The sequence below is a fragment of the Ovis canadensis genome, chromosome 10, assembly GCF_042477335.2.
Source record: "Ovis canadensis isolate MfBH-ARS-UI-01 breed Bighorn chromosome 10, ARS-UI_OviCan_v2, whole genome shotgun sequence".
In the NCBI taxonomy this organism is placed as follows: domain Eukaryota; kingdom Metazoa; phylum Chordata; class Mammalia; order Artiodactyla; family Bovidae; genus Ovis; species Ovis canadensis.
The window spans coordinates 74,816,901-74,961,079 of NC_091254.1; positions in this window are offsets into that span (position 1 = coordinate 74,816,901).

Below are 144,179 nucleotides of genomic sequence, written 5' to 3' on the forward strand. Positions count from 1 at the left end.
CGACTGAGCGACTTCCCTTTCACTTTTCACTTTCATGCATTGGAGAAGGAAACGGCAACCCACTCCAGTGTTCTTGCCTGGAGAATCCCAGGGACGGGGGAGCCTGATGGGCTGCCGTCTCTGGGGTCGCACAGAGTCGGACATGACTGAAGCAACTTAGCAGCAGCAGCAGCAGCAGTATAACATGGATTATAAAGAGCATATAGGACTTTCTGGGTGGCTCAGACGGTAAAGCGTCTGTCTACAATGCAGGAGACCTGGGTTTGATCCCTGGGTTGGGAAGATCCGCTGGAGAAGGAAATGGCAATCCACTCCAGTACTATTGCCTGGAAAATCCCATGGACAGAGGAGCCTGGTAGGCTACAGTCCATGGGGTCATAAAGAGTTGGACATGACTGAGCGAATTCACTCACTAAAGAGCATATACAAAAATCATGTGTATAACTTTAGCTGCTGCTGCTGCTGCTGTCACTTCAGTCGTGTCTGACTCTGTGCGACCCGAGAGACGTCAGCCCACCAGGCTCCCCAGTCCCTGGGATTATCCAGGCAAGAACACTGGAGTGGGTTGCCATTTCTTTCTCCAAGGCGTGAAAGTGAAGTCACTCATTCGTGTCCGACTCTTAGCGACCCCATGGACTGCAGCCTACCAGGCTCCTCCGTCCGTGGGATTTTCCAGGCAAGAGTACTGGAGTGGGTTGCCATGGCCTCCTCCCTAACTTTAGCTACTCATGCTATTATCTGAAGCTTTGGATTCTCTAATTACATATTTCAAGTCTCAGGAATGACCCTGTGTTCTTCATGTGATTTTGTTTTTATTTATTCATTAAAAAAAATTTAAACATTGTGATTTATAAAGCATTTTGAGATAGTAAAAACTTAAAGAATCAAATTTGCATTCCAAGATTTTTTAACCCATTAATTACTGAAGATATGCTGAATGCATACAAGCCATATTTTTAAAATGAAATATTTAGAGAAATATTAAAAGTAAATCCCAAGCTATATACTTTTTTAAAAGAATTTCCAAACTATTCTAACACAATTTTATAAATTAACTATACTTCAATTTTTTAAAGGTTGGAAAAATAAAGAAAAAAATCAGTAAATCCCAAGTATCTTAATTAAGCATTTCCTTAATGTATTTCTTTTTCACTCTTCCTAAACAAACTTGGTAGATCCTTAGGATACTATTTCTAGTCCTAACTTAGTAAGGATTTAGGATATAGTTATTTCATTTACCTTCTGTCTATATTCTTAAAGGTTTTTCAATACTGTTGCATTCTTGTTTTCATTCTTGAACATATTTTACCTTATACTAATTTCAAGCATTATCTTCTTCTATTGCAATCGTGGAAGGGAAGCAATAAGACAAAGTGAAATGGCAATCATTTTCAGAATGAAAAACGTTTTAAAATGAATGTAAGACTGGCATTTTCAAAGGAAAATGTCATATAATTTAAGCCCATAAAGGATGAAGAAGTTCAATTAAGGCATTTAAGTTTACACTAAGGCATAAAACTTTACAAAATTTTATCATGATTACATGTTGAAGAATTCTAAAATAGTAACAAATAAAACAGTAAAAAATTATCATTCTTGAACAAAAATATAACTAACTGGTAGGGAAAAACAAAATAAAACTGTGTTTAATGAGAAACTGTCCATTTCTACATGGACAGAAGCAAAAACTAGATCAACCAACATTTCAAAATTTTATTAAGAATAATAGAAGGAAACTCCCTGGTCGACCAGTGGTTAGGACTCTGCACTTCCATTGAAGGGAGACAACGTCCAATTCTTGGTCTGGGAATTAAGATCCCTTAAGTAATGTGGCATGGTAAAAAAAAAAAAAAAAGAAAGAAAAGAATAGAAAAAAATAAATAAAAACTAGAATAGAAAAAAAAATACTTCTCAAATAAGTACTTTACAAAAATCTATTTCATATGTATTGAAAAATAACAAGAAGAGAAGAATTAATTGACAGGCATTTTAAACTTTTTTTCTTAAAGGATACATTCCAGAAGCAGGTAGAGTGCTTGTTGCTGCAATTGCTATCATTGCCATTGTCAATGTGTTTGCCTGAGTGCATGCTAAGGCCCCTCAGTTATGCCTGACTCTTTGTGACCCTTTGGACTGTAGTCAGACAGGTTCCTCTGTTCATGAGGTTCTCCAGGCAAGAATGCTGGAGTGGGTTGCCATGCCCTCCTTCAGGGAATCTTCCCCACCCAGGGATTGAGCTTATGTCTCCCAAATTGCAGGCCTGTTCTTTATAATTTGAGCCACTAGGGAGTCTGAAACTTTCATTAACACAATCTATGACAAACCTAGACAGCATAATTAAAAAGCAGAGACAGAATCCGGCACAGGTATACACGTGTTATGGCAAAACCATTACAATATTGTAAAGTAATTAACCTCCAATTAAAATAAATAAATTTATATTTTAAAAAAAGAAATAAAAAAGAAAAGCAGAGACAGTAATTTTCCAACAAAGGTCCATAGAGTCAAAGTTATGGTTTTTACAGTAGTCATGTATGGATGTGAGAGTTGTACCATAAAGAAGGCTGAGCACTGAAGAACTGATTCTTTTGAACTGTGGTATTGGAGAAGACTATTGAGAGTCCCTTGATTTGCAAGGAGATCAAACCAGTCAATCTTAAAAGAAATCAGTCCTGAATAATCATTGGAAGGACTGATATAGAGGCTGAAGCTCCAATACTTTGGCCATCTGATGCGAAGACAAGACTCATTTGAGAGGGGGATGACAGAGGACAAGATGACTGGATGGCATCCCTGACTCAGTGGACATGACTTTGAGCAAGCTCCGGGAGATAATGAAGGACAGGGAAGTCTGGCGTGCTGTAGTCCACGGGGTCACAAACAGTTGGACATAACTGAGTGACTGAACAACAACAACAACTCCAATAGCCAATGGAATTTGCTGTATGCTCAGGGATTTCAAATGGGGCTCTGTAACAACCTAGAGGGCTGGGATGGGGAGGAAGGTGAAGGGAGGTTCAAGTAGTGGGGGGCAGGGGCGCATATGTGTACCTATGGCTGATTCATGTTAATGGTTGGCAGAAACCAACACAATTCTGTAAGGCTGAAAAATTAGATAATAAAAAAAGAAGTTCAGAAAAAAAAATTGCCATAGAAACCTATTCACACCTTTGGGAAGAAAGAAAAGGATAAAAACTAAAATCTATAGAATTTTGTGTGTCCATCGGTCAAGTTTTGGGTGGTTTACATATAGTCCCTCCATGTTGCCTCATTACTACTGCCAAAAATAATAAGATAATAAAATAGAAATTTGGAATAACCCAGATTGAAAAGTTATTCTAGGTTATGTTACTGATACTTTTAATTTCCCCTTTATTTTCAAAGAATATTAATTGTACTGTTACCTCACAGGGTTTAACTTATCAATATTGCTACAACCGGTAAAATGTTCCTATTTTTCTCCAACAATCAAATCTTTATTTGATCTTTCTAATTTTTTTCCTTTTATTTCTTCCATCATCATCACTTCATCTATGCTGCCAGGTTTCCATTACTTAAAGGCTGAAAATATACAGATGTTGTCAGCCAGGAGAAAGTCCTGTTTTTCAGCAGAAATAGCTGAGGAGCATTCCTTTTTGTTCTCTCCTCTCTATCCACAACTTACAATAAAAGTAAACAATCATTACTTATGGTTCTTTTTTGTTTTCTAGACTTCTCTGATTCCAATAAACAGTTGATCTTTAAACCTCATTTGCTATCTCCAAACTCTTTTTGTTAACTTCATTTCCTATGTACTTTTGGTTCTCATATACACAACGCTGTCCTTAGTGAACATTTTGTAATAATAGCACACACTGAGACCCACTCTACTCAGAATTTATTATGTTTGAGCATAATATCTAACATAGCTGCTAGTTCTTTCTGTCCCTATGTCCCTCTCTTCTCTCTTTTCTCTACCATTCTTTCATTGCTTCCCTCTTTCCTCCTTCCCTTCCTCTTTCCTTTCCTCTCTTTCTCACTCTCTCCTCTCTGGTCTTATTTCCTTTCTCTTTGATATAAATATCTTTTAAAATATGCTGGAATAATATTTAGCTTTTATTCAGGAAACATCTCCTTTCACTCCTGTTTTACATTAAAGGAATATATAAAGGAGAATAAAAATAAATGATTTGATGACTCAATCAATTTCCATATCTGAAGAATCAGGGCTGTAGGGTTTAAATGGAATTCATTTTTGCCTCTTGCCCCATTAAAACACCGATAAACACCCTAATGTGAAACAGATTAAAATATTTACAGAATTTTCTTTAGTTTGTTACAAAAGAAGGGATTTGCATGTCCTTCCAAGCAATGTTTTAGAAGGAAAAGAATATCAAAGCAAGAAAGAAAGCACTTGTGTACTAAGAAGAACATATTTTATAAAAATTTATATTTTATAAAATTCTGCCACTGCTTCCCAATCCTATAGTAAACATGGATTTATATCCTGAGATTTTTTTATGGCTAAGGTACACGTTGAAAGCCATATCATTCTGTAAACATCTGGACATATTTGCACTGGTGGCAATAAATTTGTGTTTGTGCCTATGAAATGAATATTAAAGAATGCAATCATTTTTTTTAAATTTCTTTTTTGTAGTAGATTACTGTAAACAGAAGTATCAATCTTAATCTTCACTTTTACATGCTATATGCAAAGTTATTAAAATATATATCAAAGAATTGAAAAGTTTCTTTTGAGCTTTTGAAGGAAATAAATTGTATTGTCTGTGATCGAAAAAGCCTCTTTAAAAACATTTAATGGGTGTTTTCCATTTTTGCTGTTGATGGACCACAGGTTTATGAACCTTCATTAAAAACTTGTAGAAAACGTTAAGTGTTCTGTTTTCTTAGACTGTAAATCAAAGTAATTTGGCCCATTTCAATTCATTTATATTGCAACTGTCTTTAAATAATCTTTACCGTTATGAAATAAAGCTTTCCCCTACCTCACAAATAAGACCAACTCAATTATTTTTACTGTTAATAATTACACAGTTAAAGACTTAGCTGTATATTGTAAGTTTCCCTGACCTGGATTTTGCCTGTAGGTATCTCTCATCTTGTCCTTCATAATAATTTAAACGTTCCTCTTGATAAATTATTTCTAGTTCCTAAAGCACTACTTTTACCCTATATACTTTTGAGCTTTGAAAATGTTCTGTCCTCTATGTGGGTTAGTCAGTGTCCCAGTGTTTGTGTGGAACTTTAGTAGTTCTTATTCTTATACACCCTTTGATTTCACACTCTGCCTGAGTCTTTACAATCTATTTGGATAGCATCATTGTCATTTTACTTTGTAGTTCTTTTACACTATATAGTCTACCATACGATTTATAAGCATGCATTTAAAAATTATTATGTATAAATAATATAGTATTTTCCTTTGCACTATTTGATAACAGGAGAGTATCATATTTTTTTTCTAAATTCACAATTTCTAGAATAAGGTCATTCAAATACTAGATGCTCAATATACATGTGTAAAAATGTACTTAACGTGTTAACAATGCAGAAAATTCTACTTTGAAACAAGAGGTATGTAAAAGTGAACAATATTTTAGGGCATTTCTGGATTCTCATTGAACTAACCATCATGGTAGGATTTTCACATATTTTTGAATCACTATTTTTGAGTCTTCTCTGGTGGCTCAGATGGTAAAGCATCTGCCCGCAATTCGGGAGACCTGGGTTCGATCCCTGGGTTGGGAAGATCTCCTGGAGAAGGAAATGGCAACCCACTCCAATACTCTTTCCTGGAGAATCCCATGGATGGAGGAGGGATGGCTACCACGGACTGGTAGGCTACAGTCCATGGGGTCGCAAAGAGTTGGACACGACTGAGCGACTTCAATTTCACTTTCACTTTCACTTTGAGTCACTAAGGAAATTTTTTCCATATACTCATACATAATAATTTTTATGTCCTTCTATTTGTGGGAGTTTCCCACTCATTTTATAGTTCTGTATGTCTCTTTCTTGGGTTCCCTTTAATATGCCATGGCCAAAAACATTTTCCTGACATTTCCAATGCAGACAGAGTCCTTCTTTCTTTCTGCTTCTCCTGTCAATTATCTTTGCAGAAAAAAAGAATAAAGATTCGCTTTGAGTTGGCTGCATATTAAATTGCCTTACATTAAGAACTGTAAATTTCTACATAACTTAAAAATTCTATCAAATGTCTAACAGAAGCCAAGTATATAAAGATCCTGGTTAGCTAAGTATATACAGAGAGAATAGAACATGGGCATTCTTTGTTTTTTCTCAAGAGGAGAGGCTTTTTATCTTTTCCATTTCCTTTCTTGTAGATAACTTTACAGCTTAGGAGATTAATAATTTGTCATGTGCTTTCTTTTTCTACACAACCATAGGTGAAGCCGTTTCTTTAGCAGAGTTCTCTGAGAAAATTACATTTGCTAAAATTGTGAGACAACTGTTTTCAAGTTTGCAGGTCTCAAGGTGCATGATTCCAAGTAAGGACAAAGTGGTAAACTTCACATGTTGTGAAGGGTTTAAAAAAAAACCTCTTCCCAATCCAATGCCCTCCATCCCCTGAGTGCTAGAATATCAAAAAAGAAATAGTCAAAATCAATGTCAATTTATACATAAAACAAATTAAAGACAGGAAAACTGAATTTCATATCTTCTCTTTTGTTTTCTTGTAATATATCCCTGCTGGTATAGATGTTTCACTATAAATTCCATTAATAATTCTGATACTTAAAAGAGCAATTCCATGGCATGTCATGTTATGGTGATATTATTTATTCCTTTCCTTACTCATCAATCTCCTTCAGTGTTTCAAGGTAACTGAATAATGAAATAGCCTTTCTCCTGCCTTCAAATACATTGAAATTCTTGAATTAAAGCATACATTTATCGCAAGCTTTTTGAATAAATTCAATGAAGAGAAAAATCATTTCTTATGCTTATATTGATGTAGTAGTAATTGTACTATTATGAAATGGTATGGTATTGCTTCTTAGAGTCTATTCCATCACACAGGTCATAAATCTCGTGTCTGGCTACTTCTATTACCTAAAGCAAGATCACTATTTATATACACAATATGTCAGTGAAGAATTTTCAATTTCATCATCATGCTAATTAGATAACATAATTAGGATAGTTACTTGAATTCATTTTGCTTTACCAAAAAATGACAGTACATAAATTTACTTGGGTACTTAATAGGTGTCCATAAAAATTTGTTTAACAATATGACTTTCTGAATTATATTTGGGTAATTTCTTTTTTTTCCTATTTTAAACTTAATATATAGTAATGCTGATCACTGATTCTACAACATTCAACATCAAAAGAACATATTTCTGTGACATAATGGAAAGGTATAAACATCAACACTTGGATGATAGATATTCAATATAGTTTCCACTTTATATTTTAACTTTTATAAAAAAGAAATAGGAAAGGTATATGTTGGTGTAACTTCTAAAAAAATCATAAAAATAGTTAAGTTTTGATAGTTTAGTTTGATACTTTGATAATTAGGTCTAAATATCACCCACCAGTCCTGCCATTTTACATAGAGCACAAGTCATCCCCTTGGATAAAGATGATCTTGGGACTTTCATGGTGTTCCAGTTGTTAAGAATCCACCTGCCAATTCAGGGGACATGGGTTTGATCCCTGGTCTGGGAAGATCCCATATGCTGTAGAGCAACTAAGCTCATTAACTGCAACTACTGAGTCCATGCTCCAGAGCCCATGATCTGCAGCTACTGAACCCTGCACACAATTACTGAAGTCCATTTACTCTAGGGCCTGTGCTCCAAAACAAGAGAAGCACCCCAATGAGAAGCCCACACACACAAACTAGAGAAAGCCAATATGCAGCATCAAAGACCCAGCACAAAACAAACAAAAAAAACCCATTGATCTTGATCTTGTACTTCTTTGGATAAAATGTATCAATGGCTGCCATTCATATTTTGAGTAGAGTGTAAATTATTCTCTGTGGCCTAAAATTTCTGCGTGATCGACAGCCTGCCCTGCTGGCAGCCTCCCCCCTTGACCGAATTTCAGTCTTGCTCTTCCAAAGTGTCTTATGTACTAGGCCTGGACTCTGAATGCCTTCTCTCCCTACATCTTGTCTTCCATCCACCTAGCTTAACTTTAGCAATAACTCTGCTAAGTGACTTTAGTGAAATGTCCTTTACCTTTATCTGATCAAGTTCCTCATTCTAGATCTTTCTGGTGTTTTATATCAATACTCTCATTAGGTGAGCTTAGCAAGAATTCTCCTACCCCTGATTTGTTCTCTTAATGATTTTCCAATCCACTGACTCCCTCACTCTGCTCCTTGGCTATAAATTCTCAGTTGCCATTAACATATTGAGAGTTGAATGCAATCTCTCTTAGAGGTTTTGCAATATCTCTATTGTAGAAGTCTTTAAAAAGAGTCATTCTTACCATTTTTACAAAATGAGAGAATTATTTTTTTCATAACACCTCCATCCAGTCAATGCTTGTCCCACTCTTTGTTCTCCTGTTCATTATATTCTATCTAGACTGCTATCTGTATGCTTCTATAGCATAGAGCAGTGTTTCCATTTGAAATACTACATGTGATAATTCCTCTTGTGTTGCTCTCAATCCACTCTTCAGATGACTAGGTTCTTTTAAAAATTCATCTTTTTACCTTCCAAGTCTGATTCTTAAAGAGTCTTCCCTGACAATCTTTCATAAGCTCTCACCCCCAGATATACCCTGATTTTCTGTCTCAGAATTTTTCTTGCTTCATTCATAACATTAATAACAATGTATTGTTCAGTTCAGTTCAGTCGCTCAATCGTGTCCAACTCTTGCAACCCCACGGACTGCAGCACGCCAGGCCTCCCTGTCCATCACCAACTCCCAGAGTTTACCCAAGCTCATGTCCATTGAGTCAGTGATGCTATCCAACCACGTCATCCTTTCTTCCCCTTCTCCTCCTGCCCTCAATCTTTCCCAGCATCAGGGTCTTTTCCAATGAGTCAGCTCTTCACAGCAGGTGGCCAAAGTATTGGAGTTTCAGCTTTAGCATCAGTCCTTCCAATGAACACTCAGGATTGATCTTTAGGATGGACTGGTTGGATCTCTTTACAGTCCAGATGCATGATACTCGATGCTTGGGGCTGGTGCACTGAGATGACCCAGAGGGATGGTATGGGGAGGGAGAAAGGAGGGGGGTTCAGGATGGGGAACACATGTATACCTGTGGCAGATCCATGTTGATGTATGGCAAAACCAATACAATATTGTAAAGTAAATAAATTTATATTTTAAAAAATACAAAAACAAAAGAGTCTTTTCCAACACCACAGTTCAAAAAGCATCAATTTTTTGGCGCTCAGCTTTCTTTTTAGTCCAACTCTCACATCCACACACAACTACTGGAAAAATCATAACCTCGACTAGACGGACATTTGTTGGCAAATTAATGTCTCTGCTTGTTAATATGCTGTCTAGGTTAGTCATAACTTTCCTTCCAAGGAGTAAGCATTTTTAATTCCATGGCTGCAGTCACCATCTGTAGTGATTTTGGAGCCCCCAAAAATAAAGTCTGTCACTGTTTCCACTGTTTCCCAATCTATTTGCCATGATGTAATGGGACCATATGCCATGATCTTAGTTTTCTTAATGTTGAATTTTAAACCAACTTTTTCACTCTACTCTTCACTTTCATCAGGAGGCTCTTTAATTAATGGGTTTCTCTCTCTCTTTTTTTCTTACTCAACATACTGTACTGTGATAGTCGTAATATATTCATAACACATTTTTCCAGTATATAACATATTTCACATTAAACAGCAAGTGCTTACTTACTATATATTGTTCAGAACTGTAACAGGTGAGGTATATATATATATATATATATATATATATATATTTTTTTTTTTTTTTTTTTCCTGCCTAAAACCAAAACAAATTAACTTGCCGCAGTTTCATGGATGCCAGCAGAAGACAGAAACTCCTGAGGTAGAAACAAAGGATTATTATAGTCCAGCCAGGCAGCATGAATATCATATTCACATCACTTTCCCTTGTCCCCCATGTCTGATGAGAGAAACATAGATAGGCCTGAATTTCATATACAGTAGATTGCACTCCAGGAAAGAAAGACTGATCTATGAGAACTCAAATCTGTGATGCATATTTTCCCAATGCACTTGGATAGAATATTTTATTTTGAGGATAGAGTTAGTCCTTTTTTTTGTTCCATGTATGAAGGTTTAGCTATAAAATGATATTTAATTAGGAAAATTGTCAGCATCTCTGAAAATTTATTTATGTGAACAAGTAAACTGGATTTTTCTCAGTTTTTTTGTCTTAGAAGCCTATATACAGAATATCAGAAACTAAGGCCAAGATTTCACATAAATATGGAGATCAAAAACAAAAAATTAGAGTTATGAAACTATTTACAATCTATATTTTAAAATCCTAAAATTAATTACTTTAAGCATCTGTTTTAATAATTAAACTTTTTCTTGAAGCATAAAGGATCCACGTCTCTAAAATTTTTCTATATCTAATATGTAGTTACATCATGACATGTCTATGTTTGCATTCAATTACTGAACTTCCATTTCTTCAAAAAGAGCACACATTTTGAATCATAAACTAATTTAAAAGTTAATGAGCTCATGTCTCTAATAACAGCAAAGTATTACAAAATATGACTACAGTTTTGAAAGATTGCAGTGTGCAATTTATTTTTTTTTTAAGTATCTGCTCTATGGAGGCGAAACTCATGATAAATAACACATATTTTTGATATGTGCTATTTTAATTTTTGTTTATTTTTAATAAAATAATACCTAAAAGAAATGTTATTATTTTTGAAAAAGCAACATTTTTTTCATCATATTTTGGGCAGAGTAAAAGCAAGACATGATATAGTAAAGTTTTATGTTTTAAGCGTTTTTCAGATTAGTTAAATGCATAAAACTCTACTTCAGTGAAAATGTTATCTGATTAAATAAGCACATATCTCTTAGAAATAATGTATATATATATATATATACATATATATATCAATTTTTGCATTATTTAAAGAATAAAAATAGCAACAGAAATAAAATCTATACCCAAAACAGCAACTGTAGCAAAAGAGCAACTTCCCCCATCACTGTGAAGTCAGCCTGATAAACATCATCTGTAGTTTTTGAGTGGAAAGACAAGAACTGGGATTGTATAAAGTTCACCGAAAATTTATTTTAGAAGATATTTTCAATGTCAGTACAGTGTAGATATAGCATACGCCGTAGCATTGTCTTGCTATTAAAATCAAACTCTGTTGGTAATTTGACTGTCTAGAAGTCAAACTCAGCAACTTTTAAAGAACAATATAATTGTTTATTTGTTTGTTTGTTTTACAATGTATCATTCTTGTTATTGTTATTTAGTCTCTAAGTCATGTCCTACTCTTTCATGACCTGGTGAACTTTAGCCCTCCAGACTCCTCTGACCCTGGGATTATCCCAGCAAAAATAGTGAAGTGGGTTGCCATTTCCTATTCCAGGGGATCTTCCTGACCCAGGGATAGAACCTGAGTCTCCTGCATTAGCAGGTGGATTATTTACCACTGAGCCACCTGGGAGGCTCATTACCTCTATTACACAGCATAAATTAAAGAATTAGTAGACAGCCCAGGAGAAAAATGTGACGTGTATTTTTTTTAAAGTGGAAAAGACCTCACTATGAGCCAAATTTAGGAAATAGCAGAAAAGATCATCATAATATCTTTTTTCAATTTACTCTTGAATTTAAAGCAAAAGGTTGGACTAAATTGAAACTAAGGAAATTCATCGTAGAAAAATAGAAACCAAGTATAAACTATAGAACTCAACATACAATATCTGATATGAAAATTGCACAAAGTAAAAATTAACAGAAACTAGAGACTGCATAAGAAATAATCAATGTCTTTAAACAGATAGAAAAATGAGTAATCCAACTGAAGAAAAGAGAGCAGGAACAAAGATAGCCAGATTTTTAAAAACAAATAAAAAAAGAATAGATTAATGAACTGTAGGGAAATTATCAAGAGGGGTAACAAATATGTAACTGGAGTCCCCCAAAGATAAAATGATATGTGTGTGTAATTTGAATAAATATATATGTATATGAATGACTAATGAGTGGGATGTCAGAAATTTAATGAAAAATATAAACTGTAAACATAAATTCAAGCAGAGTTTGTATAGATAATAGCAATCTAGAAACATTATTGACAAACTTTAATGTATATGTATAAATATATTTTTATAAAGGTAAAATCCTAGATACAATCAGGGAGAATAAGGTAAATTACTTGGAAGGTGACTTTATCATCTCATAATATATGGGATGATTGACTTCTGATTAGAAACAACAGAGGTCAAAAAGGATAATGGATGAAAAAAGGCACTTTGATATGATGAGTCTATTGAATTTTAGACTGGTATGATAATGACCCTAACTTGATAATTAAAGCATGTGTACTGTAATACACAGAACAACTACTATTAAAAACAAAGCAAAACAAACAAACAAAAATGAATTCTAGAGAAAAATAAACAGAAAAGCAAGCAATTGCATATGAGGATCTTAATATTGTAAGTGTAATATAGATAATATATATTACCCAGAAATAATCCTTTAAAAAAAACTTCTTTCTCTTTTGAGTTAATGTATATTTTCTCTAATTAGTTCCTTTTGAATAAGTGTATAACTATTCAGAAAAATACTCTATCTACCCAAAGGTGAGGAGGCTATAAGAGGTATGTTTGGTAAATCCTGCTAATTTTATGCCATCACTGAATTCTACCATTCAGAGAACTATTGATTTTGTTAAGTAATAAAACAATCAAAGACTTGAGGGATTAGAATGAATTGATCTTGGAATTTGAGTAGCAAAAGGTAAAAAAAAAAAAAAAAGGCAAAGTGTATCTTTTACTGTTTGAGAAATGAATATGACAAAAAACAAACAATTCCCAATCTCATTTATCCCAGTTACTTTGTGTTTATGTTTTTCTCTGGCAAGTGGAAACCAGTGTACTTTGAGTTCTTATTTGATTACCTGAAACTGCAGGGTAAATATCCGGGTATCCATCTGTTTATGAAATGTTCTGAATTGCTTATCTAAACTTGAGTTAATTAAAATTCAATGATGAATTGGACAAGTCACTTGGTAAAACAATTTGGAAGAAATAATGAATGGAAAAAGGTGTCCCCAAATGCATGTTATATTTATAATTTCCTAAGGCACATGCTTTAGGCTTTCCAGTTGGCATGGTGGTAAAGAATCTGCTTACCTATGCAGCAGACACAAGAGATACAGGTACAATTCCTGGGACAGGAAGATCCCCTGGAGAAGGAAATTGTAAACTACTCCAGTATTCTTGCCTGGAGAACTGCATGGACAGAGGAGCCTGGTAGGCTACAGTCCATGGGGTCACACAGAGTCAAACATGACTGACCTACTAAGCACATGCACACATAGGCACGTGCTTTAGTTTTCTGGAGTTTTCATTTATCACAAGACCAATGAACATGGATTTAAAAGTTTACATTTATTTCTTATTTTCAAAAATATAAATTATGCTATAAAAATAGAAGACTGTTTACACACAACTTGAATAGAATCTAGATGAAATTTGGGTTAAATATAAAATAAACATGCACAAAAAAAAGAAATGAGTTTACTGTATAATTCAGATTAAAAAAAAAAAAACTGAGCCTTAAACTTAAACTTTGTAAACAACTTCTTCAACTCTCTACTTCACTGCTGCTGCTAAGTCACTTTAGTCATGTCCAACTCTGTACGACCCCATAGACGGCAGCCCACCAGGCTCCCCTGTCCCTGGGATTCTCCAGGCAAGAACACTGGAGTGAGTTGCCATTTCCTTCTCCAATGCAGGAAAGTGAAAAGTGAAAGGGAAGTTGCTCAGTTGTGTCCCACTCTTCGCGACCCCATGGACTGCAGCCTACCAGGCTCCTCCGTCCATGGGATTTTCCAGGCAAGAATACTGGAATGGGGTGTAATCGCCTTCTCCGTCTAGGAATATGTAAACAAATTCACAGACAAAAGAAAGTAAATATATTTACAAAGTCATTCTGCTATATATATGTGTGTGTGTGTGTGTGTGTGTGATACATTCAGAAATTTATGAGATTTTTCAAATATGAACCATTTGATATTTCATTTCACATGCTAGCAAAATATAACTTCCTGGTTTAAATAAAATGGCTTATAAAGATGTTCAGAAATTCTGTGGACATCAAATACCTCCTAAAACACAGTACTTTTATGAGCTGAGTGTAAATGAATCAAAAACATATGGCAATCGTTGCTTCTAAATGAAATGCACATGGCAAAAAAGACAAAAGAAGAAAGTCCTGGGCAGAATTCATGCAAACGTAGCCTTCGGATTTTTAAAGTTCTTTTCCTGGTACTAAAAAAAAATGCATAAAACAAATACTGCCACTCTTCCTATTTTTAAGATCTATTTGCTTAAGACTAGCAGGACATTGTATGTACATTTTCAGTATTTCCATTTTATCCAAGCACTTTGCTTTATAGGCTCTGCCTCTATAAAACAGAGTTTCCAGTCATTTTCTTCCTCTAGAGTATAGCTTCAATTAGGACATAAAAAAAAGATGTGCATGGTGTGAGCACTATTTGGTCTAAGAAGGACACAGACTAGGAAATGCCTTCAGTATTACAAGATACAAAATTTGGAACAATGTGCCATTATAAAATTCTTCCTGGGTTAAAAAAAAAAAGAAAAAAGACTTGCATTTTGTGAAGCGGCTATCTCTATACATACACTCTCATTTATTCTTTCCTAAAATAAATGTTTTTGAGCTTTAGTAAAATCAAAATATGCATAAGTTCTTGAGACTCAGCACATGAAATTCCTTCCCATATATGTTGTAATCTCTGATGGACTAGTCATTAATTATTTTTGTTTCGTAAGACCTAAGGTACAAAACTAATTAGTGATTAATATTTCACAACTTTCCACCAATATATTTTTTCTTGAAGGAAGACTATAAATTAATCGTTATCTCAAGCCAGCCCTAAAAATTAAAGCTGTGCCAAATACAGTATTTTATTTTTGAGCTACAAAATTAAGAAGCAGGGAAGCATATATAATTCAAGTGGGACATTACAGGATAAAAATGTAGACCTTGGTAAAAAGTTGTTAAGATTTCAAGATGGTAGCAGCAGTATACTATATCAAGTATAGTATATTAATCACAAATTAATACCATAATTTATACCATAATGGCTTGACATATTAATGTTCCCCTAACTGATCCCCTAGCTTCAGAAGCTACACATATCCTGGATCATATAGATTGAGGAAACTTTGTTTGTTGAACAGTCTTCAGAATCCTAGCTGTATACTCATCAGTCTAACCTCATTTGAGAGTCAACAATGGGATAGATCAGTGAATTTTAGATCTTAAATAAAGAAATCTGCTTAATATTCTTATATAAGCCAATAGAAGTGTTCCTGTATTATCCTGATATTTTCCAGACAAATTTCCCATATTGGTAATTGTTCCATTGATGTTTATTGATTGATATTGTTTTTGTTTAGTCAAGTCCAGTTTGATACTTTTTGTAACCCCATAGACTGTAGTCCCTCAGCTTCCTCTGTCCATGGGATTTCCCAGGCAAGAATACTGGAGGGGGTTGTCATTACTTTCTTCAGGGGATCTTCCTGACCCAGGGAGCAAACCTGTGTGTCCTACATTGACAGGTGGATTTTTTACCACTGAGCTACAAGGGAAACCGCATGTCTGTTGATTAGGTCACATATTAAATTAGATTCCTTTACTCTGGGTAAAAGCAAGCTTAATGTAACTATGCACAGTGTAGTTGATTGGAACCAAGAGAAAAATCTAGGTCAATGTATGCCTGAATTCTCATTATTTATTAATCTAATAGAATTTGAAGAAGTTAGTGGAAGATATTGTAAGATATATGTACTAGAATCTAATTATTGGAATTTGTGGCATTATAGATTTGTGGATAGAGGAAATTTAAGACCAATGTAGTTCAATTTTAACATACATTTTGATTACTTTGTGTATAAACTTCCTTGAAGGAATGATTTTGAGTCTTGGAAATATGGTGCTCAATGTCTCATAATTCATAATTCTTCTGGAAAAAATACATAGTGTGTTTTAGGGTGTAATATGTGTATTAGAAATACATATGGATATCTTTATATATATATTATTTCTTTAGATATAGAGATATATTTTTATTTCTAATGTATAGGAAAAGGAGTACGTCAAGGCTGTAAATTGTCACCCTGCTTATTTAACTTATATGCAGAGTACATCATGAGAAACCCTGGACTGGAAAAAGGACAAGCTGGAATCAAGATTGCTGGGAGAAATATCAATAACCTCAGATATGCAGATGACACCACCCTTATGGCAGAAAGTGAAGAGGAGCTAAAAAGCCTCTTGATGAAAGTGAAAGAGGAGAGTGAAAAAGTTGGCTTAAAGCTCAATATTCAGAAAACGAAGATCATGGCATCCGGTCCCATCACTTCATGGGAAATAAATGGGGAAACAGTGGAAACAGTGTCAGACTTTATTTTTTTGGGCTCCAAAATCACTGCAGATGGTGACTGCAGCCATGAAATTAAAAGACGCTTACTCCTTGGAAGAAAAGTTATGACCAACCTAGACAGTATTTTCAAAAGCAGAGACATTACTTTGCAGACTAAGGTCCGTCTAGTCAAGGCTATGGTTTTTCCTGTGGTCATGTATGGATGTGAGAGTTGGACTGTGAAGAAGGCTGAGCGCCGAAGAATTGATGCGTTTGAACTGTGGTGTTGGAGAAGACTCTTGAGAGTCCTTTGGACTGCAAGGAGATCCAACCAGTCCATTCTGAAGGAGATCAACCCTGGGATTTGTTTGGAAGGAATGATGCTAAAGCTGAAGTTCCAGTACTCTGGCCACCTCATGCGAAGAGTTGACTCATTGGAAAAGACTCTGATGCTGGGAGGGATTGGGGGCAGGAGGAGAAGGGGACGACCAAGGATGAGATGGCTGGATGGCATCACGTACTCGATGGATGAGAGTCTGAGTGAACTCCGGAAGTTGGTGATGAAAGGGAGGCCTGGAGTGCTGCGATTCATGGGGTCGCAAAGAGTTGGACACGACTGAGCAACTGAACTGAACTGAACTGATGCATATAAATATGCATGCTCAGTTACATCAGTCATGTCTGAGCCCTATGCTCTACTCCATCAGACTCCTCAGTCCAAGGGATTCTCCAGGCAAGGATACTGGAATGGGTTGCCATTTCCTTCCTCCAGGGGATCTTCCAGACCCAGGGATTGAACCCCAGTTCCCTGCATTTCCTGCATTACAGGCAGATTCTTTACCTCTGAACTAGGTGGCAACCCACTCCAATATTGTCCTCTAGGAAGTCCCATGGACATAGGATCTTGACAGGCTACAGTCCATGGGATTACAAAAGAGCTGGAGACAACCTAGTGACTAAACAACAACATATCGTGTATATATACATATATATATATATATTTATGATAGTTGCATTTACCACATGCAACCTTTGTAAAAAAACACTTTATTAGGTTTTGACACCTTTTATTTATTTCAATAAAGTAATTTCCATATTAATCATGTAAAGTTAAGAAGAATCGTCCCCTGTCATGCCATCTGACCTAGAAAAATAAGCTTATATGTTTTAAATATTGCACAGCTAGTTTTGGTAGATACTGTATTTAAGCACTGATCTTTTTTACAACAGGTGATTATTATCTGACAAACCATTTATTAACATGTTAATAAAAATGTGTCATGACAAGTCCATCATGCCATCATGGTGATTTGCCATCATTTATTTTAAAAATAGTAACTCTTCGTTATTCCATGGATTTACTCTATCAGAGGATCAATATCTCATTTTCAATTATAGCTAATTTTTTGGATGATAAAGTTAGAATGCATAGAAGAATAAACTAAATGTACAGTGAAGTATCTTTCTTAATTAAATCCTTTGCTTTTTAAAATTCAGATTCAATTGGTATATGTTGATAAGTATTTTTTCAGGTATTCTGTTTTTGGAGAAGGAAATGGCAACCCACTCCAATATTCTTGCCTAGAGAATCCTGTGGAGAAGGCAATGGCACCCCACTCCAGTACTCTTGCCTGGAAAATCCCATGGATGAAGGAGCCTGGTGGGCTGCAGTCCATGGGGTCGCTAACAGTCGGACATGACTGAGCGACTTCATTTTCACTTTTCACTTTTATGTATTGGAGAAGGAAATAGCAACCCACTCCAGTGTTCTTGCCAGGAGAATCCCAGGGACGGGGAAGCCTGGTGGGCTGCCGTCTTAAGGTGTCGCACAGAGGCGGACACGACTGAAGCGACTTAGCAGCAGCAGCAGCAACTATGTTTTTACATTCATTATCTCTGCTATTTCTACCCATAACCCCAAAATGTCAATAAACAAATTTTCAGTGTAGTTTACAAAACTGAGCTTCAGATAGGTTACATGATATATCGAAGTTCACATAAAATGAGTGAAGAGCAAGAATTCAAACTCCGGTGCTCTAATTGAAATATCCATGTTCATTTAAGATTTGTATTTTATAACACATGCAAGACAATCTGTAGAAAGAACATTGCCTTTCTAGTAGTTAGATTTTATTAAAGTGGAATTTTCTTTATCAAATATTTTGCTTTGTTAAAAATGTTTATTTAAATATTCTGAAAGTATAGTCTATAAAATAGTACTAGTTTCACCCACAGAATAACCAAACTGTTTGAGTTTAAAAAAAAAAAAAGAAAAAGTAAAAAAGAAATTAAAATAAATGTTAATATGAAAAAACCCTATTCAACACTGTTTTAAGTCACCTTAGAAAAAGAAAAATCATTGGCTTTTTTTTCCCCCCTGAGATCATGCTTTGTGAGGCATCTTCTCTTTATATTTTCTTATTTTAGTTGATTCACTTACCACACTTGAAATGTATATTTATGGTTTATCAGTTGTGGATCAGAACTTGGGAACAGCAAAATTTTCTTGCAAGATAATCACATTTTAAAATCAGCATTTTAATGTCACTTTCAATAAATTTATATATCTAGTTATATATTTGTTTGAAATATTATTTGAAATGCATTAATTAGATATAATTTCAAGCATTGTTAGTGAGTATGTTTGCTGCTAAGTCGCTTCAGTCGATTCTGACTCTGTGTGACCCCATAGACAGCAGCCCACCAGGCCCTGCCATCCCTGGGGTTTTCCAGGCAAGAATGCTGGAGTGGGTTGCCATTTCCTTCTCCAATGCATGAAAGTGAAAAGTGAAAGTGAAGTTGCTCAGTCGTGTCCAACTCAGCGACCCCATGGACTGCAGCCTACCAGGCTCCTCCATCCATGAGATTTTGCCGGCAAGAGTACTGGGGTGGGTTGCCATTGCCTTCTCCAGAGTGTGTTTATAGTAATTTATATTTTCCAACTGGATTTTCTGAAATACTCTGTTTGTATCAGTGATTTCCTATTTGAGAAACTACTATTTTAAAAGCTCTTTGCTAGACAATGGAGCTACAAATACATCATTTTATATGTATTATAAAATTAAAAAAATACAATGTACTGCTTGTGGTAGGACAAAAATGGCAGGGGGTGGGGTGAGAGCAAAACAGTATTCCACGATGACTAGTAAATAACTAGACGGAATGACCCAAGACTTCAGAAAGAAGATGACTGTGTATCATCATTTCAGGTTTTACAATGGTCCAAGGGCATGGTTTAGAAATTAAGTCAGTGACGGGGGAGAATAGAACCTAGTTTTCCAGAGAGAGGAAACTGTATGAGTAAAAGTGAATGGTAGAATAGACTTGAAATTTCTGGACAGGGTGGGTAAATAAGACACATAGATATAAAGGTGTGTGCTGTTCTGTGCTGTGCTGCACTCAATTGTGTCCAACTCTTCATGATCCCATGGAGTGTAGCCCTCCAGCATTCTCTGACCATGGCATTTTCCAGGCAAGAATACTGGAGTGGGTTGACATTTCCTACTCCAGGGGTTGAAACTCTGTCACTTGTGTCTCCTGCACTGACAGGCAGATTCTTTACCACTGTGCCACCCAGGATGTCCCTTCAAGCAAGATATTGGTCAGTAATAATGCAGAACTAATTCAGCACATAGGGAGGAGTCTTTTCAGACTAATGCTATCAGGATTGATTTTTAGGAAATTTGAAACTTGAAATATTATAAAAAGAGTGATATATTTGTATTATTCAAGACTGCTATTTTCGTAAATGAGTAATTGGTTAAAGGTGATATCTAAACTTATTATGGTAGTCATTTTGAAATGCATAGAAATATATCAAATCACAATATTGTGTAATCAGTTCAGTTCAGTTGCTCGGTCGTGTCCGACTCTTTGCAACCCCATGGACTGCAGCACGCCAGGCCTCCCTGTCCATCACCAACTCCATAGGAAATAATATAGTGTTCTAGGTCAACTACACTTCAAAAACAAACTGATAGAAAAGAGATAAGAGATTTCATAGGCAGGGGATAGAGGGAGGGAAAATATGATGACGGTGGGCAAAAGGTACACATTTCCAATTTAAAGATAAACAAATTTAAAAAGATAAAGTAATTCTTTATTGAGGTGGGTGTAGAAGAGAAAGTGCAGTGATGATGCTGCATCAGTTTTCCTTTAGGAAAAAGTCTAATGGAACAAAAAACTTAGAATGACCTGAGTACAGCTATAGACAAGAAGAGAGGATACAAAGTAGGAAAGAAAATGGATAGTGAGTGATTAACAGAATATTATTAGCTAGAGATTTGGGGAACACGTTAGCCTGAGTGACGGGAAAAGTGTGATAGAATTTCCTGACAAGAATATCCAGAATGGTGATTTATATCCCATTCTCTGCATTCCATCTTTAGCTTCTCCAGCTCATTTGGAATTCAAAGTGATAACGTTGTAAGGCAAGTTGGTAGGAAATGCTGAGGGTAGAATCATTCATGAATAAATTCCCCCAGAAGTGAAGGTATGCAACATGGGATACGCTTATCATTGATAATTGGAAACAGAAATCTGTATTATGCATCCAGAGCAATGAAACATGGCAAGCAAAGTAAAAGGAGAATAGGAAAGATATGTAGACATTATGAGGCAGCCTCTGGTGTCTGATTGACTGATTTCCAATTGGGACTCCATAATCTCTTTAGAATATGGCCATGTACAAATCATTCAACATTTGTGCATCAATATCATCTTTAAATTGAAGATACTCTTAGTAACTATCTCATGGGGTTGAAATTCACTAAAATACTTTGAATATATAAATGTTGTATATATATATATATATATATATATATATATATATATATATATATATATACACTCAGAACAGAGCCATTGCTCATAAAACAAACAAACAAAAAAAGCTCAAGAAAGCTCCATTACCTGGAAATATAAGAGTTTCAAAATTGAAGGTGGACGTAATAAATACGGTAGTAAGGGAAAAATATATTCTTTCAAAATCATTATGCCACACTTCAGTCTTTTTTCATTGACCCTCAAAAAGATAGTAAGGAACAACTTTTACAAAGATCTTTTTCTATATGTTTCCATAGCACTATATTCTCAGCCCTATTGTATTGAACACAGGGTGTTTTTATTGTGCATTTATTACTTCGGTGCTTCTCTGAATATTGTACTGTTAAATTTCCTGGTTTCAGCTTAGTAAACTGGTTGATCAAACTAAAAATATATTGATCTGATAAATACACTTGACATTCTTTATGTAAAGAATGATCCATCCATCTCCTATGGCAATTGATTCATGTTTTAAAATTCATCACTCAAGTCCCTCACAAAAATATCAAACCAGTAACCATTTATGCATACACACCATGGATAATTCATTAAATGAGTGTTCTAAAACAGAGAATTTTGCATTCCGTCATGGCCAAAATATGTATTCCTATGGAAAGGCTAAATCATATCATATGAAATAAACATAAGAATTTGACATAAAGCTTGAAAACAATGATATATCTTCAAACATATACACAATGTATAAACAAATGGTTAAATAATGGAAAAAAGAAGGAAATAGTTGATGTTCACAAGTGTGTTTAATTTATTTATTTTCTTATGGCTGTGTTGGGTCTTCCCTGATACACATGGCCTTTCTCTAGGTTCCGTGAGTGGGGTTTGGCTATTCTCTAGCTGTGGTGGGTGGGCTTCTCATTGTGGTGTCCTCTCTTCTTATGGAGCATGGGTTCTAGGGCACCTGGACTTCAGTAGTTGTAGTATGTGGGCTCAGTAGTCACAGCTGGTGGGCTCGAGAGTGCAGGCTCAATAGCTGTTGCACATAGGCTTATTTGCTCCATAGCCCGTGGGATCGTCCCCCATCAGGGATCAAACCATGTGCTCTGCATTGGCAGGCGGATTCTCAATCACTGGACCTCCAGGGAAGTCCAGAATATACTTTTGACAGAACAGTTGTATCTAGTTTGGCCACTGAGGTAGGACTGGGTGTGATTGGACAGTGAGATGAAAAGGAGATGGCACAGCTGATAATCTAACACAAGATGATAGTCATGCATTTTTCAGAAGCATATTTTGCCAAGAATTGCCTTATCTCATTACAGAAATATCCACATATGCTTTAAAATTAGCACTACACCCCTTCTTCATTAAAGATCAAAATGATGGCATTTCATGATGCCTTTCATTTGTCTAAAATTATTAAGTAAAAATAAAATACCTGTAAATACAGCATTAGCCATTTGTCTGAAAATGCCAAAAATATAAAATAAAAATAAATTGTAATGTATTGACTATTTAAACCTAGACACAGCCAAATTTCCACTTCACATGATCCTGAGAAAACCTAGCTTTTGTCACTTTGCAGTAACAGTAATAATGGCATATTCTCATCATTCACAAGTGAGATGAGTTGCTGCTGAACTCACTTGAATTTTAAAACTTTTTTAAACTAGCACTGGAAAAAATGTTTCTATTGTAATTTAAATCTAATGGAACGTAAACTCATTTAGTGCTGCCAAGGTCTCATTATTTGTCTTGTCAGACAAAAAGCTGGTGATTACCACTGAACATATTTGTATATTTTAATTGCTATTTATCTCAAAAGTTTCAACTGTGTATAGTAACAAAAGAAAGTAATTAAAGTATCAGGGGAGGTTGTTGGAGCAGAGTAGATAGCTATTGTCAGCAATAAACTATCAAACACAGTCAGTAATAAGAAAATGTGTCATGGCCCAGTAATCATTCCAGAGGACAGAATGAGTAATAACTTTGCTTAGGAGCTAAGATTGCAGAGAAATTTAATATTGTTTTCAATTTGCATAGTGTAAAATGTGCAGAGTCATATATACACAGGTGTGTACTTGCATACATAAAAATATGTGTATGTATTTAAATATAGTGGTCTTTTAAATATTTTAAGCAACTCATTTGAGATACTGTCTTATAATAGAAAATTTGCACAAATCCCAGAAAAAAACTCCTAAAGTCCTTCACTTAAAGAGGCTGAATGTGTAGCACAGCATGATAGGATTTGGAAGGTTAAGAATATCTTCTGATTTCTGGTTCACACGTGTTTTGTTTATTGACATAAATTATCAGGGTTAAGATTTCTGAGTACCCTAGGGAACTGAAACCGTGTTGACAATTTCATTTACTCTTCTAAATATACATTTATATGCTCCTTTTTTTAAAAGTATGGTTGCTTTACACTGTTAATTTCTTCAGTATCCAGACTGGCAACTCTTAGTGATTTGTGAAAAGTTATGCTAACTAGTTGCCCATGATTATTGCAAAGTTTCTTGGAAAACACTAGTGATGCCAAAAGCACTTGATTTTTTTTCCCAGGGAAAGCAACATTGTGGTTCCCTTCCTTCCAGCTACAAAGTTTAGAGTGGTTAGTGGAAAAACTAAACCAAATGTCTTGTGTGGTTCCAGGTTTGGTGCACAGTAGGTACAAAATATTTGAATATTTGTGATAATAAGATTAAACTTAAGTGTGCTATAAAAATGATACCATAGGATAAATAGACTGACCTTATTTTATTGTGCTCAGCTTTATTGTACCTCACAGAAATTGTCAACTTGAGTTTTTTACAAATTGAGGGTTTGCGTTAACCTTGTACTGAGTGAATCTATAGGCACCATTTTTTCCAACAGTGTTTGCTCTATTTGTGTCTCTGGGTCACATTTTGGTAATTCTTGCAATATTTCAAACTTTTTCATTATTATTGTATGTGTTTTGGTGATCTGTGGTTGGTGATCTTTGACATTACTATTAAGACTTCCTATAGGCTCAGATGATGGTTAGAATTTCTTAGCAGTAAAGTATTTCTTAATTAAGGGATATATGTTTTTAAGACATAATGTTATTGCACATTGAATAGACCACAGTATGGTACAAATATAACTTGTATGTGTACTGGGAAATTAAAAAAGTAATGTGACTCACTTTACTGAAATATTTGCTTTATTGTGGTGTTCTGAAACTAAACCCATAATATCTCTGAGGTGTGTCTGTAACTCTAATCTGTTATCCCAGTGAAATTGTATGTCCTGCATCTATTCATTTTTGTGGCTTTTGGAGCACTGCCATAGTTTCTATCTATGAGTTTCAGTGAATGATTAAAAAAAAAAAAAAACTAGCGTGGTTTAAATTTCAAGGAGTAGATCAATATATCAGAACTAGGGAAATTATTAAGGCTGATCTCCCCTATGCCTCTGCCCTCTGCCCTCCTGATTATCCATTGTAATTAGATAGTATTTTCAGTTATTACTGAAATGGAGTTAGGTCCTGTGGGATTACAGAAAAAATTAAACTGTTTACTGAAATCAGATATTAAGATGAGGACAGAGAAAGAGAATCATTATTTCCATTGAACAAATAAGGAAAATATGTGAATTCAGAATTGCCTGCAACACAGTGTCCAAGGAATTAAGAAATCCTTCATTATAGCATCATAGTAATTTTTATTAGTTTAATCCAGAAAAAAGTAAAAACATTTTATAAGTATTATGTGCAATTTCTGATAAAGTAAAAATTGAATGATTAAGAAAAACAAGAGTAAGAAAGATAAAATAAATAAGTCTAAAGACCAAGTGCAAGCCATAATAAAACTGAGACTTATTTTTGACTATTATTTACATTTGAGAAGATTACAGTGAGTTGTTTTTTGTGGTTTTTTTTTTTTTTCTTTTGGCTTGGATTTGAATGATGCTGAGAACAGATTTATTCATTCATTTTATTTACTAATTCATTTATTCACTCATTTTATTCACTAATTCTTTTGTTAAACAAAGATAAGTTGAAAACCAAAGATATTTCTCTCATCTGTCTAAAGAAGGAATAGTACAAGACATAATGTAACATAATATTGTGAACAATGTCCGGGAAATTATTCTTAGTTTCAAATTAATAACTAGCTCCATATAGCTCTTCCTTATAAATTTCATTCCTATGGAAAATGTCAATGCAGATATTATTCAATAAAAATAAATTATTACAGTGAGCTCTTTGATTCCAGGCTTCAGTTCAGTTCAGTCGCTCAGTCATGTCCAACTGTCTGTGGCCCTATGGACTCCAGTACCCCAGGCTTCCCTGTCCATCACCAGTTCCAGAAGTTTGCTCAAACTCACATCCGTTGAGTTGGTGATGCTATTCAACCATCTCATCCTCTGTTGTTCCCTTTTCCTCCTGTCTTCAATCTTTCCCAGTATCAGGGTTTTTGCCGATGAGTCAGTTCTTCACATCAGTTAGCCAAAGTATTGGAGCTTCAGCATCAATCTTTCCAATGAATATTCATGACTGATTTCCTTTAGGATTGACTGATTTGATCTCCTTGCTGTCCAAGGGACTTTTCAAAGTCTTCTATAGGCTTTAAATTGCTATAATAATAGATGCCAGGATTTTTTTTTATCTCATGGACCTAATAACATCATATATAATAATGTAAGGATGCTATAGAGTGCCTTAAGTGGGGACACAAAAATATATCAAAACAAATTTTAGACCTTAGAGTCATCATCATTGCTTTAAAAATACAGAGATACCTTTATTATATTAATTATATTATTATTTTTATTTATTGACTTATTTGCTTTTAAATGATATGCTCCCCTCCATTAACACGTCTTGATTTTTGCTTAATTTGCATTTTTATTTTTGTTTTATTTATAAAATCTAAATTTTTTTCTTTTCTATATGATGATATTTTTGATATCTACTGATTGTTTTTTCCCAAACTTTAAACTTTTAATATTGTATTGGGGTATAGCCTATTAACAATATTGTGGTACTTTCAGATGAACAGCAAAGGGACTCAGCCAAACATATACATGTATCCATTCTTCCTGAAAACCCCCTCCCACCCAGGGTGCCATGTAATATTGAGCTGAATTCTATGTGCTGTACAATAGGTCCTTGTTGATTATCCATTTTAAATATAGCAGTGTGTTCCTTCCCAAAGTCCCTAATTTTCCCTTCCCCCACAACCATAAACTCATTTTTCTAAGTCTGTGAAAGTCTTTCTGTTTCATAATAAGTTCATTTGCACCGTTTTTTATAATTCCAAGTATAAGGGATATTTCTTCTTCTCTGTCTGACTTACCTCACTCAGTGTGGTTGACACTCTCTAGGTCCATCCATGTTGCTACAAATGGCATTATTTCAATTCTTAATGGTTGAGTAACATTCCATTGTATATGTGTACCACAGCTTCTTTATCCATTTCTCTGTTGATGGGCATTTAGGTTGCTTCCATGTCTCGGCTATTATATAGCCAATAAATATTTTTCTTTCACATCTAGTATTATTTTATGACACTTCATTTTTTTCACATTTTCACTGATACTATGTTAAGATATTCTGTATTTTTTACTATTGACTAACAAGAAATAAAAAGCTTGTTAAAACTTTTCTTTAATATGAACATATTTATATTAAAATTTTCTGTGTTTCTTATTTTTATTATACCTTGAATGCATAAATGTTCTTTCATGGATTGGGTCTGTTCCATGATTGCTTCAAAACAGTAGATTGTGGAATGAATTACTGCGCATCATTAACTTAATCCTCCATAAATATATTTATGTTAGCTGAGTTTTGATAACTATTGACCAGATATTAGTTCAAGATTTAATGCCATTTTTACAATTAACTGGTGGCCAAGTAATCATCTTGCTTTATATGGAGATCAAACCAGTCAATCCTAAAGTAAATCAACTCTGAATATTCATTGAAAGGAATGATGCTGAAGTTGAGGCTCTAATACTTTGGTACCTGATGAGAAGAGCCTACTCATTGGAAAAGAGTCTGATGCAGGGAAATATTTAGGGCAGGAGGAGAAGAGGGTGCAAAGAATGAGATGGTTGGATGGCATGACTGACTCAATGGACATGAGTTTGAGCCAACTCCAAGAGATAGTAAAGGTCAGGGAAGGCTGGCATGCTGCAGTCCATGAGGTCGCAGAGTCGGATGCAACTGAGTGACTGAACAACATTAATCAGTTCAGTTCAGTTCAGTCACACAGTCGTGTCCAACTCTTTGTGACCCTATGGACTGCAGCACACCAAGTCTCCCTGTCCATCACCAACTCCCGGAGTTTACTCAAACTCATGTCCATTGAGTTGGTGATGCCATCCAACCATCTTATCCTCTGTCTTCCTCTTCTCCTGCCTTCAATCTTTCCCATCATCAGGGTCTTTTCAAATGAGTCAGTTCTTTGCATCAGGTGGCCAAAGTATTGGCATTTCAGATTCAACATCAGTCCTTCCAATGAGTATTCAGGACTGATTTCCATTAGGATGGACTGGTTGAATCTCCTTGCAGTCCAAGGGACTCTCAAGAGTCTTCTCCAACAGCACAGTTCAAAAGCATCAATCCTTCAGATCCCAGCTTTCTTTATAGTCCAACTCTCATATCCATATATGACTACTGGAAAAACCGTAATAGTAAACTCATATTAAAAAAATACCGGTCACTATCAGGATCATTTCTGAAAGTTTGAGGAAACTGTAAAGAATATATGACTAACAAGAAGTAGTCATTGCACAAAGGTAGATTGTAGTAATAACACAAACAGAACTGAGGCCATCTTTGTCAAGTTACCTTGGATCCACTTTAAAACATACACAAAAAGACGACCAAGGTCCAAGAGGAAAACATGCTTCAATAAGCATTTACTATGCAATATTTTTCAAGCAGATGTAACCAAACTCTTCTCATTCATTAAAAACAATCTCAAATAAAAACGACTCTGTAAGGAACCAGTAAAACATTCAACTTTGACTAATGTAACTTCCTGGTGTGTAAATTCAGATATAAGTGGGTTGGAAAATGTATAGTTATGTAACTGAACTCTGTGATTAACTCTATGATTTAAACGCTGGAGAAATCTTTACAAAGGGAGTTACCTAAAGATGTATGCAGTGAGGATATTTCTTATTGATCTGGAATTGGTCTGATGCTAGAATGCTAGGTAAGTGCTTCTCTCACAAATATCTCACTGCCAAATCTTTAGAGGGCTGGTGTTTATTTTAAGTTTTTCCTCCAGGCTTAAAATCTGCAAAACACATGTTAACCAGGCATATTATGTTATTTGACCCAGACATCTATTTCCTCAGCAATTTAATTAGTCTTGAAGAAAACTGCAAGCACTCAAATTGAGCCTTGCTAAAAGGAAACCAAATCTGAATTGAAACAGAAAATGCAATCAGTCCATTTAAAAAGACCTCCAGAAAAAGAAAGAAAGAAAAGGGAATAGATGGACATTACATTTTCCCAACTCTGGCCACAATGACCAAAAGTAAAGCTATTGCCTGAATCATATTTTATATTCTGACATCTGTCTAGATAACTGTCCACTTAACAGAACAGGCTCTCCATGCAGAGTGTGTCTCTCAATTCAGAGCTATTTAACTCTTTTACCTTTAATCAGTGATGGGAGAAGTGCTTAGACATTCAGGTCAGCTCCAACAAGTGCTTAGACATTCAGGTCTTGGTGACTCCATGACCTGCAGCATGCCAGACTTCCCTGTCCATCCTCAAATCCCGGAGCTTGCTCAAACTCCTGTCCACTGAGTCCATGATGCCATTCAACCATCTCATCCACTTTCGACCCCTTCTCCTCCTGCCTTCAATCTTTTCCAGCATCAGGTTCTTTTCCAATGAGTCAGGTGGGAAAGAATTGGAGCTTTAGCTTCAGCATCAGAACTGATGTCCCTTAGGATGGACTGGTTGGATCTCCTTGCAGTCCAAGGACTCTCAAGAGTCTTCTCCAACACCTTAGTTTAAAAGCATCAAGTCTTCAGCACTCAGCTTTCTTTATGGTTCAACTCTCACATCCATACATGACTAATGGAAAAACCATAGCTTTGACTAGATGGACCTTTGCCAGCAAAGTAACATCTCTGCTTTCAATATGCAATATCTAGGTTGGTCATAACTTTTCTTCCAAGGAGCAAGCGTCTTTTAATTCCATGGCTGCAGTGGAATCACCATCTGCAGTGACTTTGGAGCCCAAGCAAACAAAATCTGTAACTTTTTCCACTGTTTCCCCATCTAGTTGCCATGAATTAATGGGACTAGATGCCATGATCTTCTCTTTTTAAATGTTGAGTTAAGCCAGCATTTTCACTCTCCTCTTTCACTTTCAAGAGGCTCTTTAGTTCTTCTTTGCTTTCTGCCATAAAGGTGGTGTCATCTGCATATCTGAGGTTATTGATATTTCTACCAGCAATCTTAATTCTAGCTTGTGCTTCATCCAGTTGGCATTTTTCATGACATTCTCTGCATATAAGTTAAATAAGCAAGGTGACAATATACAGCCTTGAAGTACGCCTTTCCCAATTTGGAACCAGTCCATTGTTCCACGTATGGTTCTAACTGTTGCTTCTTGACCTGCATAAAGATTTCTCAGGAGGCGGGTAAAAGGTGGTCTGGTATTCCTGTCTCTTGAAGAATTTTCCAGTTTGTTGTGATCCACACAGTCAAAAGCTTTAAGATTATCAATAAAACAGAAGTAGATGTTTTTTCTGGAATTCTCTTGCTTTTCCATGATCCAATGGATGTTGGCAATTTCATCTCTGGTTCCTCTACCTTTTTTAAATCCAGCATGACTATCTGGAAGTTCTCAGTTCACATACTGTTTAAACATAGCTTGAGTATTACTTTGATAGCTTGTGAGATAAGTGCAATCTTGCAGTAGTTTGAACATTCTTTGGCATTGCTTTTTTTTGGGATTGGAATGAAACTGACCTTTTCCAGTCCTGTGGCCACTGCTGAGTTTTCCAAATTTGCTGGCATATTGAATGCAGCATTTGAACAGCATCATCTTTTAGGATTTAAACTAGCTCAACTGGAATTCCAGCACCTTCAGTAGCTTTATTTGTAGTGATGTTTCCTAAGACCCACTTGACTTCACACTCCAGGTATTTGTGCTAGATTATTGACAGATGTTTTTGAGACCAAGGATGCTACTATATCTGCCAAAATGCACTGTGGTTTAAACCTGGTACCGCATCTAGGTGAGTAATTTCTGGTATCTGAATCTTTATTCTTAAATATCTCTATCCTGATGAATTTTAAATTAGATTATTCACTTGCCTTCTTCATCTTGTCTCTCCTTTGAAAAGCACATAATTTGAGAAGCTTATATTCCTTCACATGTATTTGGGTTTTATATTTACATATTAATTACCCCTCAAAAACCTCCTATTTCCTTAAACGACATTTTTAAAAGATTGCAGTTTTCTCTGATAAAATATGAATTTACTGTCTTAGCAAAAAGCTGGATTATACTTTTACTCTGTCACAGAGAAAACCTGTGCAAAAATAGAAAGATTGAGATTCAACAGCCCACTGGGGATTTGCTCTTCTGTGAATTTCTTATAACAAGTTGTCCTTCCTTTTAATTCATTAGGAATGTGAATGAATATACATACACAGGCCTATGCCCATTAATGCCAAGGATATGTTTATTAGAGATCATTCTATGTTTTTATTTTTATGCCATATTCATAAATACAGAAATCTATTATTTGGGATAATATAACATACTGATCTATTGTTAAGTATCTCAAACTAATTTTTATTCTGCTACATACCCTTCCAATTGCTCCCTGCAACTTAGGTAGGATTAAAGAGGATAATTTATTTCAATTTTTGGCTGGCAGAACAGGTTATAAATAAATGCATTGAGAAGTGGTAATCACATAGATTCCTAATGCTACATGCATTTATATTTTATGAATTCCAAGAAAAACTTAATATATTGAAATAAGAGATTTTAAGTACTATATTTTTCATGGCAAATCTGAAAATCCATAAAATATATAGCTAGTGTACTTGCTCAAAACCTTAAAGTTTCTGCAGAAGCACATAATATTCTACAAAATAATTCCCAATTATAATGTTAGGCAAGCAATGAAATCACAGAATAAGCTTTAACTACACAGAGTACTTTTGCCCCAAAATAAGAATAAGCTCATGAAAATAAACTTGAATTGCTGACTAATTATCCCCTATAATTAGTTTCTCTCTAAAGAAATATGATTCTCTTATAAATGTTTCATATAAAGTTTCTCTTTTCTTATATATCTGTATACAAATAGCATAAGCTACTATTTGATTCCTTCGGCTCTCACCTATGAAGAAATGTAAACATTACTGACAAAAAATTCAGTTAAAAATTTTAACTGGATGCCAACTCATGACCAAGTACTCTTATTCTACATGATATTATACCAAAACTAGCATGAGAAGTTTATTTAATGAAATCAGATATGGTTGATTTAGCCATATGATGAGGTGGTGAACTGGTACTAATAATTTTGGAGTCCTGGGTGCTTCCCTGGTGGTTCAGTGGTGAAGAGTCTGAGTTTTCACCGTGGCATGGGTTCAGTCCCTGTTTGCGGAATTTCCATGTCTGTGAGGTGCAATCAAAGAAGGAAAAAAAAAGAATAATTCTGAATCCTGACAATGGCCACAGTTTTTATGAAATGCATAAGTTTACCAATGCATGAGTTTTCTCTGTCTTCTGTTAATTGGTGTCAATGTAATAGAAGGGAAGATACTGATGAATATAATAAATGGCTTTCCGTTTATACTAACGTAAACATTACAGAAAACATAGATTCCCCGCCCCTCCCCCAGGCCCCTGCCACTCAGAACAAGCTTAATTTTGTGGGAGAAATATATCAGAGCATATTTTGGCTAGATGGTTCTACAGAACCAGAACAAATATAGGAAAAAAAAAACCCTGAGGTAAGCCAAAACAAACTTAAAATGTGTGTCTATTGATTCTGACTTAATATTTGCCTTTATGTATAACATAGAGAGCTCAGCTCGGTGCTCTGTGAAGACCTACAGAGGAGGGTTGAGAGTTGGAAGGGAGGCTCAAGAAGGAGGGAATATATGTATACTTATGGTTGATTCACATTGCTCTTGGCACAAACCAACACCACATTATAAAGCAATTATCCTCCAATTAAAAATATTTTTAAATATTTGCATTTATTTTATTTTATTTTTTTTTTAATTTTTAGTTTTTTATTTTTTAAATTTTAAAATCTTTAATTCTTACATGCATTCCCAAACATGAACCCCCCTCCCACCTCCCTCCCCAGAACATCTTTCTGGGTCATCCCCATGCACCAGCCCCAAGCATGCTGCATCCTGCGTCAGACATAGACTGGCAATTCAATTCACATGATAGTATACATGTTAGAATGGCATTCTCCCAAATCATCCCACCCTCTCCCTCTCCCTCTGAGTCCAAAAGTCCATTATACACATCTGTGTCTCTTTCCCTGTCTTGCATACAGGGTCATCATTGCCATCTTCCTAAATTCCATATATATGTGTTAGTATACTGTATTGGTGTTTTTCTTTCTGGCTTACTTCACTCTGTATAATCGGCTCCAGTTTCATCCATCTCATCAGAACTGATTCAAATGAATTCTTTTTAACGGCTGAGTAATACTCCATTGTGTATATGTACCACAGCTTTCTTATCCATTCATCTGCTGATGGACATCTAGGTTGTTTCCATGTCCTGGCTATTATAAACAGTGCTGCGATGAACATTGGGGTACATGTGTCTCTTTCAATTCTGGTTTCCTCGGTGTGTATGCCCAGAAGTGGGATTGCTGGGTCATACGGTAGTTCTATGTGCAATTTTTTAAGGAATCTCCACACTGTTCTCCATAGTGGCTGTACTAGTTTGCATTCCCACCAACAGTGTAGGAGGGTTCCCTTTTCTCCACACCCTCTCCAGCATTTATTGCTTGCAGATTTTTGGATCGCAGCCATTCTGACTGGTGTGAAGTGGTACCTCATTGTGGTTTTGATTTGCATTTCTCTAATAATGAGTGATGTTGAGCATCTTTTCATGTGTTTGTTAGCCATCCGTATGTCTTCTTTGGAGAAATGTCTATTTAGTTCTTTGGCCCATTTTTGGATTGGGTCGTTTATTTTTCTGGAGTTGAGCTGCAGAAGTTGCTTGTATATTTTTGAGATTAGTTGTTTGTCAGTTGCTTCATTTGCTATTATTTTCTCCCATTCAGATGGCTGTCTTTTCACCTTGCTTATATTTTCCTTTGTTGTGCAGAAGCTTTTAATTTTACAGAGCAGAAAAAGAAATAAAAGGAATCCAAATTGGAAAAGAAGAAGTAAAACTCTCACTGTTTGCAGATGACATGATCCTCTACATGGAAAACCCTAAAGACTCCACCAGAAAATTACTAGAGCTCATCAATGAATATAGTAAAGTTGCAGGTTATAAAATCAACACACAGAAATCCCTTGCATTCCTACACACGAATAATGAGAAAGTAGAAAAAGAAATTAAGGAAACAATTCCATTCACCATTGCAACGAAAAGAATAAAATACTTAGGAATATATCTACCTAAAGAAACTAAAGACCTATATATAGAAAACTATAAAACACTGATGAAAGAAATCAAAGAGGACACTAATAGATGGAGAAATATACCATGTTCATGGATTGGAAGAATCAATATAGTGAAAATGAGTATACTACCCAAAGCAATTTACAAATTCAATGCAATCCCTATCAAGCTACCAGCCACATTTTTCACAGAACTAGAACAAATAATTTCAAGCTTTGTATGGAAATACAAAAAACCTCGAATAGCCAAAGCAATCTTGAGAAAGAAGAATGGAGCTGGAGGAATCAACTTGCCTGACTTCAGGCTCTACTACAAAGCCACAGTCATCAAGACAGTATGGTACTGGCACAAAGACAGACATATAGATCAATGGAACAAAATAGAAAGCCCAGAGATAAATCCACACACATATGGACACCTTATCTTTGACAAAGGAGGCAAGAATATACAATGGAGTAAAGACAATCTCTTTAACAAGTGGTGCTGGGAAAACTGGTCAACCACTTGTAAAAGAATGAAACTAGATCACTTTCTAACACCGCACACAAAAATAAACTCAAAATGGATTAAAGATCTAAATGTAAGATCAGAAACTATAAAACTCCTAGAGGAGAACATAGGCAAAACACTCTCAGACATAAATCACAGCAGGATCCTCTATGATCCACCTCCCAGAATTCTGGAAATAAAAGCAAAAATAAACAAATGGGATCTAATTAAAATTAAAAGCTTCTGCATTTATTTTAGATGTAAAAGTCATATATACTTTCCCACCTTGTTGACAACTTTTAGAAATCCAAGACACTGATAAAAATTATATTATTGCTAAAGAATTCCAAATAATACCAAAAGCTTTTGCTATTAAAGTTTTACTCTGTTTAAAATTTTATTGCTTATAGGAAGTAACTTTGTAATAGGTAGGAATTTTTATGATAGTTCATAGTTCAGTCACTCAGTGGTGTCCGACTCTTTGTGACCCCTTGAATTGGCAGCATTCCAGGCCTCCCTGTCCATCACCAACTCCCGAAGTTCACTCATACTCACGTCCATCCAGTCAGTGATGCCATCCAGCCATCTCATCCTCTGTCATCCTCTTCTCCTCCTGCCCCCAATCCCTCCCAGCATCATGATAGATTAGCCTTTTATATTTTGCCCATATTTGTCCTATTAGTTTTTATTACCAACTTTGTAGAGGAAAGTGTCTTTAAGATTTAAACTTTATTGCCTCAATTTATATTTTATTTTCTCTCCTTATATTTAATAATAAACATAGAAAATTATATCATCCAAATTATTAAACTTCACCTATAGAATTAATAGATCACAATTTGTCTCTTAAAATAAGAAAGGAAAATGCCAAAACATTTTCTGAATATTTCATCTCTTCATCTTTATAAGCATAATAAATTTTTGAAAGCTTCCTTTGGCCTTATGTGTTTTATGGTTGAAAATTTCACATTTAAAATAAAATCTTCCAGATTTCATCTTCCTGAAACCACTTTTGATCTTAGTTATAGGGTAACTAATAATTGTGTGTAAAACATCACAAAAAGTTACCTATATATTTCTATGCAAAACTTTATCCTATTTGTGGCATATTATAAATAATTAGATGTTTGGTTACAGAAACATGACTAGGAAGCTAAGTAGGAAGAGAGAGAATGCCATGTCAAGACTCCATTAACTCAATGCTACCAAGTTCCATCCTTCAGGATGAAATCATTCCTAAATATATTTCTATAAGTTAAGAGCTATTAGATATAGTTTAAGGAGTAAATGATTCTCCCTAAAAAATATACAACTCAGTTTTTAAAATTTGGGGTGCAAATCCAGCATAATTTAATTTGTATTTTATGCAAATTATCAAGAAAGTTGTTGAGTTTTCACCTTACATTGTAACTATTAGACAAACTCTGTAAAAAGCATGTAGATTTCTGGTATAAATAGCAATTTCTGGTGTTTCCCTCCATTCTGTCACTAAAATGTACATAAAGAGAGGATAAGTTAAGACATTGTGGCAATATGGAATATTTACATTGACAGAAAGTTTATTTCTACTTTCTAAAAAGAGTTTCTCTAGCTCCATCCTTTGTTACACTAAATGAAAAATAAAATCACTGATCAAAGTAACCTTTGACAACTTCAAAAGAATAACTGCACAAAATTATTTTGATAACTAAAATTAAAAGAAAGAAAAAGTCCTGCAATAAAATGTAATAAAATTAGGAAATAAGATAGACAAAGTAATATTTAAGAATAAATAAAGCATTTATTTATTTAAGAATAAATAAATAAGTAAAGAATAATAAAGCATTTTAAATATTAAAAATTAATAGGAACTTCATTGTTTTTGCTCAAAATCTAAGGCAAATTTTATTTAAATAAAAACACTGGAGAGAGAAATATGCTATTATCAAGTGATCTGAGGATCCATCTAATGAAAGTAAAAGTGTTAGTCACTCAGTAGAGTCCAACTCTTTACAACCTCATGGACTGTAGCCCGCCAGGCTCCTCTATCCATGGAATTCTCCAGGCAAGAACACTGGAATGGGTTGTCATCCTTAAATTATACAATAAAAAATTCAGTTGGACAAAAAAAGAATTCATAAATCATATCACATATAATTAAGCTTTTTTCATTTTGTCTCTCATTGAGTTTTTAGAATGCTTTCCAAATATTATAGTAACAACAATTTCAACAGAATTAACAAAGTGAAAAGGCTAAATATGAAAAAATAAAGATTGTAAAATATATTAAAACAGGAAATTTAGACAACATAATGCATAAAAATAAAAATAGAGAATTTTAGTTTATTAAATAATAGAACTTTAAAAGTTAATTAAGAATAAAAGCAGACAATACTTGCTTGCAGCTTTGTTAGTGACCAGTTTGCAAATAAAATATAAACATGATGATAAACAAGAATAATAAGACAAAAAATAAAATGTCATTTATAGTCTATCTTCTAATGGACATTATAAAATAATAACACTCTACCTAGAGTCAGCTTGAAAATATATGTTATTACCCTTTAAGAATCTTTTAGGGTGCTTATGTATTTTGAGTATGCCAGAAGGAAAAAATCAAGGTTGCAGCCATTTTTTAAAATGTGTACCAGCAAAAATTGACACAATGCATCTAATTAAAGGAACAATTTCATTATAATGCATACTGTACAATATCATTTCAAACAATTTTCAGTAATACTGGATCATGTAAAATTATAAAATATGACTATGTGGAAAAAAATCAACCACTAAACTCTCATTCATCTTGGTTAAATATACAAATACAGGGAGAAAAAGAAATTATACCTTTGCGGATAGGCTCTGGTTGTGTGAATCTATAGCCAGATAGAACGATGAGACATCTAGTTGGAAGTAGACTTAGTTAGGCTAATATTAGATATACTTCTTAATAATTTGTGACAACTTTGATAGGTCCAATACAGACTGCAATGAGTAGAAATTACCACTTTGAGTTAAATTTCTTAAGATTTCTAGGAGTCCAGGAAGAACAGGGCAACTAAAGAGCATCTCAATTTCTAGATACTGCACTGGTGGCAGAGTTCAAAAGTCCTGCTGTAAGAATTAGGTACTTTCTTATCCTGGCTGCCCATTAGAATCACTTGAGCGCTTTTAAGAACTATTATGTTCTGACCCCATCTGAAACCAATTAATGCAGAACACTGGAGAGTGGGGCCAGGGCAAAAGGAGTTTCAAAATCTCCCAGGTGATTCTAATTTTCAATTAGGGTTAAAAAAATCTAACGGGGAGTTATATAACCTTCAGCTTTAACCTATGAACTTCTGGTCAGACCCAGAAGAGACAACATTAGTATAAAGATTTTAAAAACTTATATTTCAAATCAAATCTCAGACATCATTTAAAGCCAAAGAACCCCTAAAGCTCCTGAGGGAAGAAGCAAAGATGGAAAGAGCAAACCTATATCCATTAATAGCTGCAGGGATGCAATTCCCAACACAGACAGCTCAAGGTTCAAGGCACCCACAGAAGAAGCCGAAGGCAACTTGAGCCAGAGGAAGCTTACAGTTAGGTGAGTCTTGTTTAGTTTTCCCTGTCCTCCTTCACTCAGGGACCCTTCACTACCCTAGTACTGATTTACGACCTAGCACAGCCAAGATAGCATTGCATCTACAATCCTACATGTTTCTCCTGAATTCCTCCGAATTCCTCACTGACCAGCACCAGTCAAGGTTGAAATGTAACCTAAATTCTTATCCCTCAAAAATTAACTTGAGTGCCAATGAAAGGTAACTGATACACTCATAGTTTAGCAATTTTGTGATCTAACAAAAAGTATCTAAAGTATACATATATTTTAAGAGGGAATAATGGGTCCTATAGGACTTTGAATCAATGAGACAGGTCTCGTATAAAGTTGACAAAATTAATAAGATATTAGAATTTTGTATCCTATTTTTTCCCATTCTAGAAAAAAAAAACCTTTTAAAACAGCAGACTGCTTAGAGTATACTTAATTTTATTTGTCAGGGATCTCATTTTGCCTCAACTTTTACTTCCTTTATAGAAAAGCACTGTAACTTATCAGTGTGTGTGTGTGTGTGTGTGTGTGTGTGTAAGCTCTTTTAAAAATTCAGTAAAATTGATTAAAATAATGTTAAACATGTAACTTAAGAAACTTTCCTTCACATCAGGCCTGTATTTGCAAGGGTTATCACATTGTTTTTTCCTCAGTAATTAGTTAATTGCCCCATCAAAGATAAGCTGAAGGGTTGCTTTGTTGGTTGGTTTTTAGCAGCTATTGAGAACTTTGCTTTTTGTCCTCATGGGTATGAATGCTAAAGCATTCTGTCTGTTGCTGACAACCATCTAGTGACAATAAGGGAAGTCATCCTGAGCAAGATGCTGAAATGTGAAGGGGAGAGTAGCTAAGGGAATCTCAGAATGAAGCCAAAGAATGCAGTGGGTCCTGCCTGAAGCTAGTCCTACTTCTGACCCCTCAGATGAGTAAGTCAAAAAATTTATTTTACTGCTTAATCTGTTTGTGTGTTATTTATTATTTACAAAAGTAAGCATTCTAAATTATAAATCCAGTGTAATCAGACATTCTCTTAGCCTTGTCCTCAGTTAAATTACAGAGTATGCGTTAGCTGGGAACCTTGGGGAAGCAAGGACAATTTTTAAGTGGGAAGAAATTATTAAAAATAATTATCATTATGCATCAATTCATGGTACTAAATCTTACACTAACTCTAACTATGTTTCTTTGTTGGTAAAATGAAGGCAAAATTGTGTTTACTTGGTGAAGTTGATTAGATGCATGTGTTTTCCAAGGCTAGTAACAGGTTTTAAGAGTAAGAAAACCTGGTTGATTCATTCTCATGGAGTGAGGTTCAAAATCATTTTCTAAGTAAACTGTCATTCATATGATTGAATTTGTATGCCAATAAATAGATATGCCTATTGTAGAAAAAGACTGTGATTTAGGAACAGCTTGTTAACATGAATTTAAAATTTTTTAATTTAATAAATATACACTTAAACTGGAAATAAAAAAGAGATAAACTGAAGCAATCTTGGGTTATCAAAAACTATTTATTTGGGAAAAGAAGAGGAACTGCAGTTCAGGACACACAAACTGTGGAAAACTACAGGTAAGTCCATTGATGGGGTGTGCTGTTTTATGAGTAAAGAGTATAAAGTAAGGGGAGACTACCCAGAGCACAAGCAGCAAGTCCATTGGCTTGAGGATGGGGAGAGGTTCTTGATGGATGTTCATTGATTGAGAAAGAAATTTGGTCTTCTGTAAATTAGGCATTTGTGGAAAATCAGTCTCTCAGTTCTTGAGTTTAAATGGCTTTTGTGTTTCTTAATCCACCAATCAATGAGCAGCACTTCTCAAGGTGCAAGCAATGAAAGGGAAAAGAGCCATTATTGAAGATCTGCTTTAGCAAAATAAAGCAGCATTTTCAGAGATACAATTGAAATGAAGGCATAAATTTTTTAGCGCGAAAGTCAGTGAAGGGGCAACTGTGCTATGAGGTACTAGTAGCTGGAAGAAGTTCATTTTGATAAATAACTTTGATGCCAGTGTTTTTAGAAGGTAATTCTGGAAACTGAGTCAATATAAACTATTGGTAAATATAATGAATGTTGCGGTTAGGAAGTTCACCCGTCCACAAACGTATTGTGTTCTTGAGATTTTTCAACTTGAATTAGCGATAGAAGATTAATTACTTGATAAGAATCGGTGAATTTTACCTAGGCAAGGAATAAAACACTGGTCACAATATTTGACATATATTAAAAACTCAATAGATTTTACCTACTCCTAGTTGCTACCATTATTTATTTAAGTTTAGGTTTGTTCATTTCTCCTGCTAATAACCAGTCCAAACCAGCAAGCAAACTATTTGATCAAACTATTCTAAAAGCCTACTGAGACTGCTCCCCACTGTCCACAATTACATAGCTATTTTTGGCCTTTACTTTAGAGGCAGAACATTGATTTTTAAATTTCAATCCTTATTATTCCAATCGTCTTTTAAAAATCAATATATCTTTCTATCTTTAGTCCCAAATGTCACCTATTGGACACTCAATAGCCTCAATTTCCAATCTGTCTTTTGCCATCAGCTAAGTCTCTACTCTTATCTGGTCAATATTCTGTCTAGCATTTGTGGTTTTGTTTAATGTTATGCTGTTTCTATTATTGTCCTTCTCAGTAGCAATTCCATCACCTAAAACTTATAATCTGTTTCTTTATCCCATCTCCATACAACTAACCCTTTATCCTTCAAGTCTGATCTTCACTTAGTCAAATCAGTCAGTTCAGTTCAGTCTCTCAGTTGTGTCTGACTCTTTGTGACTCCATGAATCACAGCATGCCAGGCCTCCCTGTCCATCACCAACTCCCAGAGTTCACCAAACTCATGTGCATCCAGTCGGTGATGCCATCCACCCATCTCATCCCCTGTTGTCCCCTTCTCCTCTTGCCCCCAATCCCTCCCAGCATCAGGGTCTTTTCCAATGAGTCAACTCTTTGCTTGAGGTGGCCAAAGTACTGGAGTTTCTGCTTCAGCATCAGTCCTTCCAATGAACACCCAGAATTGGTCTCCTTTAGGATGGATTGGTTGGATCTCTTTGCAGTCTAAGGGACTCGCAAGAGTCTCCTCCAACACCACAGTTCAAAAGCATCAATTCTTCTGCACTCAGCCTTCTTCACAGTCCAACTCTCACATCCATACATGATCACTGGAAAAACCATAGCCTTGACTAGACGGACCTTTGTTGGCAAAGTAATATCTCTGCTTTTTAATATGCTATCTAGGTTGGTTATAACTTTCATCCCTAAATACACAGTCCTAGTCCTTGAACAGTACTTGCACCTAAATTATCTATCCCTTTCTGACTCTATATATTTTGTAACACTCATAATACTTGTATTTACTTATATACCATATATATCATCTTTATGAGACATGTGGTCTATTTTGGCCGATGGAATCAGTAACAAAGAAGTAAAGGCTTGATTATTGAATATATTACTGAGCATGTCCTCTTGAATTTGTGCCTTTTGCCTTGAAAATATCTTGCCTCGATTAGCCAAATGTTGAAAGATATGCATGACACTTGGAGCAAGATTGAGTTCAATGCAGAGCTTGGAACCAATCTCTAACAAGGCCAGAAAATATGAGCTGAGTCTGAGGGGACTATGAGAAGGAGATTTAACAGGGAATATTTACTGTAGTATGCCAATAAATTCTGAGTGGTTGGGTGTGCAAAATTATATATACACATATGTACACACACATATGTATATCAAAGGATGACCAGAATTAGGCTATTACAAATATATTTATTTTGATAAGAAATTATTTTCAGGAATTCATATATCCTAAGAAGATTTATTTTAGAAAATGTATATGAACTGAAACTCATTCTAGTCCTAATATGTTTATTTTCCCAGTCCAACCTCATAACCTTGAATTAAAGATAAAATAACCAATGCTGGTAGTGTAGTAACTAGTTTCTAAACTAGCCCTATTAGAGCTATGATGCTGTATGGATCTTCTTAAATCATAGCAAACCTAATACTGTATTGAGTTCTTTCATCCTGAAGATTGCAGATTTAATCATTGCATGAACATTTACGTCACGCAACAAAACCAGGCATAGAATTTTCCACCTTCATTGAATTATGACTGGCATATATTCCAAGGGAGAGATCTAGAGGTTACAGAGCACCTACTTCCATATAAAGAATTAGAGTTCGTATTGACGTGATTTGTCATTCAGTTGCTAAGTCGTGTCGAACTCCTTGCAACCCCATGGACTACAACATGCCAGGCTTCCCTGCCTTCACCATCTTCTGACATTTGCTCAAACTTATATCCATTAAGTCAGTGATGCCATCTAACCATCTCAAACTCTGTCATCCCCTTCTCTCCCTGCCTTCAATCTTTCACAGCATCAGGATCTTTTCCAATGAGTCAGCTCTTTGAATCAGGTGGCCAAAATATTGGAGCTTCAACATCAGTCCTTCCAGTGAATATTCAGAGTTGATTTCTCTTACGATTGATTGGTTGATCTCTTTGTTGTACAAGGGACTCTCAAGAGTCTTCACCACCACCACAGTTCGAAAGCATCAATTCTTCAGTGCTCAGCCTTCTTTACAGTCTAACTCTAACATCCCTACGTGACTACTGGAAAAAACTATAGTTTTAACTATATAGACCTTGGTCGGCAAAGTGATGTCTCTGCTTTTTAATACCCTGTCTAGGTTTGTCACAGTTTTTCTTCCAAGGAGCAGGTGTCTTTTCATTTTACAGCTGAAGTCACCATCTGCAGTCATTTTGGAGCCCAAGTAAATAAAATCTGTCACTGTTTCCATTTTTTTCCCCTTCTATTTGCCATGAGGTGATGGGACCAGAAGCCGTGATCTTAGTTTCTTGAATGTTGAGTTTTAAGCCATATTTTTCACTCTCCTCTTTCACCTTTATCAAAAGCTGTTTAGTTCCTCTTCACTTGCTGCCATAAGGGTGGTGTCATCTGCATATCTGAGGTTATTGATATTTCTCCTGGCAGTCTTGGTTGTAGCCTATGATTCATCCAGCCCAGCATTTCAAAGACATACTCTGCATATAAGTTAACAAAGCAGGGTGGCAATATACAGCTTTGATTACTCCTATCCCAATTTTGAACCAGTCATTTTTCTATGTCTGATTTGAACTGTTGCTTCTTGATTTGCATACAGCTTTCTCAGGAGGTAGGTAAGATGGACTGGTATTCCCATCTCTTCATCAATTTTCTGCAGTTTGTTGAGATTCATATAGTCAAAGGCTTTAGCATAGTCAATAGAAGCAGATGTTTTTCAGTTTTTTGTTTTTGTTTTTGTTTTTTTTTTTGCTTTTTCTATGATCCAATGGACGTTGGCTATTTGATCTCTAGTTCCTTCTCCTGCCTTTTCTAGATCCAGATTGTACAGGTGAAATTTCTTGGTTCACATACTGTTCAAGCTTAGGTTGAAGGATTTTTGAGCATTACCTTGCTAACATGAATACAATCATACCATAGTTTGAACATTCCTTGGCAGTGTACTTTTTGGGATTGGAATGAAAAGTGAACTGTTCCAGTCCTGTGGTCACTGCTAAGTTTCCAAATTTCTTGGCATATTGAGTGCAGCACTTTGACAGCATCATCTTTTAGGATTTGAAATAGCTCAGCTGGAATTCCATCACCTCCACTATAGTCACATACCAGACTCAAGTCTTCATAGGTTATAAGATAGTTTGTTAAACCTTATCTCTCACACACTATACACAAATGGGTTTTGTTTTTTGAGCTAATGGGTTTTTGTTTTTGTTTTTTTTTTTAGCTAAGTGTATACGTTTATTCTAGTAATCTTTGCCTTTGTTTATTTAGCCTATTGTTTTAGGCAGTTTTGCTTTTTGTGTTGTGTGTTTGTGTGGATACAAACTCAGTATTTCTACTTTTCAATTTTATGATAATTCAATTAAATGTTTGATCAGCATGACATCAATGGCCCTCATTAGAGTATCTCATAAAACTCTAATTTGGATAAATCTAAGCCTGAATTCCTTTACTACATAATAGCTGAAAATTATTAGATATTACTGATTTTAATTTTTCAAATAACTATTTTAATATTTTCCTCTACTTTGTTGCAAGAAACTATAGGCTGATCTTGATTGTTTAAAGATTTTTGCCAGCATTAACACTTAGAGGATATCCACATATTCTAAAAAATAAAATTTTCCTACCATACCCTTGAATGTTTCAAAACTAAAGTTAGGGGTTTTTATTATGAATTTAAGAGATAATGCTATATTATTTCTGTATGTCTTCACGTTGTCATTCTGCATTCAATAAAGAAAATGAGAATGTAGTTCTTATAATACAAAGTGAAATGGGTTTCTCAGAATAGTAGAGTTCATAGTACTACTTTAAAATAGTACAAAAAAATAAAAAAAATAAAATAGTACACAGTAGATATTTTAATTCCCTGTATTGATGCACACTAACTACACTTTATGAAAAATGAAATAACTATAACTCATTAAAGTGTTTTTGAGTGGACTAATGACTTTTCCTTTGTTTTCCACTGTGGTGACAGTTAGGAATGGTGAGGGAAATTGTTATAATCACTCTGATTATTTTGATGGATTGAAAATGATGCCCAAATATTCCAACAAGTTATTTCATGAACAATGATATATTCATAATTATAAATTCAGTTTAAACAGATATGTATTTTTAAACAATAATACATTGTTCTATATTTTAGAATAAGGCTCAGCAAAGGTGTATACTTGATTCAACTAGAAAAAATACTGATTTGAGGAACATTGATATACTCTTTGTCATAAAATAAGTATCAATTCTCTATTTAATATTGTGAATTAATTCAGTGATTAATATATGGTTACATATGAACAAACAGCTATTATTTATAAACCACTGTTTGAAAGATTTGCTAGCTTTTTGCTCTATTAAAATGTTTTTTAAAAGTTTGAAATCTCATCATTTATTGTCAAAGTAAACATCCATCATCAGAAGTAGAACTACAAACTCATGAATATATTCTGATTTCTCACAGTCTAACCTGCTTGACATACTTCATAAAACTACTCTGTTCAAATACATATATTATCCTTGTGAAAATAGTAAAAAAACAATTCTTTCCACACTAAACATGAGTACTTGAGGAAGAGGTAAAATAACACATTATGGGTTAGCAGCTGCCAATAAAAGTGAAGTTAATCACAAATGAAATGCATTGTGCACTCTGCAAATGTGACACACTAGAGGATATGGCAGCTTATGTTCTTAGTTTGTAATTGATATTCACTAATCTGTTTTAAGTAAAGCAGTTATTAACATCAAGGAACTGGCTTAAATGTTGATTGAACTCACAAAATATCTGAAATTCTTTAATTTTCATGAAGCAAAAAAAAATTAAGGGATATCAAGAGACAGCATGGTTACCCTGGAAAGAAAGCACTCTGGGAACTTAGATCTCCCAATAAATATGATCTTGGGTTAGCTAGACCCAATAAAAATTAAGCCTTTGAATACAAGTTTATCCAGCCTCAAAAGAACAGCATGCTCTAAGTAAGTGTAGTTAAAAAATAGATGAAAAATAAGAAAATACGTAGAAAACTAGGATATGTATAGAAATAAGTATTAATTTGAATAGTTTAAAATATATTTATATTTACTATATTAAAATTGCTATTGTGATTATTCTTCAAGTTCCTAAAGTATTCATAAATTGTTTGAATTTTTGATGTATTAAAAATGCATATGCATTAGAGAATGTGGGGCAATGACAGATGGTTAAAATGTGCTTATACTGCAGAAATCCCCATATAAGCAATTTCCTAAGTAATATTCCTTCTCCCATAAAAAGTCAGGGAAATGTTGCTCTTTCATTGGAGAGAAAATTAATGCCCCAGAGAGGTTATAGCATGATAAGAAAAATGAATTTCCAAGAAAACCTATATCTCAAGGGAGTCAAATTAATTTCATAATATCCAGAGTGTTGGTACCAACTTTTTATTTGTAGCCCACTCTAGTGTATTACCGGAGAAGGCAATGACAACCCACTCCAGTACTCTTGCCTGGAAAACCCCATGGATGGAGGAGCCTGGTAGGCTGCAGTCCATGGGGTGGCTAAGAGTCGGACATGACTGAGCGACTTCACTTTCACTTTTCACTTTCATGCATTGGAGAAGGAAATGGAAACCCACTCCAGTGTTCTTGCCTGGAGAATCCCAGGGACGGGGGAGCCGGTGGGCTGCCATCTATGGGGTGGCACAGAGTCAGACATGACTGAAGTGACTTAGCAGCAACAGCAGCAGCAGCTGGTGTATTACAGTCAATATGTGTACCATTAAATTATTTCATGGAGTATATGAAATGTCTTTTAGTAAACTAATCTTCACTAAATGACAACTGACAAAAATATACTGCCAAGGAATTACATACAAAATTTATTTATGCAATTTTTAACAAGGAAATGATAGATATTATGATTTTCTATTTTTAGTACAAGTCCTTTGTCAACTGTATTCCAAATGCAGTCAACCATTTACATGATATTATCAAATAGAAATTTTAGAAATAAATGTAAAGTATATATCAACAGCAAGCATTTATGTACTGAATATTGTACCTTAAGATACTGAATATGCACAAAATTAAGCAGTCATGATCATGTGACATAACAGCAATAATCTAAAAACCAAGAAATTCCTGTATATTTTCTAATAATTACAAAAGCTCTTTGTTGACAAATTGCGCTAAACTTATGATAAATTGTTATAAAATACCATTGAGTTTTCATAAAGGAGAAAGAAAAAATTCCATCAATTATCAGAGATAAAATTGTTGCTTTGAGTATGAATAAAATAAGGGATACAATACACAGGGAGCATTGAGCTGTACTTCTGTGACAGCAAATGTAATTGAGTTAGGCATATAAAGTATGCTCAAATTATGAAAAAATTATTAGAATTGTAAATTGCCAAATTAATCCTAAAATAAGGAAAAAACATGTATAATACTAATTATACTCTCTGAATACCATAAAGTTGATTGTGATAGAATTTTCTTTAGCTTTTGTTTATTTTTTGATTTTTGTTGTTGTTTTTAGTTCTATTACCAGAATAACTTTATAAAATGTAAATATTCAAAAGATAACACATTTTTAATACTGTGAGAGAGACAATATTCTCTTTTGTTCTATCACTTCCTGAATAAATCAGAAATCTAAAGTAGTTGAAGTAGACTAAGATACTCTTTAGTTTGATGGACAATTTTTTTGTTGTTCTACATTCAGTTCTATTTATTTTAAGAATGTTTTATATTTGGGTTTATTTTAATGGTATTTCCATTTATTTTATGGTGTTATTGTTAAAATTTTAGGTGTATGGGTTTATTTCTAGACCTTCAATTCTGTTCCATTGATACATATTTCATTTTTGTGCCAGCACCATACCATAATGTTTTCATGACTATTGTTTTATAATATATTCTGAAATAAAAAATTTTAAATTATATTCAGTAAATTCACAGTTTGAATATGCAGCTTTAAGAATTTTGGCAAATGTGTATACTCATGTAACCACCATTATAATCAAATATAGAACTGTTTTATTCAGTTCAATTCAGTCATTCAGTTGTGTCTGACTCATTGTGATCCCATGAACTGTATCATCCCAGGCTTCTCTGTCCAGACCCTGCTCAAACTCATTTCCATTGAGTCAGTGATACCATCCAACCATCTCATCCTCTGTCATCCCCATCTCCTCCCACCTTCAATCTTTCCCAGCATCTGGATCTTTTCCAAGGAGTCAGTTCTTTGCGTCAGGTGGCCAGTGTGTTGGAGTTTCAGCTTCAGCATCAGTCCTTCCAATGAACAGTCAGGACTGATCTCCTTTAGGATGGACAGGTTGCATCTCCTTGCAGTCCAAAGGACTCTCAAGAGACTTCTCCAACACCACAGTTCAAAAGCATCAATTCTTTGATACTCAGGTTTCTCTATGGTCCAACTCTCACATCCATATATGATTACTGGAAAAACCATAGCTTTGACTAGATGGACCTTTGTTCGCAAAGCAATGTTTCTGCTTTTTAGTATGCTGTCCAGCTTGGTCAAAACTTTTCTTCCAAGGAGTAAGTATCCTTTAATTTCATGGCTCCAGTCACCATCTGCAGTGATTTTGGATCCCCAAAATATAAGTCTCTCATCATTTCCAGTGTTTCCCCATCTATTTTCCATGGAGTGATGGGACTGGATGCCATGATCTTAGTTTTCTGAATGTTGAGTTTTAAGCCAACTTTTTCACTCTCCTCTTTCACTTTCATCAAGAGGCTCTTTAGTTCTTTGCTTTCTGCCATAAGGGTAGTGTCATCTGCATATCTGAGGTTACTGATATTTCTCCCAGCAATCTTGATTCCAGCTTGTGCTTCATCTGGCCCAGCATTTCGTATGTTCTACTCTGCATATAAGTTCAGTAAGTGGGGTGACATTCTACAGCCTTGACATACTCCTTTCCTGATTTGGAACTAGTCTGTCATTCCATGTCCAGTTCTAACTGTTACTTCTTGACCTGTGTACAGATTCCTCAGGAAGCAGGTAAGGGGGTCTGGTATTCCCATCTCTTTAAGAATTTTCCACAGTTTATTGAGATTTATACAATCAAAAGCATTGGCATAGTCAATAAAGCACAGTAGACTGTTTCCTGGAATTCTCTTGCTTTCTCAATGATCCAACCAATGTTGGCAATTTGATCCCTGGTTCCTCTGCCTTTTCTAAATCCAGCCTGAACATGGGAAGTTCAAAGTTTACATACTGTTGAAGCCTCACTTGGAAAATTTTTAGCATTACTTTGATAGTGTGTGAGATGAGTGCAATTGTGCAGCAGTTTGAACATTCCTTGGCAATACCTTTCTTTGGGATTGGAATGAAAACTGACCTTTTCCAGTCCTGTGGCCACTTGAGTTTTCCAAATTTGCTGGCATACTGAGTGCAGCACATTCATAGCATCATCATTTAGGATTTGAAATAGCTCAACTGGAATTCCATCACCTCCACTAGCTTTATTCCTAGTGATGCTCCCTAAGGCCCACTTGACTTTGCATTCCAGGATGTCTGGCTCTAGGTGAGAGATCACACAATTATGGTTATCTGGGTCTTGAAGATTTTTTGGATAATGCTTATGTGTATTCTTGCCATCTCTTCTTAATATCTTCTGCTTCTGTTAGGTCCATACCATTTTTGTCCTTTATTGTGCCCATCTTTGCATGAAATTTTCCCTTGGTGTATTTAATGTTTTATTACCCTTTCCTTTATTTGTCAAATTCCCCCTTTAGGGCAGTTGTAGCCACTGAACTATTTCATGTCCCTATAGTTCTGTCTTCTCAAGATTATGATATGTAGAGAATCTCATATAGTATATATCCTTGGAAGCTCACATTTCCTGCAGCTTAAGACATTTTAGATCCATCCATACTGTTAGAAGTAACGATGTCTTTTTCTTTGTATTGTTGAATGTTATCCATTAAATGAATTTGTCAAGGTTTGCATATCCATTCTCCACTTGAGGAACATTTGAGTAATTTCCAGACTGCAGCAGTTACAAACTGTTATTCATAATCAGTTCAATTTAGTTTTTCAGTCATGTCCAACTCTTTGCAACCCCATTGACCACAGCACACCAGGCCTCCCTGTCCATCACCAACTCCCAGAGTTTGCCTAAGCTCATGTCCATTAATTTGGTGGTGTCATCCAATCATCTCATCCTCTGTGCTCCCCTTCTCCTCCTGCCTTCAATCTTTCCCAGGGTCAGGGTCTTTTCAAATGAGTCTGCTCTTCACATTAGGTGGCCAAATATTGGAGTTTCAGTTTCAACATCAGTCTTTCCAATGAAAACTCTAACTGATCTCTTTTAGGATGAACTGGTTGGGACTCCTTGCAGTCCAAGGATCTCTGAAGAGTCCTCTCCAACACCACAGTTCAAAAGCATCAATTCTTCAGCGCTCAGCTTTCTTTATAGTCCAACTCTCACATCCATACATGACTACAGGAAAAACCATAGCCTTGACTAGCCTTTGTTTGCAATGTAATGTTTCTGCTGTTTAATATTCAGTCTAGGTTGGTCATAACACTCCTTCCAAGGAGCAAGTGTCTTTTAATTTCGTGGCTGCAATCACCATCTGCAGTGATTTTGGATTTCCAAAAATAAAGCCTGATGCTGTTTCCACTCTTTTCCCATCTATTTGCCATGAAGTGATGGGATGCCATGATCTTTGTTGTCTGAATGTTGAGCTTTAAGCCAACTTTTACACTCTCCTCTTTCACTTTCCTCAAGACGCTCTTTAGTTCTTTTCACTGTCTGCCATGTGTGTTGTCATCTGCATATCTGAGGTTATAAATATTTTTTCCCAGCAATCTTGATTCCAGCATTCTGTCTATCAGATATAGTCCCTTAAATCTATTTCTCGTTTCTGCTGTATAATTGTTAGGGATTTGATTTAGGTCATACTTGAATGTTCTAGTGGTTTTCCCTACTTTCTTAAATTTAAGTCTGAACTTGGCAATAAGGAATTCGTGATCTGAGCCACTGTCAATTGCCAGTCTTATTTTTGCTGACTGTATAGGGCTTCTCCATGTTTGGCTGCAAAGAATATAATCAATCTGATTTCAGTGTTGGCCATCTCATGACGTCCATGTGTAGTCTTCTCTTGTGTTGTTGGAAGAGTGTGTTTGCCATGACCAGTGCGTTCTCTTGGCCAAACTCTATTAGCCTTTACCCTGCTTCATTCTGTACTCCAAGGCCAAATTTCCCTGTTACTCCAGGTGTTTCTTGACTTCCTGCTGTTGTGTTCCAGTGCTTTATAATGAAAAGGACATATTTTTGGGGTGTTAGTTCTAAAAGGTGTTGTAAGTCTTCATAGAACTGTTGAACTTCAGCTTTTTCAGCATTACTGGTCAGGGCATAGACTTGGATTGAGTGGCAAGTGGCAGTTGCCCTGTGCTGGAGTGCTGAACACCTGAGAGGAGATACCCCACATCCAAGGTCAGGAGTAGCAGCTGTGCTTTGCAGCCAAGAAGAGATACCCCATGTCCAAGGTAAGAGAAACCCCACTACGATGGTAGGCACTGAGAGAGGGCATCAGAAGGCAGACAGACTATAACCACAATCACAGAAGACTAACCAATCTAATCACATGGACCACAGCCTTGTCTAACTCAGTTAAACTAAGCCATGCCATGTAGGGCCACCCAGGGCAGACGGGTCATGGTGGAGAGTTCTGACAAAATGTGGTCCATTGGAGAAGGGAATGGCAAACCACTTCAGTGCTCTTGCCTTGAGAACCCCATGAACCCTATGAAAATCAAAAAGATAGGACACTGAAAGATGAACTCACCAGGATGGTAGGTACCCAATATGTTCCTGGAGATCAGTGGAGATAAAACACCAAAAAGAATGAAGAGACAGAGCCAAAGCAAAAACAACACACAGTTGTGGATGTGACTGGTGATAGAAGCAAGGTCCGATGCTGTAAAGAACACTATTGCATAGGAACCTGGAATGTGATGTCCATGAATCAAGGCAAACTGGAAGTGGTCAAACAGGAGATGGCAAAACTGAACATCAACGTTTTAGGAATCAGCGAACTAAAATGTACTAGAATGGGTTATTTAACTCAGATTACCGTTATTCATATTAATAGGTTTTTTGTGTGTAAATATAGATTTTCATTTTATTTGACTAAATACCAGAGTGGGTTTGCTTGTTGTTTTCTAAAGTATATGTTATTTTTATAAGAAATTGCCAATCTATTGTCCAAATTTATTGTAATGTTTTACATTTCTATCATCAGTGAATGACAGTCCCAGTTTTCGGACAGCCTCTGTAATATTTGGTAGTTTATCCTTATTTTAGACATTATAGTAGGTGCATATCCCATTTAATAGGTATAAAATCTAATTGTGTTTTTAGTTTGCATCAGTGACTAAAAATGTGGAATATATTTTCCTGTGCTTATTTGCATTCTCTGATTCTTCATTGGTGAAGTGTCCCTTTCTAATTATTTATCCAGTTTTGTAATTGTGCTATTTGGTTTTTGCTTGTTGAGTTTGTCTATATCTATATATCCTGGATACAAGTCTTCTTTCAGACATAACTTGCAAATATTTTCCAAAGTCTGTGGATTAATTTGTAATTTTCTTAATAATGTATTCACAGAACAGAATTTCCTTATATTGATAAAATCGAAAATGCTTTGTCTGACCCAAGATCCCAAATTTCTCCAGTGTTTTATTTGGTAAGACTTACTTTGCTGACTAAGGTCCGTCTAGTCAAGGCTATGGTTTTTCCAGTGGTCATGTGTGGATGTGAGAGTTGGACTGTGAAGAAGGCTGAGCGCCAAAGAATTGATGCTTTTGAACTGTGGTGATGGAGAAGACTCTTGAGAGTCCCTTGGACTGCAAGGAGATCCAACCAGTCCATTCTGAAGGAGATCAGCCCTGGGATTTCTTTGGAAGGAATGATGCTAAAGCTGAAGCTCCAGTACTTTGGCCACCTCATGCGAAGAGTTGACTCATTGGAAAAGACTCTGATGCTGGGAGGGACTGGGGGCAGGAAGAGAAGGGGACGATAGAATTGATGGCTGGATGGCATCACGGACTCTATGGACGTGAGTCTGAGTGAACTCCGGGAGTTGGTGATGGACAGGGAGGCCTGGCGTGCTGTGATTCATGGGGTCACAAAGAGTTGGACACGACTGAGCAACTGAACTGAACTGATGGTTATAATTTTTAGTTTGGCTCATGATCTATTTGTGTTAATTTTTATATGTGATGCAAATTTTAGATTTTTTTGTTTTGTTTTGTGAAGGGGCATCTGATTATTATAGCAACATTTCTTAAAAACATTTAACCTCTGAAAAAGTAGCTTTTGCAAAAATCAGTTGGCTGCATTGGGTTTAGTTCTAGACTCTTGTGTTTCATTCATTGGTAGTGTATGATTTCTTTACTATAACAATGTCATGATTACAGTAGCTTTGTATGTATGTTACAAATGTATATCATACAGCATGCAAATATGTTACATACATAAACATACATTTAATATACTAACTATATACATGTAACATACAAATCCGGAGAAGGCAATGGCAAACCCACCCCAGTACTCTTGCCTGGAAAATCCCATGGATGGAGGAGTCTGGTAGGCTGCAGTCCATGGGGTCGCTAAGAGTCGGGCACGACTGAGCGACTTCCCTTTCACTTTTCGCTTTCATGCATTGGAGAAGGAAATGGCAACCCACTCCAGTGTTCTTGCCTGGAGAATCCCGGGGATGGCGGAGCCTGGTGGGCTGCCATCTCTGGGGTCACACAGAGTCGGACACGACTGGAGTGACTTAGCAGCAGGGGCAGCAGCAACAGCAGCAGCAGCAACATACAAATCATATGTTACATGATTATAGTAGCTAAGTATATATGTTAAGTAGTGAGACTTCCATTTTATTCCTCCTTTTAAAGTAATTGTGTACAGTTGAAATAAGCTGTCATGTTATATTTTAAAATCCTTACTAAGATTTTGACTTAAAATACATGGAGCCTATAGATCATTTTAGTGATAATTGATGTCTTGACAATATTAAGTCTTCTAATACATGCAAATACTATATTTTTCCATTTAATTAGATAGCCTTTGATTTCTTCTATAAGCACTTTTCTGTTTTTAGCACACAAATCTCGCATATGTTTTGTATTTTTGTGCTTAATAATTACATGAATGTACTTTTATAAATGGCACTTTTATGCCTCAATATCAAAATGTTAAATGCACTATAGCATATGAGGGCTTCCCAGGTGGCACGAGTGGTAAAGAACATACCTGAAGAGACACAAATTCAATCCTTGGGTTGGGAAGATCCCCTGGAGGAGGGCATAAGAACCCACTCCAGTATTCTTGCCTGGAGAATCCCCATGGACAGAGGAGCCTGGGGTGCTACAATCCACAGGCTTGCTCAGAGTTGGACACGACTAAAGCGACAGCATGCATAAATGGACATATGATTGAATTTTCATATTGATCTTACCCTGAAATCTTGACAAATTATTTTGTTAAAGAATGCTTTTAAAATACTGATAAATGTCTGCCAATAATTAGACATAAAGAATAATTTCAGGAAAGTTGGAAATTTAATGATTAAAATTGTCAATTGATTAGTGGAATCAGTAAATTGGAAAACCTGTGAGCTAATAACATAAAGTTATGAATACACAATGCTATAGAGATTACTTGTAAATTTTGTATAAAATATCCAGTCAGGTGCTTGAAGATGATAAAAAAATATAAAAAAAATTTTTTTGTCCACCTTATGCCGCTTCATGTATACTACACAGATTCTTCAGTGGCTTATTTTGAGAGAGAATTATTTTGTACTAAATTCTGAGTGAGAGAATTAATTTTTCACTAACTGGGAGTTTAGGTATGAAGGAAATTTCCTCAGCAAGCTTACCTTCAGTATGGGTCTGAGTTAAAAATTCATTTTTGCCAGGGATTAAATAATTTTATAAAAATAAAGTCTCAAGCTTTTAAATATATCAGCAAGTATGTTTTCTATCTGAATTAATGGATCTTCAGATAGTCATAATCAGAGGCAGAGAAAATATCTCTCTCCAAAAAAAGTGTTTCTCTTCCAAAAATAAATTTAGGTAAGATTAATATTTTAATATTTTCAGTGAATATTTTTTGTCCTTGTAAGTAGCAATTGAGAATGTGTTGACCTAGCTGATTGGGTCAAGTAACTAGAATTGCACTGAATTTTGATTATTATGTAAATTCACTATGGTTAGAACACTAGTATAAAAGTTTGTCAAAATTACTTTTCAAAAAATTACAAGTCAAAGTAAAAGCTCTATCATCTCAGTGGCATCTGAGCCAAATCTGTCTGCAAAAGGACTTTTTTGTTGGAATAAGTTGTCACATGGCAATTATTGTCTGCAAGCATGAAGTTGTTCCCTATAGTTGGTAAATCTGTGTGTGTATTTACTTGTGAATCTTGGATTGAGGGCAGACCAGGAAGGGACTATATTGTGTCCTGGTTTGCTTTCCAATTTGGAAATTTAGACTTCTATTTTGGCATTTGTCATCTATAATTTGACTTATGCATAAATATGTGTGTATGACATGCTGTGCTTAGTCACTCAGTTGTGCCGCACTCTTTGCAACCCCATGACTGTAGCTTCCCAGTATCCTCTGTTCATAGGCAAGAATACTGGAGTGGGTTGCCATGCCTACTTTCAGGGGATCTTCCAAACCCCTGGGTCACACCCAGGTCTTCTGCAATGCAGATGGATTCCTTACCATCTGAGCCACCAGGGAAGCCCCAAAATACTGGAGTGGGTAGCTTAACCCTTCTCCAGAGGAACTTCCTGACCCAGGAGTCAAACTGCAGTCTCCTGAATTGCAGGCAGATTCTTTACAAGCTGAGCTAAAAGGGAAGCCCATATATGTGTGTGTATGATAAATGCACAATTTATAACAGAAATCTTATATTAAGAAGCAATCTTTCTCCAAAAGAATAATTTGTATTATCTGTAGATTGGACATTAGTAATCTATATTGTGTACGAGTAGTCCCACAATTTGACTTGCCTAATTCTTGCCTGGAGAATCCCTAGATAGTGGAGCCTGGTGGGCTATAGTCCAACTCTCAAAGAGCTGGAGATGGGTGACTGACTAAGCAATTAATCACAAACACTAAATTAGGAGAATATTGTTGTTAAACATCTGCCTTCTCTAAATTCTAGCCTAATATGTAATTTGCCCTATGTCAACTTACAAAAAGTTTGGAAAACAAAATAACAAGAATCAATATAATACTATTTAATTTCTTCTGTTAGAAAAACAAAATAAAATACCCTTTGTGTCACTGGGACAGCAATTAGATGAACTAATTTATATTCTTATCAGGATATAACACAAGTCTTATCTTAAAATATATTCTCAGACAGAAATGTTATAAAATAATACTTGTACCAATATTTAATATTCACCTCTTTTTATGTATTAATATTTTTATTTATTATCAGTTCAGTTCACATGCTCAGTCATGTCCAACTCTTTGTGACCCCTTGTACTGCAGCACGCCTGGTGTCCCTGTTCATTACCAACTCCCAGAGTTTACTCAAACTCATGTCCATTGAGTCAGTGATGTCATCCAACAATCTCATCCTCTGTTATCCCCTTCTCCTCTTGCCTTCAATCTAGCATCAGAGTCTTTTCAAATGAGTCAGCTCTTCACATCAGGTGGCCAAAGTATTGGAGTTTCAGCTTCAGCATCAGTCCTTCCAGTGAAGTCAGGACTGATCTCCTTTAGGATGGATAGGTTGGATCTCCTTGCAGGTCAAGGATCTCTCAAGAATCTTCTCCAACACTGCAGTTGAAAAACATCAATTCTTTGTCGCTCAGTTTTCTTTATAGTCCAAATCTCACATGCATACATGACTACTGGAAAAAAACATAGCTTTGACTAGACAGACTTTGTTGGCAAAGTAATGTCTCTGTTTTTTAATATGTGGTCTAGGTTAGTCATAACTTTTCTTCCAAGGAGCAAGTGTCTTTTAATTTCATGGCTTCAGTCACCATCTGCAGTGATTTTGGAGCCCAAAAAATAAAGTTTGTCACTTTCCACTGTTTCCACTCTTTCCCTGTCTATTTGCCATAAACTGATGGGACCAGACACCATGTTATTAGTTTCCTGAATGTTGAGTTTTAAGCCAGCTTTTTCACTCTCCTCTTTCACTTTCATTAAGAGGCTCTTTAGTTCTTTTTGCTTTCTGCCATGTGTAGTGGCATCTGCATATCTGAGGTTATAAATATTTCTCCCAGCAATATTGATTCCAGCTTGCGCTTCTTCCAGCCCAGCATTTCTCATGATGTACTGTGCATATAAGTTAAATAAGCAGGGTGACAATATACAGCCTTGATGTACTCCTTTTCCTATTTGGAACCAGTCTGTTGTTCCATGTCCAGTTCTAACTGTTACATCTTGACCTGCATACAGATTTCTCAGGAGGAAGATCAGGTGGTCTGGCATTCCCATCTCTTCAAGAATTTTCCATAGATTTTTGTGATCCACACAGTCAAAGGCTTTGGCTAGTCAATAAAGAAGAAATAGACATTTTTCTGCAACTCTTTTGCTTTTTGATGATCCAACAGATGTTGGCAATTTGATCTCTGATTCCTCTGCCTTTTCTAAAACCAGCTTGAACATCTGGAAGTTCACGGTTCACCTACTGTTGAAGCCTGGCTTGGAGAATTTTGAGCATTAGTTTGCTAGTGTGTGAGATGAGTGCAACTGTGCAATATTTTGAACATTCTTTGGCATTGCCTTTCTTTGGGATTGGAATGAAAACTGACCTTTTCCAGTCCTGTGGCCACTGCTGAGTTTTCCAAATTTGCTGGCATATTGAGTGCAGCACTTTCACAGCATCATCTTTCAGGATTTGAAATAGCTCAACTGGAATTCTATCACCTCCACTAGCTTTGTTTCTAGTGATGCTTCCTAAGGCTCACTTGACTTTACATTCCAGGATGTTTGGCTCTAGGTGCGTGATCACACCATGATTATCTGGCTCGTGAAGATCTTTTTTTTGTATAGTTCTTCTGTGTATTCTTGCCACCTCCTCTTAATATCTTCTGCTTCTGTTAGGTCCATACCATTTATGTCCTTTATTGTGTCCATCTTTGCCTGAAATATTCCCTTGGTAGCTCTAATTTTCTCTAAGAGATCTCTAGTCTTTCCTATTCTATTGTTTCCTCTATTTCTTTGCACTGATCACTGAGGAAGGCTTTCTTTTCTCTTCTTGCTATTCTTTGGAACTCTGCATTCAAAAGGGTATATCTTTCCTTTTCTCCTTTGCCTCTCCCCTCTCTTCTTTTCATAGCTATTTAAGGCCTCCTCATACATTCATTTTGCCTTTTTTGCATTTCTTTTTCTTGGGGATGGTCTTGATCACTGCCTCCTGTAAAATATCAGGAACTTCCATCCATAGTTCTTCAGGCCTGCTTTCTATCTGATCTAGTCCCTTGAATCTATTTGTTACTTCCTCTGTATAATCATAAGGGGTTTGATTTAGGTCATACCTGAATGGTCTAGTGGTTTTCCCTACTTCAATTTAAATCTGAATTTGGCAATAAGGAGTTCATGATCTGAGCTACAGTCAGCTCCTGATCTTGTTTTTTCTGACTTTACAAAGCTTCTCTATCTTTGGCTGCTAAGAATATAATCAATCTGATTTTGGTATTGATCATCTGGTGATTTCCGTGTGTAGAGTCCTCTCTTTTGTTATTGGAAGAGGGTGTTTGCTATTTATTTTAGGAGACCTCAAGTAATTGAGGGCTGTGTAAAAATGTGTGTCTTCTACCAGTTCAGTATGTATACATCTCATTTCACCTCATTTTGATGTGAGACTTTAAATTTTAAAACACAGAATCAGCATTACATGTTTAATTTGGTTTAAAAAATACTTATATAAACTCTCAGGATTTCTTTTTCCTTGTGGAATGTTAGAGGTCCAATACTCTCTTACTCCTGCTCTATTTATAGCTACCCAGGTGGTCCTAGTTGTAAAGAACTGGCTTACCAATGCAGGAGACTAAGAGATGCAAGTTTGATCCCTGGGTTGGGAAGATTCCCTGGAGGAAGAAATGGCAACTCACTCCAGTGTTCTTGCTGGGAAAATTCATGGACACAAGAGCCTGGCAGGCTATATAGTCCATGGGGTCACAGAGAGTTGGACACAACAAGCAACTTATCATGCACCCAGTCTCTATATCCTCTCTTGTTAACAATGTGAGATTATTTTTTTCTTAATGTGTCAGATGATAACTTTAGGGACAGCTAATATTTTAAAATTCTTTAACTTGAGTAAATGTGTTATGATTATTAGTAAAATTGCATTTGGAGGACAGGTCTTAAAAAATAATTTTTCAGCTTGAAAAAAACAAGCTTCACTGTTGAAAATGTGAAGACACAAATGAATTATTAAGATGACACTGGTGGTAAAAAAAAATCTGCCTGCCAATGCAGGAGACTGAAGAGACATCCCTGGTTGGGGAAGATGCTCTGGAGGGAGGCAGAGCAACCCACTCCAGTATTCTTGCCTGGAGAAGTCCATGGAGAATGGAGGCTACACTCCATAGAGTCACAAAGAGTTGGACATGACTGAAGTGACTTAGCATTCAAAAAGTGTGTATATGGTGGTGTTTTTAGTGACTGATGCTCTTCTGAGGTCTTTTATACCACAATTTAATTTATTTGTCTCATCACCTCATAGAATGGTTGTCTCCTTTTGAATCACTTGCCAAGATCTTGAGGTTAAAGTTGATGAAGAAAGGAATGGTCATGTGATACCACTCCAGATAACACCCTCTCTACAGCCAGTTCTATGTATTGATACAGAAAGCTAACAATTTTTACTTTTTAAAATGCAAGGTAACTCCTATTTAGTAAAACTAAAGTTATAAGCGGCATTTTAAACTAATTATCCTATTTTCCTACAGAATAACTTTTCTCTCTTTTGCATACAAATATAAAAGAAAAATGTAATTTTCATTTGAATAATTTTCATGTACCTCCTGAGTTTTGATCTTAACCAGAAGTGAATAAACAACAGGCTTTCTTTTCTTTCCTATTCTTCTTTTTTTTTTTTTGTTTCTCCTTTTAAGCATTCTCCTTCCTTTTCCTGAATTTTCAGTCTAGAGATAAGGGTCACACAATTTTTTAAACAAAAAGTAACTTCAAGATTTTACAGTTGGATATTGTGAACACTTTTCTATTAAGAGGAAGTTTTATTCAAAAGCTTTAAATTAAGAATTAGAGAATTCTAATCTTACATAAGACTGTATAATATCAAGATAATTGGATTTTAATCCAAAATTCACTTAATGCTTCTAGGTAAATTAAATTCCTCAGCAAATTGAACCCTTAATGGGCTTTAATTTAAGCATGACTGTATATTTTATTCCTATTGCAATAGTGCAGTTAATAGAACAAAATGGGTAATAACATGACAATTTATTCAGACACTAGGATTTCACACATGTTCTAAAATGAGTAAAGCTTTTTAAAAGAGCATATATTTGCTTTGTAGACCACATGAGTTGATGTCTAAGCTCATATTTGGGAGAAAGATAAATGCATTTTTATAATTGTTACAATTTAGATAATCCATGTCTTCTAAATAAGATCTAGCAAGACAGATAGTACAGAACATTATGTACATTTCTATAATCGTTATATATAAACACTTAAATATTCTGCATCTCCTTCATATATAAATGTGTAATTTCTCATATGCTATATTATAATAAAATGTTTTACAATTCATTCTAATAGTGATCTGAATATATTTTCTGGAAACCTAATTGTGTTTAAGAAATCTGGAAAAATACAGTACCAAGATAACTCATGCTGACTGAGAAGAGCAGTCTTGAAAAGATAAAATGTGTAGTTTTCCAACTCACTGTAAAAAAGTTATGCAGATAAGAGTAATAGATGTGTATGTGTGTGCATATGTGGATATGAAAATTAAAATATTAAGATATTTATAAATATTAAATATCAAATATCAAATAAACTGTAAAGGAAACTTGCTTTTAATGTCAGCTAGAGAATGACCTGTTTATTAATCAAGTCACCTAATGTTCTGAGTTATAATTTTCAACAAGAGATATTTATTAAATTCAAATGGAAAGATTTAATTTATAAACAGATCTTTGAATCACTAGGCTAAAATGTACTGTCAGCAGTTATAAAACTGGTGCATACAGTTCTATCACTCTCACTATAATAAGAGCATCATAACTATAGATATATCAGTCAATGTAAGTAATAAATAAAATACATATTTAAAAATTATATTTATCTCATTTTCTTAAATTTTTATTTTTGTATGCTTCATCTTATATATTTATTTCGAGGAACACACTTTAAATAAATGTACACTATTTGCTCATTGGGCTTCCTTGGTGGCTCAGAAAATAAACAGTTCAGTTCAGTTCAGTCACTCAGTCATGTCTGACTCATTGAGACCCCATGAATCGCAGCATGCCAGGCCTCCCTGTCCATCACCATTTCCCGGAGTTCACTCAGACTCACGTCCATTGAGTCCATGATGCCATCCAGCCATCTCATCCTCAGTCGTCCCCTTCTCCTCCTGACCCTGATTCCTCCCAGCATCACAGTCTTTTCCAATGAGTCTACTCTTTGCATGAGGTGGCCAAAGTACTGGAGCTTCAGCTTTAGCATCATTCCTTCCAAAGAAATCCCAGGGTTGATCTCCTTCAGAATCCACCTGCAATGTGGGAGACCTGGATTGGACCCCTGTGTTGGAAAGATCCCGTTGAAGAAGGCTTGGCAACTGACTCCGTATTCTTGCCCGGAGAATCCCATGGACAGGGGAGGCTGGTAAGCTACAGTCGCTAGGGTCACAAAGAGTCAAATGTGACTGAGCGACTAAGCACAGCACATTTGCATAATTATATGTACACTACTGAAAGAATTTAAAAATAATTAAACTTTGCCTTCCTAAGCAACATTTTCTTATTTCTCTGGAGCTACATTTTGGTCTACAGCTCAAGAAAAGCAGCAGTTGTTCATTGTTTGTTCTCTGTGTGCTATGCGAAGTTGCTTCAGTCATGTCTCACTCTTTGTAGCACCATGGACTGTAGCCCACCAGGCTCCTCTGTCCATGGAGTTCCCTGGCAAGAATACTGGGGTGAGTTGCCATTCCCTTCTCCAGGGAATCTTCCCAACCCAGGGATGGAACCCATATCTCTTATGTCTCCTGCATTGGCAAGTGGTTTCTTTACCACTATGCCACCTGGGGAACCCTTGGTTGGTTCTCTGGTATATCCTGAATATCTAGAAGATTGCTTGGCATATAATAATAGTAACTCAAAGTTTTTGTTGAAAAAGTAAATAAAATTATGCTTAGCACTTAGGAGATTCACAATAGTTTATGCTAGTCCATTTCCTTGATCAACTATAGTATTACATAATTAAAATTTATCTATTTTCATATTTGTCAGCATTTGAGTCATTCCATTTTTGCTATTACAATTAATGCTACTTTGAACATCTTTGTTCATGTATCCTTGAACAATCAGATGAATTTAAGAAAGCATAAGCATATATGTGTATGTATGTTTGTATGTGTGTATGCATTGCTTTATGGTAGTTACCTTATCAAATCAAAATACATGTATATTCCCATAAAAGTATACTCCTGCAATTCAAGCTACAACTGGCAAGACTTTTTCTGATATGGGCAAATGAGCTTCAGACATATTCTCTCACTTTATAAGTAGTTATTTTGTCTTACAGACAATTTTGTTTGATGCCTCTTTCAATTGTCAGAAAATTTCTGGCCATAAAATAAGGACTTGTTCACTTCAGTTCAAGCGCTCAATTGTGTCCAACTCTTTGTGACCCCATGGACTGCAGCACGCAGGCCTCCCTGTCCATCACCAACTCCTGGAATTTACTCAAACTCGTGTCCATTGAGCTGGTGATGCCAGCCAACCATCTCATCCTCTGATGTCCTCTTCTCCTCCTGCCCTCAATCTTTCCCAGCACCAGGGTCTTTTCAAATGAGTCAGCTCTTCACATTAGGTGGCCAAAGTATTGGAGTGTCAGCTTCCATATCAGTCCTTCCAATGAACACCCAGGACTGATCTCCTTTAGGATGGATGGGTTGGATCTCCTTGGAGTCCAAGGGACTCTCAAGAGTCTTCAACAATACGGTTCAAAAGCATCAATTATTTGCACTCAGCTTTCTTTATAGTCCAACTCTCACATCCATACATGACTACTGGAGAAACCATAGCATTGACTAGACAGACATTTGTTGGCAAAGTATCATCTCTGCTTTTTAATACGCTGTCTAGGTTGGCTGACTCACTTGAAAAGACCCTGATGCTGGGAAAAATTGAGGGCAAGAGGAGAAGGGGATGACAGAGGATGAGATGGTTGGATGGCATCACCGACTCGATGGACATGGGTTTGGGTGGACTCTGGGACTTGGAGATGGACAGGGAGGCCTGGCATGCTGTGGTTCATGGGATGCAGATTTGGACATGACTGAGCGACTGAACTGACTGACTGACTAGGTTGTCATAACTTTTCTTCCAAGGAGTAAATGTTTTTTAATTTCATGGCTGTAGTCACCATCTGCAATGATTTTGAAGCCCCAAATAATAAAGTCTCTCACTGTTTCCACTGTTTCCCCAACTATTTGCTGTGAACTGATGGGACCAGATGCCATGATCGTTGTTTTCTGAATGTTCAGCTCTAAGCCAACATTTTCACTCTGCTCTTTCACTTTCATCAAGAGGCTACTTAGTTCTTCTTCACTTTCTGCCTTAAGGGTGGTGTCATCTGCATATCTGAGGTTGTTGATATTTCTCCCAGCAATCTTGATTCCAGCTTGCGCTTCTTCCAGTCCAGCGTTTCTCATGATGTACTATGCATATAAGTTAAATAAGCAGGGTGACAGTACACAGCCTTCACATACTCCTTTTCCTACTTGGAACCAGTCTTGTTCCATGTCTGGTTCTAACTGTTGCTTCCTGACCTGCATACAGATTTCTCAGGAGGAAGGTCAGATGGACTGCTATTCCCATCTCTTGAAGAATTTTCTAGTTTGTTGTGATCCACACAGTCAAAGCTTTGGCATAATCAATAAAGCAGATACAGATGTTTTTCTGGAACTCTCTTGCTTTTTCCATGATCCAGTGGATGTTGGCAACTTGATCTCTGGTTCCTCTGCCTTTTCTAATTCCAGCTAGAACATCTGGAAGTTCATGGTTCATGTACTGTTGAAGCCTAATTTGGAGAATTTTGAGCATTACTTTACTAGCGTGTGAGATGAGTGCAATTGTGTGGTAGTTAGAACATTCTTTAGCATTGCCTTTCTTTGGGATTGGAATGAAAACTGACCTTTCCCAATCCTGTGGCCTTTTTTCTCCCAATTTATTATTTCTGTGATCCTAGCATCTGATATATTTAATATGTGCTTCTATGTTCAGTCATTTCCAAATGGCTGAAATCATTCTAAAATCTCTGAAATCAAATCTGCCTTCAGTTGGAGTGAGATGTAAACTATTTCATACTATCATTTATGACATATATATAGGCTGTGTATTTCCAATGAAGATAGGGTAAATTATAGAAAAACAAAACTAGAAATTAAGAACATATGTATTAATGGGGCATTCAAAAATAATAGGCAAAACAGGTAAACAGCTTGAGAGATTTGCCTATTAAAATCAAAATCGGTCATGTATTTACACACATATATATAATTATTTGAGGAAAAGTGAATAGAACTATATGGAGGTTATAGACAGAGGTTTGTTTTCTTTAGATATTTTAAAATTTCATTAAACACTGGTTAATGTTGTTGTTGCTGCTTCTGAGGCAGCAGACTTCCATACCGCAAAGCATAAAAGAGCAAAATTTTCTCTGTGAGACATTTTAAAAGCAGATGTCACTAACACCTAACCATAAAAATATGGGTCCTCCAATCATTTCACATGGATTCATATTTTGTTACTGAATTGCACTTTGCATTTTATAATTCCAGTAGTAGACATACTTTTGGTTTATAATGTATAAAAATAATAGTATCATATATGAGTCCAACCATATACTGAAATATATAGTAAAAGTCTAAATATATAGGTATAGTTTTATATTTTTGTATCCCTTTGTATAAGATTTATATTAAATATTATCTCAATATGCCCTGGATTGTGGTTTGTCCTTTCTAGGAATCTATTGAGATAAACAAATTAGTTTAAAAAATAGAATGGTAGGCATTGATTGCTATAATTATAAGGTCAGCAGAAGTATTTCTTTGCTGGCATACCATCTGACAGAAAAGATAAATCACTCTCACCCCACATGGCAGCTCAAGCCGAGCTCAAGAGATTATTTCTATTTTACAAGGTTAATCATGACATTAGAGAAACCTTTGCTCTTTAACATATTTCTTCTCAAATTCTGGTTTAGTTTTATGAGTCCAGAAATCCATGCATATAAATCAGGATCAGAATAATATGAATGTAAAAGTAATTAAAAAACAACAATGTATATTTAGATAGATAAAGATGTATGATTAGCTATTCAATTTTTGTGAATCACTATTTGAAAATCAAAAAGTAAATTTCCTAGTATACATTCTACTTCTAATTAGAATTTTTAGATTTTTAAACATATATTTCCATTATAGCCATATTGATACTATAAAGTTATGAGACAGTCAGTTGTATTCTAGATATTTGAAGGAAAAGCAAATAGGCTGGATATTTGCATTAACACTTATCCATTCAGAACTTACCAATAATTTACCACTGATAGAGTAGAGGGTTTTACAAGTAATATTTCTTCTAATTCTACTTCCCAAATGTTAATGACTATAATGATTTTGCTTAATACAGATCATTACTGTTGTTCAGGCACTAAATCATGTTTAACTCTTTGTGATCCCATGGACTGTAGTCCACCAGGCTCCTCTGTCCATTGGATTTCAAGATCACTAGAGGGGGTTGCTATTTCCTTTTCCAAGGGATCCTCCCAGATCAGGGATGGAATCCAAGCCTCCTGCGTTGGCAGGCGGATTCTTTACCATTGAGCTACCTGGGAAATCCTTAACACAGATTAAATATATCTAATATTTATAAATTAAGATATGAAATATAGGAATGCAGTACAAATAAATTAACTATTAAAAATACTCTGAGGGCAAAGGATCACTAGGGAGCAAAATTATTGGTCTAAACTTTGAGTCAGAGTGGAACTTCATTGTTATTGCTGATGAGGGACATTATTAGGATGTTTCACAGAAAATTTCTTGGGTGATTGTTCCACCGCCTAACGTTCTGATTTTAAGAAAGATATCTCAGTAATAGAAACTATGAAACATAAAGCAAGAGGCAAACTTTGGTCATTTATTGCAAGAGAACTGGCAGATCCACAAACCAAACCAGCATGTAGAAATTAATGAGAAAGTGATAAGAATTTTTAACATATATAAAAAAATGGGGATAATCACAATGGAAATTAAAAAGATATGTATTATTAATTGCAAAGAAATAAGTATCTCTCCCCATTCTGTATTTGAGCTACAGCCTTTCATTTTTAAAATTGATATATATTTTGAGTATATGTTATGGGATAAACATTAGACAGCAATAGAGAGTGTTATAAAGAATAAAATAATCATATGAGTCAAGAGCAAGTATAATGATGCTCTAATTTGTTTCCTTTTGACAGTTATTCTGTAACTTCAAATTGAGTTACATTTATATTCCAGTTATCAGAATAAAAACTGGTCCTATTTTATACATTTCAGTGGCTATAAAAATTTAGGATTAATATATCTGTACCTACATATATACTTTTACATCTTCATCTATATATGAATATGTATCTCCAAAGTATTTATGAAATAGCTACAGAAATGAATGTGCAGTTAAAAAATGCACTTTTCCAGAGATAAGAATTTTATTAACAACTATGTGTGTAATAGGCTGTTAACCAAAATAATACACAGATTATCATATAATCATTCATAATTTTTAATATGAAAAATCATAATGCATTATTTTGCTGAAGGTATGTATTCTTTGCCCTAACATTCCCTATGAAAGTTTAATCCATCTGGCTTTCATGAATTCAGAAAATCAAATATATTTAATGTGAAAACAGACTTCTAAACTTTTTCACATTTAATTATGGTTACTTCTAAGAGAAGATTAAGTTCCACAGTAAAGCATGCACTTCTGGAAATTTAGTATTTTTGGCTACATCACTGGGTTTAGCTCCCTGACCAGGGATCAAACTGGAGTCCTTGGCAGTGAAAGCACAAAGTCCTAACCACTGGTCTGACAGGAAATTCCCAGCAATTTGCTTTTTCAATAAATGGATCAAAATAATTGCATATAATGTCATTTGTCAGACAAAATGGAGGGTGCCCCCTCTTACCCCACCTCTGGTTATTCACACTTTTTGTGTGATCCTTCTCCTTAAGTATTCAGGACCTGCAATTTTCTTCTAGCCAATAGAATATGGCATAGGTAACACGACATAATTTGCATAATTACATCACACAACACTCCATCTTGTTTGTGGACTCACAGTACTGACTTTCCTTGTTCACTTTGTCAGGGGAGTGTGTAATTTCCTCAGTTCTGTCTTGCTGCAGCAAAAATTTGAAATGGCAGACCAGTGTTACAGTTCAGATACAGCTCAGTTTTATTGGCAAGCAAAGAAAGATACATCTCCGAGGTGTAACCGGCAACCCAAAAGAAGAGAGAGGCTCGATTTTGGCTCCTCTTTTTATATATTTTGTCTCCTTCTCCTGAGCCTGCCCTGTGTAAACTTAGCTAGCCAGGAGGGCTGTTCGTTTTACCTGAGGTCCTCACTCCAGTCCTCAGATCTTCCTTTGTTCTGTTTTTATGAGCTTTTGCCTTCTTTGTCTTTTAGCCACCACCATTTTAGACTCCCTTTTCCTATTCTGACTATCTAACACTGTCATTCAGCCGATCATAATTCTAATACATTCATCTAGTGTGGATTGTCCCCAAACCTCACATGCCACACTCATCATCTCTTTTAGGGGAAAAAAAAAATCTTTCCACTTTTCAACATTGTGTCATTTCTTCATTTTGTAATATTTTATTACTATATTCTATATTTTTTTGTTTAGCATTTTGAGATTCTTACAGGGATTTTATTCCTTCTTGGTAACTAACGTACAAAATGTCTAGGATAATCATTAAAGATAATTTTTGTTTAATATTTTTGTGAAGGCAGTTATTGAAAAGTATCAATATATCTGCTTAAAATATATACTTTAATGAAATTTGGCAATTCTGTCTTCTGACTGTATCACCATAATAACTAGTAGCATTTCAAATATCAAGGAATTATTTTATATTCTGCAACTTTACCAAATTTAATGATGAACTCTAGTAGTTTGCTGGTAGCATCTTTAGGATTTTCTATGTATAGAATTGTATCCAAATGGCTATTATCAAAAAATTAAGAAGGAGCAAGTGTTGGAGAGGACATAGAGAAGAAGGAATCCTCCTGCATTGTTGAAGAAAATGTAAATTGGTGCAGCAATTATGGAAAACAATATGCAGGTTTCTTTAAAAAAATCTAAAAACATTGCTACCATATGATTCAGTAATTCTACTTCTGAGTATTTATCCAAAGAAAACAAAACGACTACTTGAAAAGATAAGTGTAACCTTATGTTCTTTGCAATGCTATTTACAATAGGCAAGATATGGAAGCAATCTAAATGTCCACCAATAGATAAATGGATAAAGAATCTGTCTGTAATGCAGAAGAGCTGGATTCAGTCCCTGGGTTGGGAAGATCCCCTGGAAAAGGGAGAGAAGGGAATATTCAGTTCAGTATTCTTGCCTGGTGAATCCCAGGGACAGAGGAGCCTGGTGAGCTATAGTCCATAGGGTTGCAAAGAGTTGGACATGACTGAGTGACTAACACACACACACATGCACACACACACACACACACACACATATATATATATATATATATATATATATATATATATATATATATATAAGAAAACATGAAATCTTGCCATTTGCAAACACTTGGATGGACCTGGAAGGTATCATGCTAAGTGAAATAGGTCAGACAGGGAAAAACAAATACCACATGATTTCACTTACATGTGGAATCTAAAACAAACAAACAAACAAAAAGAATGAAACGGAAACAAACTCGTAGATATAAAGAACAAACTGGTGGTTTGCTGAGGGAAGTGGAGTTGGTGGACATATTGAATAAGTGAAGAGGATTAAGAGGTACTAACTTCCAGTTATGAATAAACCTTGAGGACATAATGTACAGCATAGTGAATATGGTGAATAATATTGTAATAACTTTATAAGTTAGTGGATTATAACTGGACTTATGCTAGTGATCATTTCATAATGTGTAAAAATATTGAATCACTACATTGTATACCTGAAACTAATATAATACTCTATAACTCAATTAAAATCTTTTTAAATAAAATTCTTATTATTTTGAATAACTTTTGTATTCTTTACTTTCTCTATCATATTCCTTTTCTCCTTGAGTTTTACCAGGTATTTCTTTGATTTTCCAGATCATTTTTAATCCATGTGTATGTGTTAGCCAGTTGTGTCATACTCTTTGCGACCCGATGGACATGTAGCCTGCCCGGTTCCTATGTCCATGGAATTCTCCACGCAAGGATGTTGGAGTAGGTTGCCATTTCCTTCCCTATCTTCACCCCTAGAGACCACCTAAAATGAAGTCACCACAGATTCCAAACCAAAAGCACCTAACACATATATTGTAAAAATTTCAGATAAAATAAATCTTATCCTCCGCAAGTCTGGAGGGTTTCTACTTATTGTCCCTGAGAATGTTTTATAAGCAGCAACAGACTTGAAAGCTTATTAGCTGCTATGGTTGGTTTTCCTTCTAAAGTCCTGAGTCAACCAAAAACCAAAACAAAATAAGTATACAAAAAAATTGGAGAGTGTAGCTTTCCTATATCCCCCTAGCTGACCAATGGTAAATATAGGACACAAATTAGATTCCTGAATGAGCTTCAATGCTTGCTCAGATAGTTCCTGGTATCAAACTCCCGCGATATTTCTTTGCCTGGTTCTTGAATTTTCCTTTAGAAAATGTGGAGGTTAAAATACATCAAAGTCCAGAAAGGGGATAGAATCTTTATGATTTCTTCATTTAGAAATCTGATTGATGGGGGCTTGGTTGGATCATCTAGGATCTCAAAGACATTGAGTTTCAACTTTGAAACCCAACAGTCCACATTCAGAAGCAACATGATTCATCAAATCAACACCAACCAAAAGCAACATGAAATGAAAGTCACAGCTTTGGAACATGAAAAGAACACACACAGACCTCATCCACTAATCCCTGTGCTGCAAAAGCAAACATTTGCTTTGAAACTTTTCCAAAAGTTTGAATTACCAATTTTTAATCCATAAATGATGTTATTTAGTTTTGCATGCTTTTAAAGACTGCATGAAAAAAAAATGATACACATATCTTTTGCTCTTTTTGCCTCTGATAGATGTTATTATGATTACTGCTTATTACATAGATATTTGTATTTTAAATATGCAGCTGAAACTTACTCCTATTCCATATGCCTATACTATATGGTTATAGCATAATGAATCCATTATGGGAAATATCTTAGAATTAACTTTCCTCCCATATTAGTTGCAATGGAAACAGAGCTCCTCATTGCCTTGGAAGAAGTGAGATGGGATGGCATGTTCTTCTACTGAATTTGAAGATTGAAAAATTACATCTGATCATGAATATCTAAAGTTCTTTCTTCTCCTCCCTGATGTTAGACAGTAGACAAAATTAATAGCATTCTGATATGTATGCCTAGTGTAAGGTTCAAAAAGTTATATACATCTAAGTTTTTCATTTAACATTCATGTATAACCAAAAATGCTGAGGCATCTTACTATACTCTCTGCTACAGCCTTTCTGTGAAAGGCACAGCTACCTCTGTTCTCAATGAAATATACTCACTTGCTTGCCAATTCAATACCATCATGGAGTGGACACTCAAAGGGGCAATTCATTTATTATAAAATTAATAATTAAATTGTTACCAAAGAATTCCAGATAACCAGAATCTTTTTGATGTACTAGAAAGGCTTTGAAAATGAAGAATCAAAAAACAGCTGGTCTTAGAAGAAAGCATAGGCAGGACACTCTTTGACATAAATCAGAGCAAGATCCTCTTTGACTCACCTCCTAGAATAATGGAAATAAAAACAAAAATAAATGGGACCTAATTAAACTTAAAAGTTTTGCATAACAAAGGAAACCAGAAACAAGATTAAAAGACAGCCCTCATAATGGGGGGAAATAATTGCAAACAAGACAACTGACAAAAGATTAATTTCCAAAATATATAAGCAGCTCATACAGCTGAATATTAGAAAAACAAACCACCCAATCAAAACATGGACAGAAGACCTAAACAGACATTTCTCCAAAGAAGACATACAGATGGCTAAAAAACACATGAAAAGATGTTCAACATCACTAATTATTAAAAAAATTCAAATCAAAACTGCAATGAGGTGTCACCTCACTCCAGTCAGAATGACCATCAAAAAATGTACAAACAATAAATGCTGGCGAGGATGTGGAGTAAAAGGAACCCTCCTACCCTGTTGGTGGGACTGTAAATTGATACCACCATTATGGAGAAAAATATGGAGATTCCTCAAAGAGGAAAAAATCTGCCATATGACCCAGCAATCCCACTACTGAGCACCATGAAACAGTCAAAATTCTAAAAGAAACATGTACTACAATGTTCACTGAAGCTCTATTTACATCAGTTCAGTTCAGTCGCTCAGTGGTGTCCAACTCTTTGTGACCCCATGAATAGCAGCACGCCAGGCCTCCCTGTCCATCACCATCTCCTGAGTTCACTCAGACTCATGCCCATCGAGTCCATGATGCCATCCAGCCATCTCATCCTCAGTCGTCCCCTTCTTCTCCTGCCTCCAATCCCTCCCAGCATCAGAGTCTTCTCCAATGAGTCAACTCTTTTCTTGAGGTGGCCAAAGTACTGGAGTTTCAGCTTTAGCATCATTCCTTCCAAAGAACACCCAGGGCTGATCTCCTTCAGAATGGACTGGTTGGATCTCCTTGCAGTCCAAGGGACTCTCAAGAGTCTTCTCCAATACCACAGTTCAAAAGCATCAATTCTTTGGCGCTCAGCCTTCTTCACAGTCCAACTCTCACATCCATACATGACTACTGGAAAAACCATAGCCTTGACTAGACGGACCTTAGTTGGCAAAGTAATGTCTCTGCTTTTGAACATGCTATCTAGGTTGGTCATAACTTTTCTTCCAAGGAGTAAGCGTCTTTTAATTTCATGGCTGCAGTCACCATCTGCAGTGATTTTGGAGCCCCCAAAAATAAAGTCTGACACTGTTTCTACTGTTTCTCCATCTATTTCCCATGAAGCGTTGGGACCGGATGACATGATCTTCGTTTTCTGAATGTTGAGCTTTAAGCCAACTTTTTCACTCTCCACTTTCACTTTCATCAAGAGGCTTTTTAGTTCCTCTTCACTTTTTGCCATAAGGGTGGTGTCATCTGCTTATCTGAGGTTACTGATATTTCTCCTGGCAATCTTGATTCCAGCTTGTGTTTCATCCAGTCCAATGTTTCTCATGATGTACTCTGCATATAAGTTAAATAAGCAGGGTGACAATATACAGCCTTGACATACTCCTTTTCCTATTTGGAACCAGTCTGTTCCATGTCCAGTTCTAACTGTTGCTTCTTTGCCTACATACAAATTTCTCAAGAGGCAGGTCAGGTGGTCTGGTATTCCCATCTCTTTCAGAATTTTCCACAGTTTATTGTGATCCACACAGTCAGAGGCTTTGGCATAGTCAATAAAGCAGAAATAGATGTTTTTCTGGAGCTCTCTAGCTTTTTCCATGATCCAGCGGATGTTGGCAATTTGATCTCTGGTTCCTCTGCCTTTTCTAAAACCAGCTTGAATATCAGGAAGTTCACAGTTCATGTATTGCTGAAGCCTAGCTTGGAGAATTTTGAGCATTACTAGCATGTGAGATGAGTGCAATTGTGTGGTAGTTTGAGCATTCTTTGGCAATGCCTTTCTTTGGAATTGGAATGAAAACTGACCTTTTCCAGTCCTGTGGCCACTGCTGAGTTTTCCAAACTTGCTGGCATATTGAGGGCAGCACTTTCACAGCATCATCTTTCAGGATTTGAAACAGCTCAACTGGAATTCCATCACCTCCATTAGCTTTGTTCATAGTGATGCTTTCTAAGGTCCACTTGACTTCACATGCCAAGATGTCTGGCTCTAGATGAGTGATCACTCCATCGTGATTATCCAGGTCGTGAAGATCCTTTTTGTACAGTTCTGTGTATTCTTGCCGTCTCTGTTTAATATCTTCTGCTTCTGTTAGGTCCATACCATTTCTATCCTTTATCGAGCCCATCTTTGCATGAAATGTTCCCTTGACATCTCTAATTTTCTTGAAGAGATCTCTAGTCTTTCCCATTCTGTTGTTTTCCTCTATTTCTTTGCATTGATCGCTGAAGAAGGCTTTCTTATCTCTTCTGGCTATTCTTTGGAACTCTGCATTCAGATGCTTATATCTTTCCTTTTCTCCTTGGCTTTTCGCTTCTCTTCTCTTCACAGATATTTGTAAGGCCTCCCCAGACAGCCATTTTGCTCTTCTGCATTTCTTTTCCTTGGGATGGTCTTGATCTCTGTCTCCTGTACAATGTCATGAACCTCATTTCATAGTTCATCAGGCACTCTATTTTTCAGATCTAGTCCCATAAATCTATTTCTCACTTCCACTGTATAATCATAAGGGATTTGATTTAGGTCATACCTGAATGGTCTAGCGGTTTTCCCTGCTTTCTTCAATATAAGTCTGAATTTGGTAATAAGGAGTTCATGATCTGAGCCACAGTCAGCTCCTGGTCTTGTTTTTGTTGACTGCATAGAGCTTCTCCATCCTTGGCTGCAAAGAATATAATCAATCTGATTTCGATGTTGACCGTCTGGTGATGTCCATGTGTAGAGTCTTCTCTTGTGTTGTTGGAAGAGGGTGTTTGCTATGACCAGTGCATTTTCTTGGCAAAACTCTATTAGCCTTTGCCCCTCTTCATTCTGTATTCCAAGGCCAAATTTGCCTGTTACTCCAGGTGTTTCTTGACTTCCTACTTTTGCATTCCAGTCCCCTATAATGAAAAGGACATCTTTTTTGGGTGTTAGTTCTAATAGGTCTTGTAGGTCTTTATAGAACCGTTCATTTTCAGCTTCTTTAGCATTACTGGTTGGGGCATGGACTTGGATTACCATGATATTGAATGGTTTGCCTTGGAAATGAACAGAGATCATTCTGTCGTTGTTGAGATTGCATCCAAGTACTGCATTTCGGACTCTTCTCTTAACCATGATGGCTACTCCATTTCTTCTGAGGGATTCCTGCCTGCAGTAATAGATATAATGGTCATCTGAGTTAAATTCACCCATTCCAGTCCATTTTAGTTCGCTGATTCCTATATATATATATATATATATATATATATTCATATATATATATATACACATACACACAAAAACACAATGGAATATTAGCCATAAAAAAGAATGAAATTGAGTCAGCTCTGGTGAAGTGGATGAATCTAGAGCCTGTAATACAGGGTGAACTAAATCAGAAGAGAAAAACAAATATTGTATAGTAATACATATATATGGAATCCAGAAAAATGTTATTGATGAACCTATTGCAGGGAAGGAATGGAGATACAGATGTATAGAATGGACCTATGGACACAGTGAGGGAAGGAGAGAGTGGGATAAATGAAGAAAGTAGCATTGACCTATATATACTATCATGTGTAAAGTAGATAGCTGGTGAGAAGTTGCTTTATAACACATGGAGCCCAGCCTGGCACTCTCTGATGACCTAGAGGAATGAGATGGGGGGAGGCAAGGGAGACTCAAGAGGGATTGGATATATGTACATTGTTGTTCAGTTTCTCATTCGTGTCTGACTCTTTGTGACCCCATGGATGGCAGCACACCAGGCATCTCTGTCTTTCACTATCTCCTGGAGTTTGCTCAGTCATGTTCATGGGGTTGATGACGCCATCCAACCATCTCATCCTCTGTTTTCCCCTTCTCCTGCCCATAATATATGTATAATTATGGCTGATTCTTGGATAAGGAAATGGCAACCCACTCAGTACTCTTGCCTGGAAAATCCCATGGACGGAGGAGCCTGGTAGGTTGCAGTCCATGGGGTTGCTAAGAGTCCGACACAACTGAGCGACTTCACTTTCACTTTTCACTTTCATGCATTGGAGAAGGAAATGGCAACCCACTCCAGTATTCTTACCTGGAGAATCCCAGGGACGGGGGAGCCTGGTGCGCTGCCGTCTATGCGGTCACACAGAGTCGGACACACTGAAGAAACTTAGCAGCATGGCTGATTCTTGTTGTTGTACAGCAGATACCAACACAACATTGTAAAGCAATTTTATTCAATTAAAAAATAAATTTAAAAATTAAAAAAGTCAGCTGGTCTAATATTTTGTCTTTGTAATGTTTATATTCTAATGACAGCAAAGTTACCTCCAAGTAACAACAAAAAAGGGGGCAAAATTTCATCACTGGTCCAATCCTTTAATCCAGAGGTATTCATTACTACAAATACCTGAGTCAAGTTCTCATACTTCTAACCAAAGGGTAGGGCACTGAATCTAAAATCCCACGTTGCTACATCATCACTAAAGTATGGAAACATTTCCTAAAAAGAAAGGGAAATTCTATTGGATTGCTGGACAGGAGCTAGGCTGTCATTTACCTTATGATTACAGTGTTGTCCTGATCTCATAGCCTACTTCAAAGATGGAAAATATTTTGTCCAATTGAGTAAAGGATGTGAGACCATTGTAGCAGAATGTTCTCAGTTTACATTGTTTTGGTTTGTAAATTCTGTTTTTCCAGTTTCTAGCAATAACCTTCTTTTGACTCATTTCCCAGTTGCAGGTGCTCTGGTCACATCTGTGAAGATGAAGACAGTATGGGATTTTCTTTTTAAATGTTTTCACTGTCTCTTCCTGTTACTGTTTATCCTGGAATACTGACCCTTGGATTCTGTATGATAAAGGTATCATTCATAGAAGCCCATTTTTAGACGTCATGTAGAGATGACGATTAACATAAAGAAGTGAAAGTGAAGGTTGCTCAGTCTTTGTGACCCCATGGACTATACAGTCCATGGAATTCTCCAGGCCAGAATACTTGTGTGGGTAGTCTTTCCTTCAATTTTAAAAGGACATTTTCAATCCTTTAAGCCAATATGACTGGCAACTCTTCATTCAGAGGTCCCTGGGTGATGGCACTGCAGATAAACACACCAGGGAAAGGATTGGGAGCTATTTTCTCTCCTGAGATTGGAGAAAATATGACTTTTTTCATGCCTATAAAATATTGTCTTAAAGATAAATAGAAACAATCATAGCCATACCAATGTATCCTTATAAAATGAGGAACAGTCTCATAGACAAATGATATAATGCTGTCTGCTTATAGTAATTAGCTTGGGGAATAGGATCTGTTGACATAGTTTTTTCTTTTTCTTTTTTTTTCCTCAATTCTTTTTATTTATTTATTTATTTTTTTTTACTTTACAATATTGTATTGGTTTTGCCATACATCAACATGAATCTGCCGTGGGTGTACACGTGTTCCCATCCTGAACCCCCCTCCCACCTCCCTTCCCATACCATCCCTCAGGGTCATCCCTATGCACCAGCCCCAAGCAACCTATATCCTGCATCGAACCTAGACTGGCAATTTGTTTCTTATATGATATTATACATATTTCAATGCCATTCTCCCAAATCATCCCACCCTCTCCCTCTCCCACAGAGTCCAAAAGACTCTTCTATACATCTGTGTCCTTTTGCTCTCTCACATACAGGGTTATCATTACCATCTTTCTAAATTCCATATATATGCGATAGTATACTGTATTGGTGTTTTTCTTTCTGGCTTACTTCACTCGGTATAATCGGCTCCAGTTTCATCCACCTCATTAGAACTGATTCAAATGTATTCTTTTTAGTGGCTGAGTAATACTCCATTGTGTATATATTTCTCTGCTGATGAACATCTAGGTTGCATCCATGTCCTGGCTATTATAAACAGTGCTGCGATGAACATTGGGCTACACGTGTCTCTTTCAATTCTGGTTTCCTCAGTGTGTATGCCCAGCAGTGGGATTACTGGGTCATAAGGCAGTTCTATTTCCAGTTTTTAAGGAATCTCCACACTGTTCTCCATAGTGGCTGTACTAGTTTGCATTCCCACCAACAGTGTAAGAGTGTTCCCTTTTCTCCACACCCTCTCCAGCATTTATTGCTTGTAGGCTTTTGGATCACAGCCATTCTGACTGGTGTAAAATGGTACCTCATTGTGGTTTTGATTTGCATTTCTCTGGTAATGAGTATGTTGAGCATTTTTTCATGTGTTTGTTAGCCATCTGTATGTCTTCTTTGGAGAAATATCTATTTAGTTCTTTGGCCCATTTTTTGATTGAGTCATTTATTTTTCTGGAGTTGAGCTGCAGGAGTTGCTTATATATTTTTGAGATTAGTTGTTTGTCAGTTGCTTCATTTGCTATTATTTTCCCCCATTCCAAAGTCTGTCTTTTCATCTTGCTTATAGTTTCCTTTGTTGTGCAGAAGCTTTTAATTTTTATTAGGTCCCATATGTTTATTTTTGCTTTTATTTCCAATATTCTGGGAGGTGGATCATAGAGGATCCTGCTGTGATTTATGTCAGAGAGTGTTTTTCCTATGTTCTCCTCTAGGAGTTGTATAGTTTCTGGTCTTACATTTAGATCTTTAATCCATTTTGAGTTTATTTTTGTGTTTGGTGTAGAAAGTGATCTAGTTTCATTCTTTTACAAGTGGTTGACCAGTTTTCCCAGCATCACTTATTAAAGAGACATAGTTTTTGATGACTTTTAAAATAGTCTTTCAGCCACCAGTCTGTTTAAATAAAGGTCTCTTCACTGACAGTGTCTGATCTTCCCACAGACTATTAATACCTATGTAGTGTGTATGACTTAGCGGGGAAGGCAATGGCACCCCACTCCAGTACTCTTGCCTGGAAAATCCCATGGGCGGAGGAGCCTGGTAGGTTGCAGTCCACGGGGTCGCTAAGAGTCGGACACGACTGAGCAATTTCTCTTTCACTTTTCACTTTCATGCATTGGAGAAGGAAATGGCAACCCCCTCAGTGTTCTTGCTTGGAGAATCCCAGTGATGGGGGAGCCTGGAGGGCTGCCGTCTCTGGGGTCGCACAGAGTCGGACACGACTGAAGCGACTTGGTGGCTGTGGTGTATGACTTATATCTAATATCCTGCCACAATTTAACTAACTGATGTCCAACAATTAATGTCCTCTTTTAGTATTATCCTTAAATTTTGCTTGCTGATTTCATTATATTCTTTAATAGAAGTATTGCAACATTCTCTGCATTCTATAATAAAATACTAGAGATAAATATTTCTGGACAAAATCATGTTGATTTCCCTCTCCATAAATATTCATGTGCAAATGCACACATACACACTCCACACACAAACTAGGATTTCAAAACGTATGTTTCATTCATTAAGGAAACTTTTAACAACTCAGGATTTTCTATATAAAGAATATGGTCTTAACTATAAAAGGCTTTCTTCTTCCAGTAATTAGTGGCTTTAGGCTTATTTTCTACCTCCCTGAATGCATTTTTGTTGCTTTGTTCTTAAAGTAATGAACTAGTCAAGTTTATTCCCTTATTGTTCTTTAATCTAAAATACTCTGAAAGATTTGCCATTTCATCCTTTTAATGTGAAGCTTAAATTGGGTGGAGAAAATGCTCCTGTTTTCGTATATTATATAACCTAGCTCCTGATCCTCTTTAAAAAAATGCCCTCACAGGCATGCTTTTAATTACCTGTTACTCTATGTTGTTTTTCTTGAAGGGATAAGCTCCCTTTATTCATTATTGAGAAATGTGCAAATGCACAAGTCACATTTTGTCCATTGTCTATTCCAGTAAAAAATGATGATTTGTGAAAACGCTGCTGTTTAACTCACAATTCAAACCATCATACAAGTTCTCTTGTTGTCAGTGAAAAGGTTTACCCAGACTTCTCCTTTTGACACAAAAAATATGAAAACATTGTTTACCCAGGGATCAGGAATTAATGAAACTAAATAAAAGAATAATAGTTAACATATTTTCACTTAATAGATTTTTCACTAAGACCTCTCTCTTCAGTGAAACAAGAATTTTCCTCCTGGACAGCTGAAGAGAAAATAATACAATGGCTAGTATAAGAGTTTAGTTTCATGGGCTTAATACCTGCTAAGCTGCCTGCCAGCAGTTTTACCTTCCACTATTCATGCATAGTCAGTATAAATGTCAACAGTGGAAACAAAAATATTTTCTGACTATTGGAAGGAAAATAGTTTTGACCTCATACCCCTATGAGTGCCCAGTTGACAACTGGGGATTTGCAGATCGCATGCTAGGGATATCTGGTCTAGGGAACTTAACTCTATCTCTTGTTCTGCAGACTTATAATATTTGAATAGTGAGTGGTTTTTGTCCCTGAAGTGTTCTTTTCTTAGAACTATCTTGGCATAATAAAGCAGAATTTTTTTTCTTGCTGAATCCCTGTGTCTTATGAGATGTGTGAAACTTCAGGATCATCGTCCTCTATTTAGCAGCCGTTTTGGCTCCTTTGTTCATGTAGTATATTCTCTCCACACATACAGGGGCAAAGAGAAACACCACAGGCAATGGCAATTGAAAGCCTTGCCCCAAATTGACCCTCAACATTTCTACTAATTCATTGGCTAGAGTCCATCACAGGACACACCTAACTTTGGAGGCATTGGGAATGTAAAGTTTGCAATGCCCAATCAGCAGGGAGAATCAATAACATTAAGAGGTTCTATTATACTTCATGTCACCATATGTTCTTTTGTTAAATGTTTTTGGTGTTCCAGTGTGTTCCAAGTGTGCACCAGGAATTTTTCTGGGTATTTTTGATAAGAGATTAAAAGAGGTAATACTTGGGCTTGCTCCAGGGATATAGATATGAATAGATAATATAATAAAATGTGATATAGGTTCTAATATGGTAAAATATATGCAGCGTTTCACATGCTTATGAGATATGTATATAGACCACAAATATACCCCTTGGCTTTGACTACCTAGAGTGATGTCAACCTTCACATGAGCAATTTCTGTGGAACCATGGTGGTTAAATCTAATTCTAACAAATGAAGAATTTGAAAAAGTTATAAGAACTACCTATAGAGTAACTTTAAATGAGTTGAAGGGATAACTTGAAGAAAAGTTATCCTCAAAGAAATATCCTCAGAGATAATGAAGAAGCTGTATGTTTGATAAAGTCATGAGAAAGCAGGAATGGCAGAAAATAATTACAGGGGAGGTCAAAATAAAGCCTGCTTTTTTGCATTGTTGGACATTGACAACATAGTTTTTGGCGAAATACCAATTTCCAGATACTAATCAAATTATTTCTTCAGAATTAAAGTTTTTTTTTTTTCCTTTTCAATATCAGCTATGTATGCTGAACATGAACTTGAATGTCATGCCCTTGCTTTTCTTTGATCATGGATGAGGCATTGTTTGGCAAAGAGACTTGAAGTTTAAACTCTCAACAGAGTCTTTCTGCTGAAAGAGGAGATGTATGCTTCTCTGTCAGGCAAACAACAGAAGGGGTTTTGTGTAAGGCCACATAAGCATAAAAATGGCAGATGCCTTTACTTTCAGCAGCTTAAAATGTTCATTCTGAGCAAACCATTCATCACTGGGCATACAATGAAGACTTCTAGATGTCAAAGGAAGAGATGGTTGGATGATTAGGGTGTCATTTCATCAAACAATAGCATAGTTTGATTTCCTTTCAGTATAATTGTCCCTTTTTTCTTAAATTTCCTGAAACTATCTCTTCACTTTTAACAAAACGAAGAAAGCCTTTGCTTGTAAGCACTATTATAATCATTGTCCAAATAGGAAAAAAATAAGTTAATAATTAGTTAAGTAAAATGATACCAATAAATAAAGTTTGCCTTACTATGCTAGTGAATTTTAAAAAGGAATGTTATTATCTTTATAAAAGATATATATTAGCAAAATTTCCTGATGTTACCAAAGTTTATGTCTGCAATTTTGGAAAATATTTAAGATAAACAGAATAAAACTGCAATGGTTATAATGTTATAATACCTGAATTCTGTGAGAATGAAACATTTATTTTCATGTGTGTCTGTATGGTTGTGTGTGTTTATGTTTTTGCTTATTATACAGAATAACAATTTCCTTATTTTGTGATCTCTTGATGAATACCTTGTTAAATATGATGGAAGACTAAAGTTTCCTATTTCAGGAAAATATTAACTAATAATCTGTTATCACTCCAGTGATTTCTTTAGTTAACATTTATAATATTCGATTCACTGTTTATTTCAAATCTTCAGTCTTAAGCTTTTACATATTTAACAGAAAACTTTTCTTTCGCCAACAAGTGATGCTCTTTTTCAACTCCTGATATAGACTTTGTGCATTTTAAGTAAAATTGGCAATACAGTTCACCAAGTTGTTCTTACAGAAAATATTCCTCTGTTACTACATCACTTACCATTAGTGTTGTTTTCAATAACTTTGACATATTGCAAAGATTGAAAGTCTTGGAATTGTACAGACTTGTGTGCAATGGCACCCCACTCCAGTACTCTTGCCTTGGAAATCCCATGGACGGAGGAGCCTGGTGGGCTGCAGTCCATGGGCTCGCTAAAAGACACGACTGAGCAACTTCACTTTCACGCATTGGAGAAGGAAATGGCAACCCACTCCAGTGTTCTTGCCTGGAGAATCCCAGGGATGGGGGAGCCTGGTGGGCTGCCGTCTATGGGGTTGCACAGAGTCGGACACGACTGAAGAGACTTAGCAGCAGTGTTTATCTTATACTTACTAATTCTTTAATCTTGCATAAATTACTTAACTCTGATACTTAAAGTGGCAGAAATTCTACCTGACTGACAATAATTACTTGATGAATTGCATATAAGATATTTTTGAAAGTAGATACATAAGCCTTCAATGAATCATAGTTATCATTTTTTTGTATTAGTATTGTCTTTCAACCTCAAAAATAGGCTTATCCAGAATATGACAATGAAAATGTAAAGATATAGAAAGGGACTGCTTCAGAAATTTAGAGCGATATTTGTGTGAATGAGAGCACTTATTATTTTCCCTTTTTAAGTATTACTAACATAATGGCTAACAACATGGCTTCTCTTGTGAAAGTGAAAGCTGTTCAGTCGTGTCCTACTCTTTGCAACCCCATGGACTACACAGTCCATGGAATTCTCCAGGCCAGAATTCTGGAGTGGGTAGCTGTTCCCTTCTCCAAGGGATCTTCCCAACCCAGGGATTGAACCCAGGTGAGATAAACAATATAAAATTCAAATCACTAGAGAGATTGGATAACACTGTTGTAGATAAACAGAAAAGACTAATGTGGCTTAGGCAAGTGAAAATGTATATATTTATTATTATTATTTAATATTGCTGTGGTGCTGATAGTAGTAGTAATATAGCATTGGTTGGAAACTCAGTCTGGGTATGGATGACTCTCAAGGCCATAGAATGCCCATGTTGATTGAGGTTCTGTCATTCTATAACTGCACCACCTGTACACACGTGATTTTTCATCACCTAGGTAGGAAATGACAGTGCTGAGAAGTTCTTTATCAATAACTAAGTGCTCGTAAACAAAGACAAAACACAGCAGCACTCACTAATACCCACTAGAAAGATCTAATCACATGGTGTTACACATCTTCAAAGGAAATGCGAATCTTCCCAGTGACTTGAAAAGTAAGGACAACTGAATATGGTTAAGCATTTGAAGTTTCTAATATAGAATTTTTAAATATGATATGAGCAGCTAAGATATATCAAGACACAAAGAAACATGATATAGTGCTTGTATTTTGTCATCATGACAGAAGGAAACAAATTCAGTGGTGAGAATGGAAAGTAAAAATGTGGAAAACTCCCAGATCGCCAAAAAATACTTAATAGATTGCTATAATAAAAGATATATAGGAAATTAGGAATTTCAGAAAGAACAATACAAAAAGTAATCAAAGAAATAATACATAGAAATATCATTTCTAGAATGAAGAGGCTCATAATAATGAATGATGACTAGAATGACATACTCCAATATATGTAATTATAAAATGGTCAAAGAGTTTCCTTGGAAAAAAATCTTTTTCATAATAATTGGAATGAAAATAAAATGTCATTAATATTCTCAAATACAGAATTAGATTATAGAAGATGCTCAAGTAGTTTATCAAATTTCTGAGTAAAAGACATTTTGAAATAATTAAACTATTATTAATCGTCTTTGAAAGTGTAACAAAAGCATTTATAGAATGAAGGAAAAGAAGTAAAATTGTCCACCTATATCTTTTTCTAGGAAGCAACTAGAATTTGAACCTCAACATTGTAGGGAGTTAATTTTTGTGAAAGAAGAAATATATAATCAAGAAAGAAAAGAAAACTTGTAGAGTAAAAAAGGAATTTTTACAGTGAAATTCAGTGCACAGATTAAAATAAAGCCAGTCTGTTCAGCAGCAGAAGACTAGTTGCTGGAGAAGGAAAAGCATCAGCATGAAAACAATCATAGCAGAAAAGAGCAGAAACAAAACGCTGGTAGGAAAATACAGAGGAATTGATTCAGAATATTTAGAAATGTATATGATCATTCAGGAACAAAAACACATGTTGAAAAATATACGAATGGACTGTATATAATATAAACATCAAATATCTATAAAATACCATGCATAATGTCTCTAATATAATCAGAATTTTTATAAACATATAGGGTAAGATATCGAAAGGATAAGCCATGTGAAGAATTTAAAGTAGCTAAATCGCCACAAAGCAAGCAAATAGGTAAGATCATAAACTTATTAATCATGTTGGTATAAACAAATTATTTAGAAATGTAGAAACAAAATAACAGAGAAATAGCTATTAATAAAAGAGTCGAACATAAATGGATCAAAGTTGTAGAACTGTGAAACAGGAAACTGATATACTGTATTATAGATTTTAAAACATTTAGATGGAGAACTTGGTATGAGTTTGAGAAAAACGAGTTTATTGGAAAGTCAAAAAATGCATAGAGTTTAAAAGAAATTTTTGAGAATTTTTTTTTACATGACTCTCCAAAACATAAGCTGCTCTCTTTTTATGTTTATATGGTGAATCATAAATAAAATGCTGTGTGTGTATGTTAATTGTTCACTTGTGTCCAAGTGTTTGCAACCCCACATACTGTAGCCCACCAGGCTCCTCTGTCCATGAAATTATCCAGGCAAGAATACAGGATAGGGTTGCCATCTCCTTCTCAGGGGGTCTTCCTGACCCAGGGATTGAATCCATGTCTCCTGCATTCCAGGCAGATTCTTCACTGTCCAATTATTTGATAAATTAAATGGTGTTTGGAGGGATAATATTCTTCAAAAGATAAGGAATTTGGTAACTGCTTATGCTGAATCGCTTAGCTAGGTAGACTGTAGAATCAGGAGCATAAGTAATTGAGTTTGGTTAAAAGGTGGACTACTCTTGACTTTCTGCAGTTAAAAAAAAAGAAGAAATTGGTAGGAAAAGAGTATAATTATCAACTGAAACAAACTCAATTTAGTAACTTAAATCCCTGAGGTACTATTTATTTCTGATTAATAGATATGTACAAGATTTGGGAAAATACGGTCACAGGACAAATGTATCCATTTTTTTTCTAATAAGTTTTGTTGGAACAAAGCCAAGGCCATTTATAATGGATTGTCTATGACTGTTTTCATGCAAGTAGCTTACACTGTACGGAGACTGGCCCGCAGAACCTAAAGTATCATACTATCCTGTGCTTTACAGAAAAAGTTTACCCATCTCTGAACTGGCTGACACATCAATAATTACTTTTGCTCTGTTTGTTTAGGTTGTTGCATTTTCAGATCTATATGAAATAGTTATCTGAAAAATTGCTGTAATGATCCTTATCACTTCAAAGAGCAAGTTTATTTTAGTTTGAATATTAGTGACTAGAATGAATATTGTTTACTAAATATATCAAAAACAGCATTTAAAAAGCAATAGTTTCTTTGAGAAGGAGCTGTTAGATTTATTTATTTATTTTTATTTTGTCTTTGTCTTGAGCTTATTTCTTCAGGAGCTGAATTAAAAAAAATTCTGTTAAACTTGAACCATGAAAATTAGTATTATTGTTTCAAAATCAATCCTATAAAATTCTTCCAAAGATTTAAAAAGATGGATAATAAAAAGAGAAGAAAGCAAATATTTTTCTGAGTATCTATATATCAAAAAAGATGAATTCTAACTATATTTAAAGTCTCCCCAATGGATTTTTCTTGCAACTATTCTGATTCTATATACAGGGCCAGTGAACTTGCCAAATTGCAAATTCTAAATATAGCAATAGCCTTTATATACTTTAAGTTGCAAAGCTTTTGCAAATCTAAACTTTCTCACTTATAAGTGACTGTACTGTTCAGTTTATCTTTTTATGCCATCAAGTTTATAGTTCCCTGTTGTGCACAGTAAAATATAAATGTCCAGAAAATAATGTATAATTGATTTAAACTGATTGACTACGTACTTGACTAGTCACTATCGAACTTTTCAATGACAGAGAAAACTGATCCAGCTGATTACAGTTGTGGTGAAGCAAAGTCTAAAATAAACTTTTCTTATTAAAAATGATAAGCAGTAATTAGCAGAGAAAGCAATGGCAACCCACTCCAGTACTCTTGCCTGGAGAATCCCAGGGAGGGCGGAGCCTGGTGGGCTGTCGTCTATGGGGTCACACAGAGTCAGACACAACTGAAGCGACTTAGGAGCAGCAGCAGTAATTAGAAAAATCAGTCCTCAAACTACATCACCATTCCAAATATTTCAGTCTATTGGATTTCTTTTTTTTGTGTGAAAATACAATGTAATTGAATAGGATTTTAGGAAAGATGACATAATGATGTTTCCTTGGTAGAGATCCCCTAAGCCTAATTCCAGAGGTACTACTGTTAGCCAAGACCTTGCTGAAATACACTTATCCTGAACACCATAGAGTTTATTGCTTTTAGGTTCATTGTCATTTTCAATCAGCATGATATTGTCTACCACTCTGTGTTCATCAGTTCATTTTTCAAAACCACTTTAATCATACTAGACATATCTGCCTTTTTTATAGAAGCCAGAAAGCTATTATATATGCCTGAAAATCTGTTGATGTAAACTACTATTGCTGAATTTGTCCAAATCTTTAATATAATATGATTTTATTACATTAAGTAAGTAACACTGATGGCAAAGCAAACAAACACTAATAGTAAAAAACAAAAAAAAAAAACCCTATATCTTTTTATCATTGATAAAACCATGCAAAGTGCATAGAAACATAATACTTGGTAAGCAAAACTTGTGTTCAACTTTTATTCCAAAAGAACGTATTTTGGGAAATGAAACAGTTTTTTAAAAAGTTAAATATTTTCACTTTGAAGTTCCGCTTTAATAAGGTAGAAGTAATCTAACCTAAGAAAGTAGAGATTGAGTGCTATACAAAAAAAACATTATAGTATACTATCAAGATTTGCATCATGTTCAAAAAGTATTAGATGATTGCTTCATTGGACCTTAAAATATACTCCATGCATTTTGCTTACATTCTCCAAATTAATTATTAATAATTATTTGAAAAACATGCATTGAGAAGTCTGTCCTATATATGTTATTTTCATAAAAACAATTAAACCTGGCTTCTGAAAAACAAAAAGATAAATGTTTTTAGAACTTAGATGTCCTTAGTTTGATTTTTAAAAAGTGAAATGAAAGTAAGTAAAGTCGCTCAGTCGTGTCCGACTCTTTGCGACCCCATGGACTATAGCCTACCAGGCTCCTCCCTCCATGGGATTCTCCAGGCAAGAGTACTGGAGTGGGTTGCCATTAAGAGATATGTGTATTCTGGGAAGAAAATGGAAAGAAATGCCTTGGAAATGTTTTTGTACTTTCAAAGTACTCTGCTTAAATATATTACATGTATTATATTAGAAATTGCAATTATTTACAAAATCAATGTAAGTGTTGAATTTTCAAATAAAACAAATTATTACTTACATAAAATTTCTAACAATTTTCTATAACAAACTTTCTAAGTCTTTGAATAATCTGATCTTAAATTTCTACTCATTTGGGAGTGGATTGCTAGAAGGGATATTTTTGACTTGTAATTTTCCTGCTTCAATTTCACATGGCATTATCTTACGGAAATAAATTACAGCGTTTTTTTCAGGAAGTTATAATATCCATATCAAAGGCTGCTTCCTTAATTTTCTTTTCCTGATACAACTCAGACTTATTTTTGATAAAAAGTGATGATCAAATGTTGAGGCTATAATAGTATCTTATTATCTCAATCATCAGGAAGAAAAAGTCCTTTGAAAAATGTAATGGCACAGTATTTTTTATGCCCTGGCTAGATGCATTTTTGAAGAAAATCACCCAACTCTATTTTTATAACTTAAACCTTGAGATGTAAGATTTCTTGCTAAACTCTACTGATCTGTAAAATATCCTTTATTGTAAGGTTCCAGCATCTCTGCTGCTGCTGCTGATAAGTCAGTTGTGTCTGACTCTATGCGACCCCATAGACGGAAGCCCACTAGGCTCCCCTGTCCCTGGGATTCTCCAGGCAAGAACACTGGAGTGGGTTGCCATTTCCTTCTCCAATGCATGACAGTGAAAAGTGAAAGTGAAGTCGCTCAGTCGTGTCCTACTTTTCGCGACCCCATGGACTGCAGCCTACCAGGCTCCTCTGTCCATGGGATTTCCCAGGCAAGAGTACTGGAGTAGGGTGCCATTGCCTTCTCCGTCCAGCATCTCTAGAAGAATGAATAGTTAAGATTTAAGACTACTGATTTTGCAAAAAAATCACAGGATTGCACCATTTTAACCTAACAATGACAAGCAAATATAAACAGGAAAAATATAGCTACTGTAAATAAATATAAATATTTGTAAAAATATTCTAAGTAAATGTTATCCGTCAGCTATTCTCAAACATACAGTGTACCTATGTCCTCCAAAAAAAATAGCTGTTAATTGAATGTAGGATATTGTAAGCAGTCTTAGTATAAATGGTTTTAGAACTGCAACTCCATTAGTAGCTTTCACTGGGTTCTTGCAACACACTTCCATGAGTTTTAGGGCCCTGTTGAAAACATGCAATAGAAGACAGTATGCTCTGCCTGGCCCTTTATTTGTGTATCATAGTAAACCCATTATAATAGCCATCTGTTGCACTTTATTTAGAACGGGTTTTTTTTTTTTTCTCCAGTCAAACAGAGGACAATAAGTAAGTTTTAATCATAATTTTATAATTAAAAAAGGAAAATAGGTTGCGATCATAATTTTATTTTGAAAACGATCTGTGTGCTTAGTCCCTCAGTTGTGTCAGACTCTTTGCGACCCCATGGACTGTAGCCTTCCAGGCTCCTCTCTCCATCGGGATTCTCCAGGGAAGAATGCTGAAGTGGGTTGCCATGCCCTCCTCCAGGGCAATAAGTAGGTTATAATTGTAATTTTATATTTAAACAAATGTGTCAGAGGTTGCTGCTAGAACTGATGCTTTTCAATATAAAAGTATCAATTTTAAAGAACAAAAACTTGGAATAAATGACTTTTCTTGGCCATAGGAAAGCCTTAAATGAAATTGTTTTGTGTTGACATTTTCTACTATACATTTATCTGAAGCTTACAGATGGTAAAAGCAAATTTCAAATATTTGACCAGGTGGAATTTAATGTAAAGAGCATGACCTTATGAAATGTATGATAATTTTCTTGGTTTATACATGGGAGAGCCTCCCATGACTCCATTTCCCAGTTTATGGTAAACTCACATTTCTGTCTTTCAAAGTGCAGCCACTGCTTTTCCTTATTTGTTTCTGTTTGTACTTAATTTTTAAAGGGATTATGGTTTATGATTAGGGATCATAATCACATTATGGGAGAACTGGAACTTCTCAAGTCAACATTATAAATTGCAGTCATAATTCTTTGTTATTAGGTACTTTCAGCAATGGTTTGAACTCACACGTGGTTAATTATTTTCTTTTCATTTCTAAACCTGAAGATATAAGCCTAAATCAGTGCAGCTCTAAAATAGCCAGATTTTACTACCATCTCCAAGACCAAGTTTCCACCAAAGCAATTTGGGTGTTTCCAGAACAATAATGAAAAAAAGAGTAGTAATTAATTGCTAATGGGATATTAATTTAAAAGTTTATTGAGCCTAAGCATATTTGAATAGCTTTCAAAAAATTACCACTTGAAATGTATATATATATAATATATGAATATACGGTTGCAATATCACCATTTTTTCAGAGGATATGAAATTATTTCATATTTTGTTCTTTCACTTTTTAAACTTCTACTTTTGCAACAAGATGTGTTTATTCATTTATTTGTATGAAAATTTAGTTTGCATATAAGTTCAAAGATATGTTTTAATTTTTAAAAGCAGGCTGCAGAAAATAGATATAAAGCATTCTATTTCTGTAAAACACACCTTACAAAACATCTTTTATATTTCTAAATATGTGTTTATATGGCTATTATCATTCATGAAATGGCTTGTTAGCAGTAATTGGCCATAAAATTCAGATTACTCCTGGAACAAAAAAATGTTTAAAAAACGTTGTTAAGAGGACAATTTGTTTGTCTCTGTTGATTAAAAATTATAAGAATATATCCATATACAGTCAATGGAAACATTTTTAGAAAACAGGTAGTAAATAAATATCTCACCCTAATACTTTATTATTGAAAAGTCAATTTAAAAATCATAACTATATAATCAGAATCAATAGTTTTCTAAAATTTAATTCATTCATGTTACAAGTAAACATATAGAACTGCTAGAATAATCAGCTTTACAACTTTTCTTAACCATCTTTCAACCCAATTTGATCTAATGGGGTTCATTCCCTGAAGTCAGTTTTATTTCAAGTTATACACAAGAATGTTTTTTATTAAATTCCAAGAAATTATTGTGCTAAAATTAGATAAATTGCATGTTACATTCATCCTGCAGTCTCACTGCATGTCAAATGAGATCACATAATCCTTTGGGATAACTGAATTGGCTATAAAATACTGAATCTGAAAGTTCACATCAGTTCAGAGTCAATTATCCATTCTTTCCCATGACGAGAACTCTTTTTGAATAATATATAGTTCATTGTTAATTGTGATAAATTGCTTTCTGAAATATTTTTATTATTCTTTGACATTATTGAATAGGGTTTAAAATTAAAAATATAATACATTTGTCATTTGATGATAATATAGTTTCTTAAAAAAGAAAGTATAATATTTTATCAAAACAGATTATTTTATTCTAAGTTTAAATATTTGTAGGAACAGAAAGAAGAAATATATGTTTTGTAATATAGGTTTGTCTTTGTGCTCTATAGTCTAGTCATTTATGTACATATTTTCTTTTTTAACTACTGTGAGCTTTAAATCAAATCTTCTAGGTATTGTTAGTATACTGACTATATTAAAAAGAATCTGATACAGTCATGATTGAATATCTGATAAATCATATGATTATGCACAAGGAAGAAAATATGCTAAAGAATATTTTTTAATTGAACAAGTCAACCTTCAAAATAATATGTTTCCCTTTAATAATGAAAAGGCTAAACAAAAGCAGTGAAATTCCAGGGGGGTTGGGAATCTAAATTAGATGACTTTGGTAATTTTCTGCTGAGTCAACCTTCTCACTTTGTTACATTTTAAGCACATGCAGAAGAGTTTGTTGATTAATACAGATGCAAAAAAGAATGGTGAAAAATGTAAAACTGAAAATTTATTTAAATTACAGAACTTCCAAAGAATATAAACTGTCACACAATGTCATGAGATTCTCTGTTATTAGTAACTGAACCTCTTGTTATTGGAAGTACACACTCTGAAGCTCTTTGAAAAGGATGAGTAAAGTTGAGGAGAGATTTCTTAGATCAAGCAGACATTTGTCATAGTTGACCTCAAACAACCCTCTAACATGAAGGACATTGTGTCTGGGTACAGTTGGGGGATTTCTACCATCAAGAAGATGGTATATGGTTATATGGACAATTAATTTTGGGGGGACAATTAATTTACGGCAAGGGAACCAAGAACATATAATGGAGAAAGGACTGTCTCTTCAGTTAATGGTGTTGGGAAAACTGGACAGCCATCATGCAAAATAATAAAATTGGACCACTGTCTTATATTGTATCCAAAAATCAACTCAAAATGGATTAAAGAATGTAGGACTTAAAGCTGTAAAATTCATAGAAGGAAAAATAAGGAAGTAAGCTCCCTGACATTTGAAAGCTGAACTTGAATCTTGGATAGGAGAACAGGAGGTAGCCTAATAAAAAAGTTTTGGTGATATCAGTTTGAATATAGAGGGACAGTGAAAAGATCAGCTTGGCTGAGATCTTTATAAGAGAAAATGGAAGATAGATTAAAATTAATTTTTGTTTAATTCTATTGTGGAAAATATTAAATGCTCAAGTTAAGGAGTGTTATCTGAAGTCACTGAAAATTTCAGAACAGTACTTTGGCATTCTCTACCTGAGGTAAAGCTATCTGGTAAACCAAATCATATCTAGAAGGTCCTTTGGAAGGCTGTCAATGTGTCTTTAATTTGGGATTGGGACATCTAGCCTAAGTTATCTTGTCAAGACCTCTTCAATCCTTGGCTGGAGTCATGTAGAAAGAAACACACTGTACACGTGGTATTCCACTTAAGGAATTACTACATATCACATGTGCTGAAAATCCACCTTAATTGTTTTTCCATTTGTACCCTCCTTCAAAGTACCTAGTAAATCACCTTTTACAATCCAAGAAAAACAATGTCCATATATCTCTTCAAGCGCTGCACCCTTGCAAAGACAGACTGTAGATGATACTCTCTCTTCCTTAGCTGAGGACACTAAGACACTGATCAGTGGCCTGATAGCATGAAGGAAAAAATTCTGAGCACCTGTATTTGAATGGAGCTGAACAAAACCAGCTCATATTGCAGTCACTCACCTCAGGATGTCACACAACATGACCCTTATTCTAATTACTGAATGCTCAACACTTGTTCTTATGGTTGAATGTGTATAAAAACCACCAAGAGAGTTTCTTTAAACATTTATATTCTCATCCCACACTCAAGAGTTTTGATTCAGGAGGTTGGCCTCAGGCCCAAGGTTACTGCAATCCATTTTGCCTATGCAATGGATTTGGGGCAGAAAAACAATATTTAGTATATCCTAAATAAAGTACTAATTACCTTAAATTTTCTACTATTTGTTCTGGAAACCACTATATCTTCAAAATGTCTGAGTCTGGATTATGTTCAGTAATTCAGCAAATAAATGACCAGATTAAGAAAAGATTACTGCATATATATATATATATATATGGCAAGGTTAAGGGGAAAAAAAACAAATCCTTTGAAATAATTCAAGTTACATTTTGTAAAATATGTCTTATTTTAAATTTACATCATCCTACCTTCCTGGTATTTCCATGGTAAATTTTAGCTTCAAAATTTGACTTCAAGAAACTGACAGAAAAACCAAGAGCCCAAAGCCAAGAGCAGATTCATGAATGCTGAAATAATAGATGTAAGTACATTTAATCAAAAAATCTTTCAAAAACATTATTATAAAAGTCACTCTTACCTTTGCTCAGAGATTTGGAATATCATCTGCTGCAGGGCCCAATTGCAATGTGTGCATGGTATCAGGGAAATATATTTTTTTAAATTCTCTATCCTTCACCATTATTTATTAGGCATCATCTCATGAAAAAATATGCATCCCCAGTTTAATATTAGTAAATCTATTGCAATCATGCAAGAACAGAGTAAAGCTTATTCAAAGGAAGTTGCATTATCTGTATTTAAAGATAACTTCACAGTAATGTATATCTAAAATAATTGTTCCCAAAAATATTTATTAATTGCATCTCTCCATGTTTATCTCTTACTTTTGCATGTAGTTTAATGAACTAGAAGGGAAAACTAATCATATAAAAGAGTTTGGGTATGCTTTTAAAAAATGATTCACTTATAAAAGTCTGATCTTTCAAGCAGATTTTTTAGAAGTCTTAAGAGGCTCAGACAGGCCAAAATCACACCACTGTAGTAGGTAGGAAAGCTCAGAAAAGCAGGCATAAGAATGTGGGCAAACAAAGCCTAGAGATGGGTAAAAACTACTAAAAGAAAATATCGTTGTTGTTTAGTCACGAAGTTGTGTGAGACTCTTGTGATCTCATGGACTGTAGCCTGCTAGGCTCCTCTGTCTGTGGGATCTCCTGGCAAGAATACTGGAGTGGGTTGCCATTTCCTTTTCCAAAACAAGTTTTACATATTTGTATTTTCTTTATAGCTATATCTACCTGTATATATCAAGTTAGACTTGCATATATCTATCAATCTATTTTTTTGTGTGTACAGATAGACATCAATATGTGTCATTTATACACGTATGAGTTTTATGTGATATTTTTGGATTTGACAATAAACTTGAATTTATGCAAAACCAGCCCTTATTTTTGTAGAAATCTTTACAAATGCTTGATAAGAATTTGAAAAAAAAAAAAGCTATTTTTAGATGGATCAGTTGAAATTGAATTTGGGACAATAATTCATGAATTAATTCAAGAAGAGATGCTTATTATAAAGTCTAGAGATGCATTTTTGGTACATAATTTAAAAAGAGTATGTGAACTATTCCATAGTAATAAAACACTTTTAAAATAAATTTTAGCCACAAATTATTAAGGAGAATTTCTTACCAGTTCTATAATTTTGTGCACTGATGTTCATGTGCAAATGTATTGTACTTAATTATCAGCATGTGTGTTAAATTTACGTATCATTGTATGTTTCCTAGTTGTTAATTTGCCATGGGACTCTTCAAATTAGTTAAGCAGCATAAAGCAATCTCTAAAAAATAATCAAAAAGATGAACTTTATTATAGCTGATCTAAGGGAAATTTGTTTGAGCTAGTCATAAAGATTTTGGGAGCATTCAAGTATAATTGCATCAATTCTAAATATTTTTTAGATATTGCTACTGTCCCTGGGGATATATTTAAATGTGGTTAAATGTTTAAAAGGCTGATGAATAATTTTCTTGATTGACCCTCTGCTTCTATGAACACATCCATTTTAATTATTTCTTAAAAGGAACATAGAGGTCCAAATTTCTAATATACTATATAATATATAGTTTTATTTGCCAATCATGGAATTTTTGCTAGAGCACTACCAAGCCTATTTGAATTTCATTAGTATCTTTAAAAGAATCAGATACTGATGAAATCAGTTTAAACTATTCTTGCTTAACACTCTTAAATATTTATTTCTTGTCTATATTTATCCAGTTATTCCTATAGATAGACTTTTCATTTGAAGATAGTTGGGCACCTTATATTTAGTGCCAGGTGGCACTAGAGGAAAAGAACCTGCCTGCCGATGCAGGAGATATAAGAGGTGGGAGTTCAATTCCTGGATCAGGAAGATCCCCCAGAGGAGGGGATGGCAACCCACTGCAGTATTCTTGCCTGAAGAATCCCATAGACAGAGCAGTCTGGCCAATTCCATCCATAGGGTTGCAAATTGTCGGACACGGCTGAAGTGACTTAGCACACATATTCGCACACTGAATAGTGCAGCAGTTCACAAGACCACTCTCACTTCTGACATAAAGTTCAAGTTCAGAGGTTCCCAGACTATCCTCAGGTTTGATAGCTTTCTAAAAATTGTCACTGAATTCTTCAAAGCTCTTGTGGTGATGATTTATTACAGTGAAAGGATACTGATAAGGGCAGGGTCCAGGAAATTTCTAAGTATGAGCTTCTAGTTCATGGAAGCTCCCAGTGCATCCATACAAACTCTCCTTGCTTCTCCCCGCAATGATATGTGGTAATAAGTATGAAGCAATGCCAGCCAGGGAAGATGACCTGAGTCTTGAGTCCAAAGCTTTTATTAATAGTCACAAAAAGGTGCTAGACAACCTGCATGACAAACTTTAGTCCAGTTCCTCCAGAACCAAGGGGACACTACAAGGTCCAAAGCCCTGCCTTAATCACATGAGTAGCATAGCGCATTCAGTTTGCCCCAAAACTCTATGGTAAACAAGGACAATCATCAGATTAAACAGTCTGCTCTCTTAGAGGCCACATCCTAGGAGCTGCGGGGGAAAGCTAAATCTCTCCTTGGCAAAATTAATGCTTGACTGCACAGAATCTTAAACTTACAGAATCACATATTTCTATGGCTATATAACATGGACAACAATATAAAAACATTACATTTTTATTAAAACCAAGAGCATCATTATTTTTCCTTAGTAGTGCTAAATAAGAAAATTGGTAGATAATATCACCACCATCATTAACTCTCCTTCAGTTTATACATAAAGTAGATAATGATAAGGAAAATAAATGAACTAGTATACATTAAATTTTTATGTCTCATCACATGAAATTTGACCCTGATCCCCTGGCATATAGAGAAAATGACATAAAGAAGAGCCAAATAAGAAAATACAACTTTATTTTAAAATTCTGCTGTAAGAATTAAGAGATTGGAAGTCTTATCCTGGCTTTGTGACTAATTTGTTATATGATTTGGGCAAATAGCTTAACCTTTCTAGAACTCAGTTTGCTCCTCTGTAATTAGTAAGTAGATTGAAATAGATTGATTTTAAATCCCTTCATTACCTTCAAAATTCCACATATTTATACTTCTTATAAAAGAGTAAGAGGTCTATATAAGATGTAACCTAACACAAAGATAAAGTCATTAAAAGCAGCCCTCTTTATGTAAAAAGGACCCGCAGAAATACCAGTTATTTGAGTCATTTTAATATGCTCATCAAGATTGTTGAACTAGTTTTAACTAAAAATTCTCCCTGTTATGCCCTAGAGAAATACATTAAAATGTGCATATTTGAGACAAATTCTAAGAAAATCCAATCAAATAATAAAGAAATAGATTTAAACATTCAGAATTAAAATATAGCCCTTTACTTGTTATGCTTGATGGTTGTTGATTTTGCCTTATTTTTATGATTTTCAACTTCTTTTACAGCTAAAGTCAACAAACTAAACACAATAGAAGCATACCAATTCTTTTCTTATTCAAATGAACTTTTCCCAATTTAAATATACTCCTAAAATATCAATAATAACATTAACAACATTGAAAGGTAAATGAAATGAATAACAAATACTAGTTCTCCATTTTTTATGTGTTTTATGTTCTGTCCACAATAACTTCTTTTTTTCTTGAAATGGCATATTTACACTGGTAGAATTTCTCAAGTAAAATATTTATTTCTGCTAAGAAAATGTTTTATGTGAGTATTTCCTAATAGCCATAATGTTAAGTTTCAGTAGCAAACATTTGTTCTTCCAAAAACATGTTTCCAAAATGGACTATTACTTTTAAGGATTTTGGCAACTGTGTAGGATGGGCAATAGGCTTAGCCAACTGTTTTTCCATCTGCTACTCCAGCTTCCCTGCAATTTTTTCCCAATTAGGCAGGAACACTTTAGTGGCTTCCTGGAAAACAGGCGTATTTAAACATTTGTTCCACTAAAGTAAATCAAATATTTATAACAATCCACGCTTAGTACAACCTTACAAAGAATATTACCCATTACTTGAATGATTTTGAAGTTAGTGAACTTTCCATAACAATTTCCTTTTCAAGTGAATATATAGCCTTAAAAATAATCTATTATAGTAATAACTAAAGAGATTCATTCTATGTATAGCTAGTATTAAAATAGAAATATAGAATTTCAAAGTTAAAAATGGCTGGTGACTGAATTTTCTAATAAAAATCTAAAGTGGTTTGTATTTACTAGCAAGATTAATTTATATATTCCCAAATATAAATATTTACCCAGATTTTCAAAATTAAAAGATAGAACATAAAGGCAGCAAGTTATTTCTAAGATTGCTTCATTTTCAACCATTTATGAAATAGGGTAAAAAATTATAAATTATTCCTGAAAAATATTATTTTATGTCCATTATTTTTACTATTTTCCATAGTTTTATTTGAATGTCTGATTTGACTAGGTTTATGTGCTTTTTGTTTTTTTGCTTCCCTGGTGGCTCAGGTGGTAAAATATCTGCCTTCAATGCAGGAGACCCGAGCTCGATCCCTGGCTTGTGAAGATCCCCTGGAGAAGAAAATGGCAACCCACTCCAGTATTCCTGCCTGGAAAATCTCATGGACAGAGATTGGTGGGTTATAGTCCATGAGGTTACAAAGAGTTGGACACAACTGACCACTAAGTACAAATTAATAGAAAAGTATTTTAACAAATTTATTCAATCAATTAATAAAGATAATTATATAAATAAGAGTTGAGACAAGGATGCTTAAAATACATTAATTTGTATGATCATCATAGAAAGCGGATGCAAGTGGTGAGTGGAATCAGATTTGGTGCCCACTTATTTTCCTGCTCTTTTAAAATATACCTAGTAAAACAATTTTGGCTATTGATCTTTTCTGAATCATGTTGACAATTCCAGTCTCCTTCTAATCCTCTATCACATTGCCCACTTTCACTGGCTTCATACTCGCATATCACAAATCCACTTTGACCTTTTTAATCTAATCTCTCCTCTCTGACTTAACTGAAATCAAAGCTCACTATAGAAACTCCAAACCTTAACTTGGTATGATCTCTTGATGTTAAATTGCTTGAAGTTACCTGAGTATTAAAGAAAGAGACATTTTTTCTTTTTTGTTCCTTTTATCTATCTGTCTATCTATCCACTTACCATGCTGGTATATAATCACTATATGGAAGGATTGGTAGTATAAATATTTTACAGATATTTATTTTAGATGGCTTATATTAATATATTGACATGAAGGAAACGCCATATCCTTGCTCAAAATTATGAAATAAATATTCTCTCATTGGGATTTTAAGGATTCAGTTAATTGCAATCCCATGGATTGTAGCTCACCATTCTCTGTCCATGGAGTTTTCCAGGCAGGAGTTGGTAGCCATTCCCTTCTCCAGTGTATCTTCCCTAACTAAGGAACTGAACCCTAGTTTCCTGCATTTCAAGCAAATTATTTACCATCTGAGACTCTTCCTCATTTAGATTCAGAATCTACTGAGAAATAAAAGAACAAAACACCAGTGAATGGAACACAAAACATCATCACAATTACTAATACGTCTAGGTTAGACCAGAACATGATTAGCATAGACTAACTCCTAGCGTAACTCCTACCCACACCCTACGTTAAGTTGAGACCTGGAATAGAAAACTGAGGACAAGTTCCCAGGCAAGAATACTAGAGTGGGTTGCCATTTCCTTCTCCAAGGGGTCTTCCTGACCCAAGAGTTGAATCTGTGTCTTCTGCATTGGTAGGCAGGTTCTTTACCACTGAGCCACAAGGTAAGTCCTTTTAAAGATAAGCTCCATCCAACTGATAAAAGAAACAAAATATATTACTTTACTAATCAGAGGATTTGAAGAGGAGTAACAAGGTAGAAAAGATGCCAGAATTTAAAGTAAATTCCTCTTTCTCTGTAAATGAGCTCTGGGGAAAACACATTCCTAGACTTTGTTCCTTTATTTCCCTACACTGTACCTTTAAATCTATAATCAGTCATGAATGTGGCTATCTGCCTCACAGTTGAAGAATGATCATTCATGAGTCTAGCCCTGCTCTCACATTCATAAATATCTCCTTTGAGCTTTGACCTGGAACTGCTAATAAAGAAATACTAGTGAATACTTTTCCTCAAAGCTCTGAAATGGATCAGAAGAGTGCATAAATAAAGTTGATAAATAAAATTTATTCAAAAACATCTTTTTCAAGCCATAATATTTTTAGTATCTTTTGTGTAAATAAAGTGTCCTAAGTTTGCAACCCAACACCCTGGACATTTGCAAATCCCAGATATAGTAAGAATTCATGTTTACTTGTGTTTGGTCCTTGATACTGATGTCCCAGAACCTCTTTTCTAAATGACTGCAGATTTCATTTTTGCTATTTTAATGGTTATTAGCTTAGGAAAGATAAACCAAGTGCTAAAATTGTCCAGGATACTGATGATATCTTGCTTATGTCCACTTCACTGGAGAAGGATACATTAGTCAAAACATAAAGCATTAAAGTAGGCTGCACACATTGGGAACTTTGCCTATGAATTTATTTCTGTAATCAAACACTCTTGAAGACATACTGGCCAAAACTCATTTGCTTCATCTAGTGCAAAATTTCCTCCCAAAAATGCCATTGAAGTAAATTCTGAGCAGATGTGCTGAGTGAGATCCCCTTCTACCAGGCTTCCCTGGTAACTGAGTCAGTAAAGAATCTGCCTGCAGGAGACCTGCATTCAATCCCTGGTTGGGAACATCCTCTGGAGAAGGAAATGGCTACCCACTCCAGTATTCTTGCCAAGAAAAACGAACAGAGGAGCCTGGTGGGCTACAGTCCATAGGGTCTCAATAGTCAGACATAACTTAGCAACTAAACCAACACTACCATGTAGATGATTGATATTATCACAATGAAGAGATTATAAACTGCCACTTCTTATTCTCATTTTTCCTAATCAGTTGTAAAGCCTCTAATCTCTTTATTTGGGCTTCCCTGGTGGCTCAGAGGTTAAAGCATCTGCCTGGAATACAGGAGACCCGGGTTCAATCCCTGGGTCAGGAAGATCCCCTGGAGGAAGAAATGGCAACCCACTCCAGTACTCTTGCCTGGAGAATCCCATGGAGGGAGTAGCCTGGTAGGCTACAGTCCTACCAGGGACTGTAGCAAAAAGTTGGACACGACTGAGTGACTTCACACACAATCTTTTTATTAGAGTCATTTACATCACATTAAAAGCCAAAAATAAACTGAAAAGGTTCATAACTTCATAAGCTGGACAATGCCAAAAATATGTTCTTCAAACAAGCCCTTGATATCATTAAGATATAGTCAATTCAATTTCCTACGGCCCCTAAAATTTTAGTAACTTAATTTTCTCTGTAAATGTATACAAGGTTTTTTCTCCTTCTCCTGCCCCACCTCCTCCTCCTTCTCCTGCTCCTCCTTCTCCTGCTCCTCCTTCCCCTGCTTATCCTCCCCATTCTCTCCTCTTACTTCTCCTCCTCCCCCTCCCCCTATTTCTCCTTTTTCTTTGTCCCTCTGTTCTATATCTTTGTTTTTCCAAATCTTGGGCATTAAACTGTTCTCTTTTTGTCTCTGCATAGGGATTAATGCATTTGTCTATCAAGTCCTCGAAATAAGTGTGTAGTTTACATGATAGTAAGAAATATAATTTATACTTGAGTCTTTCGGGAGTAACCACTCCTTAGAATTCCCAACTAATTTCCCACTCTGCATAATCTAATTTCATGGAATTTTTCTTTCTTCACTCCATTGCCTATCATCTAGGCTTATACCATTGTGACCCTCCCAGTTCTCCTTGCTTGAGTCATTTTGCTTGCATCTTCCTTTGGTTTTCTAATTCCCCAAATATTAGAAACACATTTCTTCAATGCCCGCATCTCTGTCTACAATAACTAAGTTACCTTGGAGATTATTCAATGAAGTAAATAAAGAAATAAGAAATTCATAAATTCTTGAATATATGACTGTTTAGATTGCTTTCTCTTTCATATCTGTCCACATCTTATGTAACAATTTGCTTTAGTTTTCCCAGTCTATAAGATGGCTTGCCTAATGACTCTTTGGAATCCATATAATTTTGAGAGGAACATTCTCTGTGGTTTCTAGGACCCCAGGTCCCACTGAAACTGAGTTCTTGAGTTCTGCTTCCTTAGATATCTCTATTTCTTTCCCCAGTGTTCCCATTGGCTACTGGTTCTTTTCTAGAGTTAATAACCTCTAACACCTCTTTTTTTCAAATGACTTATCTTTAACAACAATCAATTTGAATATATTTTAATTCCCTTCCCCACCCCCATTTCTAAAATTATCTAGTTTGGCTCATAAAGCTTCATATTTTTTGATGTAGTGCCTTCTTCTTCTACGTCATAGGATACTTCCCCAAATCATCATTTATCTATCATTCATCACCTGTCAATTAGAGCTAAGATTATTATTTATATTTCTCTCTTATGCTCAACAAAATAATAGTATCTAGTGCCTAAAGTGGTCACATTCCTTCTGAAAGATTAAAACATTCTAAGCATAAGTTTTTCTTAAACATTTTATATTACCATATTTTATCACCATATACATTATATACATATCTATAAATGTATATTCATATATATGCAATATAGTATATCATAGTTCTTTCCATTATTTTCTCTTACGTGTTAGTCTTATTTCCTTAGTATGGATGTCCACTTTTATTTTTATTTTTTATTTTATTTTTTTTTTAAATTTTAAAATCTTTAATTCTTACATGCGTTCCCAAACATGACCCCCCCTCCCACCTCCCTCCCCACAACATCTCTCTGGGTCATCCCCATGCACCAGCCCCAAGCATGCTGCACCCTACGTCAGACATGGACTGGCGATTCAATTCTTACATGATAGTATACGTGTTAGAATTCCCATTCTCCCAAATCATCCCACCCTCTCCCTCTCCCTCTGAGTCCAAAAGTCCGTTATACACATCTGTGTCTTTTTTCCTGTCTTGCATACAGGGTCGTCATTGCCATCTTCCTAAATTCCATATATATGTGTTAGTATACTGTATTGGTGTTTTTCTTTCTGGCTTACTTCACTCTGTATAATTGGCTCCAGTTTCATCCATCTCATCAGAACTGATTCAAATGAATTCTTTTTAATGGCTGAGTAATACTCCATTGTGTATATGTACCACAGCTTTCTTATCCATTCATCTGCTGATGGACATCTAGGTTGTTTCCATGTCCTGGCTATTATAAACAGGGCTGCGATGAACATTGGGGTACATGTGTCTCTTTCAATTCTGGTTTCCTCGGTGTGTATGCCCAGCAGGGGGATTGCTGAGTCATAAGGCAGTTCTATTTGCAATTTTTTAAGGAATCTCCACACTGTTCTCCATAGTGGCTGTACTAGTTTGCATTCCCACCAACAGTGTAGGAGGGTTCCCTTTTCTCCACACCCTCTCCAGCATTTATTGCTTGCAGATTTTTGGATCGCAGCCATTCTGACTGGTGTGAAGTGGTACCTCATTGTGGTTTTGATTTGCATTTCTCTAATAATGAGTGATGTTGAGCATCTTTTCATGTGTTTGTTAGCCATCCGTATGTCTTCTTTGGAGAAATGTCTATTTAGTTCCTTGGCCCATTTTTGGATTGGGTCGTTTATTTTTCTGGAATTGAGCTGCATAAGTTGCTTGTATATTTTTGAGATTAGTTGTTTGTCAGTTGCTTCATTTGCTATTATTTTCTCCCATTCCGAAGGCTGTCTTTTCACCTTGCTTATATTTTCCTTTGTTGTGCAGAAGCTTTTAATTTTAATTAGATCCCATTTGTTTATTTTTGCTTTTATTTCCAGAATTCTGGGAGGTGGATCATAGAGGATCCTGCTGTGATTTATGTCGGAGAGTGTTTTGCCTATGTTCTCCTCTAGGAGTTTTATAGTTTCTGATCTTACATTTATTTTTTTTTTTTTTATTTTATTTTTTTTAGTTTTTTATTTTTTACATTTTAAAATCTTTAATTCTTACATGCATTCCCAAGCATGAACCCCCCTCCCACCTCCCTCCCCATAACATCTTTCTGGGTCATCCCCATGCACCAGCCCCAAGCATGCTGCATCCTGCGTCAGACATAGACTGGCGATTCAATTCACATGATAGTATACATGTTAGAATGTCATTCTCCCAAATCATCCCACCCTCTCCCTCTCCCTCTGAGTCCAAAAGTCCGTTATACACATCTGTGTCTCTTTCCCTGTCTTGCATACAGGGTCGTCATTGCCATCTTCCTAAATTCCATATATATGTGTTAGTATACTGTATTGGTGTTTTTCTTTCTGGCTTACTTCACTCTGTATAATCGGCTCCAGTTTCATCCATCTCATCAGAACTGATTCAAATGAATTCTTTTTAACCGCTGAGTAATACTCCATTGTGTATATGTACCACAGCTTTCTTATCCATTCATCTGCTGATGGACATCTAGGTTGTTTCCATGTCCTGGCTATTATAAACAGTGCTGCGATGAACATTGGGGTACATGTGTCTCTTTCAATTCTGGTTTCCTCGGTGTGTATGCCCAGAAGTGGGATTGCTGGGTCATAAGGTAGTTCTATTTGCAATTTTTTAAGGAATCTCCACACTGTTCTCCATAGTGGCTGTACTAGTTTGCATTCCCACCAACAGTGTAGGAGGGTTCCCTTTTCTCCACACCCTCTCCAGCATTTATTGCTTGCAGATTTTTGGATCGCAGCCATTCTGACTGGTGTGAAGTGGTACCTCATTGTGGTTTTGATTTGCATTTCTCTAATAATGAGTGATCTTACATTTAGATCTTTAATCCATTTTGAGTTTATTTTTGTGTACGGTGTTAGAAAGTGATCTAGTTTCATTAGAAACTAATGAAAATGAAAACACAACAACCCAAAACCTGTGGGACACTATAAAAGCTGTGCTAAGAGGAAAGTTCAAAGCAATACAGGCATACCTCAAGAAACAAGAAAAAAGTCAAATAAATAACCTAACTCTACAACTAAAGCAACTAGAAAAGGAAGAGTTGGAGAACCCCAGAGTTAGTAGAAGGAAAGAAATCTTAAAAATTAGGGCAGAAATAAATGCAAAAGAAACGAAAGAGACCATAGCAAAAATCAACAAAGCCAAAAGCTGGTTCTTTGAAAGGATAAATAAAATTGACAAACCATTAGCCAGACTCATCAAGAAGCAAAGAGATAAAAATCAAATCAATAAAATTAGAAATGAAAATGGAGAGATCACAACAGAGAACACAGAAATACAAAGGATCATAAGAGACTACTATCAGCAGTTGTATGCCAATAAAATGGACAATGTGGAAGAAATGGACAAATTCTTAGAAAAGTACAATTTTCCAAAACTGAACCAGGAAGAAATAGAAAATCTTAACAGACCCATCACAAGCACGGAAATTGAAACGGTAATCAGAAATCTTTCAGCAAACAAAAGCCCAGGTCCAGACGGCTTCACAGCTGAATTCTACCAAAAATTTCGAGAAGAGCTAACACCTATCCTCCTCAAACTCTTCCAGAAAATTGCAGAGGAAGGTAAACTTCCAAACTCATTCTATGAGGCCACCATCACCCTAATACCAAAACCTGACAAAGATGTCACAAAAAAAGAAAACTACAGGCCAATATCACTGATGAACATAGATGCAAAAATCCTCAACAAAATTCTAGCAATCAGAATCCAACAACACATTAAAAAGATCATACACCATGACCAAGTGGGCTTTATCCCAGGGATGCAAGGATTCTTCAATATCCACAAATCAATCAATGTAATTCACCACATTAACAAATTGAAAAATAAAAACCATATGATTATCTCAATAGATGCAGAGAAGGCCTTTGACAAAATTCAACATCCATTTAGGATGTCCACTTTTAATATATTTTGTAAAATTTATAAAATTTGTTACATGTCTGTGAAGGTAATTGTTCTCTGCTTTCCCAAGATTAGTAAACATATTAGCCCATGCTGGGCAAGTATATACTCAGAGAAAATGGGAAAAAAAAAAAAAGGCCACACTGATTTTATTGTAAGACCTACTTGGACTTCCTATGCCCTATGTGCTTTAGACCCAAAACCAACATATCCTCTAATGATTTAGACATTAGTTTGACAAATAAAGCATAAAGCATAAGATTAATAAATCCACCAACTTATCTTTAAATGTACTCAGAAGCTATTCTACAAGAGACATTAATAAAATCAAAGAAACTCCTCAATACCAAAGAATCCATGTTCTCTGACTTCACTAAAAACAATCCACATGTTCTTTCCCAGTGCACCTACTAAAAGTAGTGGGTTTACAAAGCTGATTTAAAGCACTGCTCTTTCTTGCCTTTGTTTTGAAGCGATTGGGAAATTAAGCTCCCAAAACAGATTTGTAACACCTTTCATTATAAATAAAGTTAGATTAGAGAGCAGCTTTTGTGTATGTGTTATTTGCTTCTAACTGCCTATACCTTCTCTGGAGGAGGGTATGGCAACCCACTCTAGTATTCTTGCCTGGAGAATCCCATGGACAGAGGAGCCTGGCAGACTCTAGTCCAAAGGGTTGCACAGAGCAGAACAGGACTGAAGCGACTTAGCATGGCAGGCACACCTATACCTTGCATCTTGTCCTTAGACTAGAACACCTAAGGAAGAATTAAAACTGCAGAACAGATGTACTTGAGGGCTTCTCAGGTGGCACAGTGATAAAGAATCTGCCTGTAAATCTCTCTGCAGGAGACACAAGAGATGCAAGTTTGACCCTTGGGTAGGGAAGATTCTTCTTGCCTGGAAAATTTCATGGACAGAGGAGCCTGACAGGCTAATGTTCATGGAGGTCACAAAGAGGCAAACATGACTTAACAACTGAGCATGCACAGCAGGTATACCACCCAACTGGAACAGTGGTAGAAGATAGAGAAGAGACGCTCAATCTCCTATGCCCAAGACTTTTGATAGATTAGTCTCACTCAGTTGAGCTTATGAAATAAAACTTCAACAAGGAAATCCACTGCATGTCTGCAGAGAAGAGTAAGTGGCAGAGTGGTGGAAGTACTGAAGAATGTGCGGGAGAAATCCATCCTTATGGATTCATGTGGATTATGGCTCTGCCTGTGTCTTTCAGAGCCAGCATGGAGCCCAGAAGAGAAAAAGAAAAAAAATCTAGTCCCATTATGAGATTTTACTCTCTGAAGTATCAAGCATCAGGTTCTCCATTATGTAGGGGAAAGCTATGTATTCTCTCCAACAGCAGGATAGTGGTAGGAGTAGGTAAATTAGAATATGCTTGCTATCTGAGATGCCTTCAAGGAACAGAAGTGAATCCAGTAAGCTTGTGTTTCAGAAATTCTAGAAACAAACTAAATGAACAAACCAAAGACAAACATGTAGAGATAGAGAACAGAGAAGTGATTCTGAGTGGAAGGATTAGGGGCAGGTTGAAATGGGTAAAGAGGTTCAACTATATGGTGATGGATGGAAACTGAGTTTTTGGTGGTCAGCATGTTGTGTATACAGAAGTAAAAATATAATGTATGCATGAAATATATAGTTATAAGCCAATGTTACCTCAAAAAATGAAAATTTTGCTAGTAGGAAATTAAATAAAAAATAGTTTATTTATTTTTCTCTTCCTTGGGATTTTATTGCTGGACAGATTTAGCACAACATTATTTTTGAAAACTGTGTATTAATGAGGAAAGAAAGGAAGTATGTGTAGTTTTAAGAGATGTAAGCCAGGAACCTTTGTAGGCACTTATTTTCTATTCTTTAAAAAACTAAATCTCAGTTCCCCAATTTCAAAAATGGCAAGACACTTCTTAACATTAATTATAATGCAATAAAATGATTATTAGAGATGAAAATAGATTTTATTTGAGAAGATTTTGTTCACTAAAAATTAAGGTTCATAGAGGGAAAAGATTTCTCAGTAAATATATTTATTAATATATATATTTAACTGTTATAACCCAGTATCTAAAGTAATTCCTTATTCATAGTAGAAAATTTTTGCTAAATAAAGAGAACTTAAAATTTACTTAATGTGATACTGTGATTTTTAATTATCACATTGACCTGATAATAATTTATCTTCATATCTTCTACTGTGGGAACTTTGCTATGTAATATTGTGAAGGTGGATATTTTGGAAGTGTGTGTATGTGTGATCACATATGACTATTTTATGTGAGTATATACACATGCAAGTATATATTACATATTACATATAATTACCTGGTAAATTAAATGGGATGAATAGACCATAATTATTATTATTTTTTTTAATTTTGCCAAACGTATTAGTCAAGGTTCTCTGGAGTAGAAGATCAGCAGGATAGGATGATAAAAAGATTTTTTTTTTAATTTGGTTCACATAATAATGGAGCCTAAGAAGTTCCATGATATGCTGTCTGCAATCTAGAGAACCAGGAAAGCCAGTGATAGAATTCCGTCTGAGTTAAAGCCCAAGAAAAAGAATCTTTGATTGTGGAGGGCAGGAGAAGATAGATGTCCCAACTAAAGGACAAAGAGAGATAGAGGGGAAGAGAGAATCTGCCCTTCTCCTTTTGTTCTATTAGGGACCTCAATGGCTTGAATGGTCCCCACTCACACTAGTGAGAGTTCACCTCTTAACTCAGCCTATTGATTCAAATGCTTATTTTGTTTAGAAATGCCCTCAGAGAAACACTCAGAAATACTTTCACCAGCTATCTGGGAATTTCTTAGCCTAGTCAAGTTAGCGTGTAAAACTAACTATCACACCAGGAGCTTTTTTCAGTCAAGAGAAACTTTAGAAGAATCAGCAGATCAAATATTCATGGTTTTCATAAGCAATTTTCTCTGAATGAAAGGGGAGAAAAAGCTACTCATTTATCTGGGTTTCAGATCTCCACCTTCTGTATTCTCAACAAACTTAACCCGTTTTGTACTTCCTCCTGGAGTTCGTAAGATTCTCTTAACATCAAAATTCTTTTGAACAATCTTCTGTTTTAGGACTCTCCCCCACCGCAAATTTACAATGAATGTGAAGCATCATTTTGTAAAAAAGTTGGAAATAAATTTTCATACTAGTTTAGTACGGTTATCATGTTATAAAATTCTTGATATCATTTGTTAATAAAGTGGCTGTTAAAATGCTACTTAAATTTCCATTTTAAATCTTGAATATTTTACATCTTCTAAGAATAATTGTTTCATTTGTATGCTAACTTTATTATATGACCAAAGGTACAAAGTATAACTGAAGAACTGTGGACTATCTTTGACATCTGTTAGAAGTAATGTTTAAATTCTTTATCTCTGGGATTACTGATATACAAATTGTCATCTTCACTCAGTTTTTATGTTGATATAAAATGTTGAGCTAGTTTGGACCTTGTATGGAATCTCATTGGAATAAGAAACTTACTTCAGCTGATTTGGGCCATTATTCTCTATATGTTAGAAAATTAAAAAAAATACTGATTATTTTGCCTATTTATTTGCCTACTTAGACATAAAAGAATGAGAAAACTAGAAGATAGAAGGCGGCTTCTCTGTTTTCTGACCAATTATCTTTTCATATCTTTTTTTACTATGTGATGGATAATGCAATTCCTATGACTGTTTAAGAGAAAGTAAATGAGCATTTTATTATACATTGCTCATAGGATAGCTTCTTATATACTTGAATCTACATATATATGACATTCCTTTTTTTAAGTTAGGTATAATTGGCATAGAACATTATATTACTTTCAGTTGTATAGTATAATGATTTAATATTTGCATATATTGCAAAATGATCACCACAATAATTCTAGTTAACATTCATTATCACACGTAGTTACAAGTTTTTCTTTTGATGAGAATTTTAATAACTAGTCTTCTGCTGCTGCTGCTAAGTCACTTCAGTCGTGTCCGACTCTGTGCGACCCCATAGAGGGCAGCCCACCAGGCTCCGCCGTCCCTGGGATTCTCCAGGCAAGAACACTGGAGCGGGTTGCCATTTCCTTCTCCAATGCAATTTTGATATGCAACAGTATAATTAACCATAGACAGTATGTTTCACATTACATCCTCTTGACTTACTTATTTTGTACCTGGAAGTTTATATTTTTTGACCCCTTCCACCACCTCCCACCTCCCATTCTTGATTAAGTATAGGAAGGTATGGAGCTCTGAAGGCCTGTTTAATAATATGATTTCAGTGGTATTATGTCTGTGTGATGTGAAGAGTCATGTATTCCTCTTGAAATTCTAGGCTTGGGATAGAGAGGTTGAAATCATAGCAAGGCAACACAGATCTCTGGGATGACAGAGCTCTGTGTGATCACAGAGAGATTATTTCAATTCTCCCGCAGTAATGGTACAGCAGGGAAATGTGGAGTCAAATTAGGCCATCATGAAGCTCTGTACAACTCTTTGAATCTTGACTTAACAAGTAGCATTTCTTTTATGCCTCTGAAACTAGCAAATGTGTGTTTCACGTTCTCATTTTTCTAGTTCATGTTACTTAATTTTATATACATATATGATATCTGTTAATTTTAGATAATCTCTGAGATATACCTTCTAGTTTTCTGATTCAGTTCAGTTCAGTTCAGTCTCTAGTAGTGTCTGACTCTTTGCGACCCCATGGACTACAGCAGGCCAGGCCTCCTCCTCCATCACCAACTCCTGGAGTTTACTCAAACTCATGTCCATTAAATCGGTGATACCATCCAACCATCTCATCCTCTGTTGTGCCCTTCTCCTCCCACCTTCAATCTTTGCCAGCATCAGTGTCTTTTCCAATGAGTCAGTTGTTCCCATCAGGTGGCTAAAGTATTGGAGATTCAGCTTCAACATTAGTCCTTCCAATGAATATTCAGGACTGGTTACATTAAGGATGGACTGGTTGGATTTTCTTGCAGTCCAAGGGACTCTCAAGAGTCTTCTCCAATAGCACAATTCAAATGCATCAATTCTTCAGCGCTCAGCTTTCTTTATACTGCAACTCTCACATCCATACATGACCACTGGAAAAACCATAGCCTTGGCTAGATGGACCTTTGTTGGCAAAGTAATGTCTCTGTTTTTCAATATGCTGTCTAGGTTGGTCATAGCTTTGCTTACAAGGAGTAAGTGTCTTTTCCTTTCATGGCTGTAGCCACCATCTGAAGTGATTTTGCAGCCCCCAAAAATAAAGTCTGACACTGTTTCCACTGTTCCTCCATCTATTTCCCATGAAGTTATGGGACCAGATACCATGATGTTTGTTTTCTGAATGTTTAGTTTAAGCCAATTTTTCCACTCTCCTCTTTCACTTTCATCAAGAGGCTCTTTAGTTCTTCTTCACTTTCTGCCATAAGGGTGATGTCATCTGCATATCTGAGGTTATTAATATGTCTCCCAGCAATCTTGATTCCAGCTTGTGTTTCTTCCAGCCCAGCGTTTCTCATGATGTGCTCTGCATAGAAGTTAAATAAGCAGGGTGACAATATGCAGCCTTGATGTACTCCTTTTTCTTATTTGGAACCAGTCTGTTGTTCCATGTCCAGTTCCAACTGTTGCTTCCTGACCTGCATAAAGATTTCTCAAGAGGCAGGTCAGGTATTCTGGTATTCCCATCTCTCTCAGAATTTTCCACAGTTTATTGTGATCCACACAGTCAAGGCTTTGGCATAGTCAATACAGGAGAAGTAGATGTTTTTCTGGAACTCTCTTCCTTTTTCAATGATCCAGCAGATGTTGGCAATTTGATCTCTGCTTCCTTTGCCTTTTGTAAAGACAGCTTGAACATCTGGAACATCTAAAAGATGATGCTGTGAAAGTGCTGCACTCAGTATGCCAGCAAATTTGGAAGACTGAACAGTGGCCACAGGACTGGAAAAGGTCAGTTTTCATTCCAGTTCCAAAGAAAGGCAGTGCCAAAGACTGTTCAAACTAATGCACAATTGCACTCATTTCACACGCTAGTAAAGTAATACTCAAAATTCTCCAAGCCAGGCTTCAGCAGTATGTGAACCATGAACTTCCAGATGTTCAATCTGGTTTTAGAAAAGGCAGAGTTTTCTGATTAAATTTCCTCAATTGTATGTGATTTTTAATACTAGATCATCCTTGGAAAACATTTTCCTAGTTAAAAAGATTTGCTCAGGAGTTGGTATTAAAGTGAGAAAGCAAAGAAAATAGGTAGTTGGCCTAGAGGTATCACGAATTTCCATTGAAAAAGATTCCATGAGAGCTACATTATGTCTTATGGATAATATATGTTATATTTCACCTCTCCAGAGCTTAGTCAAAGACCAGCTACCAATCAGTGTCTAGACAAAACCTCCTGATTATGGGGAGGGAATGAAATTAAAGTAGTTTTCATGGACACAAAAATAAGATGCAGGAAGAAGTCCTGAGAAAGTTTTTAAAATTGGGATTCTGGACATAATTTGTCTAAAAAAAAAAAAATTCGAGAAGAAAACTCTTGAACTAACCTAGGTAGCATATTGAAAAGCAGAGACATTACTTTGCCAACAAAGGTCCATCTAGTCAAGGCTATGGTTTTTCCTGTGGTCATGTATGGATGTGAGAGTTGGACTGTGAAGAAGGCTGAGTGCCGAAGAATTGATGCTTTTGAGCTGTGGTGTTGGAGAAGACTCTTGAGAGTCCCTTGGACTGCAAGGAGATCAGCCCTGGGATTTCTTTGGAAGGAATGATGCTGAAGCTGAAACTCTAGTACTTTGGCCACCTCATGCAAAGAGTTGACTCATTGGAAAAGACTCTGATGCTGGGAGGGATTGGGGGCAGGAGGAGAAGAGGATGACCGAGGATGAGATGGCTGGATGGCATCTCTGATTCAATGGACATGAGTCTGAGTGAGCTCCGGGAGTTGGTGATGGACAGAGAGGCCTGGCGTGCAGCGATTCATGGGGTCGCAAAGAGTTGGACACCACTGAGCGACTGAACTGAACTGCTGACCTGTCTTTGGGGCCAGATCAATGACTGACTTATCAGTCCTTTCACTGTCAATTTTTCTCTTATAGTCAAGAATATACTATGTTACTAGACAAGCAGACAATACAGTAGGTGAAGAGGTTTGGTGCTAGAAAACAATTTCTCCAAATACAGTGTAAAGCAGGTTAAACAAAAAAAAATCATAAAATGAATTGTATTCTTAGGAAAACAAAACAGACACAATGCTTAAGAGAGTTAATTAATTACGCTAGCTCCATTCAGTGATTGAACATTAGGACTCCTCTGTGAGTAAAAGCACCAAGGGTCTCAGATGTGCACCACTGCTGTGAATTGAGGTTGTAGTCAAAGGCGGTGAGGTTCTCAGCTCATTTTTAACTGGATGAATCTTCATTTTTGCCAATTTCAAAAGTGGCAAAACTTAAAAAAAAAAAAAGTCTGTCAGCCAACCCTTCAGAGGATTGAACTAGAGAAGTAATTTTTAATATAAATCATAGAGATTTGGGAGTTTCTTTTTATACAACATTATTACAATAATAGCTGATTGATGCAACTAATAAGAATAGAGTTATATTTTATTATGTCAATGAAGGCCAAAATCTCTTGAGTATATGTAGTTTATGACTCAAACTAGGAATAAAATACTTTTGAAGTACAGATATTAAGTATAGACACTATTTAATATATATGCAAAATATATATTATCTGTATCCACATGATATTTTTCTTATACTAGGTCTCCCAAACTGAGTTCTATAGAACACATTCCATTCAGTGTTTATAATTTTAAAAGAAATTCTGTTTCTACATCATTTTTGGAAATGTTGTATAAAGGAGGGGGAAAAAAAAGCATTATAAGTCCAGGATCTTGTTGGAGTCCTTATTTATTTGTGTGATTTTGTTCATATTTTTATAATCTTACTGACTTTTTCTTAGGCTATTATTTTTCCTCTGCATTCAACATTGATATGAATCTGGTGAACAAAATGATCAAATTACCATAGTGTTTTGGAAATTTTTAGGATTTTTGTTTTATTTTTTCTTTTGGTTCCTTCACTGTATGGACTGAATTCTGCCCCTGCAAATCCATAGGTTGAAGTCCTAAACTTCAGTGTGAGTCTGTTTGGAGAACAGACTATAAGGAGTCAATGAAGGGTAAATGAGGTAATGAAGGTGGGGCCATAACCTGATGACACCGATATCCATCAGACTATTACCACCCCTTATTCCCTATCACAGAAAATTAAAATAGCATCCTTTTGGTGGCTAAAAAAAAAAATTCATTACATTATTTTTAAATAATTTTCTGTTATGCTCCTCCACATATTCAATTTATGGAAGTTCTGCTTAACTTAATGCAAGTACCTTCTCATTTCCACTATATCCCAAATCCATCCATGTCTATTCTTCTTGATATCAATCTACTCTAAATCACCTTTACTTCTCATCAAGACTACTACAATAGCTTCCTCACTTATTTCTCTCATTCTGCTCATTTTATGCCACAAGTCTGACTTTCATAATCAGTGTAGTACCTGGAAAATATAAATCACACCAAGTCACAATGGAGCTAAAACCCCTGTGATGACTTCCTGTTACTAAAGGGCTCTCCCAACCTCATTTTCTACTTTTGTTTGCCTTGTTCGCCACACCCAATCACTAGAGTCTTGATTTGATGAATATTCAATTCCTCAAAAAACTCATCAGGTCTCTTCTGAAAACAGAGCTTTTGTGTCAGCTGTGTTCTTCTCCGGCATTGTTCTTCCTGTTCTTTATGTCCCAGTTCCAATGAAACCTCCTCAGAGAGGACTTATTTTCCTTCCTATCTAAAAATTTCCCTCATCCTCAATGACTATGTAACTTTCTATCAGGTTTCTGAGAGAGTTCTTTTTACCACTTAGCATTATCTGAAATTCTTCTTTCTTTGCTCACATTTGTCATTGTTTATTGCTGATTGTTTGAATGGTTCAGTGGTAAAGAATCTGCCTGCAATCCAGGAGATGTGTGTTTGATCCCTGGGTAAGGAAGAAGGAATGTAATTTCCAGAGAAGGAAATTACAACCCAAACCAGTATTTTTGCCGGGACAAAATGGACAAAACTCCTCCATGGACAGAGGAGTTTGGGTGGGCTATAGTTCATGGGTTCACAAAAGATTTGGACACAACTTAGTGACTAAACAACAGCAATGAAAGAATATCCTGCCAGTGATGACAAAGTGGCAGGACTGGAAGAATATGTGGGTTATGGACATAAAACAAATAATACACAAAGAGACACACAAGGACAGAGACACCACAAACACAAATATACACATGTATCCATGTCATCTTTGAAGCTACAAGAGAAAGCCTGCCCAGATTGGATTATTTTGGTTGCAACTTGAACAAAACCATAGAGAAATTTATTGAAAGAATATTGAGATATTGAATATACTGAAGTGCAAACAATCTTGCTGCTGCTGCTGCTAAGTTGCTTCAGTCGTGTCCAACTGTTCGACCCCATAGACGGCAGCCCTTAAAGAACCACCAAAGAAGTTGGGCTTCAGGGTCAATTGTAAGTAAAGATTGGATATAGCTAGTGCCCAGTTTCTGTTCTGTAATTTCTCTTTTACTTTGCCTCTCACTTATTTTAGCGTGTTGGTTTTGTTTTCTATCTAAGAACGGAGCAGTCCAAACTATTGTCATCTTAAACATTTCATATCTAGGGACTTTTCATCAATTGTAGTTTGAGGGTCTGTTCTAAGGGACTGTGTTAGTGTTCGTCTCTTATCCATACACGAACACTGAAGTCAGAAAAAAGGGGTCATGTGAGGAAGTGTGATCTACATTATAGCCATGTGGACATGAAGATATGTGGGAGAATGGGAGAAGACCACCATTTCTAGAAAGAAGTGACACTAAGAATGCTATCCCATTAAAATTCTCTCCAACAAGATTACAAAAATGATTACTTGCCAAGATGGTCTCCAATAGAAGGGTAAATTGTGTATTTTTTCTAAACTATGACACTTCATCTTCATTCTTTTTATTTGGCACAAACCAGGAAACTTCAGTTAGCCAAATATTTGATCTTTAAGTGCTTTTCTGATACTTATTCTAATATAATTCATAAAAATGTATCACCTCAGTCCATTCAGGCCATAGGAACAGAATAGCATAGACTGGGTGGCTTATAAACAGCCACAATGTAACTCTTACAGTCCTGGAAACTGAGAAGTCCAGTGTCAAGGCACTGGCAGATTTGGTGAGGGCCTGCTTCTTGGTTCATGGATAGCTGACTGTTTTCTCACTGCATCCTCACACATCAGACGGTGTGAAGAAGCTCTCTGAGATCTCTTGTGAAGGTGCTGATCTGGACATCAGTCCTCTGCTTTATGACCTAATCAACATTTCAAAGCCTCCACCTCCTAGTCTCACAACATTGGGCATAAGAATTTCAACATACGGATCTTGAGGATATACATTCAGTTTATGGCATATGTGTTTTTCTATTTTACTTCTGTAAATAATAACCACATTAAAATGACAGTGTGTTGTTACAACATGATACCTATTTTAGCTGTAATAACCAAAAGTTTCAAAATATGGGTAACCTATCAATACAATTTGATTATACACACACACACACATACACACACACACACACACATTTTCAATAAAAGATGACAATCCTCACTCTTTTTCCTACAAGAAATAACTTAGCTAGATTTAATTCTATAGTGTGATTCTGGAAAGAGCCTAAGGTGACTTAACATGTTTTATAACTAATTTATCTTTGTTTTTTACTTTGTGATTTGAAGAACAGTACATCTCCTTTATTCCATTGTTTTCATGTAAAAATGGATCATAAAATGATTGTGTGATAGAAAATAGCTTATACTGTTACTTTCCTGCCCATCTGCAACTTTGCTTTAATATAGTTTTATCTCTTGATTAATGTTCTGTCAAGGTAGAAGTCACAGTGTTTGTGATTTCTGTGCTTGATAACATAAATCATGTTCTTAGGAAACATAAACTTTCAAAACAACGTCTATTTGTTATGCTCAACTAGGTAAGGGACACTAAAGTATTTAAATATGACATAAAAGTTTTCTCTATTTAGTACAAAACTACTTTGAACTAAAGCTATGATAATAATCATAGTTGATGGAAGAATATAAATAGTATGATTCGCCTGCCCAGTGATTTAGATGTCTTTGTTTCAAGAACAGTATTTATTCAAATATATAAACTGTCTAAAAGCCTGCATGTTTCCAATAATTTTTTACTCAGAGTTTTTTATAAGCTAACCTAAAACATTCTGTATTAACTTGGATTTTAGATTGTATTTCTTTTTATTTTTTCCTACATGTAAAAGACAATTATAACTTCTAATAGGATTGTGTTATACATTGTTTCTAAGGAAGAAATAGGAAAAAGAGGAAAAACTATCAGATTATCACACTCATGACTAAGAAGCAGTTTATTCTACTCTATTCCTCACAAAAACACATTTTTAAAAATATATTTATGCATGGACATTTTTATGAATTTGGAAAATGTCTTAAAATTTTGACATGAACTGGGAAACTAACATGATCAGAGAAGTTGACTTTTTAATATTCTGACTTCAATGTCTATTGCTTTAGAATAAATGTTAACCAAAGTCTGGAATGTTCTACTCTCACCATCCTAGCTCTAGGAAATTCCATCTTTTATACTTTGGACATATTGCCTAATTTCTGCCTAACTGCATTTTTTTTACACTTTCCCACTACCATGTGTTCATATTTCCTGTTCATTTTGTTTAAGCAGCATCCTTGCCTATCCACCTAAATCCAGCTTATCCTTAACATTAATTTATAGTCCTTCATCAATTTTCTATACTTCAGAAAATTCTATGACTTTAAATAATTTTACCTATCCATGTAACATCAAGTCTGCCATCTGAAGTCTCAACACTCTGTACTTCTTTAACCTATGCCTTATAGTTCATTTCAGTTCAGTAGCTCAGTCATGTCCAACTGTTTGTGACCCCATGAATTGTAGCACTCCAGGCCTCCCTACTCATCACCAACTCACAGAGTTCACTCAAACTCATGTCCATCGAGTCGCTGGTGCTATCCAGCCATCTCATCCTCTGTCATCCCCTTCTCATCAGACCTCCAATCCCTCTCAGCATCAGAGTCGTTTCCAATGAGCCAGCTCTTTGCATGAGGTGGCCAAACTACTGAAGTTTCAGCTTTAGAATCATTCCCTCCAAAGAACACCCAGGGCTGATATCTGTCAGAATGGACTGGTTGAATCTCCTTGCAGTCCAAGGGAATCTCAAGAGTCTTCTCCAACACCACATTTCAAAAGCATCAATTCATGGCTCAGCTTTCTTCACAGTCCCACTCTCACATCCATACATGACTACTGGAAAAACCATAGCTTTGACTAGATGGACCTTTGTTGGCAAAGTAATGTCTCTGCTTTTGAACATGCTATCTAGGTTGGTCATAACTTTCCTTCCAAGGAGTAAGCATCTTGTAATTTCATGGCTGTAGTCACCATTTGCAGTGATTTTGGAGCCCCCCAAAATAAAGTCTGACATTGTTTCCACTGTTTCCCCATCTATTTCCCATGAAGTGATGGGACCGGATGCCATGATCTTTGTTTTCTGAATGTTGAGCTTTAAGCCAACATTTTCACTCTCCTCTTTCACTTTCATCAAGAGGCTTTTTAGTTCCTCTTCACTCCTCTGCCATAAGGGTGGTGTCATCTGCATATCTGAGGTTATTGATATTTCTCCTGGCAATCTTGATTCCAGTTTGTGCTTCTTCCAGCCCAGCATTTCTCATGATGTACTCTGCATATAAGTTAAATAAGCAGGGTGACAATATACAGCCTTCTTGTACTCTTTTCCCTATTTGGAACCAGTCTGTTGTTCCATGTCTAGTTCTAACTGTTGCTTCCTGACCTGCATATAGGTTTCTCAAGAGGCAGGTCAGATGGTCTGGTATTCCCATCTCTTTCAGAATTTTCCACAGTTTATTGTGATGCACACAGTCAAAGGCTTTGGCATAGTCAATTAAGCAGAAATCAATGTTTTCCTGGAACTCTCTTGCTTTTTTTATGATCCAGCAGATGTTTGCAATTTGATCTCTGGTTCCTCTGCCTTTTCTAAAACCAGGTTGAACATCACGGAGTTCACGGTTCACATATTGCTGAAGCCTGGCTTGGAGAATTTTGAGCATTACTTTACTAGCGTGTGAGATGAGTGCAATTTTGTGGTAGTTTGAGCATTCTTTGGCATTGTTTTTCCTTGGGATTGAAATGAAAACTGACCTTTTCCAGTCCTGTGGCCACTGCTCAGGGGCAGCGGCTGAGAGGAGCTACCCCATGTCTGAGGTCAGGGGCGGTGGCCAAGAATGTCTTATAGAAAACACCCTGAATAGCTAAAAATGATTTATTTTCTAATGTCAACATTTCACACCTCAGTAGGAAGATTTCTACCTTTCTAGGATTCTAAAATGGTCCACAATTTCCCACCCTATTTATTAATTAGGTTACATGATATGATTCAGTTGAATTTTACATCAGTAGATTGCATGTGTGTGAGTGCTAAGTCACTTCAGTCATGTCCAACTCTTTGTGACCCCATGGGCTATAGCCCGCCAGACTCCTCTGTCCGTGGGACTCTCCAGGCAAGAATACTAGAGTGGTTTGCCATTTCTTCTCCAGGAGATCTTCCCAACCCAGGGATGGAACTCTTGTCTCCTGCATTGGCAGGCAGATTCTTTACCACTGAGCTACCTATGGGAAGCTCATAGGTGAATCAAACCTAATTGTAGGAGTCGTTTTAAAGTAGAGTGTTTTCTCCAACTGGTGGCAGAAAGCCAAATCAGAGATCAAATGTGAGAGAGAATTAAAGTGAGAGAGGCTTTTTCCTGAAGAATTTGAGATGGGCATGTGGAAAGGACCTTAGAGCCTCATCTAGAAGGCCAGAGAAACCGACAGGTACAAGAGGATAGGATCCCAGTTCTACATTTGCAAAGAACATCCTATGCCTCTTTCATCTTGTCTTTTCTTCCATCTTTTCCCAACTTTGAGGGTGCAAGAAGAAAGAAGGAGGGCCAGACTCCTTTTTTGATACATTAAAGCAGCTTGGTCTAACCTCTCAGCCATGTATGACTGCTTCCTCATGGACTGTAGCCCACCAGGCTACTCCATCATGGGATTCTCCAGGCAAGGATACTGGAGTGGGTAGCCATTCTCTTCTCCAAGGAATCTTCCTGACCCAGGGATTGAACCTAGGTCTCTTGAATATGAAGCAGATTCTTTACTGTCTGAGTTACCAGGGAAACTCTGGGATAGCATAATGCCCAAGTTTACATGAAACAAAAACAGAACAACAAAAACTCAGAAATTTTTGATGAGATAAGAAGATAATTAGTTGGCTATAAATCTTTGTGGAGTAATACATCTATCTGCTGACTTAACATGTACTTAAACAGAGCCTCTCATAGATTATATTAATAAACTGCAGGAGTCCATGAATGGCAACCCCTGGATTTGTGAAATGCACAGCTTGTACAAATGCACATAAATACAGAGACCTTGTATTGTTTCATCATCAAAAAATTTATTATTTTACTCATTGCATTTCTTCTCACAGTGCAGAGTCCTGGATATCCTTCCCTTGACAAGAATGTACACATTGTTGTGAATGTTTGATTCATAACAATACACTTGAGCTAGGACTACTTTTGAAAAAGTGTCAAAGAAGGTCACATACTCAAGTAATCCTTTGAGTGTGTGGTTACTCTGAACCTGATATACACTTGTAGGCAAACACCATAATCTGTATACCCTCACACTTTCTGTTCTTTGCCATTTTTCTTCTCTATTCACTTATCTTTCTTGGATATCAGTATTCAAAGACCCCACTATTTATTAAACTGTTTATTAAAAACTGTTCTTCAGTATGAATCTGAAAGACTTCTTTGTATTAAGGGATAAAGTGAGGTGTAATTTAATGTGCTAATTACCTTGCATTTATCATTTCCTTTAGAGTATTATTTATATCTCAATCATTATAGCATCAAAATATATAAAGGTCTTTTAAGGGAATCTTATTTCAGTCACAACTAAATTCTAATCTATATTTCTGGAGGATTTTGTTTCCACATCCATAGTATTTTAGTAAAGTTAAAATGAACATGAGGATCTAGATCTCGAAACATTTTATTTCTCTAAGTCTCTTAATAAATTATAAAGAATACATGGATTTTAGTACTGCCTGTGCTGTAGAAGTCAGTGATATTGTCAAGAGGTTTCCAAACTTCTCTTCAGTCCTTCAAGATAACATCAGTTTTTACTGAAGTATTTTGAAATGATCAAGACCCAATATACCATAATATGATATATAAAATAAAAATTTATATTTAAAAACTATCACTTTAAATGTTTTATTATTTCTGTTCATATTAGAAAACATTTATTGCTTAAGCATGAATTCATTGAGCAGGAAATGTTCATGACAGCTTAATTAAGTGATAAATATACAATATTTACATAGAGATGTTTACAGAATTTAACTGTATGAGATGTTTGTAAGCTCTCTTCTTCCTAAATATGGACTGTGAATTACAGAAAACTTTGATTTTTTTTCCTGCAAATTTTAACTACAGAAAAGGTAAAAACTTTATGTCAAATATTTTATGCCAGGCCTGGGGAAAAAAATGGATTTAATTAACATCATCAGAAGCATTTCTGTTTTATAATCCAAGAAATAGGAGACATAACAGACTGAACATGTCAGCTCTACCCCCTTTAAGAACATGCTTATATTTTACTGAATAATTGTATGATTTATTGAGTGTTAGCAAAAGAAAACTTAATGTTCAATGTTGTTGGGATATGTGCTAACCTGAAAGGTCCATCTAGTCAAGGCTATGGTTTTTCCAGCAGTCATGTATGGATGTGAGAGTTGGACTATAAAGAAAGCTGAGTGTTGAAGAATTGATGCTTTTGAACTGCAGTGTTGGAGAAGACTCTTGAGAGTCACTTGGACTACAAGGAGATCCAACCAGTTCATCCTAAAGGAAATCAGTCCTGACTATTCATTGGAAGGACTGATGTTGAAACTGAAACTCCGATACTTTGGCCACCTGATGTGAAGAGCAGACTCATTTGAAAAGACCCTGATGTTGGGAAAGATTGAAGGCAGGAGGAGAAGGGGATGACAGAAGATGAGATGGTTGGATGGCATCACCAACTCAATGGACATGAATTTAAGTAAACTCCGGGAGTTGGTGATGGACAGGGAGGCCTGGAGTGCTGAGGTTCATAGAATTGCAGAGTCGAATAAAACTGAACGACTGAACTGAACTTATTAAAAATCTAAGAATAATAAAACCCAAATTTGAAGTTAAATTTCCCTCCAGACTACTATCAGTTTTTAAGAAAAACATCCATAACAAAGGTAAAGAAATATTCTCTGAAGATTTAATTTAAAGAAAATAGGTGATGTATCATATTGTAATAATTTCAAGAAGCTGATAGGAAGGCTAAAGTTTGTACATAGAAATAGTATACAAAGCTCTTCTTGGTTTCCTTTTTATTTTCCAAAAATTTTTTGCAAAGCTCAGTTCAGTTCAGTTCAGTTGCTCAGTCATGTCCCACTCTTTGCGACCCCATGAACCACAACATGCCAGGACTCCCTGTTCATCACCGACTCCTGAAGTCCACCCAAATCCATGTCCATCGAGTCGATGATGCCATCCAACCATCTCCTCCTCTATCGTCCCCTTCTCCTCCTGCCCTCAAACTTTCCCAGCATCAAGGTCTTTTCAAATGAGTCAGCTCTCGCATCAGGTGGCCAAAGTATTGGAGTTTCAGCTTCAACATCAGTCCTTCCAAAGAAATCCCAGGGCTGATTTCCTTTAGGATGGACTGGTTGGATATCCTTGCAGTCCAAGTGACTCTCAAGAGTCTTTTCAAACACCACAGTTCAAAAGCATCAATTCTTTGGCGCTCAGCCTTCTTTATAGTCCAACACTCACATCCATACATGACCACTGGAAAAACCATAACCTTGACTAGATGGACCTTTGTTGGCAAAGTAATGTCTCTGCTTTTTAATATGCTCTCTAGGTTGGTCATAGCTTTCCTTCCAATGAGTAAGTATAACTCTGAACTCATGCGTCTAGTTTGGGACATTGGAGAGTAAGGTAATTGTTATTGTTCAGTCACTCAGTGATGTCCGACTCTTTGTGACCCCATGGACTGCAGCACACCAGGTTTGCCTGTCCATTACCACTTCCTGGAGCTTGCTCACACTCATGTCCATTGAAGGTAATAATATTTGTCATATTTTAAAGAAATCACTGTTGTTTCGAACATATTTAAAATTGGGTTTTTCTTGATCATATGAAACAGAAAATGCAGACGAAGCTATTTGGATGAACATTCAGAATCTTATAGATGACGATGTTCATCCTAATGTAGGTGTGTATCCTCACATGGGTATACATCCTCACATGATGTTATCTTCACATAGGTATTTATCAGCCAACATTTTCTATACCTTCTTTTCAGTGTTGTATTCACATCTACCCTGAGGGAAACAATTATTAGGCAGTAACTTTTGCACTTGAATCACCAGGTTTAATAGAATGCACTTTGTTTGCAGAGTTAGTCTATGTGGGTTGTAGTACTGCCTATGCCATGTTCTAGCTATGTGACCTTGAGGGCATGAATACAATTGAGGAAGAAGATGCTGATTTAAAATCTGTAGTAATACACACAACTACTAAGAAATTATATTATTGCAACCATCAGATTTCAATGGAATATATGATGTATAAGGGCAAGTTGCTTTTTACATTTATTTTTTATTTAACTTAATGATAGCCCCAAAGCATAGTTTTTAAAAACAGCTTTACTGAGGTATAATCGACATACAATAACTGTACATATTGCAAGTGTACAACTGATAGCTTTCACCCACATACATATGCATATATCCATGATATTATTACCACAATCAAGATCATGGACATACCCACCATTCCAAACTTTTTTCTTGTGCTTCTGTATACTCTCTCCCTCTCATTCCTAAACACCAGCCTCATCTCAAGCAACCCTTGATTTTCTCTGTCACTGTAGATTAGTTTGCACTTTCTAGAATTTAATAAAAATGAAAACATATAGTACCCACTCTTTTGGTAGGGCTTCTTCCATATAACATACTTATTTTCAGACGCAGCCATGTTTTTACAAGTATTTTGTTGCTGAAGAATATTTCATTGTATGGCTATAAAACAACATATTTATCCATTCACCTGTTGATGGACATTTCCATAGTGTTGTTATAAAAGATAAAGATACTATGAACTTAGCCATTTTAGTAAAGACGTAGTAATATCTCAGTGTGGTTTTCATTTACATTTCCCTAATTACCAAAGATGTTGAGACTATCTACATGTGCCCATCTCCTATCTGCATATCTTCATGGTAAAGGCTGCTTTTTATTATCATTGTGCACCCTGAAGATCCATCATAGAGGCTTAAACATAGTAAACATAGGACAATATTTGTAAACATAAATTATGGTAGTTTCTGGACAATAACGTATTTTTCATAAGATCATGGCATCCGACATGATTTCTTCATGGCAAATAGAAGGGGAAAGTGGAAACAGTGACATATTTGATATTTTTGGACTCCAAATTTTCTTCAGACTGTGACTGCAGCCATGAAATTAAGACATTTGCTCCTTGGAAAGAAAGCTGTGACGAACCTAGACAGCATATTAAAAAGCAGAAACATCACTTTGCCAACAAAGGTCTATATAATCAAAGCAATGATTTTTCCAATAGTCATGTATAATATCAGAGCTGGACCATAAAGAAGGCTGAATGCTGAAGAATTGATGGTTTTGAACTGTGGTGTTGTAGCAGACTCTTGAGAGTCCTTTGGAGTGCAAGGAGATGAAGCCAGTCAATCCTTAAGGAAATCAACCCTGGATATTCATTGGAGACACGGATGATGAACGTGGAGCTCTAATACTTGTCACCTGATGTGAAGAATCAACTCAATGGAAAAGACCCTGATGCTCAGAAAGATTGAGGGCAGGAGCAGAAGGGGACAACAGAGGATGAGATGGTTGGATGGCATCACCAAATCAATGGACATGATTTTGACCAAATTCTGAGCCATAATGAAGGATAGAGAAGCCTGAAATGCTGCAGTACATGGGGTCACAAAGAATCAGATATGATTTAGCGACTGAACAACAATAACTCTGTGATGATATATACTGTAAATCATGTGATAAATATTTATAGTCTGTATCTATGACATATACCATGGGAATATACATATAGTACTATATATATGCATATAGATATGAATAGATCATCATAATTTTAGAAAATATATAGATCTTCCCTTTTTCAAAACTTTTTATTTCCTGTAAATATATTTCACTGTGAAATATCAAGTAAATCTTTCTAAATCTATAAGAATTATTTGATCATGCCTTTCAATATTAAAGAAAATTTTGTCTTTATAATATTTAAATTGTATAAAAATGTATTTGCCAGCATATATATACAAAAAATAAAATGATAAACATCAATCCTCACTATTTTCTGTAACTGAAATCAAAATCTTAAGATGATTATTTATGCTACTTCTAAAAGGCTTATTCTTTCCCTTTCAAATATTTTAAATTATATATTTTTAAAAATAGTCACTTTATAACCTTCCTTCCTTGTGACTTAAAAGTTTATCACATTATATGGTCTTACACAAACTCTATGAAAATAAACACACATATAAGTATGTACATATATTTTTCTGAAATATCATGTTTTTAATTAATTAATTTTAATTGGAGGCTAATTACTTTACAATATTGTAGTGGTTTTCCCCATACATTGACATGAATCAGCCATGGGTGTACATGTGTCCCCCATCCTGAACCCCCCTACCACGACCCTCCCAGCCCCTCCCTCAGGGTGGTCCCAGTGCACCGGCTTTGAGTGCCCTATTCATATATTTTTAAGAGTTGTAGTCTTAAGCCAGAATTTTTAATATATTTGTTATACTTATTATTGGCCTTCCCAGGTGGTGCTAGTGGTAAAGAACCTGCCTGCTAAGACAGGAAACATAAGCGACTTGGGTTCTATCTCTGGGTCAGGAAGATCCCCTGGAGGAGGGCATGGCAACCCTCTCCAGTATTCTTGCCTGCAAAATCCCATGGACAGAGGGGCCTGGCAGGCTACAATCCATAGGGTTGCAAAGAGTCAGACATGACTGAACCAGCTGAGCATACACAGCTATTGTTATCTTCCTTTCTCTTTGATGCTTTCTTTTACTGAAAATTTTTTATCATTCTGATATTTTTCTTCCATAAAATAATCTGGATTATATAAAAGTTTTTTTTAACATCCCAAATTCAGCTAGGTTTAAGGATTAAGAATCTTAATTGCTCAAGGATATTAGTCAAAATCTGATTAATCAAAAGATTTAACAAATGTGCCTCATTTTCTTGATTAAAAGCAATCAAACACTTGAAGTTTGCCAAATGACCTAAGGGAAAAAGAGGATGTTCTAAATAAAACCACATGTTTTGGAAATAGAGTAGAGCATGTAACAACTTCATTAAAATCTTGTTACAAACCACTTTTTAGTAACAACGAAAATCAACATGACCAACAAGTCTGAATTGTGAGAAAAATGCTACTAGGTAGTTTTATTTTTCTTTCCTTCCTCTGACTAAGTAAATAATACCACTCAAATTCCTTATTTTATAGTTAAATACTTTCATGTAATCAACCATATTTTTAAAATGTTTAAAAATGTCTTTTAAGTAAGTAATGTTAGTTTGTTAAAAAAAACATATTGGAATACAGTTGCTTTATGATATGGTGTTAGTTTCTGCTGTACAGCAAAGTGAGTTAGCCATATGTATACATATAACTTTATTTTTAGACTTCCTCCCTATTTAGGTCACCACAGAGCATTAAGTACAGTTCCCTGTGCTAAATTGTAATGTAAGTTTTGAAATAATACTGCTACTTTATTAAAGAGAAAGGACATGTTAAACTTGTTTATGAAATCACTGTGATTAGGATGATAATCGGTCATACATTTTCTGCTATGCAAGTTTCAAATCAAAATTATATATCAGACAATGGTGACATAACTGTAAAAAAATCCAAAATTTCCTTTTGAATCATCTACTGATAATGTTTCAGAAATGTTGATGTAGGAGTTTAGCAATTTAGTAAAACCATTTTAAATTCTTCCATTTCTTTTTTATAAGTGAATTATTTTAATTGTTTTGTATTGTTTTTCCCAGTAAATAAATATAAAAAGGGAACACTAAATATATCATTTTATCAAATATTTATTTGTATTTATACATTATTTAACTTGTAAATGGAACTAAAATATTTTAGAGAAAACTTTCCAGAGAAAATTTAGCATATATTTGCATGAATTGAATCTATATTTTTTTTTATTAAATTGGTATTACAGAGTGGAAAATCCACTCAATAGAAATAATGAGGTTATTTAGAATAGAGAAAAAGAACAAAAGGCGAAGTCAATGTTGGAAGTAAAACAAAAAAAGAATTCAGAACATGATGGCTGAGGATGACCTAACCCTTACCCTGTTTCCCTCTGTTGTTTCTGTTGCATGCCAGAAAGCTCATATTTAAGCTTGAAATAAACAAAGAAGAAATGAGAATTTCCAACAGGCTAAATTTATTTTCTAAGCATGCATGTCCTTCACAAAATTATAGCATTCCATGATTATTTCCAGTTTATTTTATAAACATTTATAATGTATTCATTGAAATGTACATGTTATATTTTGCAGTATCTACCATATTTAAACAGAAGTTTTCACAATTCAATTTGATCTTTTTATCATTCTTATTTAATTATGAAAGAGCTACTTAAGCTTTTTATTGTATATGATTCATATATAAGGTAAGGAATATATAAATATATATATGTGAATAAAATATACATGTACATATACACAACTGAATATTATGCACTCCATTTATGAATTGAATTTTAAAATAATAGACTGCATGGTTTGTAGTAAACTGATGAAGCATTTCTCTCTTTATGCAAACATCCATGTTGAATTCTTCCAAACACGATATTCTCAAGATACTCTTTTCTTACACAGTGACCTGCTTTCCCCAAAGCAAAGATTTCAAGAGATTCAGGCAGAAGTAACAAGGTTTCTTATAATCTTATAATCAGAAAGATCAAAACCAGTATTGCTGGTTTTGTATACACAGGGCCACTGTATACTATATTGTATACACAGGGCCAGTCAAGATTGAGGGACCTATAAAAGCACATGCATATTGGGAAGTGTGGGTCATTGGATTTGGAGGTTCATCTTTTAGATTAACTATCATGATGGCAAATAAATCAAAACCATTTAATGATATTATCTTTTTAAAATTATTTGATATTAGAAGGAATAACAGTGCAACAAAATTTAAATGATACTCTTAGGACAGCATTTACCACTGCTCCAGTGTGTATTAAAATACAAGCTCATCTGAAAAGCTCATTCATTGATCTACTCATTTTACCAATAACTCATTCTGCTGGATCCATAAGGTTGCCATTAAAAGAAGATATTTCTTAGTTGTCACAATAAATCTGTTTTACAGTTAAGACAGCTAGGTGATGATTCCCAGCTCTTTATCCACTGTATGACAGAGAACACTAAGTCATCAGTCAACCACTCACCAAGAGGATTTCAAATGTGCAAAGCCATGTTCTCTGAAGAAATGATGCCTCTGTCCATGAAAATCCCTATGCACTCCTTATAAGATGCAGGAAAATCCTCTATTTGGATAAACTTCTTTTGGGACCTAATTAAACTTAAAGCCTTTTGCATAGTAAATGAGACCATAAACAAGATGAAATGAAAACCCTAAGAATGGGAGAAAATATTTGCAAATGACAAAGGAACAGTCTCTAAAATATATAAATAGCTCATGTAGCTCAATAGAAAAAAAAAAAAAAAGTAAAAGATGGGCAGAAGACCTAAAGAAACATTTCTCTAAAGAAGACACACAGATGGCTAACAAACACATGAAAAGATGCTCAGTATCACTAATTATAAGAGAAACACAAGTCAAAACTACATTGAAATATCACTTCACAACTGTCAGAATAGCCATCATCAAAAAATATATATAAACAATAAGTGCTAGAGAGGATGTAGAGAAAAGGGAACCCTCTTGCACTGTTGTTGGGAATGTAAACTGTATGGAGAACAGTATGGAAGTTCCATAAAAAGCTAAAAATAGAACTACCATATGACCCAACGGTCTCATTGTTGGGTATAAACCCTGAGAAAACCATAGTTCAAAAAGACACATGCACCTCAGTGTTTAATGCAGCATGATTTACCATAGCCAGGACATAGAAGCAACATAAATGTCCATCAACAGAGGACTGGGTAAAGAAAATGTGATACATACATATAATGAAATATTGCTCACAGCCATAAAAAGAAACAAAATTGGGTTTTTGCAGTGATGCAAAAGGACCACTGACAGATTGAAGTCAGTCAGAAACAGATAAACAAATATTGCATATTAATGTATATATATGGAATCTAGGAAAATGGTACGGTTAAACCTATTTGCAGAATAGGAATAGAGATGCAATCATGGAGAATGGACATGTGGATGAAGCGGGGAAGGGGAAGGTGGGGTGAACTGAGAGAGTAGCTTTGACATATATACACCACCATGTGTAACACAGATAGCTACCATATAGCACAGGGAGCCCAACTCGGTGCTTTCTGGTGACCTAGAGGGGTGGGATGGAGGAGTGGGAGGAGGCTCAACAGGGCGGAGTATACGCATATATATGGCTGATCTGGGCTTTCCTCGAAGATCAGTTGGTAAAGAATCTACCTGCAATGCAGAAGACCCAGGTTCTATTCCTGGGTTGGGAAGATCCCCTGGAGAAGGGAATGGCAACCCACTGTACTATTCTTGTCTGAGATCCTGAGGACAGAGGAGCCCGGCAGGCTACTGTTCATGCAGTCACAAAAGTTGGACATGACTTAGAGACTAATCTACCACCATGATGGATTTACTTTGTTGTACATCAGAAACTAACATTGCATTGTAAAGCAATTATACTCCAATAATAAAATTTTAAAAAATAAACTTTATTAAAAAAAAAAGACATTGTGATAGCAATGCTAGAGACAGACCTAGAAACTGACCTACACATGTAGTAAAATTTGATATATTATAAAGGGATATCATTGGGGAACAAATTTCTTGGCTAGAAACTTGAGTTCTGACAAATTATCTATATGAAAACAATTATTTATCATCTTTACATAATATTTAAAAGGCTCTTATAAGAAAAAAGTATTAACCTTTTGGGAAGGAAATATGAAGCATACATTTATTACCTTAGCAAGTCAATGCTTTTAAAAGACAAAAAAAATAAAATATGCCTTAATGGAAGATATAATGAATCTATGTTAAAATTAAGTTTTGTTTAATCAAAGAAAACAACACTTGAATGAATATATGTGAAATTAATAAACAGATTATTATATTCTATAAACCAATCAGGAGAATGAGTATTAGGCAGTAAAAATAGATGAACATTCAGAAAATACATTGGAAAAATATCTTACTACAAGCAGAGTGGTCTTGGCTTTGGTTTAAGTTAGCACTGTGTCTGTGTGTTTAGGGGGAGGGGGCATGCACTATGAGCTAAAGAACCTCTGATGAAAATGAAGGAGGACAGTGAAAGAGCCAGTTTAATACTAAATATTAAAAAAGAAAGAAAGAAAGAAATCTAACATAATGGCATCCAAGATTACAACTCCCTGCTAAATGACCAGTGACAGGAGAATGTTGGATCCCACCAAAAAAATATATCCCATGTCCAAGGACAGGGGAGAAGCCCCAGTGAGATGGTACGAGGGGGTGAACTTGCATTTGAAATCAAACCTGATACCCACCAGATGCTTGGAGGGCTGAAACAAAACCTTGTGTGCACCAGGAGACCCCACAGAGACTGAGCCAGACTTGCCTTTTAGTATTGGAGAGTCTCCTGTGAAGGTGAGGGTCAGCGGTGGCCTGCTGCAGGGGCTCTGGGTGCAGTAGACCTGGGTATGGCATAAGCCCTCTTGGAGGAGGTCATCATTAACCCCACCATAGAGCTTCCAGAACTTACACAGGACTGGGAAACAGACTCATGGAGGGCACAAACAGAACTTTGTACACACCAGGACCCAGGAGAAAGGAGCAGTGACACTACAAGTGACTGACCAAGACTTGCCTGTGAGTGTCCAGGAGCCTCTGGCAAAAGCATGGGTCAGTGGTGGTCTGCTGCAGGTTTGGGGGCACTGAATGTGGCAGTGCCTGTACTGGATATTTTGAAGGAGTTAGCCATTAACTTCATTACCTCCACCATAGTTTTGTTTCAGGTCAAATAACAGGGAGGGAACACAGGCCCACCCATCAGCCAAAAATTGTATTAAAGATTTGCTGAGCATTGTCCTGCCCATCATAACAAGACCCAGTTTCCCCCCCAGTCTCTCCCATCAATTAGATTCCATAAGCCTCTTATCCTTATCCCTCAAGAGCAGACAGAATGAAACCACAATTACAGAAAACTAATCAAACAGATCACATGGACCACAGCCTTGTCTAACTCAATGAAACTATGAGCCATGCCATGTAGGGCTACCCAGTATGGACGGGTCTTGGTGGAAAGTTCTGACAAAACATGGTCCAATGGAGAAGGGAATGGCAAACCACTTCAGTATTCTTGCCTTGAGAACCACATTAACAGGCAAAAAGATATGACACTGAAAGATGAGTTCCTCAGGTCAGTAGGTGACCAATATGCTACTGGAGAAAAGTGGAGAAATAACTCAGAAAGAATGGAGAGACAGAGCCAAAGCAAAAATGTCATCCAATTGTGAATGTCACTGACAGTGGAAGTAAAGTTTGATGCTGTAAAGAGCATTATTGCATAGGAACCTGGAATGTTAGGTCCATGAATCAAGGAAAATTGGAAGAGGTCAAGTAGGAGATGGTAAGAGTGAACATGGGCATTTTAGGAATCAGTGAACTAAAATGTATTAGAATGGGATAATTTAACTCAGATAAGTTAAGAAAGCCTTCCTCAGTGAACAATGCAAAGAAATAGATGAAAACAATATAAAGGGAAAGACTACAGTTCTCTTCAAGAAAATTAGAGATACTACGGGAACATTTCATGCAAAGATGGGCACAATGAAGGACAAAAATGGTATGGACCTAACAGAAGCAGAAGATATTTAAGAAGACGTGGCAAAAATACACAGAACTAAACAAAAAAAGATCTTCATGACCCAGATAATCATGATGGTATGATCACTCACCTAGAGCCAGACATTCTGGAATAAGAAGTCAAGCGGGCTTTAGGAAGCATCACTATGAACAAAACTACTAGAGGTGATAGGATTCCAGCTGAGCTATTTCAAATCCTAAAAGATACTGCTGGGAAAGCATTGCACTCAATATGCCAGCAAATTTGGAAAACTCAGCAGTGGCCACGGGACTGGAAAAGGTGAGTTTTCCTTCCAATCCCAAAGAAGTGAAATGAAGTTTCTCAGTCGTGTCTGGCTCTTTGCGACCCCATGGACTGTAGCCTACCAGGCTCCTCTGTCCATGGGATTCTCCAGGCAAGGGTTCTGGAGTGGGTTGCCAAAGAAAGGCAATGCCAAAGAATGCTCAAACTACCGCAGAATTGCACTCATCTCACACACTAGCAAAGTAATGCTCAAAATTCTCCAAGCCAGGCTTCAACAATACATGAACAGTGAACTTCCAGATGTTCAAGCTGGATTTAGAAAAGGCAGAGGAACCAGAGATCAAATTGCCAACATACGTTGAAAAAGCAAGAGAGTTCCAGTAAAACATTTACTTCTGTTTTATTGACAATGCCAAAGCATTTGACTGTGTGGACCACAATAAACTGTGGAAAATTCTTAAAGAGATGGAAATAATAGATCAGCTGACCTGCCTTTTGAGAAATCTGTATGCAGGTCAGGAAGCAACATTTCAAACTGGGCACGGAACAACAGTCTGGTTCCAAATAAGGAAAGGAGTATGTCAAGGTTGTATATTGTCACCCTACTTATTTAACTTATATGTAGAGTACATAATGAGAAACGCAGGACTGGATGAAGCACAAGCTGGAATCAAGATTGCTGGGAGAAATATCAATTACCTCAGATATGCAGAAGACATCACCCTTATGGCAGAAAGCAAAGAACTAAAGAGCCTCTTGATGAAAGTGAAAGAGGAGAGTGAAAAAGTTGGTTTAAAACTCAACACTCAGAAAACTAAGATCATGGCATCTGGTCCCATCACTTCATTGCGAATAGAGGGGGAGGCAATGGAAACAGTGAGAGACTTTATTTTGGGGGCTCCAAAATCATTGCAGATGATGACTGGTGCCATGAAATTAAAAAGCACATGCTTCTTGGAAGAAAAGCTATGACCAATCTAGACAGTATGTCAAGAAGCAGAGACATTACTTTGCCAACAAAGGTCTATCTAGTCAAAGCTATGGTTTTTCCAGTAGTCATGTTTGGATGTGAGAGTTGGACTATAAAGAAAGCTGAGCGCTAAAGAATTGATGCTTTTGAACTTTTGTGTTGGAGAAGACTCTTGAGAGTCCCTTGGACTGCAAGGTGATTCAGTCAGTCCATCCTAAAGGAGATCAGTCCTGAATATTCATTAGAAGGACTGATGCTAAAGCTGAAACTCCAATACTTTGGCTACTTGATGTGAGGAACCAACTCATTGGAAAAGATGGAAGGCAGGAAGAGAAGGGGAGCACAGAGGATGAGCTGATTGGATGGCATCACTGACTAGATGGACATGAGTTTGAGAAAGCTCCAGGAGTTGATGATGGACAGGGAAGCCTGGTTTGATGTAGTCCATGGGGTTGCAAAGAGTCAGACATGACATAGTAACTGAACTCTACTGAACTGAATGACATCTGGCCCCATTACTGTTTGCAAATAGAAGGGAAAAAGGTATAAGTAGCAACAGCTTTCCTCCTCCTGGGCTCCAAAATCATGAGGACAGTGACTGCAGTCATGAAATCAGAAGACAATTGTTCCTTGAAAGGAAAGCGGTGACAGACCAAGGCAGTGTGTTGAAAAGCAGACATTACTATGCCAAAAAGGTCCATATAGTTGAGGCTGTGGTCTTCCCAATGGTCATATGTGGCTGTGAAAGCTGGTACATAAAGAAGGAAGAAAGCCAAAGAATCGATGCCTCCAGATTGTGGTGCTGGAGAACACTCCTGAAAGTCCCTTGAACAGCATGGAGATAAAACCATTCAGTTTTAAGGGAGATCAACCCTGAGTACTCAATGGAAGGAATGATGCTGAAGCTGAAGCTCTAGTATTTTGGTCATCTGATACGAACAGATGACTCATTGGAAAAGTCTCTGATTCTGGGATAGATCATGGGCATAAGGAGAAGAGGGCATAAAAAGATGAGATGGCTGGAAGGCATCACCAATGCACTGAACATGAACTTGTGCAAATTCTGGTAGATGGTGAGGGGCAGGGAGGCCTGGTGTACATGAGTCCATGGGGTTGCAAAGAGTCTGACATGACAGGGTGACTAAACAACAACAGCAACAACAGGCACTGTTGAGGGAAGACAAGGATAGGTGCATGGATCGAAGAAATTTGTTTCACAGAATTATTCAGGACAGAATCTTCAGTGCTCCAAGGTTGTGTTCAGGTCCCTGCTACAAAGTTCAGATGTGGAAAGCACTCCCAGTGAGTGTACATCAAAAGATGGTAGCTATCTGTCCTGTGTGATGCATGTCATTTCCATTCACATTCCAATGACTAGAACTCAGCAGTATGATATATTGATACTTGGTTGCAAGAGAGCCTAAGAATTGATCCAGGAGGAAAAAAGAAATATGTTTTGGTAAACATAGTAAGTGATCCTATAATAAATAAATTATTCTTATAATAAATAAGAAAGAAAAATACTTCATAGGAAAAATAGTTGAAAAATACATATACACGTTTCTAAGAAATGCAATGTTAGTATAAATAAACCAATGAAAAGACGTGCAACATAATCTGTACTTAAAGATACGCAAAATCAAACCAAAGTAAGATCTTTTTCTACATTCTGGTCAGAAATTAAAGGAATAATAACCAATTTAGAATATGATGCTGGATAGATTGTAAATTGTGTTGTACATTGGTTCAGAGAGACCTTGGTGATACTTGATAAAACAACAACAAATGATTGATATACCCTACGGCTCAGGAGTTCCTATATATTATATATATTGAGAGAGGAGTGAACTCCTGAGTTCTGCTACATATCATAAATTTCTTCACATGCATAACAGAAGACATGTACAAAATTATCTATATAACAGCATATACAGAGGGGAACATTTAAAAATAATCCAAATGTGCATAAACAGAATGGATAAATATATTATGATAAATTCATACAATAAATTTTTATCCAACAATTGAATTTTAAAAAATGCCCCCAGAGAAATAAACATGAATGAATTCAGAAACATAAAATTTCAATGGAAAATGAGTTATAGAAGATTATTCATGATAAGAACTCGAATGAAAAATTATATTGTTATTTATACAAGAGAACACATATGAGATATAATAAAAACATAATTCCATATTGACATAGATTTATAACACAGAATATATATGTAATTTTATAATTCAAATGAGAAACAATGAATGTTAAACACAAAAGTCAGAATAGTGCTTATCCACACTGATGAGATTGATTTGATCCAGAAGGGAACTGTATGGATCTTGATTACATTTTTTTGTTTATTTTTTTCCTTCTTAAGCTGGATGGTGGATATAGAGGCATTCACTTCATTTAAAGTGTGTATATGTGTGTGTATATACAATATAACATTTCCTTTTCCATAAATTATATATATTAAAATAATCTTTAAAATTAGTTATTTAAGATTACCTATGTGCAGGCAAGACAATATGTGCTCAATTTACTCTTCCCTCAAAAATAGATCTCTAAGTAAAACTGGATCAACTGAGTGCAAAGCAACCATATTCAGGCCTGATGTTTGGCATTACATTTCTTTTACTCTTTTGTCACTTTTTGTATATTTTTATGGAAATGCTAAGTGCTATATTTACACATTTACTCACATAGATATATCAACTCTATCTTCTATTGCTGTGCTCTCTTTTATTCCATATTTTGTGACAAACCCTTGTTCATATGTGTGTATAATTTGTTTCTGCATGTATTTCTTCTATATGTATAAATCATAAAAAACACTGTATATATTTTGTAAATGCAACTAGTGTAAAAGTACAACCATGATAATGCATTTTAATTTTGTCAAAACTTTTAGCACTGTGCTTTATATTTCAGAGTAGTTTATAGCAAGCATGAATTGAATTAATTAAGCAATACTGTTAAACTGATGAACCTAATTTTTCAATATGTAAAAATTTAATAGAACCATTCATAACTAATGAAGTTGTTGCTAAAAGCACCTCCTTGTTTATTTCATTCTTTGACAGTTGAAGTGATTGAGTTAGTATGGAACAGGGTAATCAAAAGGAAGGAAGAAAGCAGGAATCAAGAAAGCAATTAGTAGAATCTGATAGAGTGTTATTTAGCTTAATACAATTTAATGACTGTTCCTCTGATTCTAAAAGAAAAGATTTAATGTAATTCACAACTGAAAATTACACTTGAAAATAAAGCATTCTGTCATTCTTTACTGATCAATAATCTATCCTTTGTAATAATTTTAAATGAGAGGTATAATCAAAATGTCTAGTATTGCCAATTATTATATTAAGAGTAGACAGAGACTACCATAAATGATTTTAACTTCAACAGTATTTTCACAATCAAGCAGTTATTGTGGACAATGAAACTTTAAATCAATGTGCATGCGTGTATGTATGTATATGTGTGTATGACAGAGAGGGAGAGAATTATTTCATTAATTTAGAAAATTAGACCTAATAAAATATGCAAATGCATTATGTATGTGTTGTATTAATCGATTACAATTAAACTTTGGAATGTTTCCTAAATTAATCACAGTAAAACATGTTGGCTAAGCATGTAGGCAAATCACTTGGCTACCTATTTTCTATGAGAGGCTATGACATCTCTGCCCAGGCTTTTTGTTCTTGCTGACTGTAAAATTGCTATCTCTAAAGCCATCCTTATAAAAATAATATAGAAAACAGTTAACATACATGTGTTTTCTGAAATCACTGACTTTGAACACAGTGGAATCGAAAATAGAACAGGAAATTTCCATTAGATGAGAATAAGAGAAGAGTGATCTTAATGTTTGAAATCAGTGGGCAACGACTGAGCAAAAGAGAAAGCAATAAGTAGTCAAAACAAAGTCCTAACTATTTCACAATGAATCTATGACTAGTTTTGTGTGAGGCAGATTAATGATTTACAAACACAAGCTTACAAATTAGTTCTTGAAAAGTAAAGTAATGGACCCCCAGAAGGAAATGGACCCCCATCGGCTCAGTACTTCTAAACAGTTCCTATGTCCAAACAGAATCACTTGGAACAAAATTCTGATCAGACTCCAGCCCCACACAATAAACTTCACCTGTTACTAGCTGTGTATGGAAAAATTACCAAATTCCTGTCTGGCACTAAGGAAATTTTAGAGCCTGTTTTCTTTTTCCATTTATACCATATTATATTCTACTTCACAGTCACTTCCCTTCAGCCGGTTAAATTCTTTTCTCATACAGGTCCAATCCTTTGCTTCTCTCTGAGTCTGGCCTGAAATTGTTTATTTTTCCTGGAATAACCTAAGTCCCTCAGCTGCTTGCCAAATTCTCTTCATATTCAATACTTCAGAAATGAAGGCCGGTTCAGTGCTCACTGCCTTTGACATTTTTTCTAATCTCTCTTTCCAGGACACCCATAACACTATATCTGCCCTCCGCCTCAGGGACAGATCCATTTTTATTCTTTCCTTTAGTTGCTGATGGCTTTTTTTTTCTCCTTTTAAGATGAAAAGTTGCATGGGATTACTATGTTTAATTTTTTTTTTTTAACCTGGAATATAAACAAGAAGCACTGAGGGTAGACAAAGTCAAAGCTGGGGGAAGCTGCAAAGCCCTAGGAGATGTTCTACATTTAGATCTGTGCTGCAGTCTGCATCTGGCCCAGCAGATATTTCATAGCACTGACTGACAAATCATCTGAGGCTATGCTCCGGAGTTCCATGGTCAAGGCATATAATAGTGGGATCCAGAAATTTACGCAAACCACGGCAATGAGACAAATGACTCCTAAAAATTTGGCTGACCTAGAAAGGAATAGTGGAAAACAAGAGTAAAATAATTCAGTAACTTTATGAAGAGAAGAAAATACTGGGATCCACAGACCCAACCAGCACAATAGATTCAAAGGCTCTTTTGAAGCGGCTGCACCCCTATGCTAATGCTCAGCTCAGACCTTGTCACCTTACAGAGGATGTTATGGATAGCATAAAAAACTGTATATGAGTATTTAAAGTGAGCCTCATCCATTTCCACCAAGTGTTATTAGGCAGTCTTCAAACATGCACCAGGTATATTGCTGTGGTTAGGACTGCAGGAGAGAAAATCTGAAAAACAGCATGGATCCAAGAGAAATCGGGTCATTCAACACTAAGTCCCTAATCAAAATAATCTGAAAATGGTGTTAATTCACAATGATATGCACTTCTAAAGCTGATAAATTAGATCAGTGAAAGAATTTGAAGATAATTTTTTTTTACATATTTGAGTTGTTCCATAACTAAATCTATTTGTTGCCCTACTATAATAGTAAAGATAACAATATCATTATTGAACAAAATATGTTAATAAGATTAAGAAGTTAGCAAAAATATGATTTGAATGGCAAATATAAATTATTTTGTGATTTACCATTAAATCTGGGGAAAATGAAAATAACAGTCCTCTCTATTACAGATTTTTTTGATGTGAAAGTTAAAAATCCATATTCTGTCTGGTAACTCAAAAGCATTAAATAAAGAATCAAGGTAGTGCCTATAAGTGTCTCATATCTTAATGACATGTTGAATTGTTTGTACCTTCAGAATAATTAACCAGGGACTTTGTATTTTGTTGATGAAGGAATGGAGAAGGAAATGGGAACCTACTCCAGTATTCTTGTCTGAAAAATCCCAAGGACAGAGGAGCCTGGCAGGCTACAGTCCATAGGGTTGTAAGAGTTAGACACAACATAATGACTAAACCACCACCACCAATGAAGGAATAGGACATTAGTAATAATTTTAATACCTACTCCCATGAAAATATTAAAAAATATGCTTAAGAGAAAAAAACTATCAAAAACACACAGTCTTCCTAATTCCTCTGTGGCTTAGAATTGTATTGGTCAATCTCTCCTCCCACTGCTCTTGAGAAAACACACTCTACTCTTTGACCTCAGCACTTTAAAATATACATTTTTGCTAGTTTTCTGTTATTATTCCCCTTCTCAAGTTCATCTTTGTCAATGAACTTCTATGATTTAATTTTGCATCTGTATGTGAAATCTCCATAATAAGTGTAACTGATGGTTGGACATTTTCACTTGGTTGTCTCACACAGATATCTCAAACTTAGTGCTTGCTCTGTGATCATTATTTATTAGGCAAACTGTCTCTTCTTTATAATCTACTTTGGTATGCATGTGTGTGTCTACAGAGCTCACTCTTATATTAGACTCTTGATCAATCCTTTAGAAAGCAATGAATGACTCTAACTTGTGACTTTACCATATGCAAAGCTACACATAGTGGCTCCTAAATAACTATATTATATCCTCATTTATCCATCTCCCCTATCTTCTCATTAACCTGGTACCTGATATTCCTGATCATGATAATTGATGGTGTCGATAATGATTATAGCCATAATCTTGTTCCTTTCATTGAACATTCAGTTTGCCTCCTTCTCCTTTTCCTACCTTACATTCAAAACCAAGTTAAATGTGACATTTTAAAAAATATTAGGGAAGATTAATGTATTTGAAATTAGTTCATTTGTTCAACAGAGTAAATTTATTGAGCCGTGATTCTGTGTCTGAAACTGTAATAGAGAATTGGGGATACAAGTATGAGAAATCCTTATCCTCCCAGAGTTTACAATCTGATAGTTTCATGCTATTTTTCAGTGCTTATATGAGAGATATTATAATATGTTCTTTAAACACATCATTTAACCTTTCAGACAAGCCTATGAAACAGGGAGAATTATTAACAGTTATTATCCATTTTTTACATATTAAAAACTGAGACTCCCATACAGTAAGTGACAAATTACACAACTACTGAATACTAATAAATACTCCTCTTTTAATCACTAAGCTGCAATTGTTCAATAAAAGCACTGCAAATATAATTTATCACCATAAGTATGTCAAACTTTAAGATGCCTATATTTAGAGGTGGCCTTTATAAATAATGGGGGAATTTTTTTAGAATCAATTTTAAAATAACTTTGTATGTGAGAAGTCATGAACAAATTCCTGATTTTATATTATTCAACAAATTAAATCTCAATGAGTATCAAATATGTGGACCATTTTCTCTCAAAGAAGTCCATAGCCTAGTAAGGGAGAAATATATATATATGGAAAAAGATGGAAACAAATAAATTGCAGTGTAATAGTGGCTACATTATTCTCCTAATAATGTGTCATGGAAACAAATAAAAAGTTAAATTTTCACTCTTAGATCAGGAGACAGTTTACAGAACAAGCATCTTTACATGTTGTTCTTGAAAGTAAATGAGGACTGCACGGAAGAGTTAAAAAAAACACTTCTTAGAGGTAAACATGGAAATGTAAAAATGAAAGCTGCAGGCTCAAAAATAACAAGTAGTTACTTAAGTGTTTCAGATAAAAGGAGGATAGTGTAAAAAAAATGGATTAGAACTCATCAGGTTAAGGTCCTTGTGAGCTAGGATGCAAAATTTGAATTTTATTCTAAAACCACTGGGTGGTTTCTTGACATTATGTCAGAAAATGGCAAGTTTTCCAAATGTACTTAAATATATCCCTGACCAATCTGGAGCTCCCAAAGAGAGACACCATGCACTGGTTGCAGCTCTTAGCAGATAACTGATAAAACCCTGACTACTGCCTGCACTTGAGGCAGCAAACACAGTTCATTAAATTCTGCCTCAAGGGTTGTTGAAACTGTGTCTAAAGATGTTAAAGCAAGCCAAAGCAAATGATGAACTCAGTTTTATTTAATGCAGTTAACATTTTTAAAATGTCAAAATGCTATTGAATTCAATGAGTAAAGTACAATTATACAAGAAAAAATAATGATGATAAGCATATACTAGTTACATATGCAGGTATGGATATTTAATTTCATTTTCTTTTCCTTGTGTAAATGTGGGCAAATTCTCTTAACTTCCAGAAGCCGTCAACAAAATGGGTGGAATATTTTTGTACTTATTTTAAAGTGTTGTTTTTAATATTAAGTGGGTTATAGTACATAAAGGCCTTACTACAGTGTTAGGTGCAAAATATTATTGTGTTAATTATAGTAAGAGTAAGCATAATTAGAATTTCAATACTTATAAATTTACCCTGTGAAATAGATTTAATCAATTATTTTTAATTGATATATATAATCATTTTTCTATTTGAGTAAGGATGGAAGGTGGGGTGACTGGAGATGGGAAATTAGGGACTGAGTCAAAAAAGTGTTATTTAAGGTTTGGGTGGACAAAACTAAAAGAAATTAATACCTGTAATCAACACAAAATCATGTTACTTAGAGTCTGAAAAGTCTGCATATATAGGGTGGAAGTTCCTTATGAACAAGTTTCTTTCGAAAGTTATGTATTTCTTGATATTTTAGCTTCATGTATACTGTTACTAAGGTGGTCTGTAAACTCTAACTTCTGAACCATTGAAAGAGCAATGAATAAAAAGAGACTACCTTAATTATTTTCATGCCTAAACTCAGAGTACATTTTTTCTGCATTATAATCTAAAATTATGTTTTCTAGCTCAAACTACAACTAAAACTAAAATTTGATTTGATTGAACAAAATCCAAATACCTTTCTTCTTCAGCAAGTATTACATAAATAAGGCCACAAATTCTGCCATGAGCATTACACAGAAAAGTATGGGTGTTGTTAAAACTCTGAGGTTCCCTTCATTCTTCACATCAGAAGCACTTTACTATCTCTTAATGGATATTAAACCAACAGTTTAGGAAGTTTTTTGGGGGACTCACCTTTGTGTTATATACTAATCTCAAGTACAATTCATTCATCTAGGATCCATTTTCTCCATAAAAGCTTGCTTCATGTTTTATGGCACTTTAAGAGATTGTGCATTACTGAGTAAACTTTGCAGTTCCTGAGAAAGAGCTCAATAACCAATGCTGTGTCTTAGAAACAACACAAAATGTTTCCCACTTATGTACAGCTAAATTAAATGTGTTGTTGGGAATGGAACTTGTAATTTCAGACACAGATGATAGGTGAGGTGTTTCTGTAGATTTCAGTCCTTTGCAAGGATTTTTTTGCCCTACTAACCAGTTAGAAAACACTTGCCTCTCTGCAGAAAGCATGTCACAAGCACAGTTAGCACCACATTTTCCAAGATGCCCGTATTATACCCGCCACAGGGGCCCTCCTGCTCCCTTCTTTGTAGCCGGCTACAGCCCCTGCACTATACCTGAGCTGTCTAACTGGAGGGAGTACTCACTCTGTGCTCACTCACATCCATAGTTCTCAATGCTTCCTCTGCCTGCACACTCTTTACACACAGTCCACTTCTGTCAGTAACATTTCTCTTAACACTACCATCAGAAAATGAAGGGAGAAAAGGAAGAATGTATACATGTTATTTGAAAGAAGTCCCTGGAGATTCTGCTACACTGGATGGCAAGTCAGCTCCTCATGAGAATTATTGTTATTATTTCTAACATAACAGTTATCAATATTTCAGCACAAGAAAACCTTCAAAATATTTACCATGAATAGAAAATGTCCAAGAGGAATAAAAACAGTAAATGGTGTGAAATATTTAGAAAGTATAAGAATAACGATATAAAAGATTGTGAAATAAGTGAACATTAAAAGAAAATTGGGCTTCCCAGGTGACTCTAGTGGTAAAAAACAAACAAACAAACAAAAAAAACACCCAACAACGCAGGAGATGAAAAAGACCTATGTTTTGATTCCTGGGTTAGGAAGATCCCCTGGAGGAGAGCATGGAAACCCATTCCAGTATTCTTGCCTGGAGAATTCCATGGATAGAAGAGCCTGGTGGGCTACAATCCATAGGGTCGCAGTTGGACACCACTCTTAGCACGCACACGAAAAGAAGAAAGTGCTCAGTTGCTGTCCGACTCTTTGTGACCCCATGGACTGTAGCCCACCAGGGTCCTCTGTCCATGGGATTTTCTAGGAAAGAATACAGGACTGGGTTGCCATTTCATTCTCCAGGGGAAAAGAATACTGGGAAAATAATGTTCTTTGACTTTTTTCTTCCTTTGTTTTACTTTTAATTTATAGAGTCTACCATTTCTAAAATCATACACTCCCAAGAAGGAGGGATTAATAGAGCTTGACAGCAGTTTAGGAAATGGTCCGTGCCTCACTCCACCCTTGGGGCAGCACATGTCTAAACCATGTAGGATGGCTCATTTTCCATGCTTCTCTGCAGTGTCTCGAGATGCAGACACCAGAACGAACAGTGGGATTTTCACACCCTGACCACTCTGAAGTGTTTCAGTCATCCAACAGAAGTCTGTTAGGTATTAACAGTATTCACAAAATTTTAACCTACTGTTTCTCTGAGTTTTTAAACCTGCAAAAGAACGAATACACACACAGACACAGTTGTTCAGTGTGATTTAACAGGAAATATTGCACACTTCCAAAAGAAAATTAATTATTCAGGTAATTAGGATACATTTAAACAATTGGATAGAAGAATCTGAGATCTTGCTCTTAATGCTTGGTGTCTTCATATCATAAACTGTCTCTTTAAATATCCTAGAATTAACCTGTTTAAATTATTTATAGTCTTTGAACAGCACAGTCTTTGTATATATCCCTAAGGCTATTGGATGGACCTTTTTTCAAGTATCTGATGGAGATAAAGCATTTCACTGAATGTTGTTAGAAAATATAACTGCAATGGGTTGTTGAATAAATTTTTGCATATACACTGTTCTTTCATAAAATGCCATGAAATTACTTGGAATCCTTTGGTTTTTATTAACTTATTGATTGATAACAATAGCTTCTGTTTCTGAACTAAAAAATATACATTCTTGGTAAAGTCACTTCTTTGGCAAAAATGCAACAAGCAAACAAGATTTATTGTTCAGCCATACCTTTGATTTGGCAAACTATGTTCTTTTTCTAATCTTGAAAGGGCCTTGAAATGTCCATCTAGCAGCAAGTCTACATTGCTAAAATTATATAATAGTAACCCAAACTATATCTTTTATTTTCCACTCTGCTGTTTATTTCCCACTTTTAGAGGTCAGCTATGGCTATGAAAATCATGTATAATTGGAATTAAAAGCAGCTTTTATAACAGCAGCTGTCATTTAAACAAATTGTCTCAGAGAATGGCAATAGCATTGAATTAGCCTCTCAAATAACAACCAAAAATCTGCCAGTCCCCAAAAGGTTACAGTCCTTTTCCTTCTAGAGAGAAAGAAGCCATAAAATTAAAGGCATCTGCATTGGCAAGCAAAAAGACTAGTATAAATTACTTTATAGATAGACTTCCAAGACAATGTCAAAATAAATTTTATTATAGAATTTATAAAAATAATTTTGGAGATTAATAATCTGAGTAACAGTGTAATAAAAATCCATTTCTAAAGTGAGAGATTAGTATATACCCATAGTGAACAGCAGATTTCTGTCTTCTCTGGTTATAAAATCATAGAAATAAAAAAAAAAAGTTCAGCTTTAGTATGATAAGTTTAGGTTAAAAATGAGTTTAAATTTCCTGACACTTGTTAAAATAATATGGTTCCCTGGGAAACTGTTAAATTGTCTTTGAAGGTATTTTAATGAAGATTTCTGGTACATGTGATTTCACACATGTGTTCCTCTATTCTTTAAAATGCTTCCTTTTTTAAAAAAAAATTAATTGGTGCTTAAAGGTTCTTTCAGTTCAGTTCAGTTCAGTCACTCAGTCGTGTCCGACTCTTTGCAACCCCATGAATTGCAGCACGCCAGGCCTCCCTGTCCTTCACCAACTCCCGGAGTTCACCCAGATTCACGTCCATCGAGTTGGTGATGCCATCCAGCCATCTCATCCTCTATCATCCCCTTCTCCTCCTGCCCCCAAGCCCTCCCAGCATCAGGGTCTTTTCCAGTGGGTCAGCTCTTCTCATGAGGTGGCCAAAGTGTTGGAGTTTCAGCTTCAGCATCAGTCCTTCCAATGAATACTCAGGACTGGTCTCCTTTAGGATTGGCTGGTTGGATCTACTTGCAGTCCATGGGACTCGCAAGAGTCTTCTCCAACACCACAGTAC